Source organism: Adiantum capillus-veneris, chromosome 14 (assembly GCF_014529385.1).
Source record: "Adiantum capillus-veneris isolate H3 chromosome 14, ASM1452938v2, whole genome shotgun sequence".
NCBI lineage: Eukaryota > Viridiplantae > Streptophyta > Polypodiopsida > Polypodiales > Pteridaceae > Adiantum > Adiantum capillus-veneris.
This window is the reverse complement of record NC_140944.1, coordinates 7,659,670-7,803,848: the sequence shown is the minus strand read 5'-3', so window position 1 is coordinate 7,803,848 and position 144,179 is coordinate 7,659,670. Positions and strand designations below refer to the sequence as shown.

Below are 144,179 nucleotides of genomic sequence, written 5' to 3'. Positions count from 1 at the left end.
ATGTGTAGTATTTTGATAGTGGTGCTACAAAGCACATTACCTCACATCTTGATTTTTTTACCTCTCTTGAGTCTCTTCCGCATGGAAATTAGTCACTTGTGCCAACAATGTCTCTTATCCAGTTCAGGGAGTTGGAAAGATTATGCTTACTGCTGCAAATGGCAATTCTTTCACACTTGTTGATGCATTGTATGTACCTGGGATCAAGAAGAACCTTTTGTCTGTATCTAGACTTGGTAGGCTTCGTCTTGTAGTCAAATTTGTGGATGATAGATGTAGAGTACATAATCTCAGTTTTGGTGATGAAATTGTTACATCTGGCATTTTATGTCATGGGTTGTACAAGCTCACTTTGTTGACAAGTGTGGGTAAAATTTTTCAAATGCTGTTGTGGATTCTAAGGCTCTTTCAGATACAAAACTTTGGCATGCACGTTTTGGGCATCTGAATTTTTCCAGTTTGCTCCATTTGCAAAAATCTAATATCGTTGCTTCTTTGTTGCCTCTTGAAGCACCTGTCAAACATGTTTGTGAAGACTGTATTTTGGGTAAGTTGCAACATTCAAAGTTTCTAAAGGATGGTTCATTTAGGACCACATGCAGGTTGCAGCTTGTGCATAGTGATGTTAGTGATGTTTGTGGGCCCAGGCAAACTCCGTCCTTGGGCAATCACCTTTACTTTGTGACTTTGATTGATGATTACTCCAGGCATACATGGGTGTATCCACTTAAATCAAAGTCCAAAGTGTTTATGTGCTTCAAACAATTTCTGGCTATGGCTAAAAATGTCTCAAAATGTACTATGGGCACTCTTCGTTATGATCGAGGGGGGGAGTATATGTCTCATGAATTTAATGCATTTCTGGCTAGTCGTGGGATAAAACACCAATGTACAGTGCCTTATACACCTTAGCAAAATGGTGTTGCTGAGAGGAAAAACAGGTCACTTTCGGCACGGTGTATGGTCAAAAGTCAAGATTTGGCGCATTCTTTTTGGCTTGAGGCCATCATGTGTGCCACTTATGTACTTAACAGGTATCCTACGAAAGCTTTACAGTCTATGACTCCATATGAATCATGGCATGATAGAAAGCCTTCTATTGAGCACATGCATGTTTTTGGTTGTTTGGCATATGCTTTGGTGCCACAAACGCAATGCAAAAAAAATTGGATGATAAGGTTGTCAAATGTATTTTTGTTGGTTATAGGGCTGAAAGCAAAGGTTACAGGTTGTATCATCTGCAAACAAAATGAATCTTGGTCTCACGGGATGTTGTGTTTGTGGAAGATTTTGTTCAGCCCTTGTTGCCATGTACTAGAGACAGTAATGTAAGCTCACAAGACATTTATGACACTTTGTTGCTTCTTTTTAGTGGTAGAAGATTGAATGTAAATTCCAATGAGGCAAATTACCTATGGGGGTTTATGAAAATGTTACAGATCAACCTATTACTGATGCAAATGTACATGATGTGCTTTATGAGGAAAGGGATGAGAATAAGCAGGCTATAGGTATGCCAAAATGGTTGGTGCATACTTTACGTGACAGCAAATTGGATGCACATTTGTCTAGTCATACTCTTTCAGGTTCTCGCCATGCATTTTATGCATCAGATTGTTATGTTTTGGATGTGTCTAGCTTATGTGATGTTGAGGAACCTCTATCTTTCGATGAAGCATAGAATTCAAAAAATTGGATGGGTGCCATGCAATCAGAATATGATGCACTTATAGAAAATGACACATGAACTGATTTGCCTCTTGGCAAAAAGGCCATTGATAAAAAGTGGGTTTACAACTGAAACGCAAGCCGGATGGTGAGATTGATCGCTATAAGGCTCAACCTATTGCAAACGGTTATGCACAGCAAAAAAGGCATAGATTATGAAGAGACTTTTTCTCCCACTTGTCGTATGACTACTGTGCGTTTTCTATGTGCATTAGTAGCTCATTTTGCTTGGGATGTACATCAGTCACACATTGTTACTGTTTTATTGAATGGTGACATATTTGGGGAAGTTTATGTAACGCAGCCTCGCGGTTTTGTCATTAAAGGACAAGAAGATAAAGTGTGGAAATTTGAGAAAGCTTTGTATGGGTTGAAGCAATCTCCTCATGCTTGGTATGAGAAGGATGACACTCATTTGGTCAAATGAGGCTTTCGTAACAGTCCAACAGAAAGCACATTGTATGTAAAGCGTGAGGATGATGTACTTCTCATTGTCGTTCTCTATGTGGAGGATTTGTTGATCATTGGACCTAATGAGAGACATATTGTTGAATTTAAGGCTGATTTGATTGCTACTTTCAAGATGGAAGATTTGGGGTTGTTAGATCATTACTTGGGCATACAATTTAAGCAGTGTGATGGTGGTATTGCCTTGTGTCAAACAAGTTACATAGAGACATTGCTATGTAACTTTGGACTTGAGGATTGCAAACCTAGTGCCTCTCCCATGGAAACAGGTTTGGAATTGAGTCTTCATGATGTTGGTGATCATGTCGATGTCACTCTTTACCAAAATGTTGTTGGGTGCCTCATTTATGTATGCAACAAGAGGCCAGATATTCAATTTGCAGTCTCACAAGTCAGCAGATTCATGCATAGCCCAGGGTCTAAGAATTGGCAGGTTGTCAAGAAGATTTTTTACTACTTGAGTGGCACTTTACATCTTGCCTTGTTTTATCCCAAGGGGGGATCATTGCCGCCAAACTTACATGCTTTTTTGAACTCAGATTGGGCTGGTTGTTTTGACACGGGAGTGTCCTCAAGTGGTTTTTGTTTCATGCTCGGTAGCTCATGTATCTCATGGTTGAGCAAGAAGCAACCTACTGTGGCCACTTCTAGTTGTGAGGTTGAGTACAGGGCAGTCTTTGACTACGGTTGAGTGTGTATGGATTAGACGTCTTATGGCTAATTTGGGTGTTAGACATGACATTGCCAACACTATTTACATTGACATTCAGATCGCGTTTCCAATTGTGAGAAACCCAGTTTTTCATGCTCTCACGAAGCACATTGAGGTGCATTATCACTATGTCAAAGAGATGCTCTCAACAGGAAAGATCAGCTTGGCTTATGTGCCAACACAGGACAACCTTGCATATCTTTTCACAAAGGCATTGTTTCGTGAGAAGTTTGAAGCTTTCCACAAAGCTTTGGGCTTAATCCCCTTTGTGGATTGATCATGTCCTTAAGGCATGGCACTTCCCTATACTCTAGGTTCTAGCTCTCATTCACCACATCACTCCCAAGGAGGATTTGTTACCATATACATGTGGTAGTGATGTGTGTGAACACACTTAGGACCGTCGGGGCATTTTTCCCTCATTAGGAGGTCCCCCCCCTACCCCCCCCCCCCCCCTCCGCATTGTATATATGCCCATCACTCTAGGGCTATCTTATATTTACATTGCACTCTAAGTAATACACTCTCTATTGTGTGCCTTGAGCTTCCTTCGTCTTCTCCAAGCTGTGTGTGTTTTCCTGCAAACCTAATCCCAACATCAGTTCCAATTGTGTTTGTCTAATTTTTGGATTTTCCTAGGCTTCTCAAATTACTTTTGTTGCATGGTGATACTTGCTTCATTGTCTAGAATAGCCATTGTTGTTACATCGTTAAATTGCACTAAAAGGGTCGTGTTCCCTTTGTTTTCTTCAACAGTACATGTGGCTCCAAGCTTCCACCTTCATAGCCTCCTCCTTCTTCTTGTCTACTCTAGGTTTTTTCCCAAAATGATCTCTCCCCTTTCACATGACCTACCATTCGCTTATATGCCTAGGGTTTTAAAAACAAATGGTCGGCCATCCAAGGCACGTAAAGTAAAATAATAGATACAATCTAGAACTCATTGAGAGCCCGTGAACCTATACATGGTATGTGGAAAATTATGCTCATGGATAAGAGGTAAATGACTACTGCTATTGGACGCTGCCAGCACTCTTGGAATATTAACTCTTGTGAGTTGTCTCAACTTCATCTTCATCATCCAAGAAGCAAACTTGTTTTACTGCTCCCCTAGACTTGTAGCATCCAAGAAGATAAAGAAGATATATGATTTATAAAAAAAAATCCAGAGTCTCCTTTGTACGGAGACCACTTTTTTTTATAAAAGAAGTCCACCCTATATTAGGCTCCCACATGAGATTTAAGGATTTTCTTACAAACCAAAATCTTAGCGATACTCAATATGTTTGACTGTAATGCAAATGGCCTATTAACTTTGAGAATAGCATAGAAGTTATTTTATGAAATTACTTTGTGAGCATAGCGGGTGAACTTAACTGATGGTAGCAACATAAACATAGCATTTAGTTAACTTGGCATGAACAATACTTTTGCAAAAGAGAGAGTTTAGAGAACATGACAACAAATGAGGACCGGATTTATGTGAAGCCGGTCCCCCTCCAATAGGCATTTGTATTATAGTTTCTCCCATCAAGAGAGACTTGTTACAATACAATCTTTGTGTTCCTCGTGACCTAGGTGATGCAATGAAGATGGAAAGCTTCATGTGTCATGAGTATAACATAAACTTTGTGGAAAGCATTAACTATCCCAAGCCTCAGTCCCAAGACCTCAAACACCTTCGAAGGTGGAGAGAGCTAGCAGGGAATGAGGGTAGGGAGAGGAAGAAGAAACATTTCATAGGAGAAAGAATTGGTTCCTCACTTATCATCACTCTTCTTGCTAGCATACATAATAGCATAGTAATGAAGATGGAGAAGATGGCAAGCTTAAGCATTGAAGTATGGCTCTTGGTTGGATTTGCATTCCATAGCCAAGAGTGTTGGCGTAGGCTCTCAACCATTCTACTCGCTTGGAGAAGGAGAGGGAGCTCTTGCACTTTGCACAATACACAATGAGAGAGTGTGTGGGGGGGGGGGGAAGAGTATACCCTTCAAGCAACCCCCTAGCTTGCTTTGGTCAACCCCCCCTTGTAGCTCATGCTTGAAGCTCATTGGACCCCTAGCCTAGCCAATCACAAGCAAGGGCATATCAAGCAACAAGGGTAGCATTGGGACAGTAGCCTTGGGACAGGTGTCCCCCCTTTCCCTTTGAGAGAGAGGACTTGATAGGGCTAAAATCACTGGATCCCTTGGAAGGCCAACCAATAGGCTTTAGGAACACTATGAGGGTAGCTTAGCTAGGGGCTTGACATATGTCCTACTTGCCTCTTGGGCAAGGGGTGCCCTTTGGGAGAGAGAGTGGTCAAGCAACCACCCCCCCTTGTTGCATGGCTCGCCCCCTCCTCGTAGGGATTTGGTTTGACTCTTGTGACACCCCAGTTCTCACCACAAGCTTGGCCCTTAAGCCCCTCAAGCTTGGGTTGGGTTCCCACCTCAAGTACAGCCCTAGCATCTCAAGCATGACAAGCACCTCGAGCATCTCAATCATCAAGCACCTCAAGCATCTCAGTCATCAGGCATGACAAGCACCTCAAGCTTGGGCCGGATTCCCACCTCAAGCACAGCCCTAGCTTACCTAAGGTTAAAGGACTTTTAACACTAACTATTGGAGGTCTTCAATGAAGCTAACCCTAAGGTCTTTAAGCTCTATTAGTTAGCCTTGCTCTTTGACAGACCATCTCTCATTTGGGCCCCTTTACCATTGGCTTCGTGTTGAGATAGATCTATAAGCACATGTCTATATCCTAACCGTTGTTCCCGTTTATTCTCCCACATTAAATGATCAGTTTAATATGAGAAAATCATTTAGGTTCGTTAGATATTAGATTTTATGACATTACCTCTCTCTTGAAATCATAGTCGTCCTCAACTATGAGGTAGAAGAGAAAAAACCTTGGTCATTAGTCAATCTTGCTTAGTGGGTAGAGGATCCCTTTTTACCCTATGACATCTTTCCAAGATGGATGACTATTCCATTTGGTGCTTGGGAGAAATAGCTGCCACAAGCATGTCTTCTCTTTAGTCCATTTCATTCTCCCAAGTAGAGTGACAAATTTGACTTGATATTTGAGAGACGTCGTCATCACAAACGTGATTCTAAGCATGCATACTATTTAAATTTCTACACAATGAAAAGAGAACTAGTCTTATAAGACAAAAACATTGGCCATTTAAAAGAAAATTCTACATTTGCTTACTCTAATGTAGCATTGTAAGCATTGACAAGGTTCATACTATCCTTAAGTTGTTTTCCTTGCATCCATCTAGCATCTTCAAAATGATAAGTTTTAAACTTAATAAGATAATCTTACCATGTCGTAGTACCTTGCCTTCATGCTGAAGGATAGCTTTGGGTTGTAGCACCTCTTCTTGGTCTTCAACTTTGGGAGGGTCTTCAATGATTGGTTCACTTGGTGGCTCTCCTTTGTAGGGCTTAAGTAAGCTCACATGAAAAGAATTGTGTATGAGCCAATGGTTGGGCAACTTGAGTTGGTAAGCCATCTCATTGATGAGCTTCAAGATTTGGAAAGGACCATAGTATCTTTTTGCTACCTTACAATAAATACTTTTGATGGCCCGTACGATTTTTGCCCGTCGTTTGCCTCAATCCAGCCTTAGGAAACTTAAGTAAGACCCAATCATTTTCTTTGAACATTAAGGCCCTTCTGTGCTTGTCAGCAACAACATCTTCTGCCTTTGTTGAGAGATGGATATAGTCTCCTTAATCTTTGGAAAAGAGTCTTGTAGGTCATGACTATACTCATTGGCAGCGAAGATCTTCCCATGTACTTTATGTAGCAAGGGACTTTTAGGTCTTCCCTCAATTATTTCAAAAGGTGTTTTTCCCATAGAAGTGTGCACAGTATTATTGTAGACATACTCTACAAGAGGTAAGTACTTTTCCCATTGTGAGCGTTGACCTACTTTTATAACATAAGTATTTAGTAGATCGAGTATCGTAAGATTGGCTATCTCACTTTGGCTATCCGTTTATGGGTGGTAGGCCAAAGAGAAATTCAATCTTATTCCTAGATTTTCAAAGAGACCTTTCCAAAAATTACTGGTTATTCTAGGATCTCTATCTGACACGATGGATGTTGGTAATCCATGGTGTTTGAAATCTGTGATATGAAGAGAGTTGGCATTTGATGTGCCTTAATAGTCTTTTTGACAAGAATAAAGTGTGCTTGCTTGCTAAACCTGTCAACTATTTTCCATAGTCCCGTATTCCCATGGATAGACTTGGGTAATCCAAAGATAAAATCTATGGATATACTCTCGCATGCTGAATTTGGGATAGACAATGGCTAAAGTAATCCAGGTTGCTTCCCTCTATCATACTTGGTCTTTTGGCATACTACACATTTTGAAGCATACTCTTGTATGTCCACTTTCATGGTAGGCCAATAGAAGTATGTTTCTAATCCTCGGAGAGTAGGTTGAATGCCTCTAAGTCCCACATAGGGAGGAACATTGGATTCATACGTGACTTTCTCCTGAAGGGAGTGGATAACACATAGCCTATTGTTGTGGAGAAGATAACCATCCTACAAGGTGAATGGTTCCTCTTTCTTTCCCAAAGCAAGGGCTGACATTATGTCTCTATAGCCAGGGTCAGTAGCATGCTTATCTATCATAGAAGATAAATCATTGTGAGTAGCTATAGACACCGCATTAACTTTTGGTCGTCGTGAAAGTGCATCAACCACTCGACTGTGCTTACCAACAATGTGAGCAATATGGAAATTAAATTGGGAAAGAAAAATTTTCCCACCTCATTTGTTTGTTGCAAAGCTTGGTTTGTGTCATGAAGTACTTGAGACTTTGGTGGTCGGTTCGTATAATAAATGGAGTCGCCAATAAATAATGCTTCCATGTATCTAGGGCATGTAGAACAACTAGAAGCTCTTTCTCATAAATGCCTTAGACACATGCATCTGTATTGAGCCTTTGAATCTCATATGCTATGGCATGCCCTTCTTGAAGCAAAACTGCTCCAAGGCAATCACCACTAGCATCACATTGGACCTCAAATGGCTTTGAGAGATTGAGAAGCATGAGGATTGATTGGAAGGTAAGCTTCTCTGTAAACTTGTCAAAAGCATTTTGCTCCTTAGCAGTCTATAAATACTTAATGTTCTTCTTAGTTAAGTCATGTAGTGGTCTTGCTATTTGAGAAAATTTTGCTATGAAGCATCTATAGTATGCACACATACCAATAAAGCTTTTTAGCTCATGTAGATTCCTTGGATTAGGCCATGCTTTTATTACCTCTGACTTCAATGGATCCATACGGATACCATCTTGGGAGAATATATGACCTAGGTATTGAATCTCTTGAAGAAAAAAATCGCTTTTCTTTTGGTTGAGAAAAAGCTTGTTCTCCCTCAGTGCTTGAAAAATCACTTGGAGATGCTTCTTATGTTCCTCCAAAGACTTGGAGTACATGATGATATCATCAAAAAACACTCCAATGAATTTGTGGTAGGGTCTAAAGATTTTCTCCACTAGACGATTGAACGTAGATGGTACATTAGTCAAGATGACTAGATATTCATAAAGACCAACGTTGTGCGAAACGCGATCTTTAGGATATCTTCATCCACTATCGTTATTTGATGATAGCCACTTTCAAGGTCAATCCTACTGAAGTAGGTAGAGCCTTGTAGCTTATCAAACAGATCTTCTACCTGAGGCACGGGAAATCTGTTTTTGATAGTGATATGGTTTAGTGCTCGATAGTCCACACACATATTGTATGTACCATCTTTCTTTTGCACTAAAAGGACTAGAGAACAAAAGGGAGAGGAGCTAAGCCTCACCATCCCTTTGTCAACCAATTCTTGTACTTGCCTCATGATCTCCTCTTGTTGAGCTTGAGAAACTCGATAAGGAGGCTTGTTCGGTGGTGAGCTTCCTGGTAGCTCAATTCGATGGTCATCATCCCCTAGTTTTGGAGGTAAGTCCATAGGGATATTATCGATGAACACATCTTGGAATCCTTTTAAAAAATTAGACAAGTCTATCTCTTCTTGATTCCTACCATTTACATTTGATGACATATTAGGACCTTTTAGGGACTCTTTGACAAAAATCATGTACGAAGAAAATGAGCTCTTCATTGATTTATCAAAAGCATAAGGATTTACAAGTGGTATAGTACGATCACACTCACTAGCATCTATATACATGTTCTTTCCCCTATAGGTGAAGTAGATTCTCCTTTCAGGGAACTTCATGTTGGCAGCAATGCGATCAAACCATGGCGCCCCTAAGATAACATCTTCATGTTAGAGAGGAGGGATGAAAATTTCTTCTTTGTCGACATAGCTTTAGACATGAAGGCTCAACTTCCCAATCAAGGGAGTAATGGAGCCTTGTTGTCCCTTGAAAGCTATGTCAGTCGCGTTACGATATCTCCCATCTCGAAAGCTTGAAGGCCCAACTTGGTGGTCAACTCCGTTGATATGAAGGTATGAGTAGAGCCAGGGTCATACAGGATGACGGCATCATGCTCCCTTACCTTTCCCCAAGCATAGGAGAGAGATGATCCTTTCCAACGAGCATCCTCTTTTGGAGCTTCGATGGTGGAAACCCTAGGAGTCTCATTGCGATCATTTTTCTTGGGGCAAGAACAATAGCCATGTCCTTGCTCCCAACACTTAAAATGCTTATTGTCCTTGCGAAAAGCTTCAAGCTCTTCAGGAGAGATTTTATTTTTGCCTTTGTAAACTCCCTTCTCCTTGGCCCGATTATTGTTGTTGTTGTTGTTGGAAGTGCCTTGGGAAGAATTTTGGGCACTGGTTTTTCCCTTCGCATCATTTTTGTCTTTGTTTTCCATGGGCTTGACATTTCGTCTAGCCTTTTGTTGAAAATTGATGCGTGAAGCAACCATGGGGTGATGGATTACTTCGATAATAGAACCAGGCCATTGAGAGTTGATGTATGCAGCCATCTCTTCAGGTAATCCCGAACAAACTTGTTGCTTTTGCTCGGCAAAGTCTAGCTTTTGGAAGACAGTAGCCTTGAGATGTAAATCCTCAAACAGGTCTACATGTTTTTGGATAGACTCATGAGAGAGAAGCTTCAAACTACACCATTCAGTGAGCACTTTTTCCTTTGCATCGCTTGCAAGGAATTGCTTCGTGATGGAAACTCATAAAGTTTTCCATGTCTTTGGGGCTTTGCCATTGCCACAAAAGCTAGCCCACCATTGACGAGCCAATTTTTGGAAGTGCATAGCTACATGGTGTAGCTTGAAGTACTCCGTGAAGCCCTCGCCTCCAAAGACCGCATCAAATTGATGGATGAAGGCCAATACTTTGTCGCTGGCACGAGAGGTGCCATCATAGGTGAGAAAATAGATACTCTTTTCTCCCTCTTTGAACTTATTGAGCTTTTGTGACCTTCACCATGCAGGGTATGATTTGCCATGTCCTACACTCTTGTATTCTCTAGGAGAATAGCCATAGCTTTCGTCGCAAGAGGTGGAAGGTGAAGAAGAAGGAGAAGAGGGTGAACTCTTTCTTGCCCTTTTCTTCCTTTGTTTCCTTTCTTCCCTTTTGGAATGACAAGGAGAAGGACCGTGTGTTGATCTTTTCCTCTTGGGAGGAGTTGGCAATTGTCTAGACCGCCATTTACGTGGAGCCACATCTTCGAAGGAACTTCAATTTTCATTGCTTTCTTGCTCTTTGGATTCCTCCTCTCGTATGGAAGAGAGTCTTCTTTTGGGGGTCTCTTCAAGAGGCCTCCTAAGCTCTCTCTCCTCTTGGAGAGGAAGGGAAATCCCATAAGCGCGAAGTTGTTGAGTAACTTCGGCTTGCAAAGCAGGGTTGCCCATAGCTTGCTGCAACCTAGTAACGAGATAATTGACAAACATGGGGGCATCATCATTAGCACCTTCGTGTGCAAAATCAAAGCTATCAATGTTTATTCTACTCTCTTGGTTATTGTCAGTCATGTTAACTAATTTTTTTTGTACTTACTTAGTGTATGCTTTGGCAATTCAAAACCTTAGTTGCTACTCCTCTTAGTCTTTGAAAAAATGCACTTAAGTATCTACACCCATGGCTCCAAGTGGTTAATTATAGAGAGTAATGGAGTGGGTCTAATATTGCATAATTGCCGAGAGCTAGCTCCTTTTGAACTTCTTATGGCTCAATAATGGTAAAGCCGTAGGCAAGTCTAAAAAGACTCCATTATTAAGTCCAAAGCTCTCGAGGTGTGCACCATATCCCACATAGTGGGCTCAACAAAACCGATAATAGATTCGAGTCCCACTTACCCTAATATAATTAACAAAATCAACCATTAATAGGCTACTTAAGGACCTCTCTTCTTAAGCAAGAAAAGGGAAACCAAATGCTCTGATACCAATGTAATGCAAATAGCCTATTAACTTTGAGAGTAGCGGAAATTAGAGAAGTACTTTTATGAAATTACTTTGTGAGCATAGCGGGTGAACTTAATTGATGGTAGCAACATAAACATAGCATTTAGTTAACTTGGCATGAACAATACTTTTGCAAGAGAGAAAGTTTAGAGAACATGACAACAGTTGAGGACCGGATTTATGTGGAGCCGGTCCCCCCTCCAATAAGCATTTGTATTATAGTTTCTCCCATCAAGAGAGACTTGTTACAATACAATCTTTGTGTTCCTTGAGACCTAGGTGATGCAATGAAGATGGAAAGCTTCATGCATCATGAGCATAACATAAACTTTGTGGAAAGCATTAACTATCCCAAGCCTCAGTCCCAAGACCTCAAACACCTTCGAAGGTGGAGAGAGCTAGCAGGGAATGAGGGTAGGGAAGAGGAAGAAGAAACATTTCATAGGAGAAAGAATTAGTTATTCACTTATATTCACTCTTCTTGCTAGCATACATAATAACATAGTAATGAAGATGGAGAAGATGGCAAGCTTAAGCATTGAAGCATGGCACTTGGTTGGATTTGCATTCCATAGCCAAGAGTGTTGGTGTAGGCTCTCAACCTCTCTACTTGCTTGGAGAAGGAGAGGGAGCTTTTGCACTTTGCACAATACACAATGAGAGAGAGAGAGAGTGTATGGGGGGGAGAGTATACCCTTCAAGTAACCCCCTAGTTTGCTTTGGTGGACCCCCCTTGTAGCTCATGCTTGAAGCTCATTGGACCCCTCCTGGCCTAGGCAATCACAAGCAAGGGCATATCAAGCAACAAGGGTAGCCTTGGGACAAGTGACCCTCTTTCCCCTTTGAGAGAGAGGACTTGATAAATGTTAAAACAAATAATTAAATACACTAAATTATCAGTGGACCCCTTGGAAGGCCAACCAATAGGCTTTAGGCACACCATGAGGATAACCTAGCTAGGGGCTTGACATATGTCCTACTTGCCTCTTGGGCAAGGGGTTCCCTTTGGGAGAGAGAGTGGTTAAGCAACCACCCCCCCTTCTTGCATGGCTCGCCCCCTCCTTGTAGGGATTTGGTTTGACTTTTGTGGCACCTCAAGTCCCTCAACCTTGGGCCCAGCTCTCACCACAAGCTTGGCCCTTAAGCCCATCAAGCTTGGGCTAGGTTCCAACCTCAAGTACAACCCTTGCATCGCAAGTATGACAAGCTCCTCAAGCATCTCGATCATCAAGCACCTCAAGAATCTCAGTCATCATGCATGACAAGCACCTCAAGCTTGGGCCGGGTTCCCACCTCAAGCAGAACCCTAGCTTACCTAAGGTCAAAGGAATTTAAGCTCCATTGGTTAGCCTTGCTCTTTGGCAGACCATCTCTCATTTGGGCCCCTTTACCATTGGCCCCGTGTTGAGATAGATCTATAAGCACATGTCCATATCATAACCCTTGTTCCCATTTGTTAACCACCGGCGTCCACTTCTAGTAGTCATGGGCCGAGCTTGTCGGTCCAACAGGAAGAGGGTAAGAGTGATCGCCGATGAGAGGTGCACTCTAACTGGAACATTCAAGGGTTAGTTGGCTAAGCATGGGCGCCCAAGTGTGAATGGACCAGCTCATATAAAAGTCACCTAAACCTAAAAATCACTCATTCTCTCATTTGTGCAATTGAAGAGTGCTCTTGCTCTATCTCCATCTTCTTCTTCATCTCCATGTGTGTGTGTGTGTGTGTGTGTGTGTGTATGCGTAAGAGAGAGAGAGAGACAGAGACAGAGAGTGTGTGTGATCCAGCATTGCGATGGCACGGTGGTGGCGAGGCGGTTGAGCGTGGCACAGCGGTAGCTCCCTCTTCTTCGCGGTGAGGAATCCTCCACGAAGGCAAGCATAGGGCGGTGAGTGACACACCCTTGCTCTCTTGAGATTGCTAGATTAATCTGGTTGTGCGCTTGCAGCCGTTGTGGCTTGCACACAGTGTACGGCAAGTCCCTTGCTTTGACACGTGCGACAGATACGCACATTTTTGGCGCCGCTGCCGGGGAGATGCCCTGCACTAAGCTCGAATGGCACTCTATGCTACTTTGTGGTGCAATATGAGATGTAGGAAAGGTAGAGAAAGAAGGTGTGTGGCTGTTGAGAAAGATTTTTGAACTTCGTTTTTGTTGCAATGTATTGTTTTCTGTTAATAAGGTGTTAGATTTTTTTGCTACAATGTACTGTTTTGTGTTGATAAGGTGTTCGATTGAGGTATTCGATCTATAATGTTAGATATGTAAGGTGCACTAAGTAGATTTGTTAGTTAATTAGTTGATGTAGTATTTGCGTTAAACAATGTGTAACAATAGCTTTCTTAGTTGTAAGTAGTTAGGTTAGGTGTGTGTGCGCACGCGCGTGGTGCGTTCACGGCGACCTTATCCTTTAATATATATATATATATATTTATTTATTTATTTAAAAGGAAGGACCGGAATCGCGAACATTCCCCAACCCCAATCCCAGGCTCAAGCCTCAGTCACTCTTTGGACTTACTTATTTTAGTCTGACGCCTAAGTAAAATTCGACCCTTTTGAGGACCATCGGAGTTTCGGGTAACCGAACATTGTGTTGTAAAACACACGACCGCCTGAGCGATACGTTCGTTTCAAGCTATCACATGCTCTAATCCAAAAACCGATCGTAAAAAGGCATTAAGAAAACATCAAAAAACGAGTGAAAACGGGGTGAAAAACACCCAAAAAAATGAAGCGGTTAACCTTCGAGGGTATCCATCGATGCTTGTAGGGTGCCAAAGACACATGCATCTATGCTCTGGTTGTGTGCTAGAGGTCGAGCAACTAGCGAGCACTTTGACTTACTCGGGTTCTCAATACCCACCTACCTTAGGTTCCAGACCCTCGACGGGGACCCAAGGTAGTACAAGCCAAGACCCAAACATAGCGGCTAGTGACTCTTCATTTGACTATGATATTATGGAAGGGCATCGTACACCAAACCCCGATCAAGTAAACAAAAACGTACCTGTCTGGGCCCCACAAACTGGATCTAGTGTGTTTAGTTGCTTTACAGAAACCTTTAGTAGAGCTACTCACTCTGAACCTGCGTGTAAGGTTTCCAGTTTCTGGGACCTTAAAGATTGTATAAAGCTTAATCAAACTGATATGATTATTGAATAAGCAATGTAGAACTATCCGACCATGGCAAATATTGGTATTTTTGGAGTTTTAAGCACAACAAAACCCGGGCAATTTTCAGAACAAAATTCCGATGAAATCTGGAAAAGTTACGGGCTCTGAAAGATTACACTATGAATTTAATTAGTTAAGTAAAAGTGAATGATTTCAGTAATTATTACTGCTAAAGACTTTTTTATCCTAAGGTTCTAGAAATTGCAGATATTTCCAAAATTAACCATTAAAAAGTCAACAAACTAGTAGAAAATCGATCCTGTGTATCTAGGAGGCTATGTGGGGTAATGATGAACTCTCCCATACTAGATTTAGCAATAGGGGGCGTTTTTTTACCTATAGGGCTGCTTGGGATGCAAGTTACTGCCATTTTCCAGCATGTGACTGTCCAGAAACCTATAAATATGACCCTTGCTTCACAATTTCAGACAGACTCGTAGCCTTGGCACATTCTCTGTCATCTAGAGAGACCGCTACACAGAAATCACTAGAGATCAAGCTCTAGTTGGTTAATTAAACGGATAAGAAGTTATGGCACCTAAAAGGACTCGAGCAAATCCTACATCTGATGATGAGGACGTAGCTCCAAAACAAACTAGAGCATCGCACGATGACGAATCCGGGCCTAGTAGTAGGCCTACGGAGGAGAGTCTTCAAGCGCCAACGCAGCAACAGATGGCCAATAAATCCCAGGTGGGTTTTCCATTATTCATTTAAGTCTTTAAATAGTTTAAGTTCTTTTATAAGTTGGCATTGCATACGTAAAGAGTGAGTAAGAATAAGAAAAGGAATAATTGACCAAAAACGGAAGGTAACTTCCAACGTGCATTGTTTATAATGTAGGAAAGAATTGTTTGGGTTAAAATTGGTTGAATTAGGAAAGATACGATTGATCATCCTTAAGACAGCTTGTCTCAAGACACCTCCGACTCCTTGGTATATTTTGATGATAATGATGGCTTTCCAACCGATAAGTCGGTTACCCCATGAACGTTGAGTTTCTACTCCGTGTCATGTCTTGATGTTTCTACATAAGTTAGGATACTGTTTTTTATCCTAGGGGAGCCGCCCGGTTGTATGGGCAACTGGTTTGGTGTATGGGCACCCGGAACCTTGGGTGGAGGTTTATCCACTCCGAACTATGAATAAGGAATGGGTGCCGTTTTTTTACCCTTAGGTGATCTTGAGACAAGAAGAGTACTGGTCATGGTCATTGTGGATAATGTTTTGATTGACAGTACCCTGTCTTAAGTTTAAAGATGTCTGTTTGCTAAAAGAATGTTTTCAATACTATTTTCAAGGGTTGTTTTAATAAAATTATGTTATGAAGGATAAAAGGAATCATTATTTTAATTGTGATAAGAACGTGTTAGTAATCAAATAACAAAAGAATCATGTGTGAGTGCGGGGTGGTAAGTGGGGATTGACTAAGGTTGTCAATCATGGACAGGTGGACCTAATTAGTCAGGTAACTATCCATCCTTGCGCACTAAAACGTTTAGAAAACTTCTTCACTTGGAAGAGGAGTCCACCAGCGGCTGTGCCCTCACATCTATTAGGGGGAAAAAAGCGTTGGTTGAGATCCACCTTAGCCCAATTGTGGCACTTATAGGGCCGAAATAGTTTTTTGGACTTTTAATACGTTGTCCCGTTTTCGCTGCGAGACAGCACTAGGTCTTCTTCTAAGGCTATAAGCCATTGTCAATGGTAAAGGTCTATTCCTTGGATTTTTCTTATTTAGAGACTCTAATTTTTATCAGACCTAGATACCTGTCAAGGATCCCATCCCGATCTTGGTATTGGCAGGTTGGGGACCTTACAAGTGGTATCAGAGCCTAGGTTTCAGAGCCTGGGTTAGTTTGAAAAAATTTCGTACTGTCTGAAAATTTAAAAAGAAAAAAAATTTGGTTAGCTGATCTAAGGCTTATGCGCCGATGATTCAGGAAGATCCTGTGATTGAGTATCGCAAATTCCAAGTCTTTGAGCTTATTTATGAGAGTGCTTGTCGTTCTCCAAACTATTTTTTCTGACGGAGCGTGATGGAGCTACTGATGAAGGCTCACACATTCGACTCGGATAGATAAAGGTTGGGAGCTCGAATGGAGCAATGAAGGCGGAACTTATTACATCAATGCTTGGAAGCTGGGATGTCTTACCACGGATTTAAAGAAACTACGCTCGGCTGAGGAAGTGAGAGTGGTTCAGTTGTACTACTTCTTGGGTACAAACTCGAGTATCATTGTTCTCACCTACCCAGGACGCACGGGAAAACCCCTGAACAAATGGGTATGGGATAAAGTGGTGGAGATAATTCCTTATCGAAGAATCAGAACTTTTTCTCACAATACCCCTAAGAATTTGGACCTTGTAATTTACTTTCCGATTTCCAATGAGTATAAGAACTATTATACCAATCAGTTAGAAGATTGTAGAAATCTGACTACAAACACCCATCGTTTGTATCACCATATTCCAAATCAGCCAGCTATGCGGATCCTTTAAAGGACACAAAAATTTACAATAAGTTAGGATGAGATACCTAAGGCTCTTTTGTAAGGCTATCCTTGTAAATATTCACCTTATAAATAAAGAACCAAGTCTTTTGAATTGACTATCTTGATCTTGTGTCTATTCTGAAGTTAAATCTTAGCCATTTCATAAGTTTTAAATTGTCAGTCCATCGATCTTACAAAATCATGTAGATACATGCTTTTGTTCTTTATACCGTGCTTGTTTCTTCTCAAACAAGCGCAACCCCCCAACTTCAAAGGTAAAGGGGTCAACGTGGAACGAGATGCAGAGGTATGGATCAAAGCCATGAGGCATACATCAATACAGGATGCCCTTCTCAGGGCTAAGACTATTGCAGCTGAAGGAACCAACTCTACAAAGAACTATAATGGATTTAGTAACTTAAGGGGAAGAGCCAGGGAAAATTTCAACCAGGGATATCAACAACGTGGAGTAGCTGCAGCAGTAAACTTAGAGTAGACCTTCCTAACGTAACTGCTAGAGCCATTCCTCAAAATCAAGGAGATAATCTAAGAGGAGGTAGAAATGGAGGACGAAGTCGAGGAAGAGCAAGAGGAGCCAGATCTTATGTAATCATGGGAGAATCAACCTTATGAATGAGGAAGATAAAAGAGCCACTCGCTTGGCCATAGTTATCAATCCTAGAGCTTTGTAAACCACTATAAGTCGATAATGTAAAACTTTGAGTTACTTACATGTTATAATGGTATACATTATTTTCATTTTCGAATTACTTAAGGAATCTAAGTTAAATTAGCATTCAATCAAGAAATTAAGGGTTGATCTAGCAAACGAGACAGAGGTTATCGATAGTAAGAAAAGAATTTGACTCTTGAAATTGAGATAGTTATCAAGAAACCAACTCACATTCTTTGTGCACACGATAGCCTTCCTTGGAAAATGACCTAGATATAAAAGTATTAAGGTACGAAACTAATAGGAAGCCGAAAAGATCAACTCTCGGTATGATACTTCTTAAAACCCTTTATATATTGTTGGTCAACCAGGTTAGAGCACAGAGGGGGTACCTCTGGTGCAATAGTGAAAGCTTGTGCCGAACGCAGATTGCTCAAAATGGCAAGAACCCGCCGAGTGCGTTCAGATTGGCAAAGCTGAAATACATGATACTTGTTGAACGCTGATTGCTCTGAATGGTCAGTTAGACCAAGCGCGTTCATGTTGACAAGGTGGATATATGGATCTTTTATGGAATTGATTTAACCTGGTTTTTGAGATAATACAAATGGTTTGTAAAGGTTTTTAAGATGGGCTCAACACTAAGAGTTTCTTGAGGAAAAATTGGCTAACAAGTAACTCCAACCAGAAATTAGGAAGAACTCTTAGAGTAATCAGTAACATTTGGTAAAGTGGAAAGGTTATCCCTTCGAAGATGCCACTTGGGAGGATGAATTTCTCTTCTCAAAGATTTTTCCAATTTCGGTTGAGATGAGAGCATCTCAAATTCTTAAGTTGGGGTGATTGTAAGGTTTCCAGTTTCTGGAACCTTAAAGATTGTATAAAGCTTAATCAAACTGATATGATTATTGAAAAAGCAATGTAGAACTATCCGACCATGACAAATATTGGTATTTTTGGAATCTTAAGAACAGCAAACCTTGGGCTAGAAATTTTCAGAACAAAATTTTGATAAAATCTGGAAAAGTTACGGGCTCTGAAAGATTACACTATGAATTTAATTAGTAAAGTAAAAGTGAATGGTTTCAATAATTATTATTGCTAAAGACTTTTTTATCCTAAGGTTCTAGAAATTGCAGATATTTCCTAAATTAACCATTAAAAAGTCAACAAACTAGTAGAAAATTGATTCTGTGTATCTGGGGGACTGTGTGGGGTAATGATGAACTCTCCCAGAATAGATTTAGCAGCAGGGGGCGTTTTTTGACCTGTAGGGCTGCTTGGGATACAAGTTACTGCCATTTTCCAGCATGTGACTGTCCAGAAACCTATAAATATGACCCTTGCTTCACAATTTTAGACAGACTCGAAGCCTTGGCACATTCTCTCTCATCTAGAGAGACGGCTACGCAGAAATCACTAGAGATCAAGCTCTAGTTGGTTAATTAAACGGATAAGAAGTTACGGCACCTAAAAGGACTCGAGCAAATCCTACATCTAATGATGAGGACGTAGCTCCAAAACAAACTAGAGCGTCGCACGATGATGAAGCCGGGCCTAGTAGTAGGCCTACGGAGGAGAGTCTTCAAGCGCCAGCGCAGCAACAGATGGCCAATCAATCCCAGGTGGGTTTCCCATTATTCATTTAAGTCTTTAAATAGTTTAAGTTCTTTTATAAGTTGGCATTGCATACGTAAAGAGTGAGTAAGAATAAGAAAATGAATAATTGACCAAAAACGGAAGGTAACTTCCAACGTGCATTGTTTATAATGTAGGAAAGAATTGTTTGGGTTAAAATTGGTTGAATTAGGAAAGATATGATTAATCATCCTTAAAACAGCTTGTCTCAAGACACCTCCGACTCCTTGGTATATTTTGATGATAATGATGGCTTTCCAACCACGGATAAGTCGGCTACCCCCATGAACGTTTAGTTTCTACTCCGTGTCATGTCTCTGATGTTTCTACATAAGTTAGGATACTGTTTTTTATCCTAGGGGAGCTGCCCGGTTGTATGGGCAACTGGTTTGGTGTATGGGCACCCGGAACCTTGGGTGGGGGTTTATCCACTCCGGATTATGAATAAGGAATGGGTGCCGTTTTTTCACCCTTAGGTGATCTTGAGACAAGAAGAGTACTGGTCATGGTTATTATGGATAATGTTTTGATTGACAGTACCATGTCTTAAGTTTAAAGATGTCTGTTTGCTAAAAGAATGTTTTCAATACTATTTTCAAGGGTTGTTTTAATAAAATTATGTTATGAAGGATAAAAGGAATCATTATTTTAATTGTGATAAGAACGTGTTAGTAATCAAATAACAAAAGAATCATGTGTGAGTGCGGGGTGGTAAGTGGGGATTGACTAAGGTTGTCAATCATGGACGGGTGGACCTAATTAATTAGGTAACTATCCATCCCTGCGCACTGAAACGTTTAGAAAACTTCTTCACTTGGAAGAGGAGTCCACCAGTGGCTATGCCCTCACATCTGTTAGGGGGAAAAAAGCATTGGTTGAGGATACCTTAGCCCAATTATGGCACTTATAGGGCCGAAATAGTTTTTTGGACTTTTAATACGTTGTCCCGTTTTTGCTGCGAGACAGGACTAGGTCTTCTTTTAAGGTTATAGACCCAAGCCATTGTCAATGGTAAAGGTCTATTCCTTGGATTTTTCTTGTTTAGAGACTCTAATTTTTATTAGACCTAGAGACCTGTCAAGGATCCCATCCCGATCTTGGTATTGGCGGGTTGGGGACCTTACACTACAGCTAGTGAAGTTAACGAAGGTGAGGAAGAGGTAGATTCGCCTTTGGTATCTCAATGGGAGCCTATACTCCCCAAGATTGTCCACGTCGATATCCTACCCCCTGCTTTCGTGGGAGACCCTGCAAATCAATCACCCCCCAAAGTTCTATTGCCCGATGGTAGGAGTCTTGCGGAGGTGCAAGAAGTTGAGCGCTATACGCAAGCGGCTAGGGAGAGGGAAATGGAGAGTTTTCTAGAACAACCCTGATCCATGAAGGGAAAGACCCCCGGGACAACAGACATAGCAATCAAGCAATCGAGTGCTCCTTAGTAGGCAATGTGGGTCAAATTGTGGGGAACAACAATGCTTCCACCTCAAGGGAAACTCTAGTACGCCGGGCCTAGAAGGGTTATCTCTCAACAAAAATTGGGAATATGACCTACAAACTGAAACCTTGACTGACATGTACACGGGGCCATTACACATACCATATAGGTTGGTTAGAAGTTGTGCAATCTACTTTTAGCGCCACAAGTCAAGAGGAGCAACAACAAATGGTCTACAATGTCATCCATAGCATCATCCAATCGGAGAGGCAAAACTGAGGGATTAACATTCCTTCAACGTGCCTTCTCAGATTCTTGGATACGGGCAAGGCCAGACAACCGACACTATCACAGATGGAAACTCCTTCAGTGAGTCTAATGGACCCTTCATATATTGTGTCTCCTGGAGTTTCGATACAGTCTGAACCCACAAGTAGTAGTTTTACTTTTCCAAATCTAGCTCATCTGTCTCTCGAAGACACTACGGCTACTAGTTTTACTTTTCGAAATCTAGCTCATCTGTCTCTCGGAGACACTACGGCTACGAGGTACCTACTCCGATGATGAGTACAAAAAGTACATATGGGACCTCGTTTGTTAGCACTACACCGCTACCTAGTAGCACAGTGCCCCCAACAATACCTAGAGGTGTGCATCAAGCCTATGCACCTGTCGCACCTGGTGCCCGTGTAGCTCCCACTTCCCCAATTATGCCAATGGCTCACACTTCACAATGGCATTATCCGAGCTCTTGTTCAGGTGGGGCCATACCATTTAGCAATAACATGTCGTATCCGGCACCGGCTAGGCCTAGGGCCACACCTATGAACTTTAGACCACCACGTGGTACACCACCATACGAGGTATGGGACCCAGGGCCGTGCGTATGCCAAGGCCAAGGCCAACTCCCATCCCACATGTAGTTCTAGGAGCGCCTACACCTGCGGCCACTATACTTGCTTATTTAGGAGATTTGGCAGCATTTTCTCAAACCATCGGTCTATTGCTAAGAATATGCGTAACACGCCCAATAGAGAGCCTAGAAGTAAGGCAGTACAAATAGCCAAGCTCACACAAAAATTTAATGGAGATGGGGATGTGAGAAAGCATATCGAAGGGTTTGGACAAATATGCGATTCTCTAGGAGAACACAATGACCTGTAGAAGAGTAATGCTTTAAGCCTAACCTTAAGTGGGAAGGCTGGGGATTGGTATAGAACCCTAAGGGTGGAAGAAAAAACGATTTACCCTACTCTTAGGAGATTGTTCTTGAAAGAATACATACGAGAGGGAGTGCTTTGGGGTGCAGTCTATCAACTCCAGAAAGCCCAACGAGAGGAAGGAGAGTCGGTGAGAGACTTTATTAGTCGCTTGAAGCATTTGAATTCTTGTTGTAATCCAAATGAACGCTTCAATACTAATCAATTGCTTAATAGATTCATTAGGGGATTATGACATGAGGATATCCATCTACAATGGCCTAGTCATTAGAGGTATCACCACTTGGGAAGCAGTCACCACCAATGGCCTAGTCATTAGAGGTATCACCACTTGGGAAGCAGTCACCACCAATGCGATCCAATTGGAGAATAATTTAATGATTCAAGGAGAAAGAGTGTCTGTTGAGCCTAAATCTACTAGCTCGTAAGCATCGGGCATCAGTCAAACATGTCTATCAAGTAGCTGCTCTTGCTGCAAGAGGCCAAAATATCAATTACACTGCCAAGAACCACCTCTTCAATGCTATGAGTGTGGAGGTCCACATTGTGTGGCCGAGTGTCCTATTAGGCTACAAAAGAACGTCACTCTAATGCAAACTAATCAATTGAGCACGTCTACAATGTCAATACTCATGTGTAATTGATGTGGCATAGATCATTTGATTGCCCAATGTCCGAATAATCCAAATGCACCGAAGATCACACCATTAAACTTGATTGACGTTACCGAGGAGCCATCACAAAGTACTCCTGTGGTACCAGTAAACGTACCACACGATCAATGCTCCAAACACAAAATTATATTCTTGAAGAAAGAGACACGTCATCAATTGCCCAATCTCAGAAGAAGAAGAAAACACGAAGGAAGAGATCTCAAAAAGCAACGAAGTCAGACCCGAGACCCCAGTTCAAAGACCAACATAGGGACTGGTGACGACCCCGTATATATAAACGATGCTGAAGAGGATTCTGATTCATGTGAATCATGGAGACCAAAACAACCACTAAGAAAGAAACCAACAAGGAAGATCGTCATGTGCCACAATGGCTGGGATCCATGAAGAAGATAGGAACTTATTCAAACCCTACAGAGGAGATCGAGAATCAAGCAATTAAGGAGTTTGGTAGAAGATACCCAAAGGGATCTAGAACTAGCACCTAGACGGATTTAGATTATAGACACATTGTTCCCTACAGAACAACAACCTCACAAAGTCCATAGACCACTAGCCATATCTAGTGTCATCCAAGAAGAAAGTGACTTAAAGTCATGGGAAATGGGCATACTTACTTCTTGTTGGAAAGAATGTTTACAGAGGGACTACCTGACCCTATCGAAGAAATGGAGATCCCATCTTTCCCACGTCAAGGGACTGAAGCCCAAAAGGTGCCATTAAATATTGCCAAATTGAAGGATTTTATGGCTTCAGAAGTTAGAACCACCATCATGTCCAAACTATATGGAGACCCCGAGCTATTCTTAGCTCTTCGAGCTTTCCTAAATGGAGAACTGAAGGCCAGGCTACCACAATTTTCATAGATGGATGGAGCTAGGGAGATGCCAATAGAGGAGGAACACTTAGATCCACAACCCAACCTAGATGAGAAACCTGTTGTAGAAATACCTGTTGACAAGTTGGGACAATACTTTGAGGGCAATGAATCCAATGCAACCATACCAATCACTACCAAGGGATTAACTGTGAAGGGAATCCTTGATGGTGGCGTTGGGGTTAGCATTGTGACTAAAAATTGATGGGAAACTATGGGAAGACCTCACCTTGGGACCACAACCATAGTAGTAAAGATGGCCAATGGGTCTATTGTTAAACTATTGGGATGCTAGAAGATCTTGAGATCAAGGTCTTTGGACATAAAATAAGAAATATTTTCATTGTTATGGATTTCTCCAAGCACACTATGGCATCTGAGATGATCTTAGGATGTCCATTCACGAGGGAAGCAAAAATGGTGCATGACTGATCTAAAAATTACCATATTAAGTCCAAAGCTCCCAAGGTGTGCACCATATCCCACATAGTGGCCTCAACAAAACCCATAATAGATTCGAGTTCCACTTACCCTAACATAATTAACAACATCAACATTTATAGGCTCCTTAAGGACCTCTCTTCTTAAGCAAGAAAAGAGAAACCAAATACTTTGATACCAATGTAATGGAATTGGCCTATTAACTTGAGAGTAGCGGAATTAATGAGAGTACTTTTGAAAAATTACTTTGTGAGCATAGCAGGTGAACATAGTTGAAGATAACAACATAAACATAGCAGTTAGTTAACTTGGCATGAACAATACTTTTGCAAGAGAGAGAATTTAAGGAACATGACAACAGTTGAGGACCGGATTTATGTGGAGCCGGTCCCCCTCCAATAGGCATTTGTATTATGACTTCTCCCATTAAGAGAGACTTGTTACAATACAATCTTTGTGTTCCTTGTGACCTAGGTGATGCAATGGAGATGGAAAGCTTCATGCATCACAAGCATAACATAAACTTTGAAGAAATCTTTAACTATCCCAAGCCTCAGTCCCAAGACCTCAAACACCTTCGAAGGTAGAGAGAGCTAGCAGGGAATGAGGGTAGGGAAGAGGAAGAAGAAACATTTCATAGGGGAAAGAATTAGCTCCTCACTTATCATAACTCTTCTTGCTAGCATACATAATAGCATAGTAATGAAGATGGAGAAGATGTCAAGCTTAAGCATTGAAGCATGGCTCTTGGTTGGATTTGCACTCCATAGCCAAGAGTGTTGGTGTAGGCTCTCAACCTCTACTTGCTTGGAGAAGGAGAGGGAGCTCTTGCACTTTGCACAATGCATAGTGAGAGTGTGTGTGAGTGTGTGTGGGAGAGTATACGCACTAAGCAACCCCCTAGATTGCTTTGGTCGACCCCCCCTTGTAGCTCATGCTTGAAGCTCATTGGATCCCTCCAAGCCTAGCCAATCACAAGCAGGAGGCATTACAAGCAACAAGGGTAGCCTTGGGACAAGTGTCCCCCTTTCCCCTTTGAGAGAGAGGACTTGATAAATGCAAAGACAATTAATTAAATCTCCTAAATTATCATTGGATCCGTTGGGTGGCCAACCAATAGGCTTCAGGCATACCATGAGGGCAACATGAGGAGGAACTTGACAAGTGTACCCTTTGCTTTCAATGTACTAGGCATGCATTGTATGAGTGTGTGTGTGTGTGTGTGTTCTCTCTCATCCTGCCTCATGTAGGGCTCGCCCCCTCCTTGTAGGGATTAGATTTGACTTTTGCACACCTGAATCCACTCAACCTTGGCCTTGATTCCCACCACAAGCTTGGCCCTTAAGCATGTCAAGCTTGGGCTGGGTTCTCACCTCAAGTGCAGCCCTAGCATCTCAAGCATGACAAGCACCTCAAGCACCTTAGTCATCAAGCATCTCAAGCACCATAAGCTTGGGCCGGGTTCCCACCTCAAGCTCAGCCCTAGCTTACCTAAGGTCAAAGGACTTTTACACTAACTATTGGAGGTCTTCAATGAAGCTAACCCTAAGGTCTTATGCGCCATTGGTTAGCATTGCTCTTTGATAGACCATCTCTCATTTGGGCCTCTTTGCCATTGGCCCCGTGTTGAGATAGATCTATAAGCACATGTCTATATCTTAACCCTTGTTCCCGTTTATTCTCCCACATTATTAAATGATCACTTTAGTAGAGAAAATCATTTGGGTTGGTTAGATATTAGATTTTATGACAAGTTCAAAGTTTATTTTGTGCCTACTGCTCAATAATTTTCCATCAAGATTATGTTATTCTTTTATTTAGTCAAACAACTTTTCTAAACTAATCAAGTAAATGCGGTATATCTCTTTTGCACTTCCATCTTTAAAACCATTTAGACAAAACATAGTAACTTCTGTTTTCAGCTTTAGATAAATCTCTCAAAGAAACCTCGTTCTATACTTTTAAACAGTTTGTCAGCTGCTTGGCTTAGACAAAAAAGCACTCAACGAAACAAATCAACTCCTCTACATTAAGTTTGAGTCAAAAGTTCCAAAAATTGTACATTCTAGTGTAGACAAGCCATGCCTTAAGTGAACTAAGCCATGAAATCCAGACTATTTTAGTCAGGGAATCTCCATCATGGTATGCAATGTAACTCATATTATATAGCACACTTTATCATCAATGTGACACCATGATTATGCTAGTAGCTCCTAAAAAAAAACCGTCATTAAAATGCAATCATAAGCTCGTCGGACTTAGCCCCTCTTTTTTAACAATTATCACAACATTCCTAGTAAGTATGTAGCTATACCCTAGGTGTATATTGCCTTATATTGGAATTAGCGCCTAACCCCACAGCAAAAATCATAATCATTTTGAGTCAGTACGCGGAATACAGAGCATAAAACCAAGGCCATGTGCATATTCCGTGCTTTAACGTGATGTAAACAGGTACTATCGAATGCCACTCACCCCAAACCAAAAGACATGGCAAAAATTTTCCAAAAATGCTAGTCCATGCCTTGTTGTATGTCAACCTATATCAATGCAATTATACAATATGTCTTGCATGTGAAAACGGTCCATCATAAATCCATACAAACCTTTTTTTTCCGCTAAGTATCCTTTATGCTTAACAACAAAATTCAGTCAATTACTATGGAAAGATCACCTGCGTTAAAAAACCATAGATAAAACGGACATGTTTTTAATACATGGCTAAATATCAAGCCAAACCATTTTTCTGTAAATGATATGAAAACCAAAACACTTGGTGCAAAAAAACCAATAAATTTTTTTTAAAAAAATAAATAAAGAGTGTGCACCTGAGAAGCACCCTCTTTTGCCACGAGCTCCATGGTTAGATAGTACGCAAGCTTCCAAAACAAACTCTCAATCTCTCTTTATACCAACACAAATACCACGCAAAGAGACTAAGTGAGGGGATCAGGGCCAACCTCACCTTTGAATAGAGGTTGATGGTGATGCAGACTAGCAATATTGCAACCGACTCCTTTCCCAAAGTGTAGGGCTTCACACAGCAGCTGCCTTGGCCCCATAGAGGGATTGAGAGGGGATGAAGAACATCGTTATGTAGCATGTGGGTGCACAAAGCTTCTATGTGTGGTCTACATTGTATGCGATAGGCGTGAACAACTCACTATGGCTTCCAGCGCGGCATCTGTCTTGGCCCCATAGGGAGATTGACTGGGAGAGAGGAGGTGAAGAGCATCATCATGCAGCATGTGTGTGCATAGAGCTCCCATGTGTGGTATACATTGTAAGCGACAGGCGTGAACACCTTGATAGACTCAAGATCATTTACTACAATACTTAATGTTGTCCGCCAGTGTATTATGGGGTATTGTAATGCACCTTTGAAAGGCATTTGTCCAAATTATGCTTTAAGGGGCCACTCCCATATAGGAAGAAGCGGGGGGGGGGGGGGGGGGGACCATTATTTATTTATATAGTTTTTGAGGGTTTGTGGCAAAGAAGTCCTAAACCTGTCAAAAAGAGTCGAGATTTTTTACTGGGATTAAATACTAGCTGTAAGATTACTTAAGTGTGTGTGTGTGTGTGTGTGTGTGTGTGTGTGAAACAAGAGGGTAAAGGGAGGGAGGGGGGTGAAAAAACTTACCTCTTTGTTTCCTCTCGCTTGAGCCTCCTTGTGATCGAGCTTCCACTATGGTAGAGCCTCCTTCCTCCTTTGTGGTTGAGCTCCAATGAATGCCGATAGAGAGTTCTAGATCTTCTGATAAAGAAGATTATTACGTTAAGAAATTTGATGGCACAAATTTCACCATATGGAAGCCAAGAATTCTTGATGTCCTAATCAACAAAGGACCTGAAGCGCCATTGAAAGAGTACAAAAAGGGATTGTACACTGATGATCATTGGGAGGAGCTCGATGCTCATGCCATGGAAACTATTAGGTTGCATCTTGGTGAGTCTATATTCTTCACGATTATGGACAAAATCAATGCTAAATAACTACGGGAACCTTTATGCTCAACATGGGATGGCAAGAGTGCATCAGACAAAGTGTTTTTGATGAAGAAACTTATGCGTCTTAATATGAAAGAAGGTAGCAATGCCAATTCACACATGAACGAATTTAACAATGTGTTTACTCGGTCGACATCAAAGGGGCTTAATTTTGATAATGAAATGAAGGCTATTTTCTTGCTATGTTCTTTGCTTGCATCATGGAGCACATTCAACACTACCACTAGTAACTCCGTCCCTAAGGGAAAGCTTGTTTTCAATGATGTTACTAGTGCTTTGCTCACGAAAGAGATTGGACGTCAGTCTCTTGATACTAGTGGGCATGATGATGCATATATGGCAAGTAGAAGTAGCCAAAGAAACAATCAAGGGCAAAGAGGTCATAGTTCTAGTGGGCATGGCGATGACTATATGGCAAATGGAAGTAGCAAAAGAAACAATCAAAGGAAGAGAGGTCTTAGTCATGGTCGTTCTCAGGATCATAAGAATGCACGTAGCAAGATTTGTGGACGTGACGTGAGGAACATTGAATGCTATCATTGTCACAAGAAAGGATACATGAAAAAGGATTGCCATTTGTTGCAAAGAAAGAAGGGTAAAGCCATTTGTTGTAAGTCATGCACCTCTTAAGAGCAGTGGGAAGATATAGGAGCTCAATGTTGTTGAGTCTCCACATGTTGATGTTGTTCCTGACGTGCCACAACTGTCACATGTACTAGTCTTCACTTTTGATTTGAATCCAAAGGCATTGTTAGCTCTTGGAAAATGCTATGCACAAAATTGGGTTATTGACTCGGGTGTTAGTTTTCATGTTACTCCTCACAGGAGTGGTTCTCTAGTTATGCTTCTACACACGGTTCAGTTCAACTAGGTGATTCTCATCAACTTAGATCTGTGGCATTAGAGATGTGAAGCTACATATGCGGAATGGTAATGAGTTCATGTTGAAAGGTGTTAGACATGTGCCAAAGCTAACTAAGAGCTTGGTTTCGATAACGCAACTTAATGACCTTGGATACAGTGTAGTGTTTGGCAATGGTTCTTGGATGATCAGAATAGGTAACTTGGTCATGCTCAAAGGCCAAAAGTGCGGCTGATTATATTCCTTGTATGTCTCTTGTGTAAAAGAGAACTTTATCTATGTAGCTGAGCTACCTTCTATTGAGTTGCATAGCCGGCTTGGTCATATGAGTCAGAAAGGAATAGCCTATGCCGCATAATTCTTTGGGGGGCATTATATTTTCTGACTTTCATAGATTACGTCTACACAAAAGGTGTGGGTCTACCTCTTGAAGAGAAAGACAAAGTCTTTAGTGTCTTCCAAAAGTTCCTACTATGGTAAAGTTGAAGGCTTTGCACACTGATAACAAGGTAGAGCACATCTCCACTGAGTTCAAGAATTTATATAGCAAAAGAGGAATTTGAAGGTAGTACTCCACCGTACACCATGCTCAGAATAGAGTTGCTGACCGCATGAATATGACTATTCAAGAGAGAGTCACTTCTATGTTATTTATGGCAAATTTACCTCAAGAGTTTTGGGGAGAGGCTATTATGATTGTGAAGCATATAATCAATAGGTGTTTGGGTGTGAGGCATTCTCACATGTGCCTAAAGAGCTTAGAAAAAGTAGGACCCCAAGTCACACGAATGCATCTTCATTGGCTATGGTGTAGATAGAGAGATGGGTTGTCGTCGCTGGCACACAAAATCTTGGAGAGTTATTTGCAGCTCATAAGTGATCTTTGCTGAATCAAAGATGCACAGACAGCTTGTGAAAGAGGTTCAGTATTGCAAAAATGAGATTCAAGGACGTAGCCTCAAGTCCAATTATGCAAACAACTCAGTCTACTAGCGATGTACCTACCACTAGAAGTGCTCCAAAGAGAGCTAGTGATGCTCCTGAGAGACCACAGTCTAGCAGTCGGGCAATGAGGAGATTTACACGTGTATCTTGTGACCTCGAGCGGTTTCAACCGTGACTAGGCTATCTACTGATCACTACTGCGAAGAGCCTACTTGCCATAATTGGCAACACAATCTGAGTGTAACTCGATTATGGCAAATGAGACTTGGGAACTGATACAGTTGCCAAAGGGAAAACAAGCAAATGGGTGTAAAAGAAGAAGTACACGGTAGAGGATCCTGAGCCAAAGTGCAAGGCTAGATTGGTTGTTGAGGGTTTCAAGCAAAAGAAAGATGTGTACTTTGATGAGATGGAACTTGTCTAGATGGATGTGAAGATAGATTTCCTTCATGGGGATCTTGATGAGGATATCTACATGAAAGAGCTAGAGGGTTTTGAAGTCAAACCCGAGAAGTCTACGAGGACCGAACTGGTGTGTAGATTACGTAAGGCATTATATGGTCTAAATAAGGCTCAAGGCTGTGGTACATGAAGTTTGACAAGTACATGCAAGGGTATAAACGGAGCTAGAAAGATCACTACTTGTACACCCAAAAGTTGAACGACAATTCACTTATCATCTTGATATTTTATGTCAATGATATGCTCATTGTCGAGAGGTCAAAAGACGAGATTTCCACCTTGAAAAAGTCGCTTCACACAATTTGCTATGAAAGATTTGGGAGATGCAAGTCACTTTCTTGGTATGTGTGGCAGTTTTTGATGCTAGCGACCCGCATTATAACGAAGAAACTCGTATTCTACTCCAAGTCAAAACACATAGAAGTCTGTTATCATGTGATATGAGACATATTGGCTAGCAAGCACATTGAGCTAGTCAAAGTTTATGTGGTTCACAATCCTACAGATGCTCTCACAAAGAGCCTACCCTCAGAGCAATTTGCACATTGCATGGAGATGATGGGTGTAGGTGAAGCCATTTGAATGCTACATGGTCGTGTGGATGTACATACTTACACCTATAGCCACTTGGGCCACGTTGGCCTTCAAGTGGGACATTGTTAGGGTTCATGCCAACTGGTTGGACATCCATCTTACTATCCTTATATCTATTCATTGGTAAAATAGATTAATAAGTATTGGGGAGGGGTTATAATCCTCACTAAGCACATCATGCCGAGCACGCATGCATCCGCACACGCACTTTTCACAGTTGTGTTCAAAAAAGGCAAGAAAACAAGGTTGTGCTGGCTTAAGAAGGCTTTGCATGATTTAAACAAGCTCCTCCTGCCTGGTATAAAAAGATTCATGCTGCCTAATTGGCTACATATGGTTTTCACAATAGCCTGACTGGGAGCACTTTGCATGTAAAGCATGCAAATTATATATTTTTGATAATTGTGCTCTATATTGATGACATTTTGGTGCCTAGACCAAATGAGGGACATATTGCTTATTTTAAGGCTGATTTGAATGCCTACTTTGAAAAGTCAAATTTGGGGCTTTTGCACATTATTTGGGCCTATAGATTAAACAAGTTGATGGAGGTATTGTTTTGTGTCAGACAAAGTACGTTGAGAATTGTTATGTAGATTTGGCCTCGAAAACTGCAAGCATATTGCTACTCTTATGGAGACAAGTGAGAAGCTTAATCTTCATGATGATAGAGACTACTTTGGTGCCACTCTCTATTAGTAGGCAGTTGGTTACCGAGTTTAGGGTATGCATTAAGCAATATTTTATATCACAAGTGAGCAAATTTATGCATAGCTCAGGGTATGTACATTGGAGGTACTTAAGCAGACATTTTACTACTTGAGTGACATTATACATCTTGGGTGTTATCCTCGGAGGGGTCTTTGTCATCATATAATTTACATGCCTCTTCAAACTCGGATTGGGTTGGTTGCAATGACACGTGAGTGTCCACTAGTGGCTTTTGTTTCATGCTTGGCAGCTCATGCATATATTGGTTGAGCAAGAAGTAGTCTATAGTGGCCACTTGTAGTTGAGAGGTCCATCATGATCTTCATTAACAATCAATGTGATTTGGCAATTACGAGAAACCCAGTGTTCCATGCTGGCACGAAGCAAATTAAGGTGCATTATCAATATGTTAGGCATATACTCTACCTTGGCTTATGTGCCTACACAAAAGAACCCTACCGATCTTTTCACAAAGGCTTTGCCTTTTCACGAGGCTTTGCCTCATGAAAAGTTTGAGCTTTTTGTAGCCTTGGGCTTACTCCCTTGTGCGGATTGCTCACATTAGGTGTGGCACTAACTTATACATGAGGGCCAGCTCATGTTCACCACGTCACTCCCAGAGACAAAATTGCTATTATATTATGGTAGTGATGTGTTTGAACACACTTAGGACAGTTGGGGTACTTTTTTTCCTTCGCTAGCATTTTTTTTTCACTCGGCTTGTATGTACACCTTATCCTTGTATTAACACACTTTAGTAATGCTATTTCCTATCTCGTGTGGTTTTGAGCTTCTCCTTTATCTTCTTCATCTTTGCATGCATTTTCTATAGTCATATGATCAACACCACAAAAGTTAACAAGATGGATTTTTTGAAACAGTCTACAAAATTTATGCACAAAAGGGTCGATTTTGTAAATGTAGTTTTGCTTGTTGTGGAAATAAAGGTAAAACATGAGCCAGGATCAATATTTTGAAAACAGGGAATTGCATGAGCTTGCCCGAAGTATATGTCACTCTACGAACAATAGAAAGATATTCTCAATCTAAGGAAGTGAAGAAGGGGGGTTGTTGACGAGGCTACCAAGAATGCCAAAGCGTACTCTACTACCAATTGTTGGAATTATGGTTGCAAGAATGCACACAAAAGCTTAGAGAATAAGGAGAAGCTCAATGACCCATAATAGGAAGTAGTATTACTTAGCGTGTCTGTTAAAAGATAAGCTAGCTCTAGAATGATCCCCATATGTACAATATGTTGGGAGAAAAATGGCCTCACCATCAAAATATGGGAAGACACCAATGCCCCACTACATTGTTATGATTTCCTATGTTGAGGCGATGTGACATTGAAACCGCTACAAGAATAGGTGATTGCCACCCCTCTGAACAAATTTGTCCCTTTTAGGACGAATCGCCAGACCATAGTCAATGGATAATGTCTCCTTTCATTTTCTATGAGGCAAACAAAATATGAAAAAAACATGTATACCCTGGATTCAAACTTTTGACATCCTGTCTACAGATGGAAGGGTTTACACTTGGGGTATCCCACTCTTCTTAACTAAAAATCCGCATTTAGTCCAAAATTCCTCACAAAAATACATATCATGCACACGATATAGGTCCACAATGAGTTCAATTTATCTTCACTTTTATGTAGTTCACATTGAGTTAACATGGAGTTTATCAATATGAGCATGCTCACACGAAGTGTAGTTATTAGTTACTTTTTGAAAGACTTAACTTCAGGCTTGCCTACACACATGGCTTAAGTGAGGTTACTCTTTGTTTTGTCATTTTACCATTTTGGTATAATTACATTTCGAAGGTTTAGTTCTACTTAGTTGTGCACATGAACATCGCTCGAAGTCCATGCCAATGCCACTTGATGGGGGTTGTGTCATTTCGTAATGGTTACCACCATGTGTCGAGAGTAATTGAGAGAAATGAGGAGATTGTGTGAAGTGGAGAAAACATAGAAATGACATGTTTAATACAATGATCGTGCTGATTGATGTATGTCGCGAGTTTCACTTTGCCATTTTCAGCCAAGTGGAGTCTTAGTTTCAACAATGCAGCATGTGCGAGAATGTGTTAGAGAGGATGGTTGACACCTCCTCGTGCTAGTCATCTGCCTTTGAGTCGAAGTGAGTGGAATGGACTCTTGGAGCTGGATACTAGGTAGCATTGAGCAAGTTTTTTTTTTTTTGTGGAAAGCAGAAATTGATTAACAGATGCAAAAAGAAAAGATACAGAGAACCCACAAGTAAGGGGTGGGTTAGCCCAGATCAACAACTCAAGCCATAGCTTCCATCATACTGCATATAGAGGCTTGGTAAATCCTAGGCATAACAATCCTCCATTTTTGCCATCTTACACAGTTTTTGGAGGGTGGTGATAGATTCAGTCACATATAACAGAAACGAGGCCTTTTTACAAAGTTGAATGGCAGAAGACAAGAGACTCCTTTTGAGGACGGACAAGGGATAAGAAACTGTGTGTTGGAAGACAGAGGAATTCCTCATAAGCCATGTATGCCATAGGACATCCCCTCTCCACTTGTTCTATAGGGGAACATCCATGCCTTTGCAATTCCCCAATAGGAGGTCCTTATAATCCAACTAGTATAGCCGGCCGCCTTCGGGAGCCTCTCTCTCTCTCTTTCGCGTGCAAAGGAGCTTTTTTTAATTTTGGACTTTAACCTTCAGGTCGCAGATTGCGACATGTGTAAAGGGCTACCCCTTCCGCCATATTATGTTAGTAGATCCATGCCTTTGCAATTCCCCAATAGGAGGTCCTTATAATCCAAACTAGTACGGCTGGCCACCGAACTATCTCCCTCTCTCTCCCTCTTTCGCGTGTAAAGGGGTTATTTTTAATTTTGGACTTTAGCCTTCAAGTCGCAGATGTGACACGTGTAAAAGGCTACCCCTTCCGCCATATTATGTTAGTAGATTCCAAAACATTGAGAGAGAAGTGGGAGACAATTGTAATGACAATAGAAAAATCCTAGCATTGAGCAAGTTGAAGGGCACAAGGAAAGTCAAGACTGCAACATGAGAAGTTATAATGCGAAAGCTTTAAATAACTGAAAAAGGGCAAGGTGTAGTTATCCAGTAACAGAAGCCGACAATATATGAATGGGAAGGTGTTGTCCTCGTCACTGAGAATGCAATGCAATTGCAAAATGTATGAGAATCTCCACATAAGCTGGGGCTAAAGGCCAGGCCACTCACAAGCATTCAAAATTACTTTACAAGATGAGCCTCACCGTGAGTGCCCCCGCACTCCAACTCTACGGGAGCGACACAACAAACAAGCTTCCACACTTGGCCCCACCGCCACTGAGGCCACTCTTCTAGTCTCGACTCTCTCTTCTCTGCTTGCTGCAGCTTGGGACTCAGTTCTCTCTCTCTCTCTCTCTCTCTCTCTCTCTCTCTCTCTGCTCTAGTGCTCCTAACCCGCCCCACACACCTCCTTTCTGCTTACCTTCCCTTGTAGCTATCAATGCACAGGTGACGAGCGTCATCCTCTCTTCGGGTGCGCGCGCGTGCGTGTTGGCCCCTATTTTTTTCGATTATTGTCTCCTCTGTTTGATTTCTTCCTTGCCTGCGGGCGCGCAACGCGCGCGCGTGTGAGAGAGAGAGAGAGAGAGAGAGATATCCTTTCACCCATCCTCCACGCTATGAATCTCAGCGTGGCGCTGCGTAAACGCAACCTAAGCAGCCGTTTCCACCCTCTTTGAAACCACATTTACGAGAATGGACGGCTTGCCCAAGGCAGAGACAAGCAAAGAGGGAGATGGCTCCGCAGATAAACCTCGGAGAAGGCAAGGGAAATCTGCGGATGAAGTCTTTACGGGCAGGCAGTTTCATTCTTATCAACAGGAGGTATGCAAGGAGGTGCTGAGGAAGCTGAGAGAATCTGACTGTGAAGCAGTGCACCTCCCTGGCTTTGAAGATGACATCATTGCTCATTTTACGCGACTACCTACCAGGTTGCTCCTTCCTTCAGTCTGTGCTATTCCCTAAAAGATGCAAGCCTCCCAACGAGTTACATAATGTGTAACTGCAGGAGCTGTAGAGTTTTCTTATGTTGATCATGACAGGTAAGGAGTTTTCAGGATTGACGTCTATGCTGTCATTAGGCATTGTGGCCGCCTTCTATGCTGTTTTTTTTTTTTTTGTGTAATAGGTTTGAGACCTTGTGCTTTGACAGTTTTTAACTTCCAGAACCGGATCAACCCCATGAGCGAGTTAAATGTGGAATACAAGTACTCTGAAATTCTTGACGAATAAATTGTCTGGTCCAACTATGTCCTTCATTGGATGTAGAAGAAACCAGAGAATGTTTCTAAATTTTTATTTTGCCAGTTTTTTCTTGATCTCAAGGATGTGGACGTGCATGATTATACTGTTTGCAGCAATGATTTTACTTCTATGTGTACATGCTAAGGTGTGCCTATGTATGAAGAATTGAAAGGCTGTCTAATTTTTTATTTTGAGTTTGCATGATCAAAGGAGAATTTGACAAGCTCTGCTAGTTAGTCACCGTGTTTGTGTAACATTGTTCTGCCAGTGGGCATTCTAACTGCTTTTTCAAATGGCTGCCTCTTTTCTGTGCAAGTAGTATTGTTCCGTGCAATGGTCATGGCTTGCATGATGAAGTCAGTGATGTCCTCTGCAATGTTTTATTCCACAGAATGGAGTTCAGATGCTTCTAGTTGTGTGCTTGTGTGCAGTGAGGTTTGTTACAAAATCGCTCGCTTTTATGATTAAATTTTTTCGCTACTTGGTGCTGCATTGTGTTCTGAAGGATGGCTGCTTGGAGTTTAGCTCCCACCTAGGTGTGTTTGCACAATGTCAGGTGATGACAGGAAGTATTGTCTAAAGAACATTCGAATGTTTGCAGTTATAGTGCAACCATGACAAATTTTTGCTTCTCAAAATCATACAACCACTGTTTATAAAATTAAATATAAAGAGAATTATACATGGGAATGCAAATTGGAGTTTTGACTGGTAGGGTATTCAGATTGTATGGTTTAGCTCAAGCTTGATAAAGATGTTTGCTGCACTGCAGGTATGCATTAGATGTCAATACGGATAGAGCAGAAGATGTTTTATTGCATCAAAAGCTTTTGCAACTGGCAGAAATTCCCGAAAATCGGCCAGTTTTCCATGTTCGAGCTGTGTGTGTATGTTATGAAGATTGTTTTTCTTGATAAAAAGTGCATGCATTTAATGGTAGAACTCTTATCGACATGCATCCATTTACTGTGCTGTAACAAATCATAGAATTGATATTTGGATCTGTCTTGTACTTGTGAAGGTCCTTCCATCTGAGTCGTTGATGGACAAAGAGCTATCCACCACACACACAATAATTCACAATCAGAAACCTATAGTGGATTCAGAAGGCAATTTGGATCTTACATATTTACAGGATTACAGGTTTTTATTGCAAGTTCCAAACACCTGCAAGCATGATGTTTACATGGGTCTCTATTTTTAAATTTCTTCAGGACTTTGGTTGCTGTTGCAGTGTATATGCCCCTGCTTTTGGAAAACTGGATTCTTTATCCCTCGAACAACTAACTGATGGTGTGGACATTCAGAGACTGTCTTCCAGGTAAGATTGTTCTTTATTGTTATAACCTATGAATATACTTCTGAATTATTCCAGCATTTGACTGTATTCTGACTATGTCTAAGGATGATGATCCATCATTGATTGAAGAAATATGTTGCCGATGTAATGTCTGTGATCCACAATGTCGTTCTTCAAACCTTGATTGGTAACACCTTTGTATGGAAAATGTCCCACGATTGGCAAGTGTCGTACTCTGTGGGGCTATTTCTGTCATGCTGCAGATTCTGTTTATATTTGCGTATTTGTTCAATCTGTCTACTGCTAGCCTTTAGCATTTAGTCTTCACACAATGAAAATGGGAGAGAAAATGACCTTTGTTAGTTTCCTACAGCGAGCTTTTATCTTGTGCTTATCCTATGTTAACTCGCATCCAATCTGCAGTGTGAGTTGGGAGGTCGGGCTTTACATTGACAAAGCTTTGATAAATTTTTCAAGTGAGAGCCTATGGAACATGCAGCTTGTGGAGAGATCACACTTATAATCATGTATATTTCATAGTTTTCATCATCTAGTACTCCTAGATTGCATCTTTTTTGGGTCTTTTTTTATGAAGTTTTTACCAATTAGGATTTTTGTGATATAAGGCTCGCCTACTTGTTGGCACTCTGGAACTTAGCAAATGGATTATGTAGCTCCTAATTCAGATTATCCATGAAAAGGCCAAGGATCTTTGCTCTATGTATGGACAAAGTTCAAACTATCAAATTACGGCTTCATGATGTTAGGGATTAAAAATTTGGGTTTTTGATCATTGGCTTTATGAAGCACCTGAAACCAAAGTCTATTCCTAGTTTGAAAATCAAGTTAACTTCAATCTTTAAAATCATTCAAGAGTTGGAATTGCCATTTGATCCATCAATTTTCTTTTCAACTTTTAGGATATCATACATTTAAGACTTCTCGACTTTCTGTTTTGTGCTCACAAGACACAACTCACACCTGACAGATTTTATGGACTTGTGGCCTCAAAGGTCTTTTTGGCCTTTGAAAGAGGGTAGGACAGCTCAGTTATTAAAGAAGCAATAAAAAGGAAGAAAAAAAGGACAATCATGAGTTTTCAATGCTTGATAGTTGCATGGCTTGGAAGGTGTGACTGAATATCACAACAGGTAGCGACATCCCAACAGAGTTACTGGATATCTCTCTGCCGTTAATGAAGAGAGCATCTGAATGTGAAAGAAAATGGACACGAATGGGATATTAATGAACTCTGTTAAGGGCTTGCTTTCTAGTATGTAGGGTATGTTACCATTCGAGCATCTTGCGAAGATCTTAATAGTTAAGAGGGCTGTGTTATCACTTTCTGACACCTTGTCGCGTTTCTCTCATTATGTTGGAAGATTTGAGCCTTGATTTACCTCTCTGAGCTTTCATTATGTTCCTGAGATATGCACTGTTGTGCAACAGGTTAAGTGGAGGGCATTATCCTGTTCATGAAGTAACTTTCTCTACAATTGACAAGACAAAGCTTCTGAGCCAGGTTTTTTTCTCTCATGAAAGCATTGTAAGTGGCAAGGGGCTGTAATGAAGTTTAGAGAATATTCTCACAAATTTTTTGCACTTTCAGTCCTCAAGGTCATGTAATCACGAGGTTTTATTCTTCTTATGCTGCATGCAATCAGATAAAAGATACAAATAATTGGTAGTTTTGGACGCTGGTTGGTTGTGCACTTAGGTGTAATCCAACTTTACTGCAGTCACTATGAAATACTTCAATCTCTCAACTGGTTGTTATGAGTTAAGTGAGAGCCTTTCTCACAGCTTTGTAGCCATATCAGAGTGCATTCTCAGAGTGATTCTGAATCTTTGTGGAATACATGGGTTGTTGATCTTCCTATCCTTGCTCTTACCTGGTTGTTTTATAAAGTATCCTGAAACGGATATTCATCTTTTATTGCAGCTGTCTTCACTATTGGCGGATGTAGGTTTGAATATTCGCGAGGCTCATGTATTTTCGACGACTGATGGCTTTTCTTTGGATGTGTTTATAGTTCATGGATGGCATGTAGAGGTCTGTAATGAACTCATGTTGCTTGTTAAGCTTTTAGAGAGCATGATTTATTTTATTAATAAATGTCAGACTCAAGAGGTCCTTCCCTTTCTTGCGGAGATAATATATCAGTATTAGGAACTCTTGTAATTTTGTTGGGTAACTGGTTTCTACTTGACAGGAGCAATGCAGAGCCCAACAATGCTGACTTCATGGCATGATGTGGTCAGGACACTGAAGATTTGGAACAAGCTTTACGGAATGCTCTCAGTCTCATAGGGGTAAGTTTTAGAATTAGTTTTGCTTTCACATTAACCTCAAAGGCACCAAGTTGTGGGGAATAATATTGACTTTTAAATGTATTTTGAGTAATTGATCCATACTGTCCGGCCTTTGAAGTATCATTTTGTCCCAAGCAAGCCACTTGTCAAATAAAATAGTGTGTATCACATCTCAATGCACACAGAGAATCTGCTCAATTACCATAAAGATTTAGTTAAATCGAGTTGCTGAGGGCATCAAGAGATCAAGTGAACCATAAGCACCAAAAAATGTTTGGCCTCTTCTTTACAAATATCACCATACCTGTCATCAACCCTGTGTATCTTTCCCAGATTCTCGATAATTACATCAAGACAATGTGAAGAGCAAGGAGTCCATGAAATTGTAGGAAACCCATTCTCTGACCCATAAAAGCACAATTGTGACTATTGTCTGCGATCATCTGAACAACATTCTCTACCCTAACATCAATGATCACTTGTCGTATATGCCTGTAAATAAATTCCCTTGTGATGGCAACGTTTCGGAGAGAAAAATCAATAGCTTTTAAGGACGTCGTACCTTTGTAACAAGACACCAATGAATTGTATACATTCCTCGTGTGTACATCTGACCACCCGTGTTTGAGGAATCTTTGCCACATCGAAAGAAAATGGCACATCGAAAAAACCGAGGTGCACCAGATGACTTTGACAAGGGATTCTTAGCATGGGATGGCCACCTAAAGGCGATGTTTGGGGCTGATATGATGCACCGAATGCAAGGGTAATCTTGACTGAAACCTGATGCATTTACGGCTGCATCTGTGGGCTGAAAGTGCACCTCCAATGCCAGCCAGAAGATGGGACTCATGGAGAGAAGATGTAGGCTTAAAACTGGAACAATTGTAAGCCCGGATGTGGCCTGAACCTAGGCCGGAGATGGGGCTGCAGATTTACTGAGAATTGTCTGAAATGGGCCAGCAATGGACTGCAGATGAGTGTGCAAGGGGGACAGCAGATAGGGCGTAGTTGTCTCAGATTGGAACCCTTTGGCTCTCGAATGGTGGCTCCCAATTGCTAAGAGGATGTAGACGGTGTGGACCTGATGTGCTATCAAAGAAGGGTAGACATCAGTGAGGATCCAATGCCTCTCCTGGATAGATGGATATCTCCAAGGAGATGGGAGAGATGGTTGTCCATACAGTACCATGACTTTAAAGCGGATAGGCTGATTTGGATGCTGCCTTCCCTTGTCATTATAGGCCGCTAACAATTCTTGATACCCGTAATCAAATTTTCAATGATGCCTTTGTCATGCCGAAGAAGTTATGACTGCAAATATCCATACAAGGCCTCATTTTGTAGAGGTAGTCCTACGATCACACCAAGGCAACGACCCTCTTGTAGGCGCACCACAACTGCAATTCCGTGTATATAGTGTTATGACTGCAAATATCCATGCAAGGCCTCATTTTGTAGAGGTAGTTCTACGATCACACCAAGGCAACGACCCTCTTGTAGGCGCACCACAACTGCAATCCCGTGTATATAGTGTTTCTTACGCTTAAGGCACACTGTCCTACTTGCAATGACAGGAATTGCAGTTCTTTGAGTGAAGGAGCGTCCTTGGGCGAAACACTGTAACAAACATGCGAAAAAAAACTCTTAGTGCGAAAATAAGCTTTGATACCAATGTCAGATGTAGTGGAATTGAGAGAATAGGTAGAATCGAGCAATCACACTTTCATATTCCTTTGTTCTTTCCTTGCACTAATGAATGTAACTTTCGGTTATTAATGATTTCTTTAGAGACTTGAGAGAGATCTAGAGAGATGAGGTAGATGTAGAGAGAGAGAGAGAGAGAGAGAGAGAGAGAGAGAGAGAGAGAGAGAGAGGAGAAGAAAAGGGTGGGTTCCAACCAACCCTCTCAAGGGTCCCCCACAATGTTACCAATGTGGTATTTGCTTTAGATTACGTAAATGGAATGCCATAGATGCAATACCTGAATGCACGACTCGACTCGACTTTAGGATGATTTGGCCACAATAATTCTTCAAGATGAAGCACTTGTGGGGCTGAATGAATGATGTAGATGATACGCTTTGATGTGGCCACCGGATGGCCACCGAAAGGGGATGTTCGGGGCTGATTTGATTCACTGAATGCTAGGGAAACCTGATGTACTTTACGGCTGCATCTGCGGGCTGAAAGTGCTCCTCCAATGACAGCCAGCAGATGGGACTGATGCAGAGACGATGTAGGCTGAAAACTGCAACAATCATAAGCGTGGATGTGGCCTGAACCTTGGCCAGAGATGGGGCTGTAGATCTGCTGAGAATTGCCTGGAATGGGACAGCAATGGACCGCCGGATGAGTGTGCAAGGGTGGCAGCAGACGGGGTATGTGGGAGAAGGCTGCCAAAGGAACTCCAAGTGCAGAGGCTGAGGCTAGAAGGGAGGGCTATCTACTCTGAAAACTCCATCAAAGGGAGGGGCTACCAGCCAAAAAGCAAAACACCCATGTGGGAGGCTGATGGCGATGGCTGAAATGGCCAAGGGGTGTGTGTGCGTGACGTTAGCAAACGCAAGTCTCTCGTGTTCTCACTCTGTTGATTATTGGCCGATGAGCTTCTTTTATATTAACTTTGGGTAAGGTAGGGCAAAAGTCAACTCTTAAAGGCAATTAAGTAAAGTTGTCCTTTTACCTTAGAGGCTCTTGAGATCTAGATTGTGTGGCATGGTGTTCTCAACTCGTTGATTGAATGGTGATGGGACTTTGACCACGGGTAGACCTAGCGCTATTTTGCATGCCAGTATCGCCACATGTCCAACGTAGTATAACATCCATTAAATGCCATGTTATGCAAGAGGGTTAGGACTAACAAAAGCCTTATCTAGTGGACTTGCTTTGAAGATGTAGTAGCATGTCCACGCGGCACGTGATAAGTGCATAGTAAGGTGGGATTGGCTGTGAGGTATCGTGCAAGGCTGGGTAATATTAAGCGCTAGCTAACATAGACAGCAACCACGTCAGCATTGTGCGATTACACATTATTCATCAATAGAGCTAAGGTTCAACAGTCAGCAAAGCTGCATCGTGTAATAGGTTTGAGTTGATGTGCGTGATGGGTAGCAAGACACGCGCGTAGCTGCAAGGCCAGTGGTACACACAACACAAATAGCAAGAAGAATGGTCCAATAGCAAACTTGTTTGTTTGTGTCTCTCTCTCTCTCTCTCTCTCTCTCTCTCTCTACATTCAACAGATCGTTTGAGACATGCTATCCCTCTCTCTCTCTCCCCCCCCCCCCCCCCCCCCCCCTCACAATCATTGTCTCTCTCTACAATCAAAAGACTGTTTGAGACAAGATATTCCTCTCACCCCCTCCCCCCCCCCCCTCACAATCATTGTCTCTCTCTACAATCAAAAGACTGTTTGAGACAAGATATTCCTCTCACCCCCTCCCCCCCCCCCCCCCCCCCCCCCCCCCCCCCAAAAACAACAAAACAATTCTCATGGCACCAGATGTGGGTACATGTAATTGAATTAAGCAAGTAATGGACTTGTATGTGGTACGAAAAAACGACGATGTAAAGATTTGTGGACTTTAGAAATTAGAAAGCATCACATGTGAAGGACCATCTTGCACTTGTGCCTTGTAAAAAGTTAAAGCACGTCATTGGCAGGAGGAGGGTCTCACAGTCGAGTTCTTGGCAGACTTTTGGGAGAGGTTGTGGGACTCCAGACAGTCGAGGCGAGTCACCTTGTTTCAGTGGCTGGTCGCACATAGAGCCACAGCAGTAGGGAGCTGGCTTGTGCATAGTGGTCTCTCAGCCACATGTGCAGCTTGTGACCATTTGGTGGAGAGTCAGCGTCACTGTCTTTGGGACTGTCCCTCGGCCCAGCAGGTATGGCTACGAGCTCTTCGGCTGATGCCTGCTCTCTCCACGGCTTGACAATACTCTTGGGGGGCAGCGGCTTGGTCCACCCTCACGGGCCCGGCACTTCAGTTTGAGCTATCTTCCACCAGCAGGATGATAGTGATGCAGGGGGGGCGACCTACACTCCAGCCTGCTACAGAGCTTACTCCACAGGAGTGGTGCAGTGAGAGAGAGGAGTGTTGGGAGCTCATCAGTGGCCTGACACTTTGGTTCATCTGGCGGGCCCGCTGTTTCCGCATCTGAGGCTCGCCCTGTGCCACCAGTAGAGACTTCGTGACTTTTGGCTAGAGCTGATCCATACTCTCAGAGGACAGCTTGAGGGACTACAGGGCAGCTCCGACCGCATGCGGGAGCGCCGCGAGGCTTTCCTTCGACTCTGGTGCCCTGAGCCTTTCTACACCATAGTCCAGGGGGTGCTCAGATGGCACTACTGTCCACCTGTGTGGCTCTTCCCTCCTCCCATCTCTTGATTTAGCCTCATTGTATATATGCTGTTTTTTCATTGGGAGAGTCTTCCCATCATGCTTGTTGTAGCCCTCTCTTGCAGAGGTGGTTGTAGCCCTATGGGCAGTTTTCATTAACTAATAGAAGGATCTTTTTCTCGAAAAAAAGAAGTTGTTAAAACCTCTCTCCGTGAGCATGTTAAAACCTCTCTCCGTGAGCATGTTTTGGCATATGTGTTTGCAAGTCGTGTACGTAGGCGTAATCAAATTGGATCGGAGATGAATGACTTCAATGTAATGAGAAATGAGGATGAAGTAAGGGTGAGTCAATCTGAAAGAGCTATTGCAAAGGGAAGCAAGAAAGTTGTGTTGAATTAGGTTGTAAATGCTTCTTCATTGACGCTTGCTTCACATACTTTTGAGTACTCCTGTCACAAAGTGATGACGTGGCATGGCCTAAAGGACAAACTCCATACAAAAAGAGGTTTGAAGCCCGTTGAAAGTTCCAGAAGAAGTTGTGACAACTTGCAAAACCAATCTGAGAGGCCACATGTGAAAGGACACCCACTTTTATAAGTTGTTCCAATTGATGGGGTATTGTTTGATGGGCCCTTGAGGGACAAAGGCTAAAAAGACAAGCGTGAAGGATTGATGACGTGGCAGTTGGACGGACCTCCGCAATTTGCGCTATTGATGTGGTTGTCGTACGGATTTTCACGAATCGCGTTGCTGAGGTGGCAATTGTATGGAAATTCTGCGATTTGCGTTTTCCAGCTTTTGGGACCTAGATGCTTTTAGACTTGAAGCTTTTCATGTACACTCCTTTTGGAAGGCCCAAGGCCTATAAATAAATTGCAAGGGCCTCAGTCTTGGGTAGATTAGCTTGGGAGCACTGCTGAGACGAGAACCCTCGGACATTGTACATTATGAAGCATCAATAATAAAGAAATACCGAAAGGGGCGCCAGTCTTTGGGGCCAATCGCTCTGGGCGTGGAACTTTGCCTTGTTGTGTCGTCTCTCTCTCAATTTTGTTCAGTTCTCTCGCTTGTGTTGTGGTAGATTCTCGACTTGGTCTGTTACAACTCCCTTGCCCAAGTCATATTTTGGATGTTCTCTTCAGTTGACTTTGTCATGGGGAGTCTTGACATCCTTGTGTCATAGAGGCTTCCTCGTTGGTTTTGGGTAGCACCTTGGTGGCTCCCCCACTATCAACCTTGTGCTTCGTTTTTACCTCTGAGGAGTGAGCTTAGGTGGTGGACACCATTTGCTTTCTTCAGGGGCTGAGGATGGTTGGATAGTCCCCTCGTTGGTCCACCACCATAGGCTTCCTCATTTCCACTTTGCATGGGGCCGAATTTTAGTATTCTCCTCTTTGGGATGTAGCTACTTCATGATCCGTTTGAAAACAGTCGACGAAGTCCTTACGATATCACTTTCCCATTGACTTGGGCTATCATATGGTAGGCCTCACTCCTTGGTACGTAGGGTTCGTAGATGATGACTTGAGACTCTCCGAGGTGATCCCATGGTTTATAGTTACTTTCTCTCTCTTGACCGGCTTGAGCATCTTCCTTTGGCAGCGGCATTGGCACGAAGCTAGTCTTGGTCATTCCAAGCTCTACCATTTATGTCATGGATCGCATGAGGGTACACATCTATGTCCCAAGCTCCCTATAGTTCAAGACTCCTTTGATGTTGTGTTGGATGGAGAGGTTGCTTCTGAGAGATTGCGGGTGACTAATTGATCGGATCGGTAAGTTAGGACACATGGCACGCAAGGGCCTCACTTTATCCCATCACTTACAAGAGCCACAATGTGTTGGTCCTCAGTCGACACCCCAACCCCCTTAGGGCCTGGCTATGCAATATTGAGAACCACCATAACGTATAAGCAACGTTTTTCCTTACGTCTCCCACCACAACCCTCATTTCCTAATGATAACAATTGTATGCCCACCTAAGTTGGCCTTTGACGTGCATGAACTGTCCCTGTACAGTTGGTGGGAAAGTGAAAATCGTGGTTGTAGTGATCATTAGAATGAGTGGGGGTCTTGCTTCTTCAGTTTGTTTGGAGCTAGCATTGCCCCACAAGGATCACTGGACTATGGTTACTTATCTGGATGTAGCGATTGCCCACGAGGAGCATCTTTCTAAAGCTTGTGTGCAAGGAGCACTAGAGCCCCGCACAATTAGTGCGCCATCATGCAAGTGCAAGTGAGCGAGTGGTAAGATCCCTCGATGGCAACCAATTATGCTTCTAGAGCTCATGTGATGGGCAAAGAAGAGGAAACTTGACGGACATGCACGAAAGAATCCATGTGGTGGACATAGCAATAGATGCCAAGTAGCCCATGATTGGAAAATTTGTAGCTTTTGAGACGCTGGCACGAAAAATTGAACCTGCCAAGCCTATGCAAGGTAAACTTCATAATTTGTAAACCTTGTAAATAGGACTACACTAAACCTAGGTTTTTCATGTGCATGGCACACAACTACATTATTGCCCACTATTCTTGAGGTTTTCTGATTGATGTAGGATGCGTATCTGAAGGTTCTTGTACTTGATAGATTCAATTCATATAGGTTTTCTCATCTCTTGGTTGGACATTTAGAGGTAAATTACAAGAAACCACTGATATTGTACATTGGAAACGTCTGAGATGTTGAGAGACTTTGCACGATGCTACAACCTACAATGCTTTCCTCTATTTCACTATTCTTTGAGAATGTTGCTAAGCTTATTCAACGATGAATTCGATGAACCTCTACTGTTGTGAGTCTAGAAAGTATCACTGAACTACACTGACAAAAAACTAGGCAAGTGAAAGCGCTCCCTCACAAGGTGTTTTTCCCACAACATTGAGAACTTGTTCTTCAAGCCAATGCACCACAAGGTGATAGGGGCATTAGTGTGTAAAGCAACATTACACCTTTAACAACATACACTCGCATTGTTTTAGAAAGAGAAAATCTGCCAGACTTTATAGAGAGAAAAACAACAGATTCTAGAGAGAGAGTCATCTGCGAGAAGAGAGAAAAGAGTCCCCGGTGCTAGAGAGAGAAAACTACTGTGTTCTAGAGAAAGAAAACTGTTTTAGAGAGAGAACAGTTGTTTCTCCGATGCCAGATTATTTAGAGAGAGAATCAACATTCTAGAGAGAGGAAAGAGAATCTAGAGAGAGAAAATCATTGCACGGCATAGAAGGATTCTGGCCTTGACTAAGAGTTTGCATGGACCACCTATCAGTTGCGTCCCCGACCTAGCAGAAACCTTAACTCTAAAAGCGGTCACGACTCACATTTCCCATGGATTTCCAAAATTGGGGCCCAATCATAGCTATGGTAGGACTAAGCTCTACCTTTTCACTGTAGAAGCAGCCCTGTTTTTTGGAATGGTTTTGTCTAGCCATACACAATCTTTACTTCTTAACTAGTACATAGGACCGTAAGAATGTATGGCTCAGAACGTCGGCCATTGTTTCAATAGTATCTGCTGAAAGTGTGAGAAGGAGCAACTATTTTTCTCAATTAGTTTAAGATCTTTTTGTGACTATCACTATTTTTTTTTTTGTTTCTTCAGAAGTTACATCCCTTCTTCCCCTCCTTTCCCCTTTTTCCTCGTCTTTTCTGCCTTAGCTTTTTTTTTGGTAGCAGTGTACTTAGAATCTACACTGGTTTTTTGGTAAAATGGCTTAAAGGCCAGGACCTTCCTAGTGATTTCTTGTCAAGGAAAGGAAGTAAGGGTGGATTAGGGAGATTAGTAACTTGAACAGTGGGCCTTGATCTCCGGAGTCATGACAGAAACTCAGTACGCTGAACTTTGTGTTGATGTATGCTCATGTGTGTGTGTGTGTGTGTGTGTGTGTGTGGTGTGTGTTGTAATTAATCCAAAGATTTACAAAAAAGTGTGGCGTGTATTGTGTTTGGGAGCATATGTTAGTACCTAGTTCTACACCCACTATTGGGTACTGACGACGTTAGTGGGGATGTCGTGGTATTTAGTCAATACTATGCATGATGGAGCTGATGGTTATATTGTCTTGTGGGTGACTACCATGGGTCTATACCTTGCACTTTCCTTTAAGGGTGAGTCTGGGCTTATCCTGGATTCATCTAGGTATATAGATTAGTAACTTGAACAGTGGGCCTTGAATATGAAGTCTGACAGTACTGTCTAAGAGTAGGAGTTTCTGTTTGCTCACTGTATCTGATGTTTGCTTACAGAAAGAAGCATGGAAAAGAGCGTCCCCATCATCTTCACCCATAGACTATTTGTCAAAAAACCGAGACTCTCCTGTTGCATTATGTGCACGACTGTCAGAAGTAGGTGATGATTGGGAGCTTGATAGCAATCTACTAAAACTTGAGCATAAAGTTGCCTCTGGTTCTTTTGGAGACTTGTAAGTTATATTGTCATGAATACCCCTCATTGTAAGCTTATTGTGAGGCGCTGCTAAGTCTGATTCTGGAACAGGTATAAGGGGACATATTGTGGACAAGATGTCGCTATCAAGTTGTTGAAACATGAGAATTTTAGTAGCCAGATTGAGCGGGAGTTCTCTCAAGAGGTGTTCATTATGAGGTACTTCTGAGGCACCTCTCATTTCAGCTGCATACGAACTAGTTTTTAATGTCAGGTTTCTTGATCCATCTAATTTAAAGTTTGAACTGCGTTCTTCAAGTGTTACTGAGAACAGCTTACTGTGTCCTCCAGAAAGAATCTCAGTAGAATGCTCTGCGCTGCTTTTGGTTTTTCATGTTGTTTGTGAATGTGTTCAAGAACCTGCAAGATAGCTCAGATACAAGAAAGTTAACCAGAGGATTAGGAGTGTAGATGGTAGCTCTGCAGGTGTACATTGATGGCTGACCTTTGTTTTTTAATGAACCACATCGTTGTGAGGTTCTTGGTCAGCTGTTCCACACTCAAAGTAGCTACTTCAAGATAGTTAAACCCTGGATGGTAGCTACAGGAATCCATTCTGAAAAATCTGAGTGTTTATGTGTGTACGTGCATGTGTGTGCCCGTGCTTGCCACATGCGTGAGCGGTGCACGTGCACCCATGCCAGTGCATGCATGAAAATGGCATTTGGGTGTGTTTTGTGTTCAAAAGTGGGCGCGTGTTTTTGTGCATTGTGTATTTCACGAGGTTATGAGTTAGGTATAGTTTGGGTGTGCTATGACAAAAACTTGGAATGCAGATCTTTGTGTTGATATATGTTTACGTGTGTTTGTGTAGTGTATTTTGTATTATTGATACTTAGTTTCCCAACCTCTATTGGGCGCTGATGATGGGTCACATCTTTGGGGGCCTCATAGCATTTAGTCAATGCTATGCCTGATGGAGCTGATAGTTAGATCGGCTTGTGCATGAACATCATGGATCTGTGGTGTGCGCATTCTTTCATAGGGGAATCTGGGCTTTCCTGGATTATATATTCATTCATGGCTTATTAAGACCCATTGCATGTATTCCTCTTGATAGTTTTGATAGAGATAATATTTCTCTTACTGTGCTTGAGGAGAATTTGCCACCTCTTGTATCTGTTAAAGTTGTGTGTCAGGATATTTGAGAGGTTCAAATCCAATAATCGGTCTTGGTTTGGACTTAAATTATATGTATTTTACTCCTCCGTGATTATCGGCATTAAGTATTTTATTTTATTTTGGGTAATTTCCCTTAATATGTTTAATTAATAGAATATAATATTGAGAGAGAGAGAGAGAGAGAGAGAGAGAGAGAGAGAGAGAGAGAGAGAGAGAGAGAGAGAGAGAGAGAGAGAGCTGCAGGTGCTCTACACGGCCGCCTTCATAGATGTTGGTTCCCTTTTATGCCACTTGTGCTGCCTGCAAAGGCCTTCATAGATGTCGGTTCCCTTAAAACGGAGCAATGTAGAAACAATCAAAGAAAATCCTATAGGCTTCAAGAGAGATGTCTCCCACATCGTAAGCGTAATGTAGTGCTTGTCCAAGCGAAAACTTGAAGTACGGGAAAAGTCAATTTCTTGTGTAACATCTGAGAGTCACATTGGTGCCATATGGTCTACATAACCCAAGATCTGACCCCACCGAAGAAGAACTCAAACGGAGATTGTGGCGGTTGGAGGACTCCGAAAATCAAGATTCGTTTATTAAAGATTCGGGATGGGAAACGAAGGCACCGAGCATAGGACACAGGTCTGATATAAATATAGGAGAAGAGGCAATTCCAAAGCAAATGCGTATAAGCCTCGTCAGCCCCATGACATCGGACACAACGAGAGGAGGCAATGCTTCGTACATGCAACAAAGTACCAATCGTAAAGCATCCACTATGCATCGCCATAAGAAAATGCGTTCCTTGAGTGGTAGATGATTCTTTCAAATGCGAGATAGCGTTCTTTGCCACCACAACTGAGTCTTGGAGAGTGACCTCAATTGATTTCCATGAGACACAATCCATGCATCAGAGTGCAGCACAACATAAACTGACCCAACCGATATGCAATCGAACGTATGGGCAAGATGCCAATCAGAAAGCCGAGAGTCTCCACATAAAGGAGGCATTGGAGAAATGTTGGCAAGTTACTGTTGAATAGCTGCCATAAATGCTGATAATGAGGTCCAGCCCATAACAAAGTGCGGCAGCAGGAAAAGAAAGAACTTGTCCTGCATCATCTACCACTTGATCAACCTGGCAAATCCCTTTTTGCAAAAGAAAGTATGCTTGTCTAAGACAACGCTGGACCAAAGTAAGAAAGAATGCTTTACTCCAGTGGACGCTCTCCAATAGCAATGAGTTACCTTGGGGATTGGCGACCACGCCAAGATAAGTGCGAGTAACAACCTTTCAATCAACAACTAGAGACGAAGTGAAGGGACATCCTGGAATATGGCCATCAAGCTGCCCAAACATGACATCCCAATACGAAGGGTGCCAGTGTGACGAATAGACGGCGTAACAATACCATCACATAAATGTGAAACCATGATCGTCCAAGGTTGTTGCTGATCTATAAAAACAATCAAGAGCATAGCTTTCCGGGCCAAAACACGTCGACGTAAATCCAAAATATTAATTCCTCCCAATCGTTTAGGTGTGCATAACTTATCCCTTCTTATGGCAGGATGTATGCCAGAAATGCTCCAACATACCAGACATAAGAGACCCAAGGCACCGTTGAGGCCAAGATAAAAGCGGTAAATAGAAGTGCACATAAGCCATCATAATGCATTGAACAATTCTGAGACGGACATGCAATGGCGAGGTTGATAATTTCCAGTAGCTGAGCTTTAAGTGCAATCTTTGGAGCACCCAATCAAGTTTCTGCATCGCAAACACATTCCAACCGATTGGATATCCCAGGTGGCGTACTATGGCTTGAGGGGAACAACCTCACCTGGCCATAAAAGCTTGTGCCAATCGAATTCATTAAGAGGAGGCAACAACTTGTATTTACGAATATTAATATGCAGTCCAACCGCCAAGCAAAATAAATGCTGAGCATACATAATCTGTTGTACATCCTCCTTATCATTTCTGGGCATGAAAAGAGAGTCAATAGCATAGGCTTGTCCCATAAATTGTTTCCTAGAAGGTAGAGCTAGTCCATGCAAACGGCCTGGGAAAGTGGGGGCCTCAAGATGCAACAACAATGGGTGCGAAGCAATTGCATAAAGCAAAGCACTAAGAGGACACCCTTGTTTGAATGAGTGCCCCCTAGAGCCCAAGCATTTGTGAGAGAACCTCCCAGCAAACCTGAAGAAGTGCTTTAAGCATACAAGAGAAAGACCACTTGTGAGATTTTCTACGAAAAATGTCATAAGACGTACAGCACGTGCCAATAGAAAAGAACAGACTGAACAGACTTATAACACTTCAATATCAACTGAACTGAGAGAGAGAGAGATGACACGCCACACGGAGTGGCGAAATTCCACCCCAGAGAGTATTGGCCCCAAACCTTGGCACCCCTTTCGGTATTTCTTTATATTGCATCAACACAGTACAAGCCGGTACTCCAGTCTCTGCACCTTCCCCAGGAAGCATGCCAGAGAATGAGCCCTAACCTCATATTTAAAGGCCCTAAGCCCCAAAAGCAGTTTTACATGAAAAGCCTTCAAACTCAAAAGCTTCTGGTCCAAAAGCAATGCCAAAAAGCTGCTAGCGTAAATCACGGAAATCCGTAAGCTTGCCATTTCAGCACAAAACGCGGAAATCCGTATAGCATGCCACGTCATAAGCCAACGTGATTTTCGGAAATCTGCCACGTCATCAACAGCTACTCAATTTCTAGTGTGTGCGTGTGTGTGGGTCCTGCTTTTTTTCCTTCATGTCACTTGGGGCCCCATCGGACGGGGTCCCAATAAGTTGGTAGGACTTCTTCTTCTGTTACTTGTTCTTCTTAGGGTTTAGGCCCCTCGGTCGGCATCTGTAAGTTGGCTCCATTCTTTAGGCTTTGACACGTCAGTAGTCTATTACACCAAACCTAGCCTCTGCAATATAATCCCAAAACATAGTATCAAAGGCCTTTTCAATGTCAACTTGCATGACGAATACATGTTACTGAGTGTATTTCGCATACTCCATGCCAATGATGACATTCGTCAAATTTTCAGTAATGTGCCGACGAGGTATGAAACCATATTGGGATTTATGAAGTCCTTGGTGCATGTAATCCTTAATACGGTTTACTATCATTTTGACCATCAATTTGTAAACCATAGGCATAAGAGTGATAGGCCTTCAATGAGAAAACTAATCACAAAAAGCATGCTTTGGCAATAGCTTGAGTAGCCCTTCCTTCCAAGAAAAGGGGACGTCCTACTTCTCCCAATCCGTATTCATCATAACCAGTAATGGTTCCTTAAGGTAGTCCCAAAAAGACGGGAAAAATTCAATAGTAAGCCTGTCCCAACCAGGAGATTTCCATCTACCGAGGCCTCGTAAACTTGCATGCAACTCTGCCTCAGTGAACGCAACTTCCAAGTTTTGTGCTTGATGTACAAGGAGGATGGGAGTAATATGCGATAAAGAAAGATTGCGTTCATGTCTAGCTTCTTGTGTAAGAGGGGGCGGTGCTTCAAAAATTTTCCCGTAGTGAGCAACTAAAGCCTCCGCCAATTGCTGTAGGGAAGTTGTCCATTCCCTAGAGAGAATCTCGACTCATTTGATGTCTTGAGATTGACGAGAATGATGCAAATGTTTGAAAATTTGTTTGAAGGCACATCCTTTATTAGCAAAAGCATGTTGCCTGGCACGAGTCTACCATTTAGCGAATTTCCTTTCATCATTATCCCGTATAGAGTACGAGCTAAAATCACTACATTAAGGTCAGCCTCGTAAACTCGCATGCAACTCTGCCTCAGTGAATGCAACTTCCAAATTTTGTGCTTGCTGTACAAGGAGGATGGGAGTAACATGCGATAAAGAAAGATTGCGTGCATGTCGCATGCAACTCTGCCTCAGTGAATGCAACTTCCAAATTTTGTGCTTGCTGTACAAGGAGGATGGGAGTAACATGTGATAAAGAAAGATTACGTGCATGTCTAGCTTGGATGGGAGTAACATGCGATAAAGAAAGATTGCGTGCATGTCTAGCTTCTTGTGTAAGAGGGGGCGGTGCTTCAAACATCTTCCCATAGTGAGCAACTAAAGCCTTCGCCAACTGCTGTAGGGAAGATGTCCATTCCCTAGAGAGAAGCTCGACTCTTTTGATGTCTTGAGATTGACGAGAATGATGCAAATGCTTGAAAATTTGTTTGAAGGCACATCCTTTATGAGCAAAAGCATGTTGTCTGGCACGAGTCTACCATTTAGCCAATTTCCTTTCATCATTATGCCGTATAGAGTACGAGCTAAAATCACTACATTAAGGTAAACCTCGGAAAGAGAGGAGGAATTAGCCATATATCTACATTAATCGTTGATAGATATCCCTTGCCTGTTGAACATTGCCCCACAATTGAGTCATATAGTGCTTGCCATAATCACTAACAACACACTGGACACGCATAACAAAGTGGAACCATGCAGCATCCATATCTATATGCATATGGGAGATCAAAGACGGGATTATGCCCATAATCATGTTACTGAAAACTTCATGCCTCAAATATGCATTGTTGACATGCAAAACCCGTTTCCTGGGTAAAGAAGCAACATCTGGAGACGTGCCAAAATGTAAAGTTAGAACATATGGGAGCATGATCCGAGAGGCATAAAGTATAGTCAATCCTCATATCACACACAAAAGAGATACTAGCGGTCAAGGCGAGCTCGATAAGAGGATCAAACATTGTGTTGGAAAGTGAATCCTCCATCTCCATCATGTAAAAGCGGCCACGAATCCAATGCATTACAGGAACGCATCATATGATCCCATGAGTGACATTCCATACGTAACATGTGTGATGGCCAGTAGTATTGTTGTAGTGGTTGGCGCATTGTGAAAATCTCCTCAAAGAAATGAATCAGAACGTCAACAATACAAGGAGATATCATTCCATAACCGTGCGCAATCAGTAGAGGTCATGAAAGCGTATACTACTCCAAATTCACAGACTTTCCCATTGACAATACTTTGAACTACCATCCATCTTCCATTTGGGTCATTGTAAGCAACAATTGGCTGTTTTTCATGCCGAACAAGGCACTCCTGAGTAATTGACATTGCCTTCATAAACTATCCAGTACCCCGCAAAATAAGATGTCTAACTGGATAATTGATGCTGATTGTGCTCTCGAAGAATTACCTCCTCCCTTAGATGCATGTACATAGTGCCAAGTTAGCCTCCACTTGTCATGATTACATAACCCACACACATTGTATGAAATGCATCTCAAGGAACTATGCATCCTATGAGGTATGTACAAAGGACAAATGAGCAAGAGAATTAAGTGCTCGTGCCCATCGACACATCCACATCCGCTGCAGAAGCAATCGTAAATGCATCACAACAAGCGACAGAAGAGAAAGTCTGAAGGGCACCCGACAAGGAAGTCGATTCTCCTGTCACCGCTTCCTTATATGAATGCACCACCTTATCCCATACCTCCACGAGATACTTATTATCATTATAGGGAAGCTTCGTTTGGGATGCAGTCTTCAGCGGGGGACACGTAATTACGGGAAGAGGGTGGAATTTGAACCTTAACTGTCTTTTTGGGAACGATCCAAGCGTCGTCTGTTGTATCATTATCTTTGCGCTTTCTTGTCTCTTTTTCTTTTTCTTTTGAAATTGTGGAAGGAGGTGCGGTAGACATCGATACCTGTTTGCCTTTCCCCTTATCCACAATGGATGCTGCGATTGAAGTCGAAGCACCATTATGTCTGAAGTGTGGGGGAGACTTTGAGGGTGGGGAAGGCTGTGGAGGTGGTAAAGCCAAAGGAGGAAGCTGCTGGTGCGGCTCTGGACATTTCGAGTTCATGTGACCGAATATACCACAACAAAAACATGAGTTGGCAAATTTGAGCTTAAAGGGGTTTTCCCTACAAATGGGTCACTTGGCTGCAAAATAAACTCCTCGAACCACTTGATGTTTAAGCATAAAGTCCACCAATTGTCCCACGTCCTGTGCCGTAGGCCTTTTGCCAAGAAAGAAAAGTATAACTACATTTAGCGCATATTGGGCGACCGGATCCATCAATTGCTGAACAGGAATGATGACTTCTTTCTCAGGTGCTGGACCCTCCCAGGCCCTACAGGCATCTGTAAAATCTTTGTGTAAGTATTCCTTGATGAGGGACATTGCATTAGCAGATGAAGAGTCCTTCGCTTTGTGTCTTTTATATATGCAGGGGTTTTTTGTCATGAAGTTGCAACAGCCCTAGATGAAGCAGTTAGTCCAAAGCAAAGTTACCCACACCACTGAAAGCAAGTAAAGAAGGCTTTACAATTACACCTCACACACACTCACTCAACCCTACAAACTCTTCAAGACTACAGTGCTGCAAAAAAACAAAGTTTGCATAGAGCCAAGGTTGAGGCAAAAAACGTTGTAGAGAGCCAGCGAACAAACACTCACACATCTTGTTGCCCACACACCCGCAGGGTTTCAAAGAGTACATGTTGCCCAACAAGCTACTGTAGGGGGACGTGTTGAGGGGAAGCCGACGGGTGTTGACTCTGTCACGCAGGCAAAGCACGCTCAGGTCGACTCGCCACAAGGTTGCAGGCTCGCGCTTGAGGAGATACACGTGCAGGTGTGTAGATTCGCGCGCAGTTAGAGAGTACGTGTGCAGGTAGATTCGCCGCCAGGCACTCACTCTCATCGTTAGTTCAACACACAACACACACACACACACACACACACACACACACACACACACACACACATCCCACGTGTACACATGCACACAGGTCGACCGCATCTGCTTTTTTGCGTCAAGCTTTATGCATGTAGGGTTAAGCATCTGATCAAGTGAGAGAGACTCAGCTTGGAGAGCTGGCTGCTCACCCTCAATGCCTTCACACGCCCTCTCCTTGCAATGGAGATCATGAACTTGAACACTTTGAAGGTTTTGGACCAGGATCCAATGAGGTGTGTGGCCCCATTCCATCTTAATTATGCTCTCCATCCTATACCTTGGAGAAGTTGATGCTCTGCAAAAACATGGAGAAATTCCAATAGACCTCGCTAATTGGCCTTGACTCATCCAAACAGCAACTGATGTGTTGTGTTGTTTTTAACATCTCACCAATCCTTTGTTTGATTGTAGCTTAGATTGATGTGCCATTGGCAAGCCTCGTGATTTTATCACTTGTTGTATTATAATTTATTCAGTCGTCGAGTACTATTGTCAGAGAGTCACTCCGTGATTTGTGCTTCCAAGCTGATTTGCTGAAAGTGCCCCCCTAGGCTTGCTCGTAAAGGCTCTTGGCGGAAAAGCAACAGATACGGAAAGCTGGCGTTGCTCAAAAGCATCGCTAAATAAATTCAAGCACCAAAAGTGTCCGCTAAAATCTCGATCGTAAAAACGGCTAAACAGTTGACTGTCAATTTTGCTACATTTAGTGGGCTGCCACGTCATCAGTTGTATGGACTGCCACACCATCGGCTGGATTGCCACGTCATCTCATCTATCTTCTGCCGATGGGTCATTGCCGCGTCATCACTTGTGACATATATTACCTCCCCCCCCCCCGGCCTATATCTCACACGGGCATGGGAGGAGAGGAGATGGGATCTACGGTGGGATGATTGAGGACCGTAGATCCCGGGCTTCCATGGACAATGTAAACTCGAGAAAAATGTAAACTCGGGTACAATGTAAACTCGGGTACTCGAGTTTACTTCGCCCCTCCCCCCTTGCCCCCCGGGATTGAACCCACAACCTAGGGTTTGAGGGCCATGTGGCCTATCCACCACGCCCGCGCACATCACTGTGGAATGTACACGCTTCCATGGAGTTTTGACGTGCAAAAGTATCGGGGCGAGCAAAAGTAAACTCGGGTATTTTTGTAAACTCGGGTACCCGAGTTTAAAAAATACCCGAGTTTACTTTTGTGACAAGATCTACGTCGGGCGCCTAATGTCGGGGCCCAAAAGTGATGGGAGCCTTTGATCCCATCTCCCATGCCCGTGTTAGATAAAGCTGAGCCCCCCCCCCCCCCCCCCCCACACACACACACACACACACACACACACACACACACACGCACACTCACTCTCTCCCAAAAAAAGAAAAAGAGTAATCGCTAGATTACGCCTGCAAAACAGACAGTAAAGAAATTAGCCCAATAGACACTGGCTCTATGCTTACTTGCGTTAGACGACGTCATCTCTTTTGTCTTCTACTGACGGGTCAGTTACCACGGCATCACTTATGACAATACTTCTTGAGGTGTGTGAGACATGTATGGTCCTAGCCAAGATAATGTAATTTGGTGCTTGTCAACCAGGTTGTTCGAGTCTCTATCTCCATTCTTAGTTAATATCTACTTACATTGTTTGGCATCGAATCCAACTTCATCATTTTAAGTTAATAGTTTCAAAATGTAAGTTGAGCTAACAATTTCAATGTATTGATGTATGCTTGCGCGCAAGCGTGACGTGTGCCCGGTATGGTACCTAGTTCTATACTCACAATTGGGCATTGACAACGGGATGTTATAGTATTTAGTCAATACTATGCATGACGGAGCTGATGGTTATATTGTCTTGTGGATGACTACCATGAGTCTATCCTTAGACTTTCCTATAAAGGTGTATCTGAGCTTATCCTGGATTCATCTAGCTATGTACATGGAGCTAACAATTTCAATTTCAATTAGTAATTCCAATGTATCTTGTTCAAGTGCCTAATAGGTGGTTTACAATCCCAAGGTTGGCAAAACACCCAGCTTTTTTTTATCAATTCCAATTTTGTGAACACTTAATGATAGAGTATAGAGTAAGTGAGCAATGAGTGCTTATTATTTTATGGATTGCAGGAAGGTTCGCCACAAAAATGTTGTACAGTTTATTGGTGCTTGCACAAAAGCTTCTCGATTTTGCATAGTCACAGGTTTGATTCTGATCGGTCCATATCACACTCTGCAATTTGGTCTACATAGCACACCCGATCATTTGTATAGGGCCTATAGCTGAATAAGTAAGGATTCTGTGGATGCAGAGTTTATGGCGGGGGGAAGCCTTTATGATTATTTGCATAGGCAAAATCGGGTTTTTAAATCGCCAATGCTTTTAAGAGTTGCTCTGGACATTGCGAAAGGGATGGATTACTTACATCAAAATAACATAATTCATAGGGATTTGAAGGCTGCGAATCTTCTTCTGGATGAAAATGAGGTAAATTTTTAATGATATGTCACATAGACATTGGTTCTGTTTTTGAAACAGGGAGTGATAGTTCACACTCAGATTATATGGCAACAGTGGCACTAATATTCAGATTTTTCGTGCTTCTCAACAAGGTTGTGAAGGTGGCTGATTTTGGTGTAGCTCGTTTCCAATCTCAGAGTGGAGCAATGACTGCAGAGACAGGAACATACAGATGGATGGCACCGGAGGTACGTAAAACTTAGCTTGGACTAAAAGAGCTGCATGAATCTGTGCCTCAATTTTTTCCTTTTCAAAGGAGAGATTTTCTTTATTTTCTCGGTTTAATCACTAAGAAGAAATTTGGTTTCAGCGAGCAGACATCAATATTGTTAACTGTATAGAGCATTAGGCAGACATCACCAAAGTCTTGTGACCTAAAATTGTGACTTACATTACATGCTTGGTTAACATTGCTTGTAATGGATTTGTATTAACTTGAGAGTAGCATAAATTAGAGAGAGTGCTTTTGTGAAATTACTTTATGAGCATAGCGGGTGAACATAATTGATGGTAGCAACATAAACATAGCATTTAGTTAACTTGGCATGAACAATACTTTTGCAAGAGAGAGAATTTAGAGAACATGACAACAGTTGAGGACTGGATTTATGTGGAGCCGGTCGCCCTTCCAATAGGCATTTGTATTATGATTTCTCCCATCAAGAAAGACTTGTTACAATACAATCTTTGTGTTCCTTGTGACCTAGGTGATGCCATGAACATGGAAAGCTTCATGCATCACAAGCATAACATAAACTTTGTGGAAAGCATTAACTATCTCAAGCCTCAGTCCCAAGACCTCAAACACCTTCGAAGGTGGAGAGAGCTAGCAGGGAATGAGGGTAGGGAAGAGGAAGAAGAAACATTTCATAGGAGAAAGAACTAGTTCCTCACTTATCATCACTCTTCTTGCTAGCATACATAATAGTATAGTAATGAAGATGGAGAAGATGGTAAGCTTAAGAATTGAAGCTTGGCTCTTGGTTGGATTTGCATTCCATAGCCAAGAGTGTTGGTGTAGGCTCTTAACCTCTCTACTTGCTTGGAGAAGGAGAGGCAGCTCTTGCACTTTGCACAATACACAATGAGAGTGTGTGTGAGTGTGTGTGGGAGAGTATACGCACTAAGCAACCCCCTAGATTGCTTTGGTCGAACCTCCCTTGTAGCTCATGCTTGAAGCTCATTGGATCCCTCCAGGCCTAGCCAATCACAAGCAAGAGGTAAATCAAGTAACAAGGGTAGGCTTTGGACAAGTGTCCCCCTTTCCCCTTTGAGAGATAGGACTTGATAAATGCAGAAACTATTAATTTAATCTTCTAAATTATCATTGGACTCCTTGGGTGGCCAACCAATAGGCTTCTTATCACTTTGGCTCAACATGCACGACGCCCGGTCAGACTACTGATCATGGAGGAGATCTCCTGTGATTTAGCCAACCCAACTATTTGCTTAGTTCACATCGTGTTTAGGATTCCATAGTGTTCTTATTTTTGTTACTCATACTTTGTATCAGATCCACCACATTTTAACTTTATGGTCTTAGGTCATTTTGGCCTTTTGAAGACGTTAATATAACATTTCATTTCATTTCATCTCTCTCTCTCTCACACACACACACACTCTCTTTTTTTTTTTTTGGTAAATCTATTGGATTAATATACATGTGGGAAGCCTCAACGCGAGGAAAACCCACCATAAAGATCTATACAACCGAAAATGAGGAAGTCACTCCATATAGGAGCAAACTTCCAAACTAGAAACAGTCATAGAAAAGTGTCAAAGTCGTGATGTCTATGTCTTTTAGTCTACAGCAGTCAAACAAGGATTGCCGTAGAGAGCCTCTAAAGTGAGCGTAGAGCTGAAACTGTCGAGATTCAAAAAGAGTAACATTTCTTTTGGACCAGATTGAGGAGAAGGCCCCAAATCTGACCCAATGCATGAAAATCGCATGCGGACGCAATTGCAATGTGAGTTTTTTGGAGACCCAGAAAAGTTTCCCAAATGTTGCAGAAGGAAACCTCGAATGCAATTGCCTTGAAAGCACAAGCAAGAAATCCCGAGAGTTGGTGCAAAACCAAAGAAGATGGGGAACTGATTCCATTCGATTCGAGCATCTTCTGCAAGAGGAAGAGGCAATTGGATGAGAAGCCAAAATCTTACCCATCGGTAATATGCCAAGCATGCATCTCCATAGAAACACTCTTTGTTTTAATGGAAACTTGCTTTTCCAATTGATGGAAAGAACCATTTTCCACCAACGCATTGACTTATGCATGTGCCAAAGCAAATTGCCATGAGACTGTATCCACGGAGGAGGCACAATAGCTCTGTAAATTTACCTTGAAGTCCAATTCTGCATAGAAACAGGTTTGGAACCTGGGGAACTACCAATGAGTTCCCAATCTTTAAGCCTATCCTCCTCATTGAGTATTGGTATAGGTATAAGAGGAGCAAGCAAAGCACATATGTCCCTCCAAATTGGCCGATGGTGCATGCCCAAATTAAGTGTCTGACAAGCACGGGGAAAAGATAACACACTACCATTTTCATCCACAACATCCTCAATACGTCTGATACCCATTTTCATCAAGTTGTAAGCCTTGACCGGTTGAGTAACTGCCAAGGGAAAAGGAAATATTGTAGTCTACTTGTATACCAAGATCGCATGGTGGGATTAATATATTGAACATACATTTCCATCTTTTGGCACGTAAAGTCACACTGCTGGCTGATTTTTTCGCGCGAGTACAACCTTGGTCATGCATGCTAGCTACTATGTGTAGTTCTATGCACGCACACACACACACACACACACACACACACACACACACACACACCGAGAAAGTGTACACATGCGCCTCAACAAAAGCACACATATACACCCATACACACATATACCCACATCCACCAATGTGTAAATATCGGACTTGAATGGGGGAGTGAAGCAAACCGAGATGCCAACTAGCCAATAACCATGATTGATGGCAAGTTTCCCAAATTTGAGTCAATGCCAGGTAGATCTACTAGGGAAACACTGGGGCTGATGTGCAATTGAAAACGCCAGATGTTGTGGAAGATTTCAATAATGCTAGCTGTCTTGCTTGCTGAAAACGCTAGGTCTTCTGTCGTCTTGCTGAGGAGAGAACGCTGCAAGCCTGAGCTTCTTCTGTCTCTTTTGCTGGAAATGACTGTCCAAGTGCTCCCCCTTTTTAGCAAACTTAAGCTGGGTTAAGCAGTCTTCCCAACAGTCCCACAATCCCATAATGACATAATTAATTAATAAAATAATTAAATATGCCAATAAAATGTAGTGCCCCCAAACTTGGGTTCACTGACTGGAACATGGAAATGCTGTGTACTAATGTTTGTGCAATCAAAGGATATGCAACTAATCAAAGTGCCTGGACATGCACGGCGTGCGCACAGGCTCACAAGGGTGCCAGACACTTATTAAGCTGACCTAAACCCTAGATCTGGTGTAGCTTGTCCACATGCACATCAGGGTTGGATGTGCACGTGACATCCCTTCCTTTTCAAAGTGAGGTTATGGGTTCGAGCTTCATGGCTTCCTTGTAGTTTGCCAAGAACTCTGGATAATCTCTAAAAAATTCTTTATCGACCCACATTGCCTCGTGGGTTCCTCGATCCTTGAACTTCAAAAAATACTGTCCGACTTGCTTCTTTGAGCCATGGCAAAACCAATGCGACAAGACTTGCTCCGGCTCCATGACTGCGGCTCCGTCGATGATCTCTGATTCTTCTTCTTCGGAAATGTCCTTCGGAGGTGTACCCTAAAACACTTTCAACCAAAAAACATGGAAAACGTTGTGCATTGACCATGAGTTAGGCAATTGTGATTTCATTGAAACCTCATTGATCTTTTTAATGATTGGAAATGGACCATACATTCTGAAAGACAACTTAGGACACTTCTTTTTGGCTTGCTTAAGACGTTGCTTCATGATTCTCAAATAGACCCAATCCCCTTCCTTGATAGTAATATCCTGACGATGCTTGTTAGCGTGCTGTGAATAAGATTCTTGAGTCTTGCTTAGGCGAAGCTTCACACTCTCAGTAATCTCATTGAATGACTGTCTTTCAGCATTGGCATCAGACAACTGACTGACCGAATGAGTCAAAAGAGACTGGAACGGACGGTCGAAGGTTGCCTCATATGGAGTTCTACCAATAGCAGAAGAATAACAGTCATTCAAAATTGCTTGCACTAATAGGAGATAGTGCTCCCTCTGAGACTGTTGATCATGCACAAAAGATTTTAGAACATCAAAAGCCAATTGATCGTAAATCTCTGTTCGATCATCTGACTGTGGATGAAAAGCAGTTAAAAAATTCAATTTTGTGCCAAAATTTTCAAAGAGAGCGTGTCAAAAGTTTGACGTGAACTTAATATGCCTATTAGGACAAGCCTTCTTTATATGACCCTTGACGTGACATTCATCGACCTTCCTTTGGATAAATGATTTGTTCTTCTGTCGTTATGTATCCTCCTATAATTCCTTGTGCAAACTTTTTCATCTAGGGTTAGCTTAGGTTTAACAGGTGTTTGAGGTTTACCCTTACATTCATTTTGAGAGTTCTTTTCTGAAGGATTAGACGAAGATGAGCTAGAAGAGTGACCACTCTTACCATTCTTACCGTTCTTACCATTCTGTGGGTTTTGAGGATTTTGAGAGGTACTGTGAGAGGACTTGTTCTCCTTAGGCTTTCCTTTGTTGTGCTTTATCTCCTGAGCGAGAGCAATTGCTACCGCCTTGTTGAGATCTATAGGGTCGAGGACTTCGACATTGAACTTAATAAACTCGTCAAACCCGAAAAGGAATGCCTCTTTGCGCTCATCATCCGATTTGTGTAATTGGGTACCGAGCTGCAAAACACTTTTAGATAAAGACATAATTGGCATACCATTTTGCTTGAGATTGTGCCAATCTTCTTTCAACCGTGCTAAGTATTGAGGTGGCATAAACCGCGCCTTGAGCTTGTATTGGACGTCGGCCCGATTGATAGAAAGAGATGCCTGCCTTGGCTTCCTCCAGGTGCGCGGCCAACTGTGCCTCTTGCCATGGGTGATACCAATTAATGGCATCATCGGCAAGATACATGGCTGCCGTCAAAACTTTGCTATTCCTTGTTTTCTTATACGTCGCAAAGTAAGCATTAAATTGATGCAATGGAGAATGAATAATATTAGCATCCATCTAACCGTCTTACTTACTAAACGTCAACTTCTCAGTGACTGGGGTGTTGGAATTCGCATCTCTACATGTGCTACCTGATGAAGTGCCAACGCCCTTGATGCGCTCGGATTTTGAGGTGAGTACTTGTAGGACCAACTTTTGCATGCATTGATCTCTCTGTGCCTCACGCTCTAACTCCATAGCCGCTTGTATTTTTTCGGCCACTATGCGTTGAGCTTCGCGCGCTTGCTCGCGCTCAAGCTCCATAGGTGCCTTTCGTTCTTCTGCGGGCAAGCGCTGTTGCTCACGCTCACGCTCCATGGCTGCCCTTCTTTCTTCTAAGGCTGCACGTTGCACCTCCTGTCGTAGCATCATCTCCATCATCGACTTGATCAAAGCCTCCATAGGATTTGGTACAATCTGTGGCATAGATGGGGATGGGGGAGGATCAGGGAACAATCCTCCTGGTGTAGAAACTTCTTCTTCTCCAAATCTACTCTCATGACCTTCATGCAAAGTGTCCATTCTGCTCATTCCTCTTCGGGTGATGACCATACACTGAAATCTTGGGTACTTGGGTTCTTGAGGAACTTGGGGGTCTTAGCTTGCAGTTGGTGTTTGAGAAGGCTTTGTTCTTACCCGAGCTCGACTCTTTTCTGCGGACGCACCCCTTGGTAGCCTTGCCCGCTCACACTAAAGTTGCATTTTCCCACCTCACGTTGATTGGCTGTCTGCTAAGTCCACGGTCTGCTCTCAATGAGTGAAAAGAGGAATGAGGGGAGGCTGGTCAAGCCCTTCTTTCTTAGGTTACGTGTCACACTTCAAAAACACGATTAGGAATCGCCTGAGTGCTCCGAAGTGTGCTCAAGGGTTCCTTTTACTTGCGGAAGGGAGAGCCTTCGGTTCCTTTTAGAGAGAGAGTGCAATGATCAGAAACAAAGTGAATGCTACTGTGAATGAAGGTGGAGAGAGAGAGAGAGAGAGAGAGAGAGAGAGAGAGAGAGAGAGAGAGAGAGAGAAGAATACGACACCAGACAGTTCTCAAACCCTCCTCCAAGGGCCCCCCTCTCTATGGTGAGAGAGTTCGATGCTATAGATTGCACAAATCTGGTACTGAAACCGACCCGTAGGGCGGTAGACGTAGGCTTTCACCCGAATTCTTTACTGTACTTTAGACTTTAGGACACAGAGTAACCTTTGCAGAAAGAACCTGTGACGGGATTATAACTTAAAACACACACATGGCTCGAAAGCTAGATTGCTTTGAGCAGACGCGACACCTGTTGGCCCCACAGACTGGCGCCCCTTTCGTTATTTCTTTATTGTATTCAAAGAGGGAATAAAACCTATGATTTCGTACGAGTTGTGTTAGGTGCAGCGGAATGAATGTTTGCGCTTTGCTCAAGATGAGTGCTCCGAACTGTGCTCAAGGTTCCTTTTGTTCTTATGGAAGGTAGAGCCTTCCGTTCTTAATGAGAGAATGCTATTATCACAAACAAAGTGAATGGACACTGAGCGTGCAAGTGTATGAGATTGAGAGATAGAGAGAGAAGAGAGATACGACACCCGACGTTGTAACACCCTCCTCCGAAGGACCCACTCTCGTCGGCGAGAGTGGTGTACTTATGATTGCACAATCTGGTACAAACGGTATGCATGAGACTGATGCAAGTCTAGGCTATGTCGGTGATGACGACGGGGATGACGAAGTCGAGCTAAGGGCTGAAATCTGCAATCTTTTATCTGCTGTCCAAAAATGCTATGGGCTGAAATCTGCCAATGTTCTATCTGCTGAATTCGGACTCTATGTCGATGACGATATCGATGGCGACGATGCGACGACGACGCGCTGAAAACGCAGATGCTGAAATCTGCGTTTTCCGGGCTGGAACTGTAAACCTTGCGGAAATTGATCGTGCGGCGAGGAACTACTGCGGGAAGGTGAGATCTGCGAGGTTCGGAACTTTATCTGTGGGTGTTAACTGCTGAAAACTGAAAACGCTAATGCTCCTTGCTGTTTCGTCGCGGTAAAGCTGCAAAACCCCGGGGCTGATCAGCAAACCAAAAACGCTAGGGCTGAAATTCTGCTGCTGTCGCCAGTTGCTCTGTAAAATGCAAAACGCTAGGCTGCTATGAGGTTCTGTTGTTGCCGGAATCTGCAAAAGCGAATCGCTGGCTGATCTGTGATGAAAACGCTAGGTGATGGCTCTGCTCCACAAACGCTAGGTCTCTTGGGCGGGGGGGGGGGGGGGGGGGGGGGGGGGTGTTCTGTTGAGAAGGTGCCTGTTGAGCGTGGAGCTCCTGTTGCCTCTTCTGCCAAATAGTGCTAGCTCTAGTTTGCTTATATACGAACTTAGCAAAATTGCCCTACCTACTTTTGTTGGAAAGTCACTTAAATTAAAAAGTGAAAAATGTCAAAAATAGGAAAAATAGGCTAAATGCATTGGAAAATTCTCCTGATGGAATCTGATAGATTCTGATGAGAATGCTTATCATCATGCTGTGTGCAATTAGAGGATATGCATCTACACTAAGTGACTGGCATGCACGGCCTACGAATAGACTCACAAAAGTGCCAGATCACTTCTAAATCTAGACTGACTGGACTGACTGGACCCTGATCATAGTGTAGCTTGTCCACAGACACATAGGGTTGGATGTATCACGTGACATCCCCTCCTTTTCAAAGTGAGGTACTGGTACCGAACTGTACGGCGTTGAGGGAGATCGCCAATAGCATCTGGAATCCTGGAAGGGACTCTTCGTCGGCCCACTCTGATGTGTGGGTCCTGCGGTACTTGATAAAGGTCTGCAACGCTTACTTCTTTGGGCCATGCCGAAAGCGACACAAAGTCTGCTGTGGCTTCTTCGATGCTTCAACTTTGTCTTTAGTCATGCTTCAACTTAGCAAAATTGGCCTACCTACTTTTGTTGGAAAGTCACTTAAATTAATAAGTGAAGAATGTCAAAAATAGGGAAAATAGGCTAAATGCACTGGAAAATTCCCTTGATGGAATCTGATGGATTCTGATGGGAATGCTTATGATCATGCTGTGTGCAACCAGAGGATATGCATCTACACTAAGTGACTGGCATGCACGGCCTACGAATAGACTCACAAAAGTGCCAGATCACTTCTAAATCTAGACTGATTGGACTGACTGAACCCTGATCATGCTGTAGCTTGTCCACGGACACATAGGGTTGGATGTGTCACGTGAGAAGTTGTCTCGCATAATCCGGGCTTAAATAACACGTTCTGGCCCGATCGGTACCATATGTAACAAACTTGCGACACCCCAAGTCAAGATTCTACCGCGACACAACAGAGATTACCTCAAAACAGTTCACAGTTTAGAATTTATTCGACACGGCCCGACGGACTTCCGTGCCTAGAGGTATTGGCCCCAAAGACTGACGCCCCTTTTGGTATTTCTTTTTATATTAATCTGCAACTCAAAGTACAAGGGAGTGGAAGGGTCTCACTCTCAGACTCTGTGTCGAGATGCTTTGCAGAGTGGGAGCCCTGTCCACACTTATAAACGTTTACAAGGGATGCCAAAAGCAGAGCCCCCAAAGCTGCCATAAAAAGCTTAAAATAAAGCAATTCTCTCACAAACTCTCTGCTTAGGAAATAAAGTAAATAATCTCCAAAAGCTCTCTCTCTCTCTCTCTCTCTCTCTCTCTCTCTCTCTCTCTCTCTCTCTCTCTGTCTCTGAAAACAGTCCACGCAAAAGATGCTTTTCTCCGTATGTAACTGCCACGTCAGCTATCAGTACAGATTTCCGTGATTTCCGCTGTGAAATGTACTGTGATTTCCGGGCTTCTATACGGCAGTGCCACGTCAGCATTTCAACCAGCTTTTCCGGGGCGTGGTGGTGTGTATAGGGCGGCCACCTCACCAGTTTGTGACATATCCCTCTCTTGAAAGCATTGTAGTCGCCCTTGATTATGCTTGCAAAACAGGGAGAGGCCGTAAACTGTCTTAGCAGACCCTGACTGTTAGTACCGATGTCACCAGCGTGTGACTACTATCTATCCTTTTTGTTGATTTCTTTCTTATTATCTATTTACTTTCACTTTTTGGAAACACCCCTCGGGAAATCTAACTGCCCTGCATTGCATAGCTAGTGTGGAACTGTCCAGAGGGAGTCTAGGCCTGAGGGCAAGAGAGCACTAAGGTTGGACAAGGACTATGGTTAGCCAAGTGGGGTCATTGACTAGCCAAAGTGGAATCCTTTGCTACAGAGGCTACATTTCAGTTCTGGATGTGGCCGCAGTGTACAAAGAGGGTCGGATGACCTAGAAAGATACAATGGCAGCATCTCCTAAAATTTAGGGAACTGCTATTTTGGGACCTGAAAATGTCTTCGCGTCATTACGTGCAGTTTGACATGGGGATCATTTTGTTACTCTGTGGCCAAGTCAACAGAGGCTGCAGGTGAGATATTTTTAGACCCGAGGGTCTAAAGCGGGAAAATGCACAAATGAGTGACACTTGGCACTCTGAGGCCAGTTTACTACTTATAGAGAAGGCAAAAACGTGATTTATAGCTGGGAGGCTCATTTTGCAAGTCTCTGTCACAGGTTAAGAGCTATGGAGTGCTTGCTTTCCCTCTTATGCACAGTGCGGTGCCAGGAGTGATGCCCTGCACGCTACGCACTGCCCTCTCTCTCCCCTTTGGCAGTATGTTATGCCCCTCTAGTGGGCTCTTCATTTGACCAATGTACAGTTGTGTGGGTTCATGCGCGATTGCCGAGGCAAGAGCCTCTTGCACAGGTACTGGATTAGCTAGCGGCTAATCCCCCCGCAGGTACAGGTGAATTCGGAGAGGTTTCACGCCAGAAATCTCGTCCGATTCAAAGGGCAAGTAGCCCTACAGGTGCGGGAGCTCGAGGACTTGCTAGGGATGCGACCGGCACGCGAAACGGAGCCCGAAACAGTGAATTACAGCCTGCTGTGTATTTTTGCAGGTTTAGGGTTTTGGCCCTAAACGGACCCTAATACCCCCAGGAGGTTCGGGGACGCAAGGGGACCGCTGTACAGGCGATCTGGAGCATTTTCAGGGCTGAAAACAGAGAATTCAGCGTGCTGCAGATTCTCGCCAGGTTTTGCAAAGTGCCCGTATGCGTCGGGAAAGTCAGTCAATGCGTGGGAATACTGACCGTGAAGGGTTCTAGTACAGTTATGCTGCCGAAATCGGGCTGGAACAGTGGAAATTCAGCCGAGTTTGTGCGGGGCAGCTTGTAGGAACCACAGCGTTTATTCCCTCTTATGAACAATAAAGAAATACCGAAAGGGGCGCCTAAGTTAGGGGCCAATATGGTGTCTGTCTACTCATACAGGTGCAATCTAGCAGCCTGTATCCCTCTCCCCTTTGTTGTGTCTTGAAAGTACAGGTAAAATAGACGACTAATAATGGGTGAAAGCTAAATCAAGGTTTAAAGTAAAGTCTACCGCCCTTTTTGGATTGAACAGGCCGGTTTCATGGTTCCATCGACGGGATTAAATCACTTTTTCCCATAGAAGTGAGCCTTGGGCAGTTTTCGGCTTGAAGACACAGGGGATCATAGACGAGACACAGGGAATTGTAATTATGGCTGACAGACCAGATGATGTGACTGAAGAGGTTTCCTCTTCACAGGGTCAACAGACACATGAAGTGGGTGAGTCGTCAAGACCACCACAGACTGATGATGATATATTCAGGACCCAGTTGGCTACTGCTGTGGCTATGTTCACACAAGTAATGCAGAATCCGAGGTTTTTAGCCTTTCTGCAACCTCCTGTTCCGTCTCAGCAAGTTGGGTCACTGGATCATATTCAAAAGCCTGTTAAGGCTCGAACACAGGTGATTCATACCGCACAGTCAATGGAAACACCTGTACACTTGACGGAGAACATGCAGTCTCCACAACGTATGCCTAAGGTGCAAGAACAGGTGGCTGAGATGCCAGTTTTTCAAGCTGTACCAATTCAGCCCGCCACCTTTCAGCAGCCTATAGCTGGTTCTAATGGGCAGGGAAGCAACCTACAGGCTATGCAACAGGTCTTCCCACCACCTTCAGTACACCCTGGCTATTTTGGAGGTGGATCGGTATTTCAGAGCATGGCTGGTCATGCACCTGGAAATCAGTTTTATACGCCAGGAACAGTGTTTGCGGGTGCTCAAACGATGATGCCTAACCCCATGTACAGTGTCATGGGTATGCAACCAGGGTTTCAAAGCACTCAGGGACAATTTGGGATGCCACAAGCAAATTTTGGTATGGCTGGAATTACAAATCAGCAGCCAAATATGGCATTTCCAGGTCAAGTTAATAGCGGCCAAGGAACACAGATGAACCCTAATAGTGTTCCCATGTTTCAGTCACTTCCATATGACAATTTAACGCCGCTGGAGAGGCCAACTCCGTACAAAGAAGGTGGCAAAGGAGTGTCATTCACGACCTTTACAGGGTTTGATGACAGGAAGAAGGCTCTTTCATTCCTCCAGCAGTTTGACAAGGCCTATGCAGGGGGAAACTTTACAGAGGCTTCAAAGGTCCGCAAGGCAACCACTTTCTTGACAGGGAATGCGGGACAATGGTGGACAACTTTATTGCTTCAAGGGCAAGCTCCGTCCACATGGATTTACTTCAAGCAGATTTTTGCAGCAGCATGGTTATCTGATGATTTCGAAGCAGATGTCATGACAGAATGGCACCAGCTTAATGCTGCCACTTGCAGAAATCTGGATGATTATAATCGGAAGTTTTGGAAAGCTCTACTTCCAGTAACTTCCTATAGGTTTGTGCCATTGACAGAACAGATAGAAAAATACTGTTGTGGCCTACCCAAAGGATTGAGAAAATACTGCACGAAGACAAAAGTCACTACTTTGACGCAGCTCATCGAGGTAGCAAACACTGGCAATGGTTTGCTCAAGGGAGAAGATTGTGAATTTAACACTGGCGTCAAGGCAGGATCAGGCAAGAAAAATTCAGCCAAGAAGCACGTTCCCAATGAGGCTCCTAAAGGGACTCAGGAGTCAGCCAACGCAGGGAAAGACAAAGCTACGGCTGAATCAGAAAAAGGACCAACAAAGAAATGGAAAAGACGTTTTCCTCGCAAGTCAGAAGAGCAAAAGAAGGTCCTGAGGACAGAGAACAAATGCTTTATATGTGAGCAGCCTGGCCACATTGCTTACAACTGTCCTACAAAGAAAAGGCCAGCTGATTCTGAAGACAAGGAGGACAGGAAGGGAAAGAAGCCCATGGCTGGTCTAGTGCTAGATATGGTGGGCGACAAGCCAAATTCAGATGCAAGTGAGCTTTGCAGAGCATGGGGAAAGGTTAGGGATCAAACAGTGCTTATCTTCTTTGATCCAGGTGCCAAAGCCAACTTTATTTCCCCAGAATTGGCTTCAAAGTTGGGAATCAGACCTGAAGAGATGGGGTATACAGCAGAGGCAGGTTTGGCATGTCCTGGCCATACAGAGGCTGTGACACCCATCATTGGAAAGTTGCGTCTACATATCCAGTCCTATGTAGATGCTGAAGAATTTTACATCATGCCACTGGACGGATGTGATGTGTTGTTAGGTATTCCTTGGTTGTTTCGTGTACAGGGAATCATGGATGCCTACAACAAAAAGATCACTGTACAGAGCAGGGGAAAGACTCACATTCTGGATGTAAAGCTTAAAGGGGAGTCTATTCCTACTGTATCAGCTTCTGCTATTACTTCTGTAATGAAAAAGCATCTTTCTGCGTACTTGGTTTTTGCACGTGAAGTGTCAGATTGTGATGAATCAAATTTATCTGTGCTAGATAAAGAAAGGTCAATGTTTTTACAACAGTATAGTGACTGTTTTTCCGATTCATTACCGTCTCAATTACCGCTAGAGAGACCCGAGGACCATGCGATAGATTTGGTGCCAGGCTGTAGCCCACCAAATAAGCCTCCGTACAGGGTTAGTGCGGCTCAGCAGAAAGAGATAATGGGCCAAGTACAGGAGCTGTTAGAAAAAGGGCTGATTCAGCCCAGTTCATCTCCATTCTGTTCTCCAGTGTTGTTGGTGCAGAAAAAGGATGGCTCATGGCGTATGTGCATCGACTACCGTGCACTGAACAAGAATACCATCAAGAATAGGTTCCCTATACCTAGAATTGATGATATTATGGACAAATTAGAAGGAGCAGCTATGTTTAGCAGGATAGATCTAAAGAGTGGGTATCATCAGATCCGCATTAGATCAGAGGATGTGCACAAGACTGCTTTTAGAACGACGTTTGGCCTTTACGAATTTTTAGTGATGCCCTTTGGTCTCACAAATGCTCCTGCTACGTTCAATAGGATGATGGACAGAATTTTCCGTCCACACCAGCAGTTTGTTGGTACGTTCTTTGATGACATGATAGTCTATTCAAAGAATGAAGAGGAGCATAGGCATCACTTGGCCATTGTGTTCAAAGAGCTACGCAGTCATAGGTTGCTCATCAATGCAAAGAAAAGTGAGTTTTTTCTGGAAGAGATTCACTTTCTGGGACACATTGTCTCAAAGGATGGTGTCAGAATGGATCCTGCAAAAGTTGAAGCGATCAAATCATGGCCAAATTTGAAGACGGTGCATGATGTCCGAAGCTTTTTGGGACTATGCTCCTATTACAGAAGGTTTATCCGAAATTTCGCTGAGATTGCTTCACCTTTACATGCTCTTCAAAAGAAGGCAGTCACCTTCAGATGGACACAAAAAGAGATTTCAGCTTTTAATCTCTTAAAGGAAAAGATGACTTCGGATCCAGTCATTGTGTTGCCAGATCTTAGGAAGTCATTTGTGGTCCAATGTGATGCCTGCGGTAGTAGCATTGGTGCTGTGCTAATGCAAGATGGCAGGGTAGTAGCCTATGAGAGCAGAATTTTGCAAGGGCCAGAGATGACCATGGAGGTCTATGAGAAAGAGTTACTGGCTGTGATTCATGCGCTCTTAAGTTGGAAACACTACCTGCTAGGTGCAGACTTTGTTGTCCAAACGGACCATCAGACCTTGCGATACTTCTTGACACAGACAAAGTTATCTGAGAAGCATATGCGATGGGCAAATATCTTGTCCATGTTCCATTTTCAGATTGTGCATGTCGAAGGCAAGAAGAATGTTGTGGCTGATGCCTTGTCAAGAAAGCCACAAATTTCAGCTGTGTCGATTCCTTATCATCATGAACTTGATGATATGAGAGAACAGTATGCAAATGATGAAGATTTTGCAAGGGTCTTCGAGCAACTAATGGATGGACAACGTCATGAACACTATCTTCTTAAAGACGGGTTCATGATGATGCATGGCAGATTGTGTGTCACAAAGCCATTGCGACGCAAAGTTATGGAAGAGAGTCATGTCCCACCGTATGCAGGGCATCGTGGTATCGATGCTACAGTTAAAGCGGTTGAGACATTCTTCTATTGGCCTACATTGAGAAGGGATGTGGATGCCTTTGTGCGAGAATGCCTAATATGCCAAAAGGTCAAGTTTGACAGGCAAAAGGCACCAGGGTTATTGCAACCACTACCTATTCCAGATAAACCATGGGAAAGTATTGCTATGGATTTTATCTTTGATCTTCCGAGAACGCAGACAGGAAATGATGGTATTTGGACCATTATTTGCAGATTCAGCAAACAGGCTCATTTTATTCCTGTCAGGAAGAAGATAAAGCCAGATCAGATGGCACGCTTGTTTATGAGCAATATTTTCAAGTATCATGGCATGCCACAGTCGATTATTAGCGACCGTGATCCACGCATGACTAGTTTGTTCTGGAAAGGCTTGTTTGAGAATATGGGTACCACGCTCAAATTCTCTTCGTCATTTCATCCTCAAACAGATGGGCAGTCAGAAGAGGCAAATTCTACTGTCCTAGATCTGCTGAAGTGCTATGTGTCAGAGCATAAAGGAAAGTGGGAGCAGTATTTGCCATTGGTGGAGTATGCATACAATAATACAGTGCATTCATCAACTGGCAAGGCACCTTTTGAGATAGTTGAAGGTGGCAAGAAAATTCCTCCCATACTGCATACAAAGGATAAGATATTTGAAGCAGATAAGTATGTTCAAGACATGGATGAAATGTACAAGAAGGTCAAAGTGGCCTTAGAAAGAACTCAGGCAAAGCAAAAGAAAGCAGCTGATCGTCACCGTCGTGAAGTGGTATATTCACTTGGTGATTGGGTGCTTCTACGGTTTGAAAAGGCAAGGTTAAAGAAGATGAAGGGCAAGGAAAGACTGTTTCCAAAGCTCAGCATGCGTTACTATGGGCCTTTTCAAGTGTGCGACATAATCAGTGATGTTGCATATAGGCTGAAATTGCCTGACAGTTGGAAGATTCACAATGCGTTTCATGTGAGTCTTCTCAGACCCTATGTGGGTGATGTGCCAGAAGCTATTCCAGCTGAAGATCAGCCGGAAGTCGAGGAACTTGACGAGATCTTGGTCCCTGAACAGATTTTGGCACACAAAGAAAGGAAAGTGAAAGGCAAGGTTGCTAGGCGTTACTTGGTAAAGTTCAGAAACTATCCACCAATGGATGCTAAGTGGATGGAAGAAGGTGAACTTGCAGAGTCACCAACTGTGTTATCACTTTACCTGGAAGCCTTCGATTTGCAACCTACCTTGACCCCTTGAGTTTCAAAGCTACATGGATTGTCAGTGTGACAATGGCTTTTGAAACAAATGATGTACATGGTATTTAAAGTGAGCTCAAATCAAATACCTGTTACATGAATGTTAGAGCTGTACAGATTGTCAGTTTGGCAATTGCTCTTATGGAATGTCCAAAAGTTTGGTTAGTGCTATAGAAGTGAGTATTTCTTGTCAGTCTGTCAAGGATACAGTGATTGCTTCTATTAAAGAGTACATGTGTAACTGCATTCTTAAACTGTCGGTTTGGGTATGCTCGAAAGTGTTACGGGATCCAACGTGTACTATAAGACAGTGGCAAAATGTGCAGCTACCATTTTGTCATTGGAAAGTTAGTGACTCAAAGCAATGGCAGAGTGCGAAGCTACCACTATGTCATTGGGACAGGGTTCACACGCAGGCAATACATGAGTCGACGAGGTGTTGAATACAGTAGGGTTGACAATGAGCATGTATGTGTCGTATATGTGTCGACAGGTGTTGACAGTAAGCATGTACGACATAGATGCAAACGAGGACGTTTGAGATTTCAGGAGGGGGGTATGTCACCAGCGTGTGACTACTATCTATCCTTTTTGTTGATTTCTTTCTTATTATCTATTTACTTTCACTTTTTGGAAACACCCCTCGGGAAATCTAACTGCCCTGCATTGCATAGCTAGTGTGGAACTGTCCAGAGGGAGTCCAGGCCTGAGGGCAAGAGAGCACTAAGGTTGGACAAGGACTATGGTTAGCCAAGTGGGGTCATTGACTAGCCAAAGTGGAATCCTTTGCTACAGAGGCTACATTTCAGTTCTGGATGTGGCCGCAGTGTACAAAGAGGGTCGGATGACCTAGAAAGATACAATGGCAGCATCTCCTAAAATTTAGGGAACTGCTATTTTGGGACCTGAAAATGTCTTCGCGTCATTACGTGCAGTTTGACATGGGGATCATTTTGTTACTCTGTGGCCAAGTCAACAGAGGCTGCAGGTGAGATATTTTTAGACCCGAGGGTCTAAAGCGGGAAAATGCACAAATGAGTGACACTTGGCACTCTGAGGCCAGTTTACTACTTATAGAGAAGGCAAAAACGTGATTTATAGCTGGGAGGCTCATTTTGCAAGTCTCTGTCACAGGTTAAGAGCTATGGAGTGCTTGCTTTCCCTCTTATGCACAGTGCGGTGCCAGGAGTGATGCCCTGCACGCTACGCACTGCCCTCTCTCTCCCCTTTGGCAGTATGTTATGCCCCTCTAGTGGGCTCTTCATTTGACCAATGTACAGTTGTGTGGGTTCATGCGCGATTGCCGAGGCAAGAGCCTCTTGCACAGGTACTGGATTAGCTAGCGGCTAATCCCCCCGCAGGTACAGGTGAATTCGGAGAGGTTTCACGCCAGAAATCTCGTCCGATTCAAAGGGCAAGTAGCCCTACAGGTGCGGGAGCTCGAGGACTTGCTAGGGATGCGACCGGCACGCGAAACGGAGCCCGAAACAGTGAATTACAGCCTGCTGTGTATTTTTGCAGGTTTAGGGTTTTGGCCCTAAACGGACCCTAATACCCCCAGGAGGTTCGGGGACGCAAGGGGACCGCTGTACAGGCGATCTGGAGCATTTTCAGGGCTGAAAACAGAGAATTCAGCGTGCTGCAGATTCTCGCCAGGTTTTGCAAAGTGCCCGTATGCGTCGGGAAAGTCAGTCAATGCGTGGGAATACTGACCGTGAAGGGTTCTAGTACAGTTATGCTGCCGAAATCGGGCTGGAACAGTGGAAATTCAGCCGAGTTTGTGCGGGGCAGCTTGTAGGAACCACAGCGTTTATTCCCTCTTATGAACAATAAAGAAATACCGAAAGGGGCGCCTAAGTTAGGGGCCAATATGGTGTCTGTCTACTCATACAGGTGCAATCTAGCAGCCTGTATCCCTCTCCCCTTTGTTGTGTCTTGAAAGTACAGGTAAAATAGACGACTAATAATGGGTGAAAGCTAAATCAAGGTTTAAAGTAAAGTCTACCGTCCTTTTTGGATTGAACAGGCCGGTTTCAACCGACGCACTAGGAACACACATCTAGCACATGTACCAATCGATAGTCATATCACACGACATCACTTGACATCACAGGACATCACATGACAAATCACATTCAAAATTCATTCGGATCTCAGACCACGATCAATCAGTAACGTATTTAGCAATCGCTTGAGATCCACTCAAGACCTCATAGATGCCCGATTAACTAATCCTTATTGCAATCACGTCTATCAAGATCTTTCAGATCGAAATGTTGCAGTCGTTTCGTCTATTAATTCCTGCACTTAAACAAGTCAAGGTCAATTCAGTATTATATTATCCGGAATTCCAGTTCATAAAGTCATACAACAGAATACTGTCAGCTCACAGTATCCCTGAAACTCAAAAGAGACATCAGTGACTTTAGTATCAAAATCGAGGCTATTTGTTGACAAAGGAGTAGAGCGACTCCCCTCTTGTGGATACCCGCTGCACTAGATTCCATACAAGCTGAGTTCGGGGTTCCATTTAGAATAGACTGTGCTAGTCTAAATGCTTCAAGGTAAAGATTTACAATCTGAGGAGTATCTGCTAGGTCCTCCTTCTCCATCCACTTTGCATCCATCAATGCAGGATAGTTCTTGAATTAAACCAAGAACCACCTTATCGCTTTACTCTTAATCTTTCTGTTTTTATGTGCCAATATCTGTACTTGAACAAGGATCTCCTCGTTTTCTTCCACTTCGGGTTGCTCATCAGGCTCACCATCTTCAGGCACATCGCCTTTAAAAGGCTTCAGGAGACTCACGTGAAAAGCATTGTGAATCCTCCACGTATCGAGCAGCTTCAGTTAAGTGAATGACATCATTTATCTTTTCGGAAATTTGGAAAAGTCCATAGTATCACATGCTAAGCTTTGGAAAAAGCCTCTTCTTTTCCTTTTTCTTTCTTAGGCATGCCTTCTCAAAACGTAAGAGCACCCAATCGTTCTCCTTCAATTTCAAATCGCGACGATGGCGATTTTTTGCCTTTTTCCGTCTTTTTTGAGATTTTTGCAAAGCCTCCCTAACCTTGGCAAAAGCTGTGTCCAAGTCCCGCGTGTACTCATTGGCTTCGAAAATCTTATCTTTCGTGCTTAGCAAGGGTGGAACCTTCGATAATCTCAAATGGCGCTTTCTCCGTCGAAGAGTGTATCGTGTTATTGTAGGCAAATTCCACCAAAGGTAAATACTTTTTCCATTGAGTCTTGTGATCCAAGATGTAAGACTTTAATAAATCTAGTATCACTGAATTAGCAATCTTAGATTGCCCGTCAGTCTGTGAGTGGAAAGATGACGAGAACTGCAACCGCGTGCCAATGTTCTCCCAAATAGTCTTCCAAAACAAACTCGTGAATCTGGGGTCCCTGTCGGAGACAATTGTCTCAGGCATGCCATGCAATTTGAAGATTTGGGCCATAGACAGTCTTGCTAAGTGATTCGGCTTGATTGTTTTGTTCACCGGAGTGAAATGAGCTTGCTTGCTAAGTCTATCAATAACATTCCAGATACCATCGTGACCACTCTGTGTTCTCGAGAGATCGAAAAAAAGAAATCCATTGCAATACTTTATCAGGGGCGGGTGGGTATGGGTAAAGGTTGTAACAATCCCGGTGCTTTATGCCTGTCAAACTTGACCTTCTGGCATACCAAGCAACTGCGTACAAAATCGTCCACATCCTTCTTGAGTCCCGGCCAAAAGAAGTATCTATCCACACCCTTCAAGGTGGTAGCAATGCCGGGGGACCCATAAAAGATGGAGAGTGGCATTAGGTTAAAACCTTTCCCCTTAACGGCTGTATAACTTAAATCTTTTTCTTCATCAAGTAGCCATCCCGAATGGAATATCCCTCTACTATCTCCCCATTCCGTATCCGAGTGAAAATATTTGCAAAATCTATATCTGTGGCATACTAATCGACCATATCCTCGAAGCTTCTCTGGTGTATCGCGAAAATAGCCAGAACCAACGGCTTCCTGTACAAAGCATCTGCCACGAAATTCTTTTGTCCATGCACATGGACAATCTGGAAGTGAGATTCTGACAAGATGTTCGTCCACGCTTCTGTGAAAAGAAGTAGTGTAAACTCTGATCGTCCATGAAGATAGTAAAATCCGCTCCCAGTAGTTATGTCGCCACTTAGTAAGAGCATGGATAACCGCCAAAAGCTCTTTCTTATAAATCTATGCTGTCATTTCTGGCCTTGAAAACAATTGGCTTTCGTAAGCAATGACAAGGCCTTCTTGCATTAAGACTGCTCCTAGACTACGACCACAAGCATCACAATATACTTCAAATGACTTCTGCAAGTCCGACAAAGTCAAAACTGGTCCTGTAGTCAATTTCTCTTTCGATGTTTTAAAGGCAGTCACCTCTGTGGATCCCCACGAGAAAGGGACTCCTTTCTGTGTCAGCATATGCAAAGGGGAAGTAACCTTTGCAAACTTTCTAATGAACCGCCTGTAGTACGAACACAAGCCCAAGAAGTTTCTAACTTCATGGACATTCTTCAAATCGGGCCAATCACGGATAGTCTCGATCTTGGCCGGGTCCATCTGCACTCCTGCTACTGAGACAATGTGTCCCAAAAAGTGTATCTCAGGTAGGAAAACTTCACCTTTCTTTGCATTAATCACCAACTTGTGATCTCCTAATGCGTGAAAGACCTGTAGCATGTATTCTCTATGTTCTGCCTCATCCTTGGAGAAAACAATGATGTCAAAGAAAGTGGCAACAAATAGTCTCTACTCTCGAAAAATCCTGTCTATCATCCGGTTAAATGTCGCAGGAGCATTGGTTAGGCCAAAAGGCATCATTAAAAACTCAAATAACCCAAAAGTCGTCCAAAAAGCTGTCTTGTAGACATCTCCCGGCACGATTCGGATCTGATTATATACGCTCTTCAAATTGATCCTTCAAGACCCTTTTCCAAGAGGTCTTTCAGTTGGTTCATAATTTCTTCGTTTTGGGCTCCGCTCACACGATAAGATGGCCGGTTTGGTGGTGTGCTTCCAGGCATCAGATCAATGGTATGATCCTCAGGACAAGTGGGTGGTAGCTCTTTTGGCAGGCCCTCTGAAAAGCAATCAGCATGAGTGTGGAGAAAATCTTGGCGTTCTTTATGAAGTTGAAACTTTAGACATATTTGTCCTATTCTCATCATTCAACTCTTTCAAAAAGATCGAGTAAACAAACAGACTGGATTTTGTTAATTTTGAAATGGCCGAAGGCGATACAATAAGAATAGACTCGCCCTTAAGTTTCACATCTCAAGTACAATGGTTTCGCCCTTCTCTGTAGTCAAAGTTGCTTTTCTCGCCCGATAGTCAACCATGGCGTTGTTCTTATGGTACCAGGGAATTCCAAAGAGGACATCACAACCTTCCAAGGGCATTATGTAGAAGTCCTCATGCATTAATACCCCTGACAATGCAACCGAAGTTTGCCAATGATAGGTGTAATGGCTACGTCCCTGTCGGGTGCCGCTAGAACTACCTTTGCTTTCATCCTTCCTTTTCGTCCATGTTCCTCAGCTGCTTTCGAACTCTGAGGCCTTCCTTCATCTTTCTCGTTTGTTCTTTCGGTGCCTTTTTAGGGCACTTCACAGAAATGTGCCCAGTTTCTCGGCATCCAAAGCACTTCCCCTCTTTGATGTAGTTAGCCCTCTCTCGAAGAGTGAGCTTCGGTCGTGCATCCTTTCCTTTCTTTTGTGGGTTGCTCTTGTTCTTTTTACTTTCATTGTTCGAAGTTTGTTCGGTCCTTTGCGTCATGATTTCATCTGTGGGGTAGGTCGAACTGCCTGAATGAATGGAAAAACCTCGTTTTGCATGACTCATCAATTCCGAAATGGAATCTGACTTTTGCTCTAAGTAGTGATCTTAGATCTCTGTAGGAAGTCCCAAGGTAAACCGCTCAATCTGTTCTTTGAACGAGATCTTCTTAAATGATGAAGTTGGTAGAAAAGAGCTCCAGAATCTCTTGCAATATGCGTCCAATGTTTCTTTCTTGGTCATCCAAAGATGGTTCCAAGAAGTTTGTATGTCGCGTTTGTACTCCCAAGTCAACCAAGAAGAAATAAAAAGCCTTTTAAATTTCAACTGGCGCTTTCTTGTTCAATAGAAGCGTGGACCACCAAGTTCGAGCATTTGCCTTGAAGTAAGAGGTAGGCCTCCGAATCTTGGAGTTCTCTGAGTATTGTCCTCTAGAGAAAGCTATGTCAAACTGCTGTATGAAGGCCAAAGCCTTTGAAGCATCGCGAAATCCAGAAAACGTGTCAAATTTAATCGATTGTCCACCTTCCTCAAACTCTCAGACTTTCTTGCTTTTATCTTCCAAAAAGTCATACTGGTTGGCTTTATAAAAATTCTTCTTCCTTGTATAAGATCTGCTGTCGTCAGAGTCCGAACTATCCAAAGACGAGTCCTCTGTGGAACTGTCCGAAACTGGGCGAGATCTGAACTTCTTTGCCTTTTTCTTGCCTTTTCCGAAGCGTTGCTTTTTGCTTCGCTTTTTCCCTTTTCTGTCTTCTTGGCTCGAGTCAGAGGAGCTAGAAAATGTAAGAAGAAGAAGAAGAAGAAGGTTCTCCTTCAAATCGCACATTCTTCTTTTGATTTCTTGCCGAGGCAAAAGTAGATTGACGACCCAAATAACCCGGGAAGTCTGTGTCTTTCTTTTGATTTTTGTCGTGCTGTTTGGCTTTGTTATGCACGTCAAAAGAATTGCTAATCCGTGCATCAACCACCTCTTCTAATTCTTGCTCTGTAAACATCCTCGGCGTAGGAGGTTGTTTGCGCGCCGGTTTGAGGGGCGGCTCCGTGGTTTGCTGCCACTGTGAGTGCACCTCGTCGAAGGAGGTCTCACGTGAAACCTATTCGAATTCACCCGTTCTTGCGGATAGCAACTAGCTAATCCAGTATGTGTGCAAGAGACTCTTGCCTCGGCAATCGCGCATGAACCCACAACTATACATAGGTCAAATGAAAAGCCCTCTTGTGGGGCATCACATAACTGCACAGAGGGGAGAGAGCGTGAGCAATGAATGTTGTGCAAGGCTTCAGTTCTTGCACTTCACTGTACATAAAGGGTAGGCAAGCACATAGTAGCTTTGGTTTGTGCAACAATCCACCATACGACTGAAAAATGCAGCCCACGTTTTGTTTTAATGCTTCTCTCTCTCTTAAGTTGGAAAAATGCCCAAAAATGTGCCAAGTGGCACTCATGCATTAATTCCTTGCTTTGGGCCTTTTGGTCTAAAAATATCTCAACTAGTTGCTTAGTTGACTTAGCGGCAGAGTAATGAAATGTTGCTCTTGTCATTCGGGAGCTAATGACGCGAACAAATTTCATGGCCCAAAATAGCAGTTCCCTAAATTTTAGGAGATGCTTCCATTGGACTCTCATTGGTCATGTGACCATCTTTCACCACTGGGACAACATCAAAAAATGCAATGTAATTTTCCTATGGTGACCCCACCTTGGCATTGTGCCTTTATTGAGCTCACTTCCTAGTATCCACCAACTTGCTAAGTGCGATGGGGGGACCTACATGATCTTCAACCGAGCTTAGACATCCTTTTACTATACGAGTTCCAGTGCCGACCAACTTCCCGTATGTGGGTGAAACTTCCTTCACATTGGCCATACAATGTTCGACCATTTGCAACTTCAAAATGAGTGTCTGAAAAATAAAACAAAAATCATTGGAAAGAAACCAACAACTAAGGTTAGCAGTTGCCACGTCCTTGTGAGAGGTACAATGGTCTAGATGTGATGGACTTGTCAACGAGAATGATGACGATGACGAGGATGGGCGGAAAACTGAAATTGCTAGGGCTGATCTGCCGAATTTCTGAAAACGCTGACTTCCTGTTGAAAATTGACATTGTGTCGGTGAGGACGGCGATGGTGACAACGCAACGATGATGCGCTGAAAACGCAGATGCTGAAATCTGCGGACAGCGGGCTGAATCTGAAATCGCTGGCTGATTGGACGATACGGTGAGGATCTGCTACGGGTAGGTGCAAAGGGGTTAGTCTGCAAAGGATAAAGGCTGGAACTGAAAACGCTACTTGATCTGGCTGAATCTAGTGATGGAAAACTGCTAACGCCAGGTAGATCTGCTGGGAAACGTTGGGGCTGATCTGCAACTGAAAACGAGATGCTCTGGAAGAATCCAAAAACGCTAGTTGTATTGCTAGCTGAAAACGCTAGGTTTTTTGCTGTCTTGCTGAGGAGAGAACACTGCAAGCTTGAGCTTCTTCCGTCTCTTCTGTTGGAAATGACTGCCCAAGTGCTCCCTTTATAGCAAATTGAAGCTGGGTAAAGCAGTCTTTCCAACAGCCCTAGGACCCCATGGTATATTTAATTAATAAAATAAATAAATATGCCAAGAAAATGTAGTGCCCCCAAAGTTGGGTTCATTGAGTGGAACATGGACATTCTGGGTACTAATGGTTGTGCAATCAGAGGGTATGCAATCAATCTAACTGCCTGTACATGCACGGCCTGCGCACAGGCTCACAAGGGTGCCAAAACACTTCCTAAGCTGACCTCAATCCTAGATCTGGTGTAGCTTGTCCACATGCACATTAGGGTTAGATGTGCACGTGACAAGGATGCAACCAAGAAGAAAGCCTCTATCCTATAGTTTCAAAGTGAGAGATGGAGAGGACCTCTTTCAGGTGGTGGAGGGTGATCGTAGGCAACTCTTCGGCGATCCTATTTCTTGGCTGAGGAACTTAGTTGGATGCAGATATAGTATTGTCAGGCATGCATGCCAAGTCATATAGGCCCATACTCGCTTTATGTGGATCAAACTACCAACTTTGTAAGGGAAGCTTTGTATACACTGCTCTCCGCTACCTAGTCCCATCGAGGCAATTTGTGACAATGGGAGAAGACGCAATGGGACAAGACTTAGTGAAGTAGTAGGGGGAGGGGGAGGAGAAGGTTGACACATTGATCACTCACCATATACATGCCTTGCATACGGGATCATGGAGTCGTAGAGCAGATAATGTGAGACATACGACTTTGAGGTGTCCGCGATGATGCACTCTCTTCATGAGACTCGTACTCATAGATTGGGATCACGACACCGTCTTGTTATTTATAACAGGAGGGCCCATTGGCCAGATTCAGGAGCTATTACATGTATCCCGTCTTTAGTCTCACAGAGTGCTAGCACAAACTTGCACAGTGGACTATACAGGGATCCAAGGATGCAACACAATTGATCACATCACTCACTATCCCCCCAACATCTATCGTGCATTTCACTGAAAGTTTTTTGATGAGTGCCCTCTAAAAAACTTAAGATGCTTTTCATTTGTGATATATGTAGTTATTCCTCTAGTGAGTTTGCCAAAGCAATATGAATAATCATGAGCATGCGTGAAGTATGCATTTTGTCACTTTTGGTCAAGGCAAAAGGGCTGAATGGCAATGGAGGATAGGTCCAATGTCAACATCAGATACAAGGTTCTACTCAAAAAAGACCAACAGTACCAGGGAATATCACGACCGTAATATTCTGTTCATATGTATTGAGCAGTTTGAATGCATGCTTTTCCATCAGTGCATGCTCCAGTGTATTGAGCAGTTTGAATGCATGCTTTTCCATCAGTGCATGCTCCAGTGTATTTCTTGTCGCATCCATCATCTGTATTGATTTGGTAATAGATGTTATGTAGGAAAGTCTCGTAGTGGTTCCTATGTTCGTCTTGTGCAAATTTGGGTAATAGTCACTATGGTGGCATTTCAGAAAAGTGTCCACTAGTGACTGAAGCTATTTAGCCATGCCTGTCAATCATACCTATTTTGCGGTAATAAAACAAGTTTGAAGCCATAGAGGAGTAGCAAAACAGTTTTCATGATCACCACTGTTACAATATTGTTGTAATGATGGCAGATTGACAGCCTTTTCTTTTTCGTGTGAATTATGGTTTATAGGTGATCAGCCATCTACCATATGGGCATAAAGCAGACATCTTTAGTTTTGGAATTGTACTTTGGGAGTTACTCACAGGAAAGGTAACTATGTGGTATGTGTAAGCTGTTTCCATGCAGCAGTTATGAAGCATTCAGTTAATGGTTTTTTTTGCTTTTGTCTTAGTTACCTTATGAATCTATGAATCCCGTGCAAGCTGCAATCGGTGTAAGACAGGTAAATATGATATGAACGTTCTTACTGTTTTGAGAAAATTTTAGCAAAAAGGCTTGTACATTGGAATGAAATTTCTGAAAGGAATTGGTATGGGCCTAACTTTCCGCGTTGGTTGGGAGACCATCCTCCCACTTTTAAGTGCAGCTGCAAATTGCATCGACCAAAGCAGCGAGGTGGCCTCGTAGAAAATTGTGATAGAGTTTAGTTCTGCATCATTTGGGCAAAATTACAGCAGAAGCATGGCTGGGGAGCTGTAAAAATGTTTTTACAATGGAAATTTCTGTGCGTGTTTTGATTCTTCAAGAATGCTAGTCTAATTTACTTGGCTGTAAGCCAGGTGTTTATGAGTTGAGTCCTGAGAAGTATACTCAGATAAGCTGGACATTTATAAAAGCATGGGTAAACAGAGCACAAACATACTTCACAATTCAAGGAGAGCCATATGAATATGTTATCCTAAAGTCACTTTCAAAGGGTGGCGACTTTCGACATCAAGGGCCAGACTTGCGGGCAGTTTTGTAGGTTTGGTAGCACCTAAAGGGATATTTGACGCAAGTAATCAATAGCACTTGAGCTTGTGAATCCCCACTTAGCACTCACAATTGTCCATGTAGCTTGCTGATCAGGGGGCACCAAATGTTCCCTAGATGGATACCTTAGTGGCATGGAACAAGAAACGGGGGAACAGGCAAGAATGTCGAATGGGGAAACGGGGGTTGGATTGGGACTGAAAAATGAGGGGGGAGGGAGGCGGGGGGGGGGGGGGGGGGGGGGATACTCATGGTTGCTGAAAATCATATATATATATATATATATATATATATATATATATATATATATATAGAGAGAGAGAGAGAGAGAGAGAGAGAGAGAGAGAGAGAGAGAGAGAGAGAGAGAGAGAGAGAGAGAGAGAGATGAAAATGAAAATGAAATGTTATATTAACGTCTACAAAAGGCCAAAATGACCTATGAGACAAGAGCGTTACAATGTGGTGAATCTGATACCAAGTCAGAGTAACAAAATGAAATGACAAAATGATAAAATGATAAAATGAAAGTACTATGGGATCCTAAACTGGTTGGCGTGAACTTAGCAGCTAGCTGGGGGTAGCTAAATCACAAGTCACAAGAGATCCAGCATCGGTCGCGCTGGCGGATCTCATCAATCTCTTCCATGGACAGTAGTCTGATCGGGCATCGTGCATGTTGGGCCAAAGTGGTCCGAATCCTCTGATGTAACCTCCGTCGATGCTGTGTAGTCCTCCGTAGTCGTGGCAGTCTCGATGTAAGGTGCAGCGGAATGAATGTTGTACTTTCTCAAGATGAGCGATCCATATTTGCTCAAGGTTCCTCTTAGTTCTTATGTAATCGAATCTTTCTCTTTTGATCTAAAGCAATCAACTGTGGCAATTCATAACGGAAATGCCCATGCTTGGTGCTCATTCTTTCATGTGTTCGTTCTACAAATATGTCATGCCAGGAAAGAGACATGGAATGTGACTTCCTTACATACATACTTTTCAGCTTCTCATGAGAAATCCGCATATATTCGTGTTCATCCATGAGAGAAACGTGCTCAACATGCAATATGTCATGCCTAGGAAAAGGTATCACATAAAGATGTTGACTAAAATGCAGGAAACGATCACGGATGAAACACTCGAACAATGCGAGCGTATCAATCATGCGAACACATAATACTTCCTGTGAGGGTTCTTTGGACCTAGGCTCGAGAGCCAAGATCGCTTCTTCTTGAATGATCGAATCGTCCTGTGGGGGTTCTTTGGACCTCGACTCGAAAGCCAAGATCGGTTCTTCATGATTGATCGAATCTACGAGGTTAGCTTCGCTAGAAAAAGCATCCACTAACACATCATCCTTGTGAACAATCACATCATTTCATGTAACTCATCATGCTTGTGAGAAATCACATCATGATCATACAAATCATCATGCTTATCATTGTCAATCAAATCATCCTCCAAATCATTATCATTCAAATCATCATGCTTCTCATAATCATGAAAATCCTCTGTGTCATGCTTTGGAGAAAAAGAGACCGAGAGAGTCTCCTTTACATGAATCCGTTCAATGTTGTCCTGCATATTAGTAATGAGAGATGGAGAATGAACAATGTCCTCTCCATGAATGACAATGGGAGAATCACTTTTGGCATTGAGAGTGAAAGTGTTAGCCTCCCAATCAATGAGAGGGTTAGCATGACGAAACTATCGAATGCCTAAAATCATCACATCCTGAGAGAGGAGAGACAACAAATCTTCTAGTGAAGGAAGCTTTTTGAATTGCAAACAACATATCAAGGCACTCCTCCGTGATGAGAGCGTCCATATCGGGAAGAAAGCCAGAGACCTCGATAGGAGATCTTTGACTAACTTCGAGGTGGACTCTCTCAACAAGAGAGAGACTGATCACATCATGCATACTACCTGGGTCAAACAATATGACAAAACGTTGCCCCGATATACGACCATAACGTTTAATAAGAGAATCATCAATGGGAGGGTCATGAGACACTTGGGACACACTCGTGTTATCATTAATTGCATTGACAGAGGAAGTGGGTTCTGTGGATTCTTTAGATTCATTCGATTCAAGCTTAGGACACGTTTCTTTTTATGTGACCCTTAATGTGACAATGAAAACAACGACCTTCCTTAGAATAAGTGCTTTGCTCTTTCGACGTGATGTATCCTCCTACAATTCCTTGTGCTACCTTTTCATCTAGAGTAAGCTTACGTTTAGCAATTGTGTTAGCTTTACCCTTAGATTCATTGGAAGAATTCTTTTCTGAGAGACTGTTGGAAGATTGGTTAGAAGAGTTGCCATTCTTACTGTTCTGAGGGTTCTGAGAAGTCTCCGAGGTACTTGTGGACGTCTTGTTCTCCTTAGGCTTTCCCTTGTTGTGCTTCATCTCCTGTGCGAGAGCAATCATTACCGCCTTGTTGAGATCGATTGGAGCGAAGACTTCTACATCAAACTTGATATAGTCGGGGGCGTGAGTTCGTCGACTTCCTCTAGGTGCGCGGCTAGCTGTGCCTCTTGCCATGCGTGGTACCAATTGATGGCATCACCGGCAAGGTACATAGCTGTCGTCAAAACTTTGCTATTCCCTGTCTTCTTAGTTGTCGCAAAATAAACATTAAATTGATGCAACCAAGAATGAATAACCGTAGCATCCATCTTACCACCCCTTGGCAGCCTTGCGCTTACACCAAGGTTGCTTTTTTCCACCTCACGTTGATTGGCCGTCCGCTAAGTGCACGGTCCGCTCTCAATGAGTGAAAAGAGACACAAGGGGAGGTTGGACAAGCCCTTCTTTCCTGGGATTCCTGTCACTCTTCAAAAACACGATTAGGAATCGACACGCCCAAGTGAACTTGGGTTCATGCGACTGCAACAAGCAAATTCTTTTTTGTGATTCTTGTGGTTCTTTCCTTGAGTGATACAAAACACTGTCAAAGCTCTGATACCAATGTAAGGTGCAGCGGAATGAATGTTGTACTTTCTCAAGATGAGTGATCCATATTTGCTCAAGGTTCCTTTTAGTTCTTATGGAAGGGAGAGCCTTCCTCTCTTAATGGAGAGTGCTATGAGCACGAACAAAGTGAGTGGACACTGGGCGTGCAAGTGTATGAGACTGAGAGATAGAGAGAAGAGAGATACGACACCAGAGACGACGTAAAACCCTCCTCCGAAGGCCCCACTCTTGTTGGCGAGAGTGGTCTACGATTGATTGTACAAAGTGGTACAATGATGATGCATGGGAAACTGATGCAACCTTGGACTATGTCGGTGTCAACGACGGGGATGGCGACAATGACCTAAGGGCTGAAATCTGCAACCTTCTAACTGCTGTAAATCTGCTGAACTTGGGGCTGTTTTGGGCGGTCGAAAACGCAGGTTTGGCTGCGTTTTTGGGGCTGAAACTCCTTGATAAAAACGCCGGCGTATGCAGGGAATTAGGGCTGAAAAAACGCTGCTGTTCTGCTGTGCTTAATGCTGAAAAACGCTACCTGTTGTGCTATGCTTCAAAACTGGAAACGCTGATTTCTCTGCTGTGAATGAGGGCTGAAAACGCTGGTTCCTTGCAGCTTGTAGCGATGGTAAAAACACTAGGTGTTGGGGAAGACATGCGGTCCAGGCCAATGCTGAAAATTGCCGGATGCTAGAGGATGGCGATTTTTGCTGAAAACCCTAGGCTAGGGAGGTGAAAAACACCAAGTTTGATGGGGTGCTTGAGGGTTCTTGCTGAGAGAGAGGGAGTACCTGCTGCCAAAGGCCTGTTGTGCTCCTTGCTCATCTGCCAAAGAGTGCTAGCTTTGGTTTGCTTATATATTTTCTTACCCAAATTGCCCTACCTACTTTTGTTGGAAAGTCACTTAAATTAATAAGTGAAAATTCTCAAAATTATGGAAAATAGGCTAAATGCACTGGAAAAATACCCTAACTGATTCTATTGGATTCTGATGGGAATACTGATGATCATGCTGTGTGCAACCAGAGGATATGCATCTATGGTAAGTGACTGGGCATGCACGGTCTAGAAATAGACTCACAAAAGTGCCAGATCACTGCTAATCTAGACTGACTTGACTTGACGGAAACCCTGTTATGGTGTAGCTTGTCCACGGACACATAGGGTTGGATGTGTCACGTGACACTCGATCTCCCTAGCTCAGTCGCTCGATCGATTAGTGTATCTCTGGTTTGAGGCGACAAGATCTGGTGTGGTAGTAGCTCCTCTGGGTGTCCAGTGTCTGCTCTAAAGAAGTCTCTGATGTGTCTCTGAGACTGCCTAGCCTCTCCTCTCATCAGGCTCTGTCTGTGTCTGCACAGCTCGAGCAGAAAAAAACCCAGGCATCTCTTATCCTCGTATCTCATGACTCTGGAGACAAACCCAGGCATCTCTTATCCTCGTACCTTGTCCAAAGCCCTCTCTGAATAAGCAGTGGAAGCGGCCTCGTATCTCGTAGTAGACAGGGTAGTGGCATGTGTAGTGTAAGTTGTAACTCTGTCTTAGGTTGCATGTCACACAGGGTGCATGTCCTGGCCTCTGCTGGCACTCCGCTGTATCTCCCAGTCTCGATCCGCAGCTAGTGTGAAGATGTGCGTATCTGGCAATAGCACATCGTATCCCATGACACAAGTGGGTGTCAATGTATCTGGGCCTCGTCACAAAACCGTTTGTCGTAAGCTGGAGAAGATGCTCTCTGTAGAAAGCCATCTTCGTGCCCAGCTCCTGTACTGGTTGTACCCATGTGCTCCTGGTGTCTAGTTGAATCAGGTCTTGGCGAATGAGCCTGGTGGTCTCGGATAGTGTAAGAGTCAGAGAGGGTGCATCAAGTGAGTACTGGAAGTGGGGCAATATGTCTATACTGAATCCATGTGCGTGTAACCATGACGTCATCTCCCGATAGCAACATGCTGTGTCTCCCTGCCTCGCTAACTGTCGAGAGGACTCAAGTGCAAGGTGGGCGTATCTGTTTCTGTGAAGTTCCCACAAGCGGTGTAGGAAGGAAACAAATCTGGTGAGCGCCTCAACTACTAGTGGGGATGCAGCTAGCTCTGCTCATATAATGGCACGTGGTAATGAAGCCTTTCCTCTAATGAGCCGCAAGATCATGGAGACCAGAGGCTTTTCCATGTCCCCCCATCCATCAGTACGACTTGTTCTCCCGTGATGATCCAATGAAGGCTCACATATCTAAGCTCCATAGAGCAATACAAAAGCCACCAAAGTGTCAAAGAGCCATAGCTTAGTCCGAGGCTCTTGAAACTGAACCTGTGAACACATCCTCTCAAGTCTCCTGAATGCCGAATGGACTCTGGTCAATCTAGTCTCTGCTGCTCTCCTCAAAGAAAATGCTGGTCCACTAAAAAACCACTCCAAGGTAAGTGTAAGCATCTGTATATTCCACTGTCTCCTGGCAAATGCGGGCGCTGACCTCCTGATATATTGTGGGGTGATATTAAATACCATGACCTTGGTTTTACCAAGATTGACAGACAAGCCACTCTCATGGGCAAACCTATGCAAAGCATCCAAGTGACGTTGCATCGCCTCCGGAGAGTCGGAGATCAACACAATACAATCAGCATATAACAATAGCGGAATCCATGTCCCTGCCAGCGGTGCACCTCTATCACAATCTCTCTTAATGTAGTCAGAAACCTCATGCACCTACATACCAAATAGAGTAGGAGAGAGCGAGCATCCGTGCTTCACCCCAATAGTGGAGTAAACCGGTGTAGATAAACCCTCTGAGGTCCGTACATGCCCTACTACTGATCTGTACAGTGCCATGATCCCCCAAAATGAGCTCTGTGGGTACTCCCATCTCTTGTAATCTGCACATCAATCAAGCTCTGAGTACTGTGTCAAATGCTTTGCGGAAGTCCACAAAGCTATAATAAATCCGTCTCCCGCGGGATCAACCTTCCTCGATGATGGCCCTGAGTGTCAAAATATGGTCAAGAGTAGAAAAACCTCTCCTGAACCCTGCTTGCCCAACAACACGCATTCCCTCTCTCTCTGCCCATCTACTCAGCTGCTGCTCAAGAATGGATGCATACAACCGTGCCAATGTGTGTCCAATCATGATAGTGCGAGAATTTCTAGGCTCCATAGGATCTTTTGACTTGAAGATAGGTACGATCGTAGACAGGCTCCAAGTATCAGGCATGCCCACACACATGGCACGGTTAAACATAACTGCTAGAAGTTCTGCTAGTAGATCTCTGGCATGCATGCAATGCTCAGCCACTAAGCCATTATGATCATGCTCTCCCAGTCTTCATCCTGTCAATGGCCTTCTTCACCATCTCACGGTGAAAAAAGCACGTCTGTGGGCATGGATCCGGGGGGGGGGGTCGAGCAGGGGTTGATGTCTAGAAACTGTGTACAAGATGATGCGTACTGACCCTAGGTCTTTGTAGAGGCAATGGCAGGGCCGGGGGGGGGGGGGGACTGCTCATGAAAGAGCCTCCATACCTCACGCGAGACCTGACTCAAGAATAGCTGGTATAGATCCTTCTCTAGTCGAGCCAAAAATGCCCTCTTCTTCCGCCGCACTCGGCGTCGGAAGTCAATCTGTGACTGTCTGTGTGTGATGTCCCCCAAAAGCACTTCCTCTGAAGTTTAGCTCTAGTCTGACGGCATTCCTCATCATACCAGTTGTTTTGAGGCATGCTCCCAGAACGACGTCTCTGCTCAGGCTGTGTGTGTGGGTATGCCTCTGCTGCTGCATCATGTAATGTCTGTGTTAGCATAGTAGTAAGCTCCTTCAGAGGTCGCCCTGGCTCCTTAGTGGATAGGTGTCTGTAAATCCCGTCCATGTATACCGAATCCGTCTCGCGCAAGAAGGTGTAGCGAGTAGGGGCTGCTACTCGTGGAATGTGTGCTACACTGAAATGGAAAGAGATGGTCAGCGACAATAGCATGATCCACTGCCACCCCCACAAAGTCTGGGCTCAACTATGAGATCTTGGATACTAGAGATGAAGCTCGGTTGTGCCATGACATAATCTACCGTGTTGGCTCCATGCCTGTGTGGAAAGCATGTGAAGCCTCCCGCAACGGGAAATCTTTGTAGGCCATTCAAGATGGTCAATCCATGTGCAGTCCCCATGTCTATCAAGTGCCGCCCATACTTAGTATGTTCTCCATCCTGTGATATCCTGGATAGGCCCGTCTCTGCAACATCCAGCTCTCTCAGCATCTCCTCTGAAGTATCATACAATACCGTCTCATGATGGGCAATCCTAGCATTGAAGTCCCCTAGAATGATAATGTCACCATCTCTAGAGAATTCCCATATGTCATCATCCAAAATAGAGAAGGGGGACTGTCTTGTGGGTGGTGCATATACTGACGTACTCGGGGGAAAGTAGCAAATGGAAATGTAAAGATATCTATCAGTCTCTGCTCTCAATCTCACCCACATGTACCTAGCTTGTTCATCCCTACGAGCTATATGTATCAATGGCTCATTGCCACTCTCCTGAGCCCCGCCCTCTGTGCTCTGATCATGTCTCCTGTCTACAAACTGTCTCCCATGTGTATCCACTAATGTGAGGCGTAGACTGCCCAGGGGCCTCTGGCTCGGAGTAGAAGATGATGTCTCTCCTGGTAAAACTCTCCTCAAAAGCACCCACATTAAGACGCATAGATCCATTACAATTCCAGGTAGCAACTTTGAATGTAGCCGGCCTGTTCAATCCAAAAAGGGCGGTAGACTTTACTTTAAACCTTGATTTAGCTTTCACCCATTATTAGTCGTCTATTTTACTTGTATTTTCAAGACACAACAAAGGGGAGAGGGATACAGACTGCTAGATTGCACCTGTATGAGTAGACAGACACCAGATTGGCCCCTAACTTAGGCGCCCCTTTCGGTATTTCTTTATTGTTCAAAAGAGGGAATAAACGCTGTGGTTCCTACAAGCTGCCCCGCACAAACTCGGCTGAATTTCCACTGTTCCAGCCCGATTTCGGCAGCATAACTGTACTAGAACCCTTCACGGTCAGTATTCCCACGCATTGACTGACTTTCCCGACGCATACGGGCACTTTGCAAAACCTGGCGAGAATCTGCAGCACGCTGAATTCTCTGTTTTCAGCCCTGAAAATACGCCAGATCGCCTGTACAGCGGTCCCCTTGCGTCCCCGAACCTCCTGGGGGTATTAGGGTCCGTTTAGGGCCAAAACCCTAAACCTGCAAAAATACACAGCAGGCTGTAATTCACTGTTTCGGGCTCCGTTCCGCGTGCCGGTCGCATCCCTAGCAAGTCCTCGAGCTCCCGCACCTGTAGGGCTACTTGCCCTTTGAATCGGACGAGATTTCTGGCGTGAAACCTCTCCGAATTCACCTGTACCTGCGGGGGGATTAGCCGCTAGCTAATCCAATACCTGTGCAAGAGGCTCTTGCCTCGGCAATCGCGCATGAACCCACACAACTGTACATTGGTCAAATGAAGAGCCCACTAGAGGGGCATAACATACTGCCAAAGGGGAGAGAGAGGGCAGTGCGTAGCGTGCAGGGCATCACTCCTGGCACCGCACTGTGCATAAGAGGGAAAGCAAGCACTCCATAGCTCTTAACCTGTGACAAAAAATCTGAAAATCAGCCTCCTCTCTCATTTTAGGCGCCCCCTCTCAAGCCACGAGTAGCAGAATGCTCACAGAGTGCCACATGGCACATTTTCCGACTTTGGGCATTCCCGTCTAAAAATATCTCAAATGGTGCATCAGTTGACTTTGCAGCAGAGCAAGAAAATGTTCGCCTTGTCATTCCGGAGGTAATGATGCCAACACATTTTCAGGTCCCAAAATAGCAGTTCCCTAAATTTTAGGAGATGCTGCCATTGTATCTTTCTAGGTCATCCGACCCTCTTTGTACACTGCGGCCACATCCAGAACTGAAGTGTAGCCTCTGTAGCAAAGGATTCCACTTTGGCTAGTCAATGACCCCACTTGGCTAACCATAGTCCTTGTCCAACCTTAGTGCTCTCTTGCCCTCAGGCCTGGACTCCCTCTGGACAATTCCACACTAGCTATGCAATGCAGGGCAGTGAGATTTCCCGAGGGGTGTTTCCAAAAAGTGAAAGTAAATAGATAATAAGAAAGAAATCAACAAAAAGGATAGATAGTAGTCACACGCTGGTGACATACCCCCCTCTTGAAATCTCAAACGTCCTCGTTTGCATCTATGTCGTCCATGCTTACTGTCAACACTGATGTATTCAACACCTGTCGACACATATACGACACATACATGCTCATTGTCAACCCTACTGTATTCAACACCTCGTCGACTCATGTATTGCCTGCGTGTGAACCCTGTCCCAATGACATAGTGGTAGCTTCGCACTCTGCCATTGCTTTGAGTCACTAACTTTCCAATGACAAAATGGTAGCTGCACATTTTGCCACTGTCTTATAGTACACGTTGGATCCTGTAACACTTTCGAGCATACCCAAACCGACAGTTTAAGAATGCAGTTACACATGTACTCTTTAATAGAAGCAATCACTGTATCCTTGACAGACTGACAAGAAATACTCACTTCTATAGCACTAACCAAACTTTTGGACATTCCATAAGAGCAATTGCCAAACTGACAATCTGTACAGCTCTAACATTCATGTAACAGGTATTTGATTTGAGCTCACTTTAAATACCATGTACATCATTTGTTTCAAAAGCCATTGTCATACTGACAATCCATTTAGCTTTGAAACTCAAGGGGTCAAGGTAGGTTGCAAATCGAAGGCTTCCAGGTAGAGTGATAACACAGTTGGTGACTCTGCAAGTTCACCTTCTTCCATCCACTTAGCATCCATTGGTGGATAGTTTTTAAACTTTACCAAGTAACGCCTAGCAACCTTGCCTTTCACTTTCCTTTCTTTGTGTGCCAAAATCTGTTCAGGGAGCAAGATCTCGTCAAGTTCCTCGACTTCCGGCTGATCTTCAGCTGGCATATCTTCTGGCACATCACCCACATAGGGTCTGAGAAGACTCACATGAAACGCATTGTGAATCTTCCAACTGTCAGGCAATTTCAGCCTATATGCAACATCACTGATTATGTCGCATACTTGAAAAGGCCCATAGTAACGCATGCTGAGCTTTGGAAAGAGTCTTTCCTTGCCCTTCATCTTCTTTAACCTTGCCTTTTCAAACCGTAGAAGCACCCAATCACCAAGTGAATATACCACTTCACGACGGTGACGATCAGCTGCTTTCTTTTGCTTTGCCTGAGTCCTTTCTAAGGCCACTTTGACCTTCTTGTACATTTCATCCATGTCTTGAACATACTTATCTGCTTCAAATATCTTGTCCTTTGTATGCAGTATGGGAGGAACTTTCTTGCCACCTTCAACTATCTCAAAAGGTGCCTTGCCAGTTGATGAATGCACTGTATTATTGTATGCATACTCCACCAATGGCAAATACTGCTCCCACTTTCCTTTATGCTCTGACACATAGCACTTCAGCAGATCTAGGACAGTAGAATTTGCCTCTTCTGACTGTCCATCTGTTTGAGGATGAAATGACGAAGAGAATTTGAGCGTGGTACCCATATTCTCAAACAAGCCTTTCCAGAACAAACTAGTCATGCGTGGATCACGGTCGCTAATAATCGACTGTGGCATGCCATGATACTTGAAAATATTGCTCATAAACAAGCGTGCCATCTGATCTGGCTTTATCTTCTTCCTGACAGGAATAACATGAGCCTGTTTGCTGAATCTGCAAATAATGGTCCAAATACCATCATTTCCTGTCTGCGTTCTTGGAAGATCAAAGATAAAATCCATAGCAATACTTTCCCATGGTTTATCTGGAATAGGTAGTGGTTGCAATAACCCTGGTGCCTTTTGCCTGTCAAACTTGACCTTTTGGCATATTAGGCATTCTCGCACAAAGGCATCCACATCCCTTCTCAATGTAGGCCAATAGAAGAATGTCTCTACCGCTTTAACTGTAGCATCGATACCACGATGCCCTGCATACGGTGGGACATGACTCTCTTCCATAACTTTGCGTCGCAATGGCTTTGTGACACACAATCTGCCATGCATCATCATGAACCCGTCTTTAAGAAGATAGTGTTCATGATGTTGTCCATCCATTAGTTGCTCGAAGACCCTTGCAAAATCTTCATCATTTGCATACTGTTCTCTCATATCATCAAGTTCATGATGATAAGGAATCGACACAGCTGAAATTTGTGGCTTTCTTGACAAGGCATCAGCCACAACGTTCTTCTTGCCTTCCACATGCACAATCTGAAAATGGAACATGGACAAGATATTTGCCCATCGCATATGCTTCTCAGATAACTTTGTCTGTGTCAAGAAGTATCGCAAGGTCTGATGATCCGTTTGGACAACGAAATCTGCACCTAGCAGGTAGTGTTTCCAACTTAAGAGCGCATGAATCACAGCCAGTAACTCTTTCTCATAGACCTGCATGGTCATCTCTGGCCCTTGCAAAATTCTGCTCTCATAGGCTACTACCCTGCCATCTTGCATTAGCACAGCACCAATGCTACTACCGCAGGCATCACACTGGACCACAAATGACTTCCTAAGATCTGGCAACACAATGACTGGATCTGAAGTCATCTTTTCCTTTAAGAGATTAAAAGCTGAAATCTCTTTCTGTGTCCATCTAAAGGTGACTGCCTTCTTTTGAAGAGCATGTAAAGGTGAAGCAATCTCAGCGAAATTTCGGATAAACCTTCTGTAATAGGAGCATAGTCCCAAGAAGCTTCGGACATCATGCACCGTCTTCAAATTTGGCCATGACTTGATCGCTTCAACTTTTGCAGGATCCATTCTGACACCGTCCTTTGAGACAATGTGTCCCAGAAAGTGAATCTCTTCCAGAAAAAACTCACTTTTCTTTGCATTGATGAGCAACCTATGACTGCGTAGCTCTTTGAACACAATGGCCAAGTGATGCCTATGCTCCTCTTCATTCTTTGAGTAGGCTATCATGTCATCAAAGAATGTACCAACAAACTGCTGGTGTGGACGGAAAATTCTGTCCATCATCCTATTAAACGTAGCAGGAGCATTTGTGAGACCAAAGGGCATCACTAAAAATTCGTAAAGGCCAAACGTTGTTCTAAAAGCAGTCTTGTGCACATCCTCTGATCTAATGCGGATCTGATGATACCCACTCTTTAGATCTATCCTGCTAAACATAGCTGCTCCTTCTAATTTGTCCATAATATCATCAATTCTAGGTATAGGGAACCTATTCTTGATGGTATTCTTGTTCAGTGCACGGTAGTCGATGCACATACGCCATGAGCCATCTTTTTTCTGCACCAACAATACTGGAGAACAGAATGGAGATGAACTGGGCTGAATCAGCCCTTTTTCTAACAGCTCCTGTACTTGGCCCATTATCTCTTTCTGCTGAGCCGCACTAACCCTGTACGGAGGCTTATTTGGTGGGCTACAGCCTGGCACCAAATCTATCGCATGGTCCTCGGGTCTCTCTGGCGGTAATTGAGACGGTAATGAATCGGAAAAACAGTCACTATACTGTTGTAAAAACATTGACCTTTCTTTATCTAGCACAGATAAATTTGATTCATCACAATCTGACACTTCACGTGCAAAAACCAAGTACGCAGAAAGATGCTTTTTCATTACAGAAGTAATAGCAGAAGCTGATACAGTAGGAATAGACTCCCCTTTAAGCTTTACATCCAGAATGTGAGTCTTTCCCCTGCTCTGTACAGTGATCTTTTTGTTGTAGGCATCCATGATTCCCTGTACACGAAATAACCAAGGAATACCTAACAACACATCACATGCGTCCAGTGGCATGATGTAAAATTCTTCAGCATCTACATAGGACTGGATATGTAGACGCAACTTTCCAATGATGGGTGTCACAGCCTCTGTATGGCCAGGACATGCCAAACCTGCCTCTGTTGTATACCCCATCTCTTCAGGTCTGATTCCCAACTTTGAAGCCAATTCTGGGGAAATGAAGTTGGCTTTGGCACCTGGATCAAAGAAGATAAGCACTGTTTGATCCCTAACCTTTCCCCATGCTCTGCAAAGCTCACTTGCATCTGAATTTGGCTTGTCGCCCACCATATCTGGCACTAGACCAGCCATGGGCTTCTTTCCCTTCCTGTCCTCCTTGTCTTCAGAATCAGCTGGCCTTTTCTTTGTAGGACAGTTGTAAGCAATTTGGCCAGGCTGCTCACATATAAAGCATTTGTTCTCTGTCCTCAGGACCTTCTTTTGCTCTTCTGACTTGCGAGGAAAACGTCTTTTCCATTTCTTTGCTGGTCCTTTTTCTGATTCAGCCGTAGCTTTGTCTTTCCCTGCGTTGGCTGACTCCTGAGTCCCTTTAGGAGCCTCATTGGGAACGTGCTTCTTGGCTGAATTTTTCTTGCCTGATCCTGCCTTGACGCCAGTGTTAAATTCACAATCTTCTCCCTTGAGCAAACCATTGCCAGTGTTTGCTACCTCGATGAGCTGCGTCAAAGTAGTGACTTTGGTCTTTGTGCAGTATTTTCTCAATCCTTTGGGTAGGCCACAACAGTATTTTTCTATCTGTTCTGTCAATGGCACAAACCTATAGGAAGTTACTGGAAGTAGAGCTTTCCAAAACTTCCGATTGTAATCATCCAGATTTCTGCAAGTGGCAGCATTAAGCTGGTGCCATTCTGTCATGACATCTGCTTCGAAATCATCAGATAACCATGCTGCTGCAAAAATCTGCTTGAAGTAAATCCATGTGGACGGAGCTTGCCCTTGAAGCAATAAAGTTGTCCACCATTGTCCCGCATTCCCTGTCAAGAAAGTGGCTGCCTTGCGGACCTTTGAAGCCTCTGTAAAGTTTCCCCCTGCATAGGCCTTGTCAAACTGCTGGAGGAATGAAAGAGCCTTCTTCCTGTCATCAAACCCTGTAAAGGTCGTGAATGACACTCCTTTGCCACCTTCTTTGTACGGAGTTGGCCTCTCCAGCGGCGTTAAATTGTCATATGGAAGTGACTGAAACATGGGAACACTAATAGGGTTCATCTGTGTTCCTTGGCCGCTATTAACTTGACCTGGAAATGCCATATTTGGCTGCTGATTTGTAATTCCAGCCATACCAAAATTTGCTTGTGGCATCCCAAATTGTCCCTGAGTGCTTTGAAACCCTGGTTGCATACCCATGACACTGTACATGGGGTTAGGCATCATCGTTTGAGCACCCCCAAACACTGTTCCTGGCGTATAAAACTGATTTCCAGGTGCATGACCAGCCATGCTCTGAAATACCGATCCACCTCCAAAATAGCCAGGGTGTACTGAAGGTGGTGGGAAGACCTGTTGCATAGCCTGTAAGTTGCTTCCCTGCCCATTAGAACCAGCTATAGGCTGCTGAAAGGTGGCGGGCTGAATTGGTACAGCTTGAAAAACTGGCATCTCAGCCACCTGTTCTTGCACCTTAGGCATACGTTGTGGAGACTGCATGTTCTCCGTCAAGTGTACAGGTGTTTCCATTGACTGTGCGGTATGAATCACCTGTGTTCGAGCCTTAACAGGCTTTTGAGTATGATCCAGTGACCCAACTTGCTGAGACGGAACCGGAGGTTGCAGAAAGGCTAAAAACCTCGGATTTTGCATTACTTGTGTGAACATAGCCACAGCAGTAGCCAACTGGGTCCTGAATATATCATCATGAGTCTGTGGTGGTCTTGAGGACTCACCCACTTCATGTGTCTGTTGACCCTGTGAAGAGGAAACCTCTTCAGTCACATCATCTGGTCTGTCAGCCATAATTACAATTCCCTGTGTCTGGTCTATGATCCCCTGTGTCTTCAAGCCCAAAACTGACCAAGGCTCACTTCTATGGAAAAAAGTGATTTAATCCCGTCGATGGAACCATGTAGCCGGCCTGTTCAATCCAAAAAGGGCGGTAGACTTTACTTTAAACCTTGATTTAGCTTTCACCCATTATTAGTCGTCTATTTTACTTGTATTTTCAAGACACAACAAAGGGGAGAGGGATACAGACTGCTAGATTGCACCTGTATGAGTAGACAGACACCAGATTGGCCCCTAACTTAGGCGCCCCTTTCGGTATTTCTTTATTGTTCAAAAGAGGGAATAAACGCTGTGGTTCCTACAAGCTGCCCCGCACAAACTCGGCTGAATTTCCACTGTTCCAGCCCGATTTCGGCAGCATAACTGTACTAGAACCCTTCACGGTCAGTATTCCCACGCATTGACTGACTTTCCCGACGCATACGGGCACTTTGCAAAACCTGGCGAGAATCTGCAGCACGCTGAATTCTCTGTTTTCAGCCCTGAAAATACGCCAGATCGCCTGTACAGCGGTCCCCTTGCGTCCCCGAACCTCCTGGGGGTATTAGGGTCCGTTTAGGGCCAAAACCCTAAACCTGCAAAAATACACAGCAGGCTGTAATTCACTGTTTCGGGCTCCGTTCCGCGTGCCGGTCGCATCCCTAGCAAGTCCTCGAGCTCCCGCACCTGTAGGGCTACTTGCCCTTTGAATCGGACGAGATTTCTGGCGTGAAACCTCTCCGAATTCACCTGTACCTGCGGGGGGATTAGCCGCTAGCTAATCCAATACCTGTGCAAGAGGCTCTTGCCTCGGCAATCGCGCATGAACCCACACAACTGTACATTGGTCAAATGAAGAGCCCACTAGAGGGGCATAACATACTGCCAAAGGGGAGAGAGAGGGCAGTGCGTAGCGTGCAGGGCATCACTCCTGGCACCGCACTGTGCATAAGAGGGAAAGCAAGCACTCCATAGCTCTTAACCTGTGACAAAAAATCTGAAAATCAGCCTCCTCTCTCATTTTAGGCGCCCCCTCTCAAGCCAGGAGTAGCAGAATGCTCACAGAGTGCCACATGGCACATTTTCCGACTTTGGGCATTCCCGGCTAAAAATATCTCAAATGGTGCATCAGTTGACTTTGCAGCAGAGCAAGAAAATGTTCGCCTTGTCATTCCGGAGGTAATGATGCCAACACATTTTCAGGTCCCAAAATAGCAGTTCCCTAAATTTTAGGAGATGCTGCCATTGTATCTTTCTAGGTCATCCGACCCTCTTTGTACACTGCGGCCACATCCAGAACTGAAGTGTAGCCTCTGTAGCAAAGGATTCCACTTTGGCTAGTCAATGACCCCACTTGGCTAACCATAGTCCTTGTCCAACCTTAGTGCTCTCTTGCCCTCAGGCCTGGACTCCCTCTGGACAATTCCACACTAGCTATGCAATGCAGGGCAGTGAGATTTCCCGAGGGGTGTTTCCAAAAAGTGAAAGTAAATAGATAATAAGAAAGAAATCAACAAAAAGGATAGATAGTAGTCACACGCTGGTGACATTGAATGTGGTCCCATAGGCCTCACACCGTCATGTGAAGCGTGGCTCCAAAATCACCACTCTGCCATCTCGGTAGAAAGCAATCTTACCTTTCCCCTTGCCGCTCTAATCTCTAACATTACCTCATGCATATGGGCGACTTGTGAGGGTAAGATCCTCGAGAAAGATGCCTGTCTTCTTAAGAGTCTGTCTCTTCTTCAAAAAGTCCTTCGCTTCCATGGAGGGAAAACGAAGGATGAGAGCCCTTTCTGTTGAGGTTTCCCCTTTGAGAGAGAGAGAGAGAGAGAGAGAGAGAGAGAGAGAGAGAGAGAGAGAGAGAGAGAGAGAGAGATAATGTAATGTAATATTAATGTCTTCAAAAGGCCAAATGACCTATGAGACCAAAAGGTTACATGTGGTGAATCTAAGAGAGAGAGAGAGAGAGAGAGAGAGAGAGAGAGAGAGAGAGAGAGAGAGAGATAATGTAATGTAATATTAATGTCTTCAAAAGGCCAAATGACCTATGAGACCAAAAGGTTACATGTGGTGAATCTAATACCAAGTATGGGTACAAAAAGTACAATGAATTGAAAAGAAAACAGTGGATAGGGGTGGTGTGAAAGCAGATACAAAGGCGGATACAAACAGGGCGGGGGGGGGGGGGGGGGGTGGGGGGCGCTGTTACATTGGAGGTCTCTGACAGTAGAGACATCACTATCCAAAAGGCTGTAGAGGTTCAATGTCCTCCACGGTAAGCACTCTGTTGTGACTGCTCCTATTTCGCGCCAATATGGTATGGATCCTTTGTCGCAATCTACGTCGATGTCGAGGGGGCCCCCTCATCTGTGGACGTCAGCACCGACCCAACGCTATCGCTCGATCAAGCAGTATGCCTCTGGTGCTCCTATTTTGTGGGGGTTGCTCGAACTCCTCTATCTGTGATGACTGAAAGAAATCTGTAATTTGTCGTTGTCGTTGGTTCTCTCTCATTGTGCTCCTCTTCATGAGGTCCTCTCTATGTCTGAAAATCTCCAGTAAGTAAACTTCGAGGCATTTTTGATCATGGTATCTCATGACTCTAGAAAGTGGTGAAAAACCCTCTGTGAGTAGACAGTGAAAACGGCCTCGTATCTCATAGTATACTGGGCAGTGACATATGTAATGTAGCTCTATCTTGGGTTCTCTCTGGCAAGCCTGACAAATCCTGGACTCAGCAAGTACTCCTCTAAATCTGCCTGTCTCGATCTCTAGGTGACGTGAGGATGTGCGTATTTGACCGATAGGACATCGTGTCCCGTGGGATAGATGAGTATCCATGTATCCTAGTCTGATCACAAAACCATCCTCCGTAAGCCGGAGAAGATGCTCTATAGAAAGCCATCTTTGTACCTAACTCATGTGTAGACTGTATCCATGTCCTCTTCGAATCAAGCTGAATCAAGTCCTGTTTGATGAGCCTGGTAGTCTCTGTTCTAGTGAGGGAGATGGAGGGTGCATCGAGAGAGTTCTGAAATGGGGGTAGCCGATCCATACTAAAGTCATGTAACTGAAACCAAGATGCCATCTTTGCATACCAACATGATCCATCTCCCTGCAATGCCAGTTGTTGCAAAGACTCTAGTGCTAATCGAGCATATCGATCTCTAGGGAGAGCCATGGTGCTATGCATGAACGCAACTGATTGAGTGAGTGTCTCCACTACCAATGGAGGAGCAGCGAGCTCCGATCTAACAATGTCATGTGGTACTGAGGCCTTGGCCCAAATCATCCGAGAAATCATAGACACCAAGGGCCTCTCCATACATCTCCATCCATCAATATTTCCGGCTCTGCTATGATGATCGAATGAGGGCCCCCATATCTCCACTTCGTATAGCATGGCGGAAGTGACGAAAGTGTCGAAAGAGCCAAAGCTTTGTCCGAGGTTCCTTGAATTGAACTTGCGAACATATCCTCTCAACTCTCCCGAATGTTGCATAGGCTTATTCAATCTCGTATCCGCTGCACGCCTGAGGGAAAATAGTGGACCACTGAAAACCGCCCCAAGATAAGTATAAGCACGTGCATACTCCATAGTCTCTCAACTATATATAAATGTGGGGGGCGAAGCTCTGTACCCATTGCGTCATAGTAACCTTGGTCTTACCAAGGTCCACAGACAATGCATTGTCCTGTGCAAATACATGCAATGCATCCAAATGACGTTGCATGATCTTGCATACTCTCTGGAGAATCTGAGACCAACACAATATCAATTATCAGCATATAATAGCAACTGGATTCACGTCCCCACCAACTGGGCACCTCTATCACCCTCTGTTTGTACCTATCTGAAAATTCATCTACATATATCCCAAAGAGAGTCGGAGATATGGCCAATCCATGTGCACTCCTCATATCAATCAAGTATTTGCCAAACTCAGTGTGCTCCTCATCCTGTGACAATCTAGACATGCCCATTTCTGTAATATCAAGTTCCCGCGTCTACTTCTTTGAGGTATCATAGAATATTGTCTCGTGTTGGGCAACAGAACGCTTGAATGTAAGAGGTCTCTTGCATCCATTGGAGATTCCTAATGCTAAATGGGTTGAAATTCCCCAAAAATAAGAGTACTATGGTATCCTAAGCTGCTAAATGTGAAACCAAGCAGCTAGCTAGGTTAGCTAAATCAAAGCAGATCCAACATCGCTCGCTGGCGTATCTCATCAATCTCCTTCATGGTTAGTAGTCTAACCGGGCGTCGTGCATGTCGGGCCAAAGACATCCGAATCCTCTAATGTAACCTCCGTCGATACTGTGTAGTCCTCTGCAGGCGTGAGCGTCTGGATCTCCCCAGCTCGGTCGCTCTATCGATCAGTGTGCCTCCGGTGCGAGGCGAGTGTGGGCTCTTTTGTGGTAGTAGCTCCTCCGGTTGTCGAGTGTCTGCTCTTAAGACGTCTGTGTTCTGTCTCTGAGATTGGCTAGCCTCTCCTCTCATCAGGTTCTCTCTATGTCTGTGCAACTCCAGCAAAGACAAACCCATGATCTCTGGTCCTCGTACTTGTGACTCTAGAGAGTGGTCCAAAGCCCTCTCTGAACAAGCAGTGAAAGCGGCCTCATATCTCATAGTAGAATGGGCAGTGGCATGTGTAGTGCAACTCTGTCTCAGGTTCTATTTGACACAAGGGGCATATCGTGGCCTCTGCTGGTACTCCGTTGTATTGCCCAGTCTCGACCCGTAGAGCAGGTGTGAAGATGTGCGTATCTAGCCAATAGCACATCGTATCCAATAAGACAAGTGGGTATCCATGTATCTGGGTCTCACCACAAAATCGTCCTCCGCAAGATGGAAAAGATGCTCTTTGTAGAAGGCCATCTCCGTGCCCGTCTGCTATGTTGGCTGTATCTATGTCTTCCAGGTGTTTAGTTGAGTCAGGCCCTGGCGGACGAGCCTGGTGATCTTGGACTGTGAGTTAGAGAGGGTGCATCCAGTGAGTACTGGAAGGGGGGCAATCTGTCTATGCTGAACCCATGCGCCTGAAACCATGATATCATCTCCCCATACCAGGATGCTGTATCTCCCTGTGTAACAGACTTGGACACTCCAAGTCAAGATTCTACTCCGACACGACAAGAATTCACTTCAAAACAGTTACAGTTCACAATTGATTTGACACGGCCAAGTGGAGTTCTGTGCCTAGAGATATTGGCCCCAAAGACTTGCGCCCCTTTCGGTATTTCCTTTTGTATTAATCTGCAACTCAAAGTACAAGGGAGTGGGAGGGTCTCACTCTCAGACTCTGCGTCCAGATGCTCTACAAAGTGGGAGCCCTATCCACTTATTAGAAAGGTTTTACAAGGGATGCCAAAAGCAGAGCCCCAAAAGCTGTAAATCAAAAACCTTGCAATAGATAAAGCAAAAGCTCTCTCTCTCTTTCTCTTATGCCTTGCGTAGCCAAAAACCAAGCCCAAAAGCCGCTGTCCGTACGCTGCTGCCACGTGGCTGACTTTCCGCAAAACGTGCCTTGTGTTTCGTTGCAAATTTCGGACAACCGTACGGCAATGCCACGTCAACATTCAGCCGGCAATTCCGGGAGTCCTTGCCAAGGGAGGGGGGGTGCGTGTGTATTGGGCAACCACATCACCAGTTTGTGACATACCCCGCTCTTGAAAGCATTGTAATTGCCCTCGATTATGCCTGCAAAACAGACAAAATCCATAAACTGTCTTAGCAGACATTGACTGTTAGTACCGACGCACTAGGAACACACATCTAGCACATGTACCAATCGAGAATCACATTACAAGACATCGCAGGACATCGCTTGACATCATAGGACATTACATGACAAATCACATTCAAAATTCATTGAATCTCTGACCATGATTTATCGGCAACGCAATTAGCAATTGCATCTAGATCCACTCAGGACCTCATAGATGCCCGATTGACTAATCCCTATTGCAACCATGTCTATCGAGATCATTTGGACCAAAATGCTACAGTCATTTTGTCTATCAGTTCCTGCACTTAAACAAGTCAAGAACTAATCAGTATCATATTATCAGGAATTCTAGTTCATAAAGTCATACTACAGAATACTGTCAGCTCACAATATCCCAGAAACTTTAAGAGACATTAATATCAAAAATCGAGGCAATCTGTTGACAAAGGAGCAGAGCTACTCCCCTCTTGTGCATACCCGCTACACCAGATTCCGCCCAAGCTGAGTTCCATCTAGAATAGACTATGCTAATCCAAATGCTTCAAGGTAAAGATTCACAATATGAGGAGTATCTGCTAGGTCCTCCTCCTCCATTCACTTCGCATCCAATGCAGGATAGTTCTTGAATTTAACCAAGAACAGCCTTATCCCCTTACCCTTAATCTTTTTGTCTTTATGTGCCAATATCTATTCTGGAATAAGGATCTCCTCGTTTTCTACCAGTTCGGGTTGCTCATCAAGCTCCCCATCTACGGGCACATCGCCTTTAAAAGGCTTCAAGAGACTCACATGAAAAGCATTGTGAATCCTCCAAGTGTCAGGGAGCTTCAGTTGTCACATGACACATCCAACCCTATGTGTCCGTGGACAAGCTACAGCATGACCAGGGTTCAGTTCAGTCAAGTCAGTCTAGAATAGGAAGTAATCTGGCACTTTTGTGAGTCTGTTCGCAGACCGCGCACATCCAAACACTTAGATTAGATGCATATCCTTTGGTTGCACACAACATGACCATCAGATTTCCATCAGAATCCATCTGGAGCATTTTTACAGTGCATAGACCTATTTTCCCTATTTTTGACATTTTTCACTCATTATTTTTAAGTGACTTTTGTTGGGAGCTAGGTAGGGCAATTTTGCTAAGTTTGTATATATAGAAACCTAGTGCTAGCACTTTGTGGCAGAAGAGGCAGCAGGAACTCCGGTTCAACCTGCACCTTCTCAGCAGGACCCCCAAGACCTAGCGTTTTCAGTCATCTGCAAAGCTAGCGTTTTTGGGCAAGACCAGCATCGTGGCGTTTTTGCGTTGCACATCAGCCGGTTTAACATGCACCTTCTCAAGAGGACCCCCAAGACCTAGCGTTTTCAGCCATCTGCAAAGCTAGCGTTTTTGGACAAGACCAGCAGCGTGGCGTTTTTGCGTTGTAGATCAGCCGGTAGCAGCAGAGAATAGATTAGCACTAGTCTTAGTGATTTGCACTAGCAGACTCACAACGTTTTGCAGTAGGACCCATTTTCAGCCCTATCGTTTTTGGATCAGCATACCATCCTAGCGTTTTGCAGATCCTTCGCGATTGAACAATAAGAAGCATCAGCGTTTTCAGTTTTCAGCACTTAGGCACAACATAACGACCCGGAACCTCGCAGAGCTCATTTTCCCGTAGCAGATCTTCACCACACGGTCAGATCTAGCGCAGTTTGCAAATTCAGCCCAGAAAACGCAGATTTCAGCATTTGCGTTTTCAGCGCGTCGTCGCTGCATCGTCGTCATCGCCGTCGTCACCGTATTAGCGTCAGAATTCTGCAGATAAAGCTTTGCAGATTTCTGCCCTTAGCATTTTCAGATTTCAGCCCGTCTCGTCGTCGTCCTCATCGTCGTCAAGTCCAAAGCATTGTAGAGATTTGTGCAATCAATAGTAGACCGCTCTCCCCATAGAGAGTGGGGTCTTCGGAGGAGGGTTTGACAACATTCTGGTGTCGTATTCTTCTCTCTCTATCTCTCAGTCTGAGCACCTTCATTTACAGTGTTCATCACTTTGTTTGTGTCCATTGCACTCTCTTACTAAAGGAACGGAAGGCTCTCCCTTCCGTAATTAAAAGGAACCCTTAAGCACAGTTCGGAGCACTCATCTTGAGCAAAGTTCAATATTCACTTCTGCAGCACCTAACATCAGTCTAAAGGAGACATCATTTATCTTTTCGGAGATTTGGAAAGGTCCGTAGTATCTCATACTAAGCTTTGGGAAAAGCCTCTCCTTTCCCTTTTTCTTTCTTAGGCGTGCCTTCTCAAAATGTAAGAGCACCCAATCGTTCTGCTGCAATTTCAAATCGCGACGATGGCAATCTGCTCCCTTTTTCTGTCTTTCTTGAGATTTCTACAAAGCCTCACGGATCTTGCCAAAAGCCGTGTCCAAGTTACGCGTGTACTCATCGGCTTCAAAAATCTTACCTTTCATGCTTAGCAAGGGTGGAATCTTCGTAGCACCTTCAATAATCTCAAATGGCGTCTTTCTCGTCGAAGAGTGTATCGTGTTGTTGTAGCAAGGGTGGAACCTTCGTAGCACCTTCAATAATCTCAAATGGCGTCTTTCCCGTCGAAGAGTGTATTGTGTTGTTGTAGGCAAATTCCACCAAAGGTAAGTACTTTTCCCATTGAGTCTTCTAATTCGAGATGTAAGACTTCAATAAATCTAGTACCACTGAATTGGCAATCTTAGATTGCCCGTCAGTGTGTGGGTGGAAAGATGACCAAAAAAAAAACTGCGTGCCAATGTTCTCCCAAATAGCCTTCTAAAACAAACTCGTGAATCTGGGGTTCCTTTCGGAGACAATCGTCTTGGGCATGCCATGTAAATTTGAACATCATGGCCATAAACAGTCTCGCTAGGTGATCCGGCTTGCCATCGTGACCACTGTGTGTTCTCGGGAAATCAGAAATGATGTAAAGGATGGTAACAATCCCTGTGGGTATGGGTAAAGGATGTTAAAATCCGTGTGCTTTATGGCTGTCAAACTTGACCTTCTGGCATACCAAGCAACTACGCACGAAATCGTCCACGTCCTTCTTGAGTCACGGCCAAAAGAAGTATCTCTCTACACCTTTCAAGGTGGTAGCAATGTCGCGATGACTCGTAAAAGGTGGACATGGCATTCGGCCATAACCTTTTCCCTCAACGGTTGTGTAACGCACAACATGGCTTTCCTCATCAAGTAGCCATCCCGAATGGAATATCCCGCTACTATCTCCCCATTCCGTATCCGAGTGAAAATATATGCAAAATCTGTATCTGTGGCATATTGATCCACCATATCCTCGAAGCTTCTATGATGAATCGGAGAAATAGCCAAAACTAGTCCTGTAGTCAATTTCTCTTTCAATGTTTGAAAGGCAGTCATCTCTATGGGCCCCACGAGAAAGGGACTCTTTTCTGCTCAACATATGCAAAGGGGAAACAACCTCTACAAACTTTCTAATGAACCGCCTGTAGTACGAACGCAAGCCCAAGAAGCTTCTAACTTCATGGACATTCTTCAAATCGGGCCAATCCCGGATAGTCTCTATCTTGGCCGGGTCCATCTGCACTCATAGATGCGGAAGCAACGGGCCTGCCAGATGAACCAGAGTGCCAGGCTACTGATGAGCTCCCAGCACTCCTCTCTCTCACTACACACTCCTGTAGAGTAAGCTCTGTAGCAGGCTGGAGTGTAGGTTGCTCCCCCTGCATCACTTTCATCCTGTTGGTGAAAGATAGCTCAAATTGAAGTGTCGGGCCCGTGATAGTGGACCAAGGAGCTGCCCCCCAAATGTCGGTGTCTGCTCGGCATTCTAGCTTCCGAGCTGTGTGTGCTTTGAACTTTGAAGTGTTAATTCCCGTTACAGGTTCCTTTTGCAAGGTTTCTCTGTGTTAAAGCTTAAAGTAAAGTCTCGGGTGAAAGCCAAAGTCCACCGTCCTATGGGCCTGTTTCACTTCTCCATGTCCCCCCATCCATCATTGCGACGTGACCTCCCGTGATGATCCAAAGGTCCCCATATCTCAGCTGCATAGAGCAATGCAGAAGCCACTAGAGTGTCAAAGAGCCAAAGCTTCATCTAAGGCTCCTGAAACTGAACGTGTGAACACATCCTCTCCAATCTACCCAATGTTGCATGGGCTCTAGTGAGTCTAGTCTCTGCTGCTCTCCTCAAGGAAAATGCTGGTCCACTAAAGGCCACTCCAAGGTAAGTGTAAGCATCTGTATATTCCACTGTCTCCTGGCCATATGCAAATGCGGGCATTGAGCTCCTGATCCACTTTGGGCTGGTATTAATCACCATGACCTTCGTTTTACCAAGGTTGAGAGAGAAACCACTTTCATGGGCAAACCTATGCAAAGCATCCAAGTGACGTTGCATCCCCTTCCGGAGAGTCGAAGATCAACACAATATTATCAGCATATAACAATAGTGGAATCCATGTTATGCGAGCTGTGCACCTCTATCAGGATCTCTCTTAGTATAGTCAGAAACCTTATCGACATACATACCAAATAGAGTAGGAGAGAGCGGGCCACCGTGCTTCCCCCGAGTAGTGGAGTAAACCGGTGTAGATAGACCCTCTGAGGTGCCTACATGCCCCTCTATTGACCTGTATAATGCCATGATCCCCCAAATGAGCTTTGTGGGTACTCCCATCTCGTGTAGTCTGCGCATCAATCTAGCTCTGGGTACTGCGTCAAATGCTTTGCGTAAGTCCACAAAGCTACTATAGATCTGCCTCCCATGTGATCTGCCCTCCTCAATAATGGATATGAGTGTCAAGATATGATGAAGAGTAGAAAAAGCTCTCTTGAACCTTGCCTGCTTGGTTGCGCGCATTCCCTCCTTCTCTGCCCATCTACTCAACTGCTGCTCAAGAATGGATGCGTACAATCGTGCCAATGTGTGTCCAATCATGATAGTGTGATAATTCCTAGGCTCTATAGGGTCTCCTGACCTTAAGTTGGGTACAATAGTAGATAGGGCCCAAGTATTAGGCAGGCCCTCACACACGGCACGATTGAACATATCTGCTAGAAGCTCTGCTAGTAGATCTCTTGCATGCATGAAATGCTCAGCCACTAAGCCATCATGATCATATGCTCTCCCAGTCCTTATCCTATCAATGGCCTTCTTCACCATCTCAGCGGTGAAAAAAGCATGTGTGTGTGGGCATGGATCGGGGGGGGGGGAGAGTGCTCATGAAAGAGTTTCCATGCCTCACGTGAGTCCTGACTGAAGAATAGCTGGTATAGATATTGCTTAAGTCGAGCCAAAAAAGCCCTCTTCTTCCGTCGCAGTAGGCGTCGGAAGTCAATCTGTGACTGTTTGTGAGTGATGTCCTCAAAAGCACCTCCCTCTGAAGTTTGGCTCTAGTCTCGCAGCATTCCTCACCATACTGGTTGTTCTAAGACGTCTTCCCAGAACGACGTCTCTGCTCAGGCTAGGTGTACGGGTATGCCTCTGCTGTTGCATCATGTAATGTCTTTGTCAGTATAGCAGTAAGCTCCTCTAGAGGTCGCCCTGGCTCCTCAGTGCACAGACGCCTGTAAATCCCATCTATGTATAAAGTCAGTCTCCCTCGTGAAGGTCTAGCAAGTAGGGGCTGCTGTCCGCGGCGTGTGTGCTACACTAAATTGAAAAGAGATGGTCATTAACACAAGGGCATAGTCCATTGCCACACAAACAGGTCTGGCCCAATCGTGAGATCCTCGATCCTAGAGATGAAGCTCGATTGTGCCATGACATAGTCCACTGTGCTGGCTCCATGTCTGTGTGGAAAGCATGTAAAACCTCTCGCATCGGGAAATCTCTGCAGGCCGTTCAATATGGCCAGTCCATGTGCAGTCCCCATGTCTATCAAGTGTCGTCCATACTTAGTATGCTCCACATCCTGTGATAGTCTGAACAAGCCCATCTCTGCAACATCCACCTCTCTCAGCATCTCTTTTGAAGTATCATAAAAAAACTGTCTGATGATGGGCAGTCCTAGCATTGTGAAGTCCCCTAGAATGATAATGTCACCATCTCTAGAGAACTCCTTTGTGTCATCATCCAAAACAGAAAGGGGGGACTGTCCTCTCGGTGATGCATATACTGGTGTACTCGGGGGAAAGTAGCAAATAGCCATTTAAACATGTCTGCCTGACTCTGCTCTCAATCTCACCCACATGTACCTAGACTGCTCATCCCTGTGGGCTATATGCATCAACGGCTGCAACTCCTCCCTGAATAACACTGCCACTCCCATTTAGTCCTGCCTTATATGCTCTGATCGTGTCTTTTGTCTGCAGGCTGTCTCCCATCTGTACCCACTAATGTGAGGCATAGACTGTCCAAGGGCTTGATGTGTCTCAGTGTAGAAGATGATGTCTCTTCCGATAAAACTGTCCTCAAAAGCACCCACATCAAGGCGCATAGATTCATTACAATTCCACGTAGCAACTTTGAGTGTGGTCCCATAGGTCTCTCACCGTCATGGGGAGCGTCGCTCCAATATTACCATTCTTCCATGTCGGTAAAAGGCAATCTTACCTTTTCCCTTGCCGCTCTAATCTCTTCATTAGCTCCCGCATATGAGCGATTTGCGAGAGGGTAAGATCATCCCCAAGAAAGATGCCCGTCTTCAAAAGGTCCTCCTTCAAAACGTCCTTCGTTTCCCTGGATGGAAAACGAAGGATGAGTGCCCTTTCTTTCGAGGTTTCTCCATTGTTTCCATTTTTCTTGTTGCCCACTGCCCAAGCTCTTGTGTGTATCGGCTCATTAACCCCCATCAAAGTCATGAGCTCTTTTATCTCTTTGTCCACATTGTCTTTGTCTATGAGGCCGCAAATTCTCACATGCAAAGCGTGCACACGTCTTCTTTGCTCCTCTGCTAGTGTCAGGTGTATAATGGCGGGTGTCGACGTTGTTTCCTTGCCTTTTCCTTTCTTTGCAACCTCAAATCCATTTCTCTGCCTCGTCCGCCTTCTGTTGAGATTTTGTAATAAAATCCACCTTAGAAGTCGTCACTCTTTGATAGTGTTGAGTTCCTCTATTACTAAGGGTTGCAATTCTCCCTCTTCAAGTGTGCTTCGTGATCGTATCTCGGCGAGATCCTTCTTGAGTGATGCAATCTCTTCGTCTTGGGCCGTCACATGATCTTCCAACTTAGTTATCTTGCTTTCCTGGACCAACACGCGTTCTTCTAGCATCTTTATTGTGCCCAGTAGGGTTCGGTTGATCTTGTTCATGGTTTCGGTCATTTCTTTTTTGCACGTTTGAATGACATCCTCTAAGGGGGTAGTCTTGTCATTCTGCTTCCTCATGCTTGATGGCCGCAAAAAACGAAAGAGTACGAGAACTTCTGGTAGTAGGGATGAGAACGCACTATTCGCAAAGGCGTTTCCACATTATGTATAAATACTCCCACATCAAGCATACATGTCAAACATACATTTTGCATACAATCCCCCTCCCCCCCCCCCCCCCCCCCCCCCTCTTCCCCCTCCCCCTCCTGCAATTTCTGCAATCTGAACCCTGCAGTGTGTGAACCTTGCACAGAAATTGCAATCAAAACCCTACAAAAAGCAATTTGATTGTTTGCATCCTGTGGAGGCCTTGTACTCACAATCGGCTAACACCACTTCAGGCCTATAGGCTGCGACTGCACGAAACTTAACCTGCTTGCACAGAACCACCTGCCGGTACTCTTCTCTTTGCGCCTGATTTCGCGCTGTCTGAAGCAAACTCAAGTGTCGCTTCAGGCCTGCTGATTACCACCTTCGCGCAGCTGTTTAAGGGTTTCAGGACCAGCAGTGCGCCTTGCCTGGAAACTCCGTGTTGTCTGCAGCAAACCCTAGCACTGCTTATAAGGCCTGCTGATTATGGTTACCACCTTGGTGCAAGGGTCGCCTCATCCGTGGGTGACGGGACGGCCCTAACTCTATCGCCTGATCAAGCAGTATGCCTCTGGTGCTGTTATGTTGTGGGGGCTGCTCGAACTCCTATGTCTGTGACTAGAAGAGATCTGTAATCTGCCGCTGTCGCTGGTTCTCTCTCATTGTGCTCCTCTTCAAGAGGTCCTCGCTGTGTCTGCAAATCTCCAGTAAGTATAATCCGAGGCATTTTTTATCTTGGTATCTCATGACTCTAGAAAGTGGTCCAAAACCCTCTCGGAATAGATAATGAAAGCAGCCTCGTATCTCATAGTATATTGGGCAATGCCATGTTTAATGTAGCTCTGTCTCCGGCTCTTTTTGGCACATCTGACAAATCCTGGACTGAGCGAGTACTCCTCTAAATCTACTTGTCTCGATCTCTAGGTGATGTGAGGATGTGCGTATCTGATCGATAGCACATCGTATCCCGTGGGATAGATGAGTATCCATCCGGAGAAGATGCTCTCTATAGAAAGCCATGTTCGTACCCAACTCATGTGTAGGATGTATCCATGTCCTCTCGTGTCCAGTTGAATCAAGTGTCTATGAGCCTGGTAATCTCTGCCCTAGTGAGGGAGATGGAGGGTGCATCCAGAGACTACTGAAATGGGGGTAGCCGATCCATACTAAAGCCATGTAATTGAAATCAAGATGCCATCTCTGCATACCAACATGATTTATCTCTTAGCAATGCCAGTTGTCGTGAAGACTAGTGCTAATCGAACATATCTGTCTCTAGGGAGAGCGCTGGTGCTATGCATAAATCTCAACTGATCGAGTGAGTGCCTCCACTACCAATGGAGGAGCAGCGAGCTCCGCTCTAACAATGTCATGTGGTATTGAAGCCTTGGCCCTAATCATCCGAGAAATCATAGACACCAAGGGCCTCTCCATACATCTCCATCCATCAGTATTGCCGGCTCTGCTATGATGGTCGAGTGAGGGGCCCCATATCTCCACTCCGTATAGCATGGTCGAAGTGATCAAAGTGTCAAAGAGCCAAAGCTTTGTCCGAGGTTCCTTGAATTGAACCTGCGAACATATCCTCTCAAGTCTCCCCAATGCTGCATAGGCTCTGATCAATCTACTCAGGGCATGTCCCACGTGCTTCACTCCACAATTGGGGTGAAGCAACGCTGTCCCCTATCTTCGATTCTCTTTGATGATATGTAGATGAGTTTTCAGATTATGTACAAACAGAGGGTGATAGAGGTGCCCAGCTAGCAGGGACATGGACCGTTGCTATTATATGCCGATGATATTGTGTTGATCTTAGATTCTCCTGAGGGGATGCAACGTCGTTTGGATGCATTGCATGTATTTGCACAGGACAGTGGATTGTATGTGAACCTTGGTAAGACCAAGGTTATGGTGTTAACTTTACGGCGCAATGGGTAAGGAGGTCCGATCCCACCTTTACATATGGTTGAGAGACTGTGGAGTATGCAGATGCTTATACTTATCTTGGGGCGGTTTTCAGTGGTCCAATACTTTCCCTGAGGCGTGCAGCGGATATGAGCGTACCTGCCCTACCATTGTCCTGTACAAAGCTAAAATCCTCCAAATCAGCTCCTCCTTGTCCTGTAATCTACATTTGAGTTTGGCTCGTGGCTCGTGGTATTGTATCAAAGACTTTTTGGAAATCTACAAAGCTACAATAATTCCTCCTGCCATGGTGTGTGCCCTCCTCAATAATGGCTCTGAGCGTGAAAATCGATCAAGAGCGGAGAAACCTCTGCTGAACCGTGGCTGTCCCGTTGCCAGTATGCCCTCTCTCTGCCCATCTACTCAACTCGTGCTCAAGAATTGATGCATATAGCCTAGCCAGCGTGTAACCAACCATGATGGTGCGGTAATTCTTGAGAAGCATAGGATCTCCCGACTTGAAGAGAGAGAGAAAGAGAGAGTTCTATGGGCATTCCACCCTGCCCTTCTTTCCCTTCAGTCACCTGGTGTTTTCAATCTTGTTCTGGTGATTTTTGCCCCACAAGACATACTCTCCGGAGTAGTAAATTGTGTCCATGGACTCTTCAGTGTAGTGTAGCGGAAACCACCTGGAGTGGCTCCCCAGTCCTGCTTCAGGGCTGTTAGTGAACCCTGCAAGTATGGAGCCCTTCATGGAGTCGCTTGATCGAGTCACTTATGCTGGTCTTTGTAGAGGTGCGACAATTGCTCAACCTGGTGAATGTCCCATACAAGGTAATGGATTGGTTTGCTTCTTTTTTGCCTTCTCGTTTCTGCTTTGTTTGTTGGGTTTTTTGCTTGCTTTTTCTTACCTTGCTTTGTGTGGGTGTGCGAGTGTGTGTGTGGAGTTTGGTTTCTTTAAGCTTTGTTTACCTTGTGCTCTATAGCTGACTTTTGAGTGAGAGAGTGTGTGTGTGTGTGTGTGGGTGGGTGGGGGTGTGGGTGTGAGTGGAAGTCTGTTTTTACAGCATCTGATTTTTTTATTTGCTGTTTCTTTCCTTTTGCTCCTTGTTCCTCGCTTTCTTTTGTTCTCCGCATTGGGAAATTGACGTTTTTGAGATATATATATATATAGAGAGAGAGAGAGAGAGAGAGAGAGAGAATGAGAATGAATGGTCGCGGGGCTAAGGGTGTAAGTGAAGTCTATGTTTAGAGCATGTTTTCGTTTGGATTCATTTGCCACTTTTTTTGTTGTTTCTTTCCTTGTGCTCCTTGTTCCGTGCTTTCTTATGTTCTTTGCATTGGGTATTTGGGTTTGTTGTTGTTGGCTTGTTGCTCTGCTCTCTGCTCGCCCTAGTTCTACATTTGGTTTTCTATACGTTGTTATCATTAGAACCTCTTTGATTGTCTTCTTGGAGTTCCCTCCTGAGCTTTGGTCCTTAGGAGCCACCTTTAGCAAGTGAATTGGTTTCGATCTTGCCTTATAGCTCCTTGTCATCTCTAGTACAGTGCTTTGTTGCTCACCTCTTGGCACCCTCTTGTAGTTTCTTTGTGACGTCAGTTGCCTCTTTTCCATCATCTTCGTCATCAACGGCTCTCTTCCTTCTGTTTATCAATTGCTTCTTACTACGAGGTTATATCGTTGGCGGGTGATGCTAAATTGACTCTTTTCTTATTTTTGAGTAATTTCGATTTAACGAATTTAGGATATCTAAATGTGTGCACTTTAACTGTTAAGTTGAGAGCTGTAGATCTATAAGAACTGATAAAAGCCATCAGGAATGGACATCTCTGATGTGTCAAACGATTGGTGACATTAAGCATTGCGAAGTTCGGTGGGAGAGATTGGGTAACGGATATTCTTGATGCATGAGAGGACGGGTTACGAGAGCCATTTGAAAGGCAATATTCCTTTGGTCTGAGGAGGAAATTGGAGTTGGGTAAAATTAAAGGTAAAGATAACTGCAAAATCTAGAGGAGTACAATCGAAAGTTTTGTAAAGCGCTACTTCTAGTAAATTCCTACAGATTTGTGCCATTGACAGAGCAGATAAAAGTGTAGTTGTGGGTTAGCTAGAGTGCTCCGAAATTATTGTACAAAGATTAGAGTGGCCACCCTTACTCAACTGATGGAGGTTGCAAATACTGGCAATGCCTTGTGGAAAGGAAAAGATAGTGGATTTAAGGACAACGTGAAAGGGGGTCAATCAAAGAAAAATTCAGCAAAGAAGTCCTTTGCAAGAGCGACTCTTGAAGCTTCCCACGGGCTAGGAAAATCCAAGAAAGCTAATGATTCAGCCAAGACTTCTGGAGGAGAGGCCAAGAAACTGAAAAAGTCTTTTGTGCGTTAGTCTTTCGAGGGAAAGAAGGCTTTAATGATTGAGGGTAAATGTTTCATTTGCGAGCAGCCGATCACTTTGTTGCTTATTGTGACGAGGCCACCTAACCTAAAGGACAAATAGAACAGGAAAGGGCCGTTTAGTGCCAGATATCTATCAAGCTGGGCATAAGAGCTGAAGAGATGGAGTACATAGCCGAGGCAGGTTTGGCATGTTCTGGCCATTTACAATCTATAACTCCCATCATTGGAAAGCCGCGACTACTCATGCAGTCTTACGTGGAATCGTGGATACAGAAGAGTTTTATATCATGCCATCAGAAGGGTGCGATGTTTTATTGGGAATCCCATGGATGTTCCATGTATATGGAGTGCTAGATGCTTTTAAGAGAAAGGGTATTTTGCAGCATAAGGGCAAGACTCATACTCATATCTTGGATGTAAAGCTGAAAGTAGAGTCCATCCTTACTGTATCAGCTTCAGCTATCACTTTTGTAGTTACAAAATATCTTTCTGCGTATTTGATTTTTGCAAGTGGTGTTTCAGATAGTTGTCAGTCTATTTGTTAGATAAAGAAAGGTCAGTTTTTTTGCGAGAGTTGTGACTATTTTTCTGATTCATTACCGTCTCAGCTACCGCCGGAGAGGCCTGAGGATCATGCAATAGATTTGGTGCGAGGTTGTAGGCAACCAAATAGGCCTCCCTACAAGGTTAGTGCAGCCCAACAGAAAGAGATTATGAGCCAAGTAGAGGAGCCGTTAGAAAAAGGGTTTATTCAACCTAGCTCGTCACCCTTTTGCTCTCCATTGCTCTTAGTGCAGAAGTAAGATGGATCTTTTCGCATGTGTAATAATTACCGTGCGTTGGAGCCATTGGCAGGAGCTATTTTGCAATGGGCACTCGAGGATCATTCCCGGGCATCAAGTGTGGAACTCCAACATTAATTGGGCCACGCAGTGCTGCATCGGCTGCAGGGTTTTTTTGACTGGTGACAGGAGGTTATTGGCTACAGGGCAGCGATAGATTCCTGATGTGGCTTCGAGTGGTTGGAAAGTGGTGCAGAATAATTTGGTGGGCTGAGGTGGCAGGAATTAGTCTCTGCAGATCTTCCGAGGGAGATTGGCAGCCCAAACAGTGGCTGTGATCCTCTGCCCTGGGACCGCTAACTGTGATGGTGCTGGTTACCTCTGACGCCGATCAAATTTCACTTTGATAAAGGAATTTTTGGGACTTTCCATAAGGTTGCCTCAAAAGGTGATGAATTCAATGAGCGTTAACTTAATTTTGTATTTAGCGAATGGAGATGAGGACCTTGTAAGTCCTCGTATTTAGGGAATGAAGGTCAGGAAGGGAGTTACCCTCCCACAACTCTCATTGAGGAGAGTCGTTACCTTGTAACTCCGAACAGGATGTAGTAGAGAGTATTGTTGAAGGAGAAAAGATGGTACTGGTAAATGTGGAGCTTACTAAAAATCATATTATTTTCTTGTCAGGGCTTGCGGCCTCAGATTCCTGAGCAAACTCCTCCAGAACTTTCTGATCTTATCAAGAGATGTTGGCATGATAATCCTTCAGAAAGACCAGACTTCTGTGAAATTTCTTCAGTGTTGCAGATTCTGTTATTAAAGGTACTGCATTATTCTTTATTGTGAGCACTAAGTAAGATCACGAGTGGTGGCACATTTTGTGATTCGGAAGGATTTATAAGCTCACGTTCAAGGTTTGATGGCAGGTTCATGTTTAAGTCGGTGATTTCTGATAATCCTTGAGAAATGCCAGACTTCTGTGAAATTTGTTCAATGCTGCAGATTCTGTTATTAACGGTACTGCATTATTGTTTATTGTGAGTGAGATCACGAGTAGTGGCACGTTTTTGTGATTTGTAAGGATCTATAAGCTCACATTCAAGGTTTGTTTGCAGGTTCGTGTTTAAGTCGGTGATTTCTGCTAATGCGCTCTGAAGCCTATACAACAGTGTTCTTTATCTGTTGCATCTATGATGGCATCCATTGCAATTTTGACGTTTTTAAGCATCATTTCCCAGAGTGTATTCTAGCTTTCGGAATGTCGAAGGGCGCTCAAATCGAGCACATACTTGCCCTGCTTATTTGTTTTGTACATCAGAACCTTAACTAATCCAAGTGTGTAGCTTCTCTAATAAGCTGTTGTATTTGCTAACGCAATCACACAATGAACCAAAATGTCGGATGGTTTGGAGTTGTACACAGATGTAATGTCGCCTTTCCAAAAAGTGAAAGGGTCACGGTGGCTTTCTAAAATAACAAGAAAATGATAAAATCGTTAGGTTGAATTTAATTAGAATGATATAAGATAAAGCATTGTTCAGGAATATCTCTTTTATTAAGGGACTTGAGTTTTCTCCTTGCAAAGAAGCAAACCGGAAATAATAGTTGCATTTTAGAATTTGCAAGATTTTTGAACTAAGTTCACATATTTCTTCCCTTTACCATGGTTTTTTCATTTAGTGTATATTTATATATTATGTGTGGCTATATGTATGTGTAAAATAAATAAATATATGTATGTGTATATTTATGTATATGTATAGAATGTACTAGAATTATGCAAGGTAAAGCTTCACTTTAGCATTCTAAAAGAATAGAATGTAAGTAAAGTCAAGCCGTGTAAGGATGTGAAATGATAAATGAAATAGAAAGATTCATTTAATATTTTGAAATAAAAATATTTCAAAACAATGTTCACGTAGAATATTAAAACAATTGCTATGGTGTCTATTTAAAACCTTGGTGTTCTTGTGAAATATGAATTGTCGTGAAGTAAATCGACACTATAAACTACGAGGTTTACCTTAGCAAGTAGTTTGTGCTCTGAAAGACCAAGTTCGTTCTACTTGAGAGAGTTAAAAGAGATGTTATGTCTTGCCAACTTACCGTTCTTGCTTCCTTTCTTTTTCGACACACTGGAGGTTCTTATCCCGTGCAAATATTAGCCATGTTACATGGTCGGGCAAGGGCCGTGCACCATCAGGCAAGAGCCACGGGTAGGCATCACCATGGCCACCTAATTGATGCACCATGTGCTGGGAACGATGGAAAGAACACGTAGCAACTAGCTGGAACTTCCTCGGGTGACCCACCCCAGGAGGAAGATGTAATTGAGTGTCCAAGGGCAAGAGCCCTAGCTACGTGAACACTAGATGTCTCCACAAGGTGTCCCTCTAGTAGAGTATGATCTAACGGGGGATTTCAACCCCCAAGTTGAGAGGCCACAGCCTTATTGTTAGACCAACTCTTTGGGGACACTGTGAATAAGTTAATTGATTTTATACATGTCTATTTTTTTGTAAAGGTGTGCAAGTTTTGCATCTATAAGGAATGGCTTGGAACAATTTTCCTTTGAAACACTTGATGAACTCGCTTGTTTACTCACCAAAATGTTTTTGGCCTCAGCCCAATGTTTTCTAGGTGTGGAGGTGCATATCTATGTTTACATCATACTTTCAGCGATTATACATGCATAAGACTTTCTAGTAGGTTGCTCCTTGTGGAGGTTATTATAGTAGAACAACCTCAGGGTGACACATGCAATCTTAATTTTGCTCTCTTCTGAAATTGCATGTCATTTGTAAATGTACCAAGATGTTCTTGTAGGTTTGTATGTATATTTTCTCTTTCTTAGGGACTTGTGTGAGAGCTAAATCTTATTCACCAGTTTATGGATGTTTTCGTGCTTGTTGCTTTTTAATAGGTATAGAGATAGTTAAGACAATGGTTCCTCTCATCATAACAAAATGTCCCATTGTTTAGAGCATTGGAGGTTTTTTTCTTTTTTTTTGTTAGGGTTTTTAGTAGTTATCTTTTTCAATCAAAGTGAACCTCTAAATGGACATATTAACACTAGTTGGTACCTAAATAGGACGTTTTTGAGTGTTCGTAATATTCTTTTGTTGATGATGCACTCACTAGATAGTGTAAACAATGAAAATAAAGTAGTGATGAGGTTTTAACGGTAAAAAAAATGACAATATTCATGGTTTAAATGATGGAAAAAAATAATCCTTTTGGTTTGTGATCTTGTTCGTCTACATGTATAAAAATGCTAATAGAACCCTCCTTGGCACGGAAACTAGAATATTTTAGTTGCCTCCTTCAATCCTTGCTGAAATCTGTGAAGTTAAAAGGGTTTCTTTTTAGCTACTTATTAATGGGAAAGCCGGAAGACTGTATATCACTTGATGGGAGGACCCTCAATATGCCAAGTATTGGAAGAAATAGCTTAATGATCCTTTAATTCTTGTATATGAAGTGGGTTTGATCCATTCTACTCAGAATGTGTCCTCTCTTTGTCATGCACAGATATAAGCTTAGCATACAAGTGCAGATAAAGAGGCATAGAACTCTCAAGTTTTAGTAATACTTATGAAGGAATTTGAAAAATCTTTAAAGGTTGATAACAATGATTTATTTTACTCTTTACAAATTTTTTGTGTTTTTCCATAGAAAGAAAGGTAAGCCTTCTAGTAGATTCCATCGATTGTGTATACATTGCTACTCAATACATCTACAAATGGCCGTTGGAGTTTTATTTGTGTTGATATGATTGGAAAGCATGGATTCCTTGTCAAGTCCACTAAATGTGTACATGGGGTTGCGAACTTGTGAATTCTCGAACAATTTCGGGGAACAACTAAGTCAAAAGTTAGTTTTGAAACTTTTGTATCAATAGAGCTTAGCTGTCAAAAGATTCATGGAACTCTTGAAAAATTTTCCTTTGCTCTTTATCCAAGTTGGTGTAAGCATGCACTTTCTTCTTTGCTATGAAATATAAGCACATTTTACCTCTATTGTATTGAAAATAAGGGGATATGTGGGATATGGAGATACTTTGTGTTGCTATGTACGTTTGCTGAGTTACCTTTGTTTTTTTAGCTTTTGTATTTGAAAGAGAGCTGTACAATGATGTACATGTGTGGTGGATGAGAGACGCTCATCAAGTAACAAAGCATCACAAGTAAGGCCACCTAGACTAGAAGGAAAAGAGGATTATTGCATAAAGAAGGATGCATGAGAAGGGTACGACTAAAGAGCCCATTGAGAAGGGTGAAATGAAACAAAAGGAATTTCTTAAGCACAATGCGCTTTCAGTTCCAATAGCGGCTTACAAAACTTACAGTGCCTTGAAGGTTGGACTTAGTGGAAGACGATTTATGTCACACTCTTCTTTTCTTCTTGGGACTAAAGTCCATGATTGAAAAAAATTATAGGACGGTTTTTTTGCAATGGACTTGAAAGCTAGGCAACTGAATGTCCTCATTTTGTAAATTTGCTTTAATGTCCACGTTGCCCCGAACTGCATGTTGGATAAAAGTTCATTGTACCACCATACAAAAATATCGATTGCCTTATTCTCATCAAAATTGTATAGTGTTATAATGGATGGACGAAATATGCACTTTGGCAATGCAGTTATCATGGTTAGGTTTTGGGTGGCAATGACCATGTCCTTGTGGGCCATAGAGTATATATAATCTATAGCGTAAACACAACCAATAATTCCTCTCTTTAATGGAGGTATCGGGATGCCAAAAGTATCGAATCTCATTCTTAATTAATGAAAAAGAGAACAAAGAACAAGATTCAAAGATTGCAAGTAACAATTCAAGTCCACAAAGAGGATTTGGCATGGAACATTAATGTCAAACTTAATGGTGCATGTGCATTTTCGTTCTAGGGAACTTAAACGCTCATTGTTAGCTTAATCAATATTAGATACACTTGCAAGCTTAAACTTTATTTCCAATCCTTTGTTGATGGAAATAATTGCTAGGTGTTTCTTTCAAAGTGCGTTCCCATTTTTAAGTTGGGGGATAAGATAGATAATCTCACAATTTTAGCTTGGTACGAGCGAAATAATTCTTTGATACATGATATGTTTGGTGATATCTTCACCATGCCTCCAAAGGGGGGAAATGTTGGGTTGGTGTTATGGGAACTAACCCTCTTCTAGAGGTTACTAGCTCTTGGTTATATGAGGAGATTACGTACTTTGGGGATCCTTAGGTGTCCTTTAATAGGTCCCGTAGAAAGTACTTGTTCTGGAGGTGAATCTTTCCTTGATTCGAAGGGGCAACCTAGTTTATACAAATTTTGAGAATCTGTTTAGCAACTAGAGAGAGACATTCTTTTTTCTAAATGCACACACACCCTCATTAGCATCCTAACTAGGATGTAACTATGTCTCTTAATCAAGAACTTGTAATCATAGTCGGAAAGCAAGCATGGATTTTATCTTGACCCTTGTCTTGCCTAGTAAATATCTCTTGCCTAACTATGGACAATTTCTGTATGCAAACTACTTTGTAGAGCCACTCTTGGTAATTAGAACAAATGAAGAAGTGGTACAGTTCAATCAAAAGGTGTCCTGTGGAACCTATGACTAGGTCAACGTACTTGGCAACACTCAATATAAAAGAGACTTTAAGATCGCTAGATTTGTGAACCATGTGGTCCTAACATGCATAGAGTATATCCATATAGTGGTATGATGGAGCTAATGGAGTCCATGATGTCTATCTTAGATGGTCTGTTGCGAGAATATTCTTTATGCATCCTCTTGATTGTTAACTTATTACTGAGTATGGAAGACCCTTCACAACTAAATCTAGAGGTGAGGAGATTTAATATCACTTAGTCGTGGGTAGCTTGCAAAAAATGCAGAGCTTCATTTGATTTTTGCAACATGTGTTTGAAATGAAACTTTGTTTACCAAAATGATCAAGTTTTTTGAAATTCTTTCGCTTAAGTGGAGAAGCTTGATGCTATTCATATTTGATCAAACGATACTTCTATCCAACTAATGCTTAATGTCGCTTAGGACATTGAGAGATGTTTCGCATATGGGGCTTTGCATATATTAATTGCATTGACACTTTGAATGGTATTCTACCTTGAAGCATTCTATATTATATATATATAGTGGAGCTTAAATTTTTTAAGGAAGGAGAGCCTCAATACTATATGGCATGGGCACCTTCAAATGGGATCAAGGGTGGAGGTGAGAATGGTGAGGTGCATGCATTGTAGGTCGTGTGATCGGTGGCCCGAATTTCTAAATTCTCGCAACCCGAATTTACAAGATTGCGCGGCTGGAATTTACAAAACTGTCCCAAATTTACAAATTGGCTCCCTTCTGGACTCTATGGTGACTGGGACACACTGTGAGAGGATGGAGTTGTTGTACTCCCCCATTATGCAGATTTATCAGGGTATGGTTGTGATGCTTAGGTAGTATTAAGGTTGTTTGTGGTTCGTATATAATGAGTTTTGCTAGGGTGGCTCCTGTGTTAGCCATGGAACAAGAATCAATGTAACTCTTTTTGGGTTGCTTGGCCTCCATGACTCATTTTGAGCACGGAGCTATTGTCGATGTACGGGTAATGTGCCCTTGTGAAGCCCCTTGTTGACTTTGTCTTGCGAATTTCTATGGCTCTTCTTTTTGAATGCCTCCATGGCTCAACGAGAGAGAGTGAATTTATATTAAAACAAACACCCACACCAGCACCAGGCTCAACTCAAGCCCTGGCCAAAAAAATACATCAGTTCCCGATTGTAAGGGAGCCACTCGCTAGACACGCCAACAGTCCCAAGGGATTTTACAGGGAGCATCCAAACCCATCAAACAACCCACACTCAAACAAGTCATAAGGCCAAATACATAAACAAAACAAGGCTGACCTTGGTTACCACCACCATAGAGGGAATTGCCATTCATAGTGCCCAAGGCCAGATACCTACAACAACCCTTGCACCGAGACCATCAAGGACACAAAAAAACCACGAACATAACTAGAGCCAAGAAGCAAAGATCCAGTGATTGCGGCAAATGCAGTGCCACCAAACCAACAAATCCACCAAGTCGGGGGTTTGCCACCCCGCCCCAACTTGTTCACCAAACCGGCAACGATCACTCGAGTTGCCACAAGACAACCTGAATCAGTTGGAGAGAGTATTGCAAAAAGAAAAATTAGAGGGCCTCCAAGTGTCAAGGGTGAATCTACATTTTCTTTTGAAAGCTCAATACTTTTCCTTTGAAAGCCATTCGAAGGGTGGCTCTATTTTGCCTTTTGAAGGCCATAAAGAAACTCCCTTTTTTTTTCTATACAAATCCACACGTAGCCCTCAAATTTGAAGAACGATCTACGTCTATACTCTATTTTAAAGAGCTTAACGAAATGTCAAATTGTTGATGCTTCTTTGCATCAAGCAATGTTGAGCTAAAACCTAGTGTTGAGCTCCTCCACACATGGTTGTCCTACTACACTCCAGAATTTGCACATTGCAACTTCGTGCACTACATGTGTCTCATGTGGGATAACATGTGGAGAGAGAGAGAGAGAGGTAGCTCTTGAATAGGGTTTGCTAAAAACATTTTTCACAATCGAAGTAATTTAAGAATAAATAAGGGCACAATAAATTTTTTTCAAACTTTGAAGGATTGCTTATATTTACACTAACTTAAAAATTAATCGGTTTTCTTGAAGGCAAGCTTGGAATCTAGCTAGGATTTTTCAATTTTAGCTAGCAACCTTTTGCAGACATCGGTCTTGAATAGCCCGAAAGTGAAAGGGTACGTATGAGAGAGAGAGAGAGAGAGAGAGAGAGAGAGGGGTCTTGAATAGGGCTTGCTAAAAAAATCAAAGTTGAAGTAATTTCAAACCTGATAAGGGATAGGGTCAAAATTTTGGTTTTAAGGTCCACACTTGAATTTTTTTTGTATTTAAACTAAAAATTGCAAAATTTTGTTGATTTTCTTCAAGGTAAGCTTGGAATTTATGAAGGATTTTGCATTCTTAGCTGATTAAAAATACACTAAACCCCACTTTTTTAGCCCTAGTCTCAAATAGCTCCAAAATGGTAGGGCTAGAGAGAGAGAGAGAGAGAGAGAGAGAGAGAGAGAGCCTCGGAAGCATCCATGTGTCATTTGAAGGGTGACTCTACATTTCATCTTGAAGTCAATTTAAAGAGCGTCTCTTTTCGTTTTGAAGGCTATAAAGAAAACCCCCTTTTTTCTTTCTACACAAATCCAAAGGTAGCTCTCAAATTTGAAGGGGTAACTCTATTTTCTTACTTTAGCATTTAATTTATTAATAGTAACATTTAGAAGGTTTAATATACTAAAACAACCATGGGTATATAAGCCTCATCCACAAAATTTTCCAGAGGAGCAGAGACAATCGATCATGCCAATTCACAAGGCTATTTATCAAGAGGCCTAACCCATAACCATCTACATGTATGGGGGCCACCACACGACCATCTCGTCACAGCAAGGAACACTCTATCCATACGAATGTGAACAATGAACCATACAAATCCCAAGGCGAAGAAGACCTGAGAAGAGCACATGCCAAGCTCTCGATGCTTACAAATGTCGACCAATGCTAAGCAAAAACCTTGCGTTGGGCACCTACACACGTCGTTGTCCTAGTAGCGTTGAGGACATACACACTCTGTGCTGCAACTTTTCCCAAAGAGGCGAAGTTGGATGGTCTTGGAGTCGAGAACTGGCATTATATACACCTCCGTGGGACAACACAAGCATGCAACATGTGAGGTCTCAAATAGGGCTTGCCAAAAACATTTTTTCTAATCCAAATAAATTACATGGCTTTCAAAAAACATCCTTATAATCAAAGTAAAGAAGGGTACAATTTAAAATCATCTGGGTTTTGGGACAAAAATTGAATAATTCACGAGCATTTACACTAGAACTTGCAAAAAAAAATCAATTTTCTTCAAGGCAGGCTTGGAATTTAGCCAAGATTTCAAATTTTTAGCTGGTTAAAAATGCACAACTTTGATTTTTTACACACACTGGAAATAAATAAGGACACGATAAAACTCCTCCGGATTTTACGTCAAAGTTTAAAGAGGTGCCAGTATTTACACTAAAACTTGTAAAATTTTGTTGGTTTTCTTCAAGTGAAGCTAGGAATCTAGCTCAGACTTTGTTATTTTATCCAATTGAAAATATACTAAACCCCGGCTTTTTGCAAACATTGGTTTGAATAGCCTCACAGTGGGCATGATGAACGTAGAAGAGTTGAAACTCAATAGCCGCACAGTCACCCTCTTGCCACCCCAAGGATGTGCTATGCAAAGAGAGGAGGGGTAGCCCCCCTTTTATATTTGCTACACCCTCACATGGGGCACCATTACGTGTGTATTTGAGGGGGCTTTTCACACCATCTCTCACATCTCACAAAGAGAGGTTTCCAAGACTAGAATGTCAATCCTAGGAAACAAGTGACTCGACTAGGAAATGGAGGCATGCCAAGAGGTTGTCAATCTCTTGTTTGAACACAATACACTCCATGGAAACAATCTATGAACTCTCTAATTGCAAAAAACTTGATTTCTACCTCTGTGATCGAATCACACGTCCACACGCATAACCGATAGCAAATCAACACCAAACTTGGCAGTCACACTCCTTACTACGTCACAAACACTTTCAAACCAACAAACCTATAATTTGCACACGAAAAAATGTTTTTTTTAAGTAGAAAAATTGCAAGCCATTAAATTTAATGTCGGACAAGCCTACTAGGTGCTCTTAAGTGTTGGCATCTAATGCAATTGACAAAATCTCAAAACAATGCTCGAATGGTGAAATATGTCACTTGGAAGGTCGTGCGAGTCGACGATCGGATCTTGCGAAATGCTTGCAATGTAGATATTGACGCGAGATCTCCTTGAGGCTAATGTGCCGTGCTCTTGGCTTATCGATATGGTAATCATGTGGTGGGTTACGCACAAAGATGAAATTTTGACAGCAAGAGGGTGCTCACGACGTATATAGAAAACCTTATTGCTTAAAAATACTTATGAACTAACGTCCTCAAAATCTTTATAAAGTTGTCTTTGAAACCTTGGCTAAGGGTCTTATATGTATAAGGGTTGAAGCTGCTTCAAAACAGTGATCTATCTGGGCAAATTGTGTAACTTATGAAATACCTTGGAAGCTCATAGTCGTGGATTCTGTATAAATAAAAAGTGAACAAAGATCTAATGGTTTTTTGGTGGGAAAATCACAATTAGTTTGTGTTACAAGGGCTCAGAAAACCTCTCGAGAATCTCCTTTTTTGGAGAAGGAGTTTGTTGTTGGAATCTTCCAACACCCCCCTCCCCCTACTTCATGTCGTCCCTGACATGAGTCAAGGTCTGAAATTTAGGACTCTCTTGTCCAGCTCTCTTTGTCTCCTTCATGTGCTCTCTGAATGTGTTTCTTTGCTCACTCTCAAGATTTGTCATTGGAACATTTTTTATTTTGTTCTTCAACTCCATGGTTGTATAGCTTACGTATCTTGCTCTGAGATCTTTCATATCTTCACTCCCATTGGATTTCTCTTCTTTCCATAGCATTTTTTGTGGCTTCCGATTTGCAAGGGACTCCTCTTCCTTTGGTGTTATCTTGCTCAATCTTACCTTTGCCACGTTTTCTCTCCGTCGTTATAGCTCTTTGCTCTCCTGGAAGTTGTTGCTTGGAGTCGATCTTCATAGCCCATGTCAACCCACCACATAATGGTAGCATCTTTTGGGACCTTTTAGAGCTAACTTTGAAATTTTCATGGCTTTATGCACCCATTGGACTTGCTCGTTCTTTCATTGGCTTAGAAGGATCACATGACTCATGCAAAATTCAGAACAACTTCAAAAATTTCCATTCATGCAAGATAAGAAAAAAATGCGAATTTTTCTCATCTACCATGAGTATTGACTTCTTTTGCATTTGACCTTATGAACTTGATTAACACTATGACAATAGGATATGGTTCAAATATAGTGACATTTGGACAATTGGCTTTGATGAAACAAGTGTTTTTTAGATTGGCTACAATCAATGATATATCATCCTAGGCAAGGATTATACCATTTTTCGCCTTATTTCAAGGTGAAAATCTCAAGTGAATAGTGATAGGAATTTGCAATGCATGTGATACTTCATAAACAATGGTATCCATACTAGGAAAAAGTTGTGGTATCATGAAAAAATCATTGTGGTTAATAGTGATAGTGATAGGAATTTGCAATGCATGTGATACTTCATAAACAAGGGTATTTAAGCTAGGACAAAACTGTGGTATCATGAATAAATCATTGTGGTTAAAAATGAGCAGGGCAAAAAAACATCGTGTTTTTTTCCTACCTTATAGAAATAAAGAAATTTTCAAGCACGTGATCAATTCAACATGGACTGAAGTTGTGACTATTGTCGTGAATTGTAGGTTGAAGTGTGGCACTATGTTTGATGCGGGACATGATGTGGTAGCCATGTAGAAGCTGTCTAATGAAGTGTGAACCCTTTCGGATGTCATTTGCATGACTTTTAGCGATTTTGATGCTTTCGACATCCAAGAGCCTCTTTTTTGTATCACTTTGCATGTAGAGTTTCTAGTGAGATTTCTTCACAAAATTTGGTAGCTTTGCTGCCCTTAATCTGCAAGTCAAGTTTGTTCCTCATCTGACCAAGTTATGCTCTTTTTTAATCTTGACCAGGCGGCCTCTAATTAGACTTTTGGAAGTTCATGTCACTTCATAGACGCTTCATGCTTGTATCCTGCTTTTTTTGCAATTTTCTTTTCTTTTTGGTTTTGTTTGTTTTTTTAAAAGAGAAATAAAAAATTGAATAGAAAATAGAGAAAACAAGTGTAAAGTTCTAGAAATAGCTAGAAAATCATAGGAGTCTAATGCTTCAAGTGAAATCCTTCTCTCTCTCTCTCTCTCTCTCTCTCTCTCTCTCTCTCTCTCTCACCAGAGTCAATAAAACAATGGCCTTTTCTCATTTTATCAATACTTCAACATCCAGAATGCCTCCTCCCTCCTAATTGGAGGTCTCTTAAATGACAATGAGTCGCCAGGGTTGTGTTGTGCATGGATGTCAAAGTAGTGCCTTATGCAAGGCCTTAGACTGTCGCCCTATGTATGTATACTCATTCAATGCATGGAAAAATTAATTTTGTGCGAGAGGTGAGTCTTAAGCAAAGTGCTTAAGGGCAATCTACAACGAGTTTGATTGGGTCGTGTATTAATGAGCACATACCATGTAACAAGCGAAGTAATTTTGTAGCGCGCTTTTGAATCGGTGAAGGTTGAAACCGCTTCTTGGATTGAATTTGTGTTGGAAGCTTAGGACGCCACACCATTTTAATCAATTCTGACTTTGGCAAGTGTTGTGGTGTCTTTGAGGCACTTTCGTAAATTGTGGTCACCATGGGATGAATTGGAATTTTTTGTTTCAGATTCCACAACCTGTGTGTAACCGGTAACCAGTTTCTTAAGTAACTATACCTGTTTGTACAAACTACTTGTGTTTTCTTGACGTTTGGAGTATGGTGACTGGTGGTAGATCAAGCTTGGTTGCTCGTCTTTCCTTTGTAGCGATGGGTGAATATCGTGGTTGACTTAGACCTTGGTGAGATAAACTTTGCAATTGGGCCTTTGGCACTCAAATGAAACTTGCATCAATTCTTGGGGTATCCTCAGTATGGATTTGTTGCCATGAGGGTGTTTGGTGTTGTGTTTGTATGACCTTGGCCTATCTCTTCTTTGGTACTCAAATTTGTTTGGGATGATTGACTTGAGCAGTATGTTCCGATGCTCTTAATTCTTTATTTGTTGACATTGAATTTATAATAGGTAGCTTTTTCTCAAAGACTTGTACAAAAGGGGGTGAATCAATTGCAGATGCATATTTATGGTTGTTAGTAGATTCTGTAGGTGTTGTTTCCCACAAGACCGTTGTAATGTTTCATTGTGCATCTATTGCACTGAAGTTATTGACTGACTATTTGGTGCTTTTGTCATCATCCTCAAAGAGATACTGGGTATCTTCCATGAAAGCAAATGTGATATGTCGTACTCAATGTGTTGCTGTAAAATACACTTGGTTTTTTTACCAATGTATATATGGCTTGTATTTGTGTTGCCATGGTGCACCCAATACTGGCTGATTATCAAGGGAGTCTTGAGGTAGTACGAGAAGTTAAGGGGACACAGTAATCCTTGTTTGTGTAGCATGAGCTCCGCGTAACCTAGGACAATACCGACAATCCCATTGAATCGTGTGAACGTCCTTTTTAATGCTTGTAGGACCAACTCTAGTATTTTTTGATATAGATCCCAACTAATTGTATTCAAATGTATACCAAAATCTATTGGTGCATGAATAGGTAAGATGTTGGATCCTTCTCTGTAAAAATGCATGGATCCAAACGTTCTTTGTCTTCCTCAATGCTCGTTAGCTGGTAAATCTGAATAGATTTTTTCTTTTTGAAGTTGTCTAGCATTTGTTTCCTTTTGTAGCTTGTTCTTTGGCTTCTTGTTGTGCACGTTGCATGACTTTGTTATGCTTGTAAATCCTATTCTTAGCTACATGTGCCCTTTCAAGAATTTCTTGAGTCAATGGCAAGTGTTATATTTTTAATCTACAACCACTAATCCAACCGATCATTGCTTGTCCATCCAATGTAGCAAGTTTTATGGCCCCACTTGGTGATATAGAACGAATACAATTGGTCCCATACCTCACTTTTTTAGTTTCTTTGTCTTTTGTTTAAGAGTACAAACAAGCACATAAGCTCCCGGCACAAAGTCTTCAGATTTCACATGCTTGTCATGAAACTCTTTCATGCATCCCTTTTGAACAAAAAGCTCATCTTGGATACGCAAACACTACCCACTAGTCTCTAGCTCTTGTGTTACATCATCATGCGTTTTCCCTTCATGATCACCTTGTTCTTGAATCCCGTTTGTCATGAAAAATGGAATGAAGTCCAAACCATTCTCGTCATAAAATTTTCTAGGGGTGATCTCATTGACACACACATCTAAGGTGACCAACATTGACACACACATCTAAGGTGATCTCATTGACACACACATCTAAGGTGACCAACATTTGAGTCCACTCTAGGGGTTCCATTCTTTCTTCTGAGAAAGGTCACGTATATAATCATAATCTTCAGACAACCTATCCCCTCTATATTCTTCTTTTACAAGGCTTTCACATTCAAAAGCTCCACACATCCATAGGTGAGCTTTAGAATTCAACCACACCAATATTTCAGATTCTGTGACTGTAGTCAAATTGAATTCTTCTATTGGAGTCTTATGTGCATCTCTGTAGCTATGGTCTCTCAAGTTCATCCGGGTAATGGTCTCCATGTGGCACAAGTAGATATGCTCATAGCTTGAGTCTTGAACGATTTTTAACTGGTGCATAATGGTGTTCCTAGAATAACATCATAGTTATTCTGAGTACCAAAATCTACTTCTGAAATGTATACTCATACTCAATTACACAAGAAGTCATCGCTACATGCTCTAAAATACCAATAGGCTTCTCAATATGACCATAAACTAGTTGTATTTCATTTGTGTTTTTTTGAGAGCAGGTTTTTCCCATTGTTCCCAAATACATTTAGTGGCTATGGCAACACCCGCACACTATCTAGAATAGCTATGGTTTTTGTTACGGAATATTCTATAGGCAATGTGGTGTTTCCATCTTCACCTTCACAAAAATTGCCCACTTTGTTTATGAGGACTGACTTTGCATCCTTTTAGGGTTTATTCCAAGTCTCCACTCCTTGACCTATTGTCTCAACAGGATTTTTGATTCCCTTTTTCTCAAGATGTTGTTGGGAAGAAAAGTGGACACCTCTATAGCTTTATAGCCCAAGAGCGTTCAAACCTCAACCTCACCACCCAAAAATATACCAAAACCACTCTTAGTAAACCCCAAATAAAAGACCTATGCTCCCTTGGGAATTTATAAGCACACGCCCACCCAAAGGGCCATAGCACATAGGAGCGAAACTCTGTCAAACCACAGATTTACAGCACACACCGACCAATGCATATGAAGACAAGGGTCTCCCCTTTCACAATTGAACATCATAAACCCACAATTTCAACATCAATTCCACAATTCATAGATACATTCCCTCCCAATTTGTCTACACATAATTTGCCGCTAGGCTTCCATAGCCATAACCCTGCAAAGAACTACTCGTAACCTGAAGAGCACAACTCCAATTGGGGCACTTTAAAGCTTGGAATAAACCTTGAAAAATGAATGTCAAGAAAGCTGAAGATGACCAAAATTGAATCTACACTCCTCTACATGCAAAATTGCCGCGAACAAAGAGCTGTCCCGGTACGACTACACGTAGAGGAGGCAAGAGAAGGGCAAAAACTGCATCAAAAACCAGCAAGGAGGCACAACGAGCTAAAACCTGAAAATTTCTGGACTTTGGCTAAACTTCTTTAAGTTTTAACATGAGTTTTGATTATATACAAGAAACACCTCAACTAGCACACATACGGGCACTTAAAGTAACCCGACAATTGGCGCTACAGTAGCCACTTGCCCTACATGTACATGTGCTTTCTAAAGCAATCATAAAAACCCAAAAAAAAATCCCAAATACTCTAATGAAAGTCTATCTCAAGCCCATATGTACAATTTTATGAAAAACGGGGTCCTCAAAATGTACGCAACATAGTTTGTCAAACCCCCATCCTGCTAGAGCATTCATGCTCAGCAATAGACTATGCACAATCTTATATACAAAGATACATCATGTACACAGGAATCAGTACCATATACCCTTACCATGATCAAATGGAAAAGTGTTATCCCTTGCATCCATCGTGCACACATAATGGCATCCTTCAAAGTCACAAGGGCAATCATCAATCACTAGTGAGCTACAACCATCAAGCTTCATGTCATACAAATTAAAAGATCATGGATCAGCATTCTCATCACCATGAGATGTATCATTAACATCAAGCCAAGATAAAACATCCATTGTATCCATGTCATCATGGTTGTCCCAACTTTCCAAGCTACAATTCTCTTCACCATCCACACATGCATGTGAGATTTTCATAAGCTTCTTCACCCTTGACAATGCATGGCAGACATTGACTTGCTCTCCTCATCCATCTCAACTTGTGGATCATCAAAGTCCCAATCAAGACTACCATCACAATCCACATCACTCAAACCAACCTCTTTCTCACAATAAAAATCATACCTAACAGGGAACTCAATGCCACCAATAGCACCATCAACATCACAAATATCAACCTCAACATCCCAAATGGGTCCACATGCCCACAACTCATCTGGATACCACATCAACTCAGAAGATGGAGGAGCATAAACATCAACCTGAATGTCAACATGCGTGTCAATTGAATCCATAGGCACATAATGCAAACACAAAGAGCTAGATAAGGCCTCATCTTTATGAGCATCCATACATGGAGCTAGATCAGCCATGTCATTTCCCTCTTTGTCATACATGCACTCCAAGGTTTTTTCTTTCACAATATTACTTGCACATAACTTTCCATTAAAATCTACATCAAGAGAGAAAACATCATCTTCTACGACTGACTCAACCTCATCATCATTGCTACAATTATCACTAGTGGTAGAGGAGATCTTGTGTGAAATGCATGAAGAAGTAGAAGATTGATTGACATCTTCCAACCATCTTCCTAGCTTCAAGAAATCAGCAATGCTCTTCACACCCAACAAGTCATTGCAAGAAACCTCAATGCCCAGACGTCTTGGCAGGGTACCAATAAACAAGAATTTCTCTTTCTTTTCATCCAGAACCTTATCCTCAAGAACCTCTAGCTCCTGCTTTAGAGAGCAAAACCTCATCTAGTGCATGTCTTACTCTGCTATGTTGCTTAGCTTCAACTTATTCATCGTATCATTCATCCTCAACAATGCATTACTAACCTTGATCATGGCTGCACTTTTATGTATGAACCACCAACACTGAAGGTAACTTAAAGCAACTCCTCAGTGTAACGGGCACTAAAACACTCTTGGGCAAAATGATAAGTGGGACACCTCTATAGCTTTATAGCCCAAGAACGTTCAAACCTCAACCTTGGCAAAAAAAAGTATACCAAAACCACTCTTAGTAAACCCCAAACAAAAGACTTATGCTCCCTTGGTAATTTACAAGCACACGCCCACCCAAAGGACCATAGCACATAGGAGCAAAACCCTGTTAAAGCACGGATTTACAGCTTACTTTGACCAATGCATATGAAGACAAGGGCCTCCCCTTTCACAATTGAACATCATAAACCCACAATTTCAACCTTAATTCCACAATTCATAGATACATTCCCTCTCAATTTGTATGCACGTAATTTGCCGCTAGGCTGCCATAGCCATAACCCTGCAGAGAACTAGTCATAACCTCAAGAGCACAACTCCAATTGGGGCACTTTAAAGCTTGGAAGAAATCTTGAAAAATGAATGGCAAGAAAGCTGAAGATGACCAAAATTGAATCTACACACCGCTACATGCAAAATTGAGGCGAACAGAGAGCTATTCCAATACGACTACACGTAGAGAAGGCAAGGTGAGGGCAAAAAATGCATCAAAAACCATCAAGGAGACACAACAAGCTAAAACCTGCAAATTTTTGGACTTTTGCTAAACTTTTTTAAGTTTTAACATGAGTTTTGATTATATACAAGAAGCACCTCAACTAGCACACATATGTGCACTTAAAGTAACCCGATAGCTGGCGCTACACTACCCACCTTCCCTAGATGTACATGTGCTTGCTAAAGCTGAAACCTTAGCTTCCTTCATCAGTTTTTGTTCATTCGTGTCATTTATACCCACTTCCTTGTTTTCGTTTGCTTCGTTAGAGTTAGCAGGTGGTTGAGGTATTATCTTAGCTTGGACTGGCATAGCTGGTGGAGGTCCCATAAGTGCTTGAGCAGTCTCAATCAACCTTTTGCACATCTTCAACCTCACCTTTTCTATCTCAACATTAGGACAAGTCATCCACCTATTCTCCATTGTCTAATGGTTGTCCAGTTTTGCTTCCTTAAGAATTTATTCCAATGGCTTGAACTTTTTATCGACAAAGACTAAACCTCATCTTTTGGCTCTACTTCACATGGCTTTGGTTCATTTTTTGGTATTTCTTCTAGTAACACATAAAATAAAGATCTTGTTGGTTGATGTAGTTGCTCTTGAGCTTGTGACAGATCAGCTATAACAGCTATAAAATAAAGATCTTGTCGGTTGATGTAGTTGCTCTTGAGCTTGTGACAGATCAGCTATAACAGCCGTTAGCTTCCTATGAAAGTGCACTTTAACTTTATCTCTCATTGTTTTCCTTGTTGATTTCACACTCACGGACTTGTTAGAGTCATCGCTATTTTTCTCGATTGTCATTTTCTTCTTCACTTGCGCTCTCGTTACCACCTTCATTGGCACCTTTGCATCAAAATTAGAACCACTTGAAGAGGGCATGACCTCTACAATGTTCACCATTGCTTTTTCTTTTGTATTTACGTTTTAAGGACTCGATATACAGCTTGAATTGCAATGTAGCCTCTCATACTCTCTCATTGTCTTTTTATCTGAAAGAATAGATTTGCGACACGATATTGTGCTTAGCTCCTCCACGAAGTCTTGGAATAGTGCTTCTACGTTTTCATAGTCCTCCTTTTTCAAAGGTTGGAACCATGTAAGGGTTGTGTGCTCCAAAGCTAATCCAAAACCTTCAAACTAAATATGGAAATTTGTGACGTGTTCAACTCTCAACACCTAATAAAATGATGAGGAATTTGCACAAGGATCCCCTGATCCGTTATACTTTGATGCCATGCATTTTGTGACTTGATATGGATGCATAAGCCTTAGCTAAGCAACATATCTCATCACCTTCGGAGCTCCTAGGAAAGTACCCTCATACATTTGTAGGTGATGGTGATCTAGGTGCAACTCTCTGTACTTCTCTCATAGTCAATTTGGACTTGTTCAGTAAGGTGTGGCATAGTTGACCCTGTAATAGCCATAAAGTCACCTCTATGTGCAAGTCTCTCTGTATGAATATCCTCCACTCTGGTTGTTCTTATGGTAGAATCTACTCTTCTAATGCTCGGTTCTTGTCTCAGCTTTGTTGGTGTTTTAACAACTCCAATTATGGCTTTTAAAGTTATTGGGTCTAGGCTTACACTAGGTATGGTCAATTGGTCAATCACTAGAATCCCACGATAAGTGATTTTTTGAAAATCCTTTCTTGATATCGCTTCAAATTTGTATCCAAACTTGTCTAAGATCAGCATAGTCTCTGTAGGTATTGAAGCAAAAACGTATAGGATCTTCCGTTATGTGACCGCCTCGTATCCAATGGACTTCCCTTTGTACATGTTGATATCTTCTCTTATCGATGTCCAATAGAGGGCTATCGATACATCATCTATCAAGGCATGTTTTGTTTTTAAGGAATGGACTTGCATGGAATGTTTTAAAGATGGTAATGGCCATGATTGAGGCACTACATCTCTTTGGTTTTTAGATACCACTCGTCCTAGGTTGTCTACTAGGTTTGGATCCTCTGCCACTTTATAAGTAGCACGAGTGCAATCCACATATCTATCATTTAGATACTTCACAGTTGGCTCTTCAATGAATCCAATCAAACAATCATCAATTCAACAAACAAATTGATTATAGAGATCTACATAGATCTTTGTCCCAAATTGGTTGTCAAATTGGTACACGAAGGTCATTGTAATTCACCATCTTCAGTGGTACTCTGCTAGAACTAGCTATCTCCTGTCCTTTCTCGCGCAGATCAGAAGTCATTTCGTAGAAACTAGAAGACTTTGAAGTTGTATCAGACATGTAGTCCTCAATGACAGGTTTTCGTACTTTCATAGGCTCTTCTATAACTTCCTAATTGATGCTTTCGTCTAATGAGACTCTACTCTCAGTCTTTGTCTCGGATCTGGCCATCAAATTATAAAAGTTACCAGATCTTAAAAGCATAGAATCAAAGCAAATTGAGTGTTTGCACAAACCCAGCCTGTTACCTATTTACACTCTCTCCAATATTCTTTTTTTTATAAAATCAGCTTGTCCAAAAGTTGTTGAACTCCTTTGAATCTTGTTTTCTTGTGTGAAACATGTGTAAAACCTGTGTATACTCTCAAACAATAAAAAATGTTAAGCCAACCCATAAAATCAGCTCTTCTTTCAAGTTGCACTTGTCATCTCTTGAATGGTATGTTTCCAGGTAGTGTTGTGTTGGAAACCCCAACTCTGATTTGTTCCTAAGGTCTTCTCTAAGTTGTTCTAAATAGTCAAGATTGAAAAAATTTAGAATTATGTTCTAAACTTTCACAAAAAAGAACTTCTAGAAAGCTAGTTTCAGACACCATTAAATGAAAATGTAATTCTGAGGCCTTAAGCAATGTTTTATCAGACCCTTAAACCTCTTCCAAGTTATGTTTTAACGAAAAAGTCTCTATGTGGAAGTTATGACCTTTTTAGTGAAAACTAGTTTTCAATTGCAACACAAAAATACTTGTAACTTGAGCTCTAGTGGGTATTTTAGGCCCAAACTTAGTCGCTACAATATACACAACATGCACACCATGGTCAAAGTCTTGTCAAGTTCTGACCCTTGTAACATGTGGATCGGAAAAAAATGCATTTTTTTTTCTCAAAGTATTTTTTTGCAACTCTTTTCAATTTTGCTGAGTTTTCTGGGTTCCTGGCTCTCAGTATACCCTGTTTGCCAAGTTTTGTCAAGTTTTGATCTTTTTTAGTCAAGGAAATCACAAATGATTGCAATTTTAGCTGGTCCTAGGAGATTGTTTTGCTTGTATGTTACACTCCCAATGTCCACATGACACCAAATTTTGACAGTGCACTTAGTACACCACGCACTATAAGCACACCAAATTTGAGTCCAAATTGACGACCTTTAGAAAAGAAACGCATTTTTTCGTAAGATCAACATAGAGGTATCAAAATGAAGTTTTTTTGCTTTATAGGTTGTTCACTCTTTGTAGATCTTGCCTACCAAGTTTGGTCTAGTTTTGACCTCCATTGAGTGTTCTAGACCAATTTTAGCATCTTTGGCACTTTCTGACTAGGATTTGGTTTAGCCTGATGTGAAAATTTTGAATTTCAATTTTTACTTGATAAGTGTGATCCCTACATCATGGTTCATGTTTGGTCCAAAACTTGGGGAAAAAAAATCTTCACTAGATAGCTTGAAAAAAAGTGCATTTTATTCCTCTACTCTTGCTTCTAGAAACTTTTTCAATTTTGAGTTGATAGGGGTGATCCTTGCATCAAGGCCTCCCACTAAACCAAATCTTGGCAAAAAATTCTTCTTCTTGCATGTAGCTAGGGGAAAAACGCATTTTTTCCCTCTACTATTGCTTTTGTTTGTAAAATTTTTTTGAATTCCCAAGGTATTTCCCTTCTTTAAGAGTACATACACTCACTAAGTTTCACAATGTTTGGGTAACTAGTTTGAGTTTAGCAAGTTTCTCAGTCTCAAAGCTCGGATTTGAGTATGGCTTTCTTTATTAGGTTAAGAAGGACCTTTGCACCAAGTCTTGTCCAATTTTGACTTCTTTAGTTGGGTGCTAGAAAAAAAACGTGTTTTTTTCCTTGCCCCCTTGTCCTTGAGTACAACCTGATTTTTGACGCTTGCATTGTGCTTTGCAATCTCAAACAGTGTTATATTTTGGTCAATTTTGATTGTCTTTTATGCCTATAGAGCTCCTATTACACTTCTTTCTACATCAAATCTTTGAGTGTGTGAGTGTCCACAAACAAGCATGCAATTTTCTAGCACAAACTAGCTTTCAAACATCCAAGAGGCATGTGTACAAGAAAAATTCAACAATATGCATTCTCGAGAGACCGCAGGAAAAAAATTGTTTTTTCCCTATGGTTGACTTGTGGACCTATTTTTTTCTTTACAATGTGCTTAAATTGGTTAGTGGATGCTCTATGAAAAATTTCATTGAAAATTTTGCAATAAAATTTGAGGCCATTGGAAAAACGCGATTTTTTCCAATCAGTAGTCAAAATAACAGTTTTTCCAAAATTCACTTTTCCACAGGCTATTGCTATCACTTTAGGTCTAATGCATCACAAGAAATCAAACTTTCAACAAAGATTGAACTCCTTGGGTGAATTTTTCTCTTTCCTCACTAAGAACTCAACCTCTCAAACAACTTTTTGTTCACTCCTTTTTGCTCATTTTCACACGAAGCACATGATGCTAACACAAGTCTCATCCAAAATGCGGATAAAACCTCATCGAGAAATGCATCTACTTACCCTACTCTTAGAATAAGAGAAAACAACTCTCCAAACAACCACTTACAACAAAAACTCTGAAATCTATATTTTCCTTGCGTTTTTTCACCCTAGTGCAAACTTCTTTGCTATGATAGCCACAAATTCACACACCAATCTCTACGTCTACTCTCAATACCCTACTCTATATATTTTTTATTTTTATGGCGAGAAACTCACCTCTGAAAACACAAAGACCAAAAATGTCTCGATAACCACTTCTGTCCTACTCTATCTAACTAGTCTTTTCAGGTAACTCTGCCAGTTTTTGTATGTGTTGACACTAGTTTAGGTACTCGTTCCCCAGCAACGACGCCAATGTTTGAGGGGAATTTTTATAACATATGCACATCTCACAAAGAGACGATCCCAAGACTAAAATGTCAATCATAAGGAACAAGTGACTGGACTAGGGAAAAGAGGCACGCCAAGGGGTTGCCAATCGCTTGTTTGAACACAATACATTCCATGGAAACAATCTATGGACTCTCTAACTGCGGAAAACTTGATTTCTACCTCTGTGATCCAATCACACATCGACATGCAAAACCAAAAGGAAATCAACTCCGATCAACACCAAACTTGGCAAGCACACTTCTTACTAGGTCAAAAACACTTTCAAACCAACAATCCTAAAATTTGCACACAAAAAAACCCTCATTTTTTTCCATTAGCAAAATTGTAGGTCATCAAATTTGTTGTCGAATAAGCCTACTAGGTGCTCCTAAGCACTCGGTAGTTGACGAAATCTAAAAACAACGCTCGGGGAGTGAGATATATCACTTGGAAGTTTGCCGGAGCTGACGCTCAACTTTCGTGAAATGTTGACAATGTAGATGTGAAGAGCTCCTTGAGGAGGCCAATGCGTTCATGCTCTCGGCTTGTCAATACGGCAACCATGCGGTGCGGTGGAAAGAGATGAAATCGTGACTGCAAGATGGTGCTCACAACCTACAGAGAAAACCTTATGGCTTAAACTTACTTATGAATTAACCTCCTTAAAATCCTGACAAAGTTGCCTTTTATACCCTGGCTAAGTAAGGGTCTTTTAGGTACAAGGGTTGAACCTACTTCAAAACAGTGATCTATCTGGGAAAATTGTCTAATGATGATACAGCTTGGAAGCTCATAGCCTCGGATTCTGCATAAATAGAAAGTAAACAAAGATCTAATGTTTTTTTGGCAAGAAAATTACAATCACTTTCTATTACAAGGGCTTAATAAACCTCTCAAACATCTCCTTTTCTAGAGCAGGCATCTATTCCTGGAATCTTCCAGCGCACGCGTGCGCGCACACACACACACACAGAGAGTTTCCCCAATAACATCGCAACCCTCCAAAAGTAATTACATGCTGTTTTTGAGGAAAAAGAGAGTTAATTCTTAGACAAGAAATGATTTATCTACCTATAACATTTTTTTCTAATGAGAGTATTTTAATAAGTAAAAGCACTTTTTTAGGTCAAACAGGAATTATCGATATTTACACTAAAACTTGCAATTTTTTAAGTTTTCTTCAAGGCAAGCTTCAAATCTAGCCCAGGTTTTGCAATTTTAGCTAGTTAAAAATACACTAACACCGTTTTTTTTTTTTTGAACACAGGTCTCCGCATTGAAAAGCTAGACTCTCAGTACATCCACGGGTACTCTCTCGCCACCTTTAGCATAAGCTATGCACAAAGAAGAGAGATACACATGTGCATGGGGCACCAACACATGCACATGAGAGAGAGAGAGAGAGAGAGAGAGAGAGAGAGAGAGAGAGAGAGAGAGAGAGAGAGGCATGCCTTGGCAACCTAGCAGTCCTGAAAAAGGGATTCTTCCCACACTTTCATAGAAAGTGAGCTTATATAGCCCCCAACACAAAATGCCAAATGCAACAATGTCATCATCAAAGTTGAGATCATGAACTGTAAACCTATTACCTACAAATTTGACAATAAGACCAAGTTCTGCAAGAACAGATACAAAAAAAGGGTCCTTTTTCATCCTTGGTACATAAAGTGCATCAACAAGTATGAAAGACCTGCCATTCGCAACAGTTAGTACAATCTTTCCAACGCTTTTGACCGGATAAAAGGCATTTTTGCCACAAGTGATCGTATTTCCATGAGGGACAACCTTGAGAGAGGCAACAAATCAGGATGTGAAGTAATGTGCTTTGTAGCACCACTATCAAAGTACCAAACATGCGACTTTGTAGAAACTAACATACATGTATCATGGACATAAGGATCATACGTACACTTTGCACTAAATGCCCATTTTGTATCTACATGAACATCACGATCTCCACATACAAAAGATTCCACAATAGCTGCACTAGTAGTAGATCCAACCTCTTTGTTTTGAGCTTCTTTAATCTTCAACTTAGGAAATTGCTTTACAAAGTGATCATGAGCCTTGCAATAATGGAAACACGTCTTCTTCTTGCCTTTTTTACTAGAATTCCCAGACAAGTTGCTTCTAGTAGAAGCACTAGACACCAAGTGATCTACTACTCATAGAAGAACCATGAGAAGTGATTGCATCATTGTTACCACCATTTCTTTGAGCAACAACAAAAGCATGTTCAACTGTATATTGTTTAGCGTTGTTCTTTCTTAAAAGTGACTCATGTAACAGCAATGTGCATAATGCAATCAACTTGACAGCTTGAGGGTTTCCTTGGGTCATAAGTCTCCAAGTACTAGCAAACGTCTGGTAAGAGTCCAGCAACACATAGAGGATAATTTGCACAAGTAAACTGTCAGAAATAACTTCACCTACAAAAATGAGTTTCTCATTGATATCCTTGATACCAACAAGAAAAGTTTCCATGTCATCTTTCTCTTGCATAATGATTGACTCCTGCTTTTTACGCATCAATGCAATTTTTGCCTCGTTGCGACTTGCGTAAAGACCAACCAAAGTATCCCAGGCCTGTTTTATTGATTTTGATGAGCAAATGTGAGAAGTAGTAGTGCACTTCATAGATAACACAATCAATGCAAGAGCCTCTCCATCTCTAACATCCCAACAAGATTGCTTGAGTGTAGCAAAATAACTCTAGCAACAATAGACCTGCCAGAACCTACGAAATCCTCAATAGAGCATGTATCCATAAGGGGTGGACATACATCAATGCCTTGCACAACATTCCAAATGCCCTTTGAAACAAGCACATACATCATCATGTAAGCCCACATTGGGTGGTTATCCCCATCCAGTTTGTCCTCAGCAGCAGTAAACATCTTGAAAACATCTTTGTTGTTGTCAACCATGATGAGTTATTGCACGTGATGTGAAAAGTGCTTCAAAAGAGGAAAAATTAAGTAGGACTAGCACGTGCTATGTAGAACAATCTGAAGAGGACTGTAAGGGACGTGTATATTGTGCTGATAAAAATTCTACACAAAAGGAAGAAATTGCATGTGCAATACTATCTGTAGTGGAAACAGAGGCAAAAATATGCTCAAATCAAAATTCTTAGCTGCAGTACAAAGAGCATCAAAAAATACTCGACCTGATGTTGCTCTCCAAAGTTCATCCAATTTG

The 144,179-nt window shown here is 42.8% G+C and overlaps 1 protein-coding gene across 5 annotated transcripts; it reads left to right on the top strand.

Moving 5' to 3' along the window:
• Positions 1 to 34,828: 34,828 nt before the first annotated feature.
• On the top strand, positions 34,829 to 119,744 carry LOC147441858 (serine/threonine-protein kinase STY46-like). Of its 5 annotated transcripts, none has more exons than XM_086528251.1 (17): positions 34,829 to 35,516; positions 36,602 to 36,716; positions 36,851 to 36,972; positions 37,064 to 37,150; positions 38,579 to 38,675; positions 39,072 to 39,182; positions 39,392 to 39,442; positions 48,032 to 48,207; positions 48,282 to 48,389; positions 58,221 to 58,294; positions 58,403 to 58,578; positions 58,704 to 58,799; positions 84,459 to 84,539; positions 84,622 to 84,672; positions 118,927 to 119,061; positions 119,166 to 119,256; positions 119,355 to 119,744. In XM_086528251.1, the coding sequence occupies exons 1-16, from the start codon at positions 35,281 to 35,283 to the stop codon at positions 119,175 to 119,177; spliced, it is 1,728 nt and encodes a 575-aa protein (XP_086384377.1). In that variant the 5' UTR covers positions 34,829 to 35,280; the 3' UTR covers positions 119,178 to 119,256; positions 119,355 to 119,744. The 5 variants fall into 5 exon arrangements, with proteins under 5 accessions (XP_086384377.1, XP_086384378.1, XP_086384379.1 ...); XM_086528252.1 differs by having other exon boundaries at positions 34,830 to 35,516; positions 38,579 to 38,651; XM_086528254.1 differs by lacking the exon at positions 34,829 to 35,516 and adding an exon at positions 35,519 to 35,627.
• Positions 119,745 to 144,179: the final 24,435 nt, after the last annotated feature.

Excerpts from the sequence above, each read along its gene's own strand:
- LOC147441858 (XM_086528251.1), top strand. The coding sequence starts at position 35,281 with ATGGACGGCTTGCCCAAGGCAGAGACAAGCAAAGAGGGAGATGGCTCC. Across the intron at positions 35,517-36,601 it reads TTTACGCGACTACCTACCAG|GTATGCATTAGATGTCAATA; the intron begins GTTGCTCCTTCC and ends GCTGCACTGCAG. Across the intron at positions 39,183-39,391 it reads TTCATGGATGGCATGTAGAG|GACACTGAAGATTTGGAACA; the intron begins GTCTGTAATGAA and ends TGATGTGGTCAG.